Source organism: Plectrocnemia conspersa, unplaced genomic scaffold, assembly GCF_051122295.1.
Source record: "Plectrocnemia conspersa isolate PC_06_02 unplaced genomic scaffold, ASM5112229v1 ptg000003l, whole genome shotgun sequence".
Lineage (NCBI taxonomy): Eukaryota > Metazoa > Arthropoda > Insecta > Trichoptera > Polycentropodidae > Plectrocnemia > Plectrocnemia conspersa.
This window is the reverse complement of record NW_028277167.1, coordinates 29,193,982-29,325,927: the sequence shown is the minus strand read 5'-3', so window position 1 is coordinate 29,325,927 and position 131,946 is coordinate 29,193,982. Positions and strand designations below refer to the sequence as shown.

General features: G+C 26.3%; 2 protein-coding genes across 4 annotated transcripts in view; both read left to right on the top strand.

Annotated features, from left to right (window-relative positions):
* The first annotated feature begins 10,571 nt into the window (after window positions 1–10,571).
* Window positions 10,572–105,575, top strand: LOC148237191 (glutaredoxin domain-containing cysteine-rich protein CG31559-like). Its single transcript, XM_088183631.1, has 5 exons — window positions 10,572–10,939; window positions 42,835–44,437; window positions 90,272–90,505; window positions 102,381–102,446; window positions 105,205–105,575. The coding sequence occupies exons 2-5, from the start codon at window positions 43,088–43,090 to the stop codon at window positions 105,376–105,378; spliced, it is 1,824 nt and encodes a 607-aa protein (XP_088039757.1). The 5' UTR covers window positions 10,572–10,939; window positions 42,835–43,087; the 3' UTR covers window positions 105,379–105,575.
* A 19,240-nt stretch (window positions 105,576–124,815) lies between these two features.
* The window catches only part of LOC148237190 (synaptotagmin-10-like), a 118,503-nt gene continuing 111,372 nt past the window's right edge, over window positions 124,816–131,946 (top strand). For 2 of the 3 annotated variants that reach the window (XM_088183628.1, XM_088183630.1), the window contains exon 1: window positions 124,816–125,024. In XM_088183628.1, the coding sequence (XP_088039754.1) occupies window positions 124,904–125,024 (121 nt within the window). In that variant the 5' untranslated portion in view covers window positions 124,816–124,903. The remainder of the gene's footprint in view (window positions 125,025–131,946) is intronic. The other variant, XM_088183629.1, reaches the window with a different exon arrangement.

The following is a 131,946-nucleotide window of genomic DNA, read 5'->3' as shown; positions in this document are numbered from 1 at the left end:
AAATTCCTGACATATTTGTCTCTGAATTATTATGAATATTATATATTAATTCGATATATTTAGTTTGTTTCGACTTAGTTTTTTAACGCGAAACACGCTCATGCGCTTTCTTTAAAGCAATTTTTGACCCTTAGAAATTCAAGCAATTTATTGTTATATAAATGTCACTCATTTATTTTTGAAATTACATATCTTTTTTATTTTGAATTATAATTAACATAACGTTATGAAAATGTAAGTTTTTTTATTTCTAAAAGCAATATGATATAAAATTAAGTATCATACCTTTCAATAGGACACTGATAATATCAATCTTCACCTGAATAGCAGCTAATTCAAAGCAAAAAAAAAATTCATGTCTTTAATTTATATATTATTCTATTAATTTATACAGCTGATACATATAAAAATACAAAAAATGTTTTAACTAAATATCTTGGAACTACTGTAGAGCAATTAAAGATTCTCTCTTCACGTAAACTACGTCAGCAAAAAAATTCATAAGATGCTTAGCTTTGTTATTTATTTTTTTAAATTTATTTATTTAGCTAATATTGTTTTTACACTCACTTAGCATGATATTATTTTAAAATAAAGTCAATATTAAATGAAAATACATGTTAATTTCTGAATGTTCCTGATATTATATAAAAAATATTGATATTTTTTAAGTTTTTGAATGACTTGATGTTTATTATTATTAAAATATTAATAGCACAATTGCAATAAAACTATCCTTTTAGTATTTAAATGTACGTCATAAACGTCTTCCTTTATATAATGCTGTTTGATTACAAATTTACGACGGCATATCCCATCAACTAAATGTTACTACACTACAAATTACATTAAGTCCATTTATGTAACGCCATATATGAAACAGCTTCTGTCCCTAAAGGTGAGATCATAAGCAATTTTTTGGCAATATCTTGTTTTCCCATGTACGCGATTCCCTTTCACCTCACTCGTAATAACACGTATACGTGTATTATTTTTTTGGCTAATTGTATTCATAATTTGGTTATAATAACAACAAACTTATATGTCAAGGATGATCAAAGAGATTCTTGTGTCTATATACATCTCAGAAACATCTTTACCTTTCACTATTCAATATATATATATGGAAGATCGAAATTTATTATTTTGATAATTTCTATTTGTTTAATTTTAGACTACGTGAAAGTAATGCCACGCCTACGTTTAATTATATTTTCCTATTTTTTATTATTATTATTATTGTAGTGTGACTCTTATAGTAATACGTGTGTCGCTGATAGGATAGTAAAAAAATTGCTCAACGAAATAACCAAGTGCGTGAATAGCATACGAAAAATGTGAGTAAAGCGACCGACGAGGATCTCTCATATTGTAATTTTATCACGTAGATAGTCATAACGTGAAATTTTCTAATACTGTAAATCAAAAGCGTAGATATTGTTCCGTTCTTGCACCACTGCACATTAACCCGATTATTAATTTAACTTTAATTTGTCATAGACAATTCGGATGTTCCAGCGAAATGATACAGCTATGCTACTTTTTATTAAAAGAAATAAAATATTTGGTTATAAAAAAAAAATTATTGTCCACCCTTGCTTTTAAAAGCTCTTCCACTTTATTTAGAGCTAGAATCATATTATCAATTTCTTTTAAAGCTACCAGAGAATTTATTATCTAAACACACCTAATGATATTTACTTAGCCAGATCTTTTAGCATTTCGCTGTAAGTTAATGGAGTAAATGTCTTCTTTATTGACAATATTGACCTTGTCCTTCAATATAAGAAGAATACAATTCTTTCAAGTGTCAACTGAAGAATTCAAAATAAATTGAAGGTCTCGGCTTTCGCTGTAAGAATAACCGTGTCGTCTGCATATCTAATTGTAATTTCTCCGCCGGTGCGTATACTTTTATGCTAGCGTCAAGCGATTCATTGATTAGTTTTAATTTATTAAACTATAATTTATTTATTTAAATGACTCTTTACTATAAGTCAATACAGAGATATCAGTATATATAATAAAGTGCGATTCAAATGCTTATATTTGCATCGAAATGTATACTAAAAAAGTACTTAAATACATTACATAGTATAAGTATATTTCTATACAATTATATAATTATGTATGTAATATTATTTTTTCATCAATGAAAAGAATGCCAGGATTACAGCAACGAATATAATTTTGATAAAAAATTTCGTCAAAGCGTTGCGTTATTTACGTTCTAAAAATGTATTGTTCATTCTTAAAAATATTTCATGAAGCACATTCTCAAACAATATTCTTATATTATATAATCTTTCACATAACAATATACATTACATATGAACAAACCTTGAACTACAAAATGACTCTCTTACTAAGCTTCGATTCGATCAACCGTGAGCTAATTAATTAGTTAAAAATAATTTAATCCGCTGTCAAAATGTGAGAGTGGTTTTTGTCCGAACATTGACCCTACGTCCCACGGACCACACAATGTCTTTAATATTTTTTTATACTCTCAGCTGGTCCAGCAGCTGATTTCCGCACTCTCTTACTCTGAATACTCTGCTCGGATCGATGAGTTAAGGATGTGGAATGTCTGAAGTTGCTTCGAGAAAGTTTAATATCATTAAGTTGAAACAATATCCGTTTGCAGATGAAATTTCTACTTAAGCAATTTATGACTAATTGGTTGGATCTATTATTATACGGTAATAATAGTAATGTGATTGGTAAAAGCTCAGTGGAATCGAATTAAACTTGAACCTTTCATTTTAATAGGAAATAATTTGTCTTTGGTTTCTTTTAGGTTGCTTCACAATAAGATTTCGTCACTATTTAATTGTCAAATATCATGATGTGTCACTGTATAAAATATATATTTTGTAGTTCTTAGATTATAAAAGTAATTTTATAGCATATATTTTATGAATTAATTTTATTGCCAATATAATTTAACTTGTCGAATTAAAATACTTTTTTGGTTTAAAAGATTTCAAATTAGGATTTATATAATTAAACTGGTAAATTATAATTTGTATTGAAGTTGTGGCACCGTGTCTTAGATGGACAAAATGTTATGGAACAGCAAAGAGAGTAAGGATGCTCCGTGAATAATATGACTGTATGATCCTGTAGTTTTATTGATTTTATTATTATGTAATAATAGGTAAAACGTAATGACATGATTAATGCGTTACACTTGTATGTAATGATAATTTAAATGATATGCTGTTTATTTTATTTTTATTTTTTAATAAATCATAAATTATTATATTTTTAATGTTAGCTTAAAAATACATATTTTATTAATTTAAAAAATAACTTCTTTAAGACATAATAAAAATACCAAATAAAAATAAAATTAAAATTAGAGCTTATATATAATAAATAAAGAACGAAGAATTTTGCTTCTGTAAATTAATTTAAAAAAAAATTTGAACAAGATAATGTTTTACATTAATGAAATTTACGTTTTTTTTAATAAATAAGTATTTTTAGTAATACTTCAGTTATATTTAAATTTATTTAGTACACTCTCTTATTTAAACATTATATTATTATAAACATTTATACAGATGATCCCATTATATTCTTCATTAAATTACTTGATGCTTAGCTTAACAAATATATGAATTTATTTTGTAACCCCTATATTTGCTTTCTTATTGCCAATATTTACCCTCATAATATGATACTTAAGACTAATAACTTTAACTAACTTCCATTACCTACATAAATTGGTGTATTTTATCATTATTTTTTCGGTAATTGTTTCCAATGTCATTAAGAAGAGAAAAAAACAGCATATGTATCGTCCAATTTTACTTGAAATTACATACATACTATACACACCTTAATATATATTAAATTAGATCATTTATAATGTTATTGAATTTGTCTATTTAATATTTTTTTTGGTATAGACGTCAGATTTTTATATTGCATATTAAAAATTCATCTGCGAAGGTAAGATTGATTGTTGATTTTTTCCTTCAATCGTTATCGCCATTGTTTGATTTCTCAGCCTTGATCCGCTCACGATCAGACTCAATTGTCACTATCTCGTTTAAAAGCCTTGAAGTACAACAACGCACACGCGTAAATTATAAAAATACACATTTCACGAAAAATAAGCCTGAACTTGAGGATCATTTAGATCGGACGAAAGACTGCTATAAAAACAGGTATTTGCGCGCCTCAAATAAAAACAAGTAAATTATACGTCGAGTAAAAATGACCCGACAATTTTTTTATCGCGTTTTATGACTCTTCTTGTTCGTATTATCTTGCTGATTTAATAACAGTTATGCTCGATTATATCACTACAAATTAAAGAAGGTTTATTTGAACTAAAGTAAGTCATAGCAGAAAACAATATGAATATATATCAGAATAGTAGAAGCTCTTATTATGTTTTGACAAATCTTCTGTAATATTTTTTCAACTGCAATGATGATTCAATGACTACACTATTAAAAAATGTTGATTTGTAAGATCTTATGAGTCTGTTTATTTTAAGAATGACGTCTTAATTCAAGGAAATTTCATGCAATTTGTGTTTGCTTTTCTATTTATGAAAGTTACTGGAATGCAAACCCATTGAATATTATATTTTTTTATAAAAAACAAATTTTTATTAAAAATATAAAAATATGCAATAACACAGCATAACATGTCAGTCTAAAGATAAGCTTAATCATATTTGCAATATTACAGTTTACACTTTTTTTTTAATACTTTTTTGGTAAAAATATTATGGCACCAAAAAAGTAAAAAGTTTCAAGTGCTTTAGAACTGTCAATAGATACCGAACAATGGATGTCGTATGTTTGTTTAAACTAATCGAATAATAATCGAATATTTTCCTAGCAACTGAATAAGAAACGATTGAGAGAAAGCTCTGTAGGTATAAAAAAGTCATCAAAGATTTCTGAGATGCGATACTCGAAAAATAAAAAGATGAAGTGATTAGCTATTTCTGTACAAAATCTCTTATTGTAAACATCAATTAAATCTAAACCAAACAATTGTGATATCAAACCCATAGCTTTCTGAAAATCGCCGTGTGAATCTTCCGCTTATTCATCCGTCAATCCGCGTCCGTCACACGAACAATAAATTTTAGAAAACGCACTTATTTTAAGATACATCTTCGGATCAGAAACCACCTTAAGAGTGATACCTTTGTTTCTGAAGCAGGTTTCTTCACCTCAGCAAGGGTCACTCGTACCGCAACCGGTGACATCATCTATACAAGAGGAAAGTGCAAAGTTCGGTTACGACTTGAAATACAACTTTTTGGAAATACCTGTCGAGATAAAGAATTCAAAACTCATCGCCTGGTAATATCAACATAACAAATATTGTTTTGTCATTAAATTTGAATGAAAAAAAAGACAATAGGCAATGAATCGCTAGTATGATCTATTGCCTGCGTCTAACTGCGAATTATATATTTTTTATGTTTGATTCGTGAAAGTTTTTTTATTTATTGTTATTAGATTATAAAAGCGTTTGCGACTTTATTGTTAATTAATAAAAGCGAATGGACAGCTTGATAAATTCGAGTGTTTTATTAGACTCTAATTGTATTTAGCGTTCATTATGATTGATTAGTTTAATTTAATTTCAATATATAATATATCTAACTGTATATGCATATTAAACATAAAATATAAACATACATTGATTCAATGATATTCAATAATAAATATACGTACATTTATTAAATAAATATAAAATATCAATGAATTTTATTATGCTTATAAAAATATCATAACTGCGCTTAAAATTAAAAACAGTAACATAAACATTATTTTATAGCAATCTCAGTACTATTTAAAATAATTTTTTTATATAATATACACAATATATACTTTCATTAAAAATCATAAAAAATAAATAAACAATCATAATTTTGTGCTAGTTTTCTAATTTTTATTTGTGCTGATTAAAAAATTCATAATTTTAATATTTATGCCGAAATTTCATTCGAAACGTTGAATGTTATAATTAATAATCAATACAAACTAAGACATATCTTATCATAATTTTTTTTTTTTACAAAATTTAATTTAAAAAAATGGTTTTAAAAGTCATTCGTGACATTGTATTTTAAAAATAATTATAAAAATATTATTGAATTTATTACCTATAAATTTTACTTATTTTTTTTGAAACAAAAATTTATAATAAGCTTTTTGCCAAAAAACAAATAAAAATATTAATCCTAAACTTATTACTTCATACAAATAACGACCTACAAAAATAATAATAAAAAATTTAATATACAAATTACTTAAGCATTGATCATAAAGTCATATAATCAAAAAAACATACCAGAACCCCCAGAAATTAAAATCGCCACTGACTTTCAAAATCGTTAATAAAAGACGTTCATAAGACCCTTTTTAAAAAATTAAAGTTAGAAAATACCGTTTTAAACCAGTAAGCATTATATTAATATTTTTTAATGTAAATTCTTAAACTCACATGATTATTTAAATAGGCAAACGGTTAAACATATTTATATAAAGCTTTAATTTACATAGGTTTGTGTCTTACGCGCGTCGATATCTTTTCATGCGTTTATTCACTCTGCATTTAAAATTATAACGCGAAAATTTGTTCACGCTTAAAAATGTCACAACTACAAAAACGATTTTTTTTTGGTAATTGCAATTTTTCATAAGCCCAACAATGGCTATTTCCTGCTGAAACAATTGCTCAAAACTTTTTCACACGGCAACGATTGCGTGAGAAAAATCAACGTCTCGTACACAGACTGAATTGACACAAAAGTATTAACAATAACACCGTAAAAAAATAACACAATTAATTCATACGTTTATGATAGTTTACATTTTATACACAGCCACTGTATCTAACCCACAATTTCAAATTCATTATATTCCCTTTCTCTCCTTAAATTGACTTTCGTTTTCTTCTTTCTCGCCTATCACAATTACCGAGAGGCATTTTCGTGTTTAATACGCGTATATCATTGTGACATTAATTTGATATTGTCAAAACAAAAAAAATATATGATCTACAATGCTATAATTATAATTGCATTTATATTAAATTTTTTGCAACGTTTTTTTGCATGAAAAGGTATTCGGGTTAAAGGAGAGCTATTTTTATATAGCATGAAATGCCTTTCTTTCTGCCTTCGTAAATAACGATTCGTTATTAAATCAATCAGGCAAATTCATCATCGCGTGTCAAGATAAACATCTTCATTATTATAATGTTTATTCACCAGTGTAGAACTTGCTAGTTTTACAAAATTAATTTAGATAGGTATAGGTATGTTTAATAAATATATTTATAACCACACTATACTTAAAATTCTTAAATACTATTTTTTCACAAAAAATACTGCCATAGGGTAAAAAATAATTACATTATAAAAAATCATATATAAAAACGATACTGCATAATATATAGATATACTGATTTGTATAAATGTTTCAGATTAAGTCACTCATTTTATCACATATATATTTATATATTTGTTTATTAAATTTTAATCTTAAAAATTACACTTACAAGATGAATTTCAGAACGACGTATATCGTTTGCCCTAACAGCATTAAACACAACATTTTTTTAACAAATACTAAATTTTAATCTTGTATAAAACAATAATACGCTTCAAAGTATTTCATTAATTAATAAACTATTTTCTAAATAAAATATATAAAAGGCGTGATGATTTTAAATATTTGTATTTTTTTAAAGCAATCGCTTTTAACGATCATAAAATATGGCGCCAATTAAATTTGCATTTCTCCTATATTTTTTTTCTTTCTATGTCATCGATATTTTCTACAACAATCTTGTAGCCAACAAAAGGCGGATCGTCCTTCCGAATTTGGGACTGTGTGTCACGTTACTGTATATCTTCACGTTTTTACCGAATGAGTTTCCTTCTTGGAATGTTGTCGTCACACACTCACCATTTTTTGTTTATTATGTTTACCTACTAACTAAGAATAACACTAATGATATTTTTATACAGTATTAAAAAGTAATACATACAGAATATTTAATGAAAATTAATACTACAATAGAGAAATGAATAAACGTTAATTTTTTTTTAATACATACCATTTTACAGCAGATTAGGGTAGATTTGGGTTAAATCAACAAATAGACGTTTCTAGATTGTTAAATGGTATTTCATAGACATTTTAGAGCAACATAAATTTATGATAATTTGACTAGCGCCTAGCAGTAAAATATATTTTCCCTAGAAGAAGTATATATCAGACGGTGAAAATGTATTCAGATATAGTTTGACTAAAACATTTGTAATAATGATAATATATATCTTTTCTGAAAAATAAACATTTATTGTAACATGTGGCCAAAACTTTAAATCTGTGTAATTCATAACCTTGATTATGGTTTAAAATAAAATTATATTTTTAAATAGTTTTCTAAAAAATGTTAAGACATGATATTAATCATTCCACTATGTTTTATTTTTACAATAAATATAAATTAGCTTTATCAATAATCTTTTTAAGAAATTTTTATATGTTATATTTTTTAGCGTACAACAAAAATATAAAGTAATCAAACATAATTTATCTTAGTGACCCTCCAAAGTTTCTTTCTTTAATAGACTTCGTGAAGTAAGTGGTACATAGAGTTGGATCATCTGAAAATCCATGATCAATCAACTTATTTATTAGATTTAAATTTTTACAGTTTTAAGTTTGCTGAACAAACAAGAATACTTGAGTCAAATAATAATTTTTAATTATTAATTAACTCAAGTATTAAAATTCTTTCGTATTAAATTAACAAGTCAGGGGGTAAAATAATAAAATAAAGCTTTTTAATAAGAACTAAATATGAAATATATAGAACAAGGCATATTTTAACATATTATTCTGGATTGTAGGCATTTGTAATCTTTTTATGATATATATTTTAGATGCATCTTGTAAATGCCAATATAACCAATTTATTTTATATGTTTTATTTTATTTTTATAAATTTAAATTGACTGATTTTATCTATTTTTATTTTCACTAAATCCTAAATATACAAACATTATTAAAAAAAAATAGTAATTTATTAAAAAAATAATTTAGCTTACCCAGGAAAGTTATTTTATATTTTCCAAGGAAGAGCAAAAGTTGGCAAGTAAAAGGTGGTTCTTCTAATATTTTTATTTCATTGAGATTCATATTATTTTAATAAATTATATTTATAAGGCAATAATACATTCATGCACTTTTTATAACAATGTTACGACTCACATTGAGTAAGAATCGATTCAAGTACATCTAAACCGAATTTCGCCCAATAGGAGAGCGCAAAAAACAATTATCATTTCTCAGAAGTCAAAAATCCACGTCAAAAGCAATAAAATCGTGCCATCGCCGTCGCAGTGGGAACGCTCGTTACCGAGCGTTCCCACTGCGACGGCACCGACACGATTTTATTGCTTTTGACGTAAATTTTTGACTTCTGAGAAGCGATAATTGTTTTTTGCGCCCTCCTATTGACCAAAATTCGGTTTGAATATTATTTACCCAACTCCTTTATATCAATAAGAATAGCTATAATATTTTTTAAACACAGTTTAATATTGAAGTGCAATCAAACTATAGAGCAATATACGATTCCGCTTATTTTTCTCTAAGATATAAGTCAATTTAGTTTTTATTATTTACTTGAGCTAATGAAAGTTCGAAAACTATAAATAATTTCAGAAATTTATTTGGCTAGGTTTTGGTTTGAACACAAAATAGACGTTTCGCAACTGTCAAATTGAGTTTCATAGACATTTTAGAGCAGTGATTAATTTCACTAGCGCCTATCAATTAAATTATATTTTTTACTTTATAGAAATATATATCAACTGGTGAAAATGTATTTGCAATTCACTAGTAAAAATATTATTTTATTGAAAAATACATATTCACAGTAACATTTATATATCGCATATAAATAAATATGGAAAAGTTGAAATAATTGAATTTACTAACACCTGTAAAACTATTTTCACGGATAAAAATATATCTACCGGTGAAAATGTATTCCGATATGATTTTACTGAAATTTCATATTTAAAAAATATTTTCCAGATTGATTTTTTTAAGGGATAACCAGGAAGAAAAAAAAATGCAGAGTGAGTGGTCGTTTTTTTAATATTTTGCTTTCATCAAAATTCATTATATTTCATTAAATGATGTGCATTTTTCTGTCTAAATTTAAGAAAGAAAAAAGATTGACTATCTCTTATGTACATATTCTTTCCGGATGGGCTTCCATTTTGAAACATCATCGTCACAATATTTGTTTATCTTCTGATTTAATTAACGCTAATTATTTTCTTCAACAATCTCACTAATATGAAAATGTAATTTACTGTAAATTTCATTTCCATTTCTTCTGCAATCGCCATATAAAACCATGGTTTTACCGACGCCAAATTAATGTATATACACCACGCCATAATTTCGTCTACTTTTTTTTTTAAACGCACTAAGAAAAAGTAGCAGTAGCAGCAGTAGAAGGAGAAGCAACACGCTTGGCCAACCGCCGAGTGTTGCCTCAGTGACAGGCCGGCATCGGACGTAGTCGGTCATGCCTTCGCTTTACCTCATTTCGCATCATCGACAATCGACCTTACGCACCTGTGCATAAGCGTTAAATTCCTACGGTGCGAATTTGAATTTCTAAACGGCCGGTACCGAACCGGCGAGGCAATCTGCGCCGTACGACAACAGTGCGTAAGGGTCAAAGTCGACCGCGTGTGCTAAGAGAACAGGTATTTTAAGGTCACCTTTGGATCTTTTGCATTTTTGTTCAGTGCTTAAATTGGCGTTAACGGTTACCGAAAATTCAGTGATAAATAATCGGGTAAACTGATGTTGTGCGATCGAGTGACTTGTGTGGACGTTTCGGATTAACACACTTATATGTAAGTTATTTTTTACTTAATCACTTAGGATTCTAAAATCTTAAATGTTACCCCTATAATTATCCTTATAGAAAAACATGTATATTATTTAATTAAAATATAATAAATAATTGATATGTAGTTAAGCATTCCGTTAGCAAATATAATTAGTATACAAGTATTTGAGCTCGTTGAATATCAACGCACAGATTAAATACTAAGTTAAGTTTATAACCTAAGCTGAATAGTTAAGAAAATTAATTTAATATGCATTTTTAATTCAATCCTAATTTAACCGATCGATAAATTAATTTTATGAAAAAAACAAATGAACTTATATTAGATTTATATTCAAACATAACGATTTCAATTGTTTATCTCAAGTTTAAACTTAACCTATATTAATATGAATGCAAAATTTTCACCTGATTTAACTTATTTAAAAATATTTTGCAATAAACTTTATCTTAATTTTATTAAAAAGATAAACTTGAACTAAATTATATTTGGTTTAAAACCTAATCCAATTATTTAGCAAGAAGTTGAATAATGATTTGCCAATTTCGACTGTTTTTTAATCGTTTAACATAACCCATTAATATTGAATTTAAATGAAACTAACTTAATTTATATTTATGTTTCAAACCTAACCAATTTTATTTGCAATAAATAAATTAGGGTTTTTCAATCAATATCATCAAAAATCAATATTTTAATTAAAACTTGACTCAAATATTTAGCAAGAAGTTGAATAATAAATTTGCAATTTCGACTATTTTTAAGCTTTTCACATAATCCAATTAATATTAAATTTAAACTAATCCTTACTTAATATGTATTATTAATTTAAACCTTACCAAATTTTTGTGCAATAAGTAAATTAGGCTCATTCAATCAATTTCATTAAAAAGACAAACCCAAAGTAAAATAATATTTACATTAACACCTAACCCAACTATTTAGCATGGAGTTGATTATTGATTTTGCAATTTCGACTGTTTTTTAAGCTTTTAACATAACCCAATTAATATTGAATATTAACTAAACTAAACAACTTAATTTGTATTTATGATTTAAACCTAACCCAATTTTTGTGCAATAAATAAATTAAGCTCATTCAATCAATTTCTGCGAGGAGTTGATTAATGATTTGGCAATTTTGACTTTAATATTGAATTTAAACTAAACTTAACCTTATTTGTATTTATGATTTAAGACTAACACAATTTTTTGCAATAAATTATTAAGGCTTTTTCAATTAATTTCATTAAAAAGATACATCTAAACTAAATTATATTTTAATTAAAACCTAACCCAACTATTAAGCAAAAAGTTCATTCATGAATTGTCAATTTTGACTGTTTTTTGAGCCTTTAAAATAATCCAATTATAATTGAGTTTAAGCTAAACCTAATTATTTATAATTTAAGCCTAACCATTATTTTTGCAATAAACTAATTATGCTTATTAAATCAATTTCATTAAAGAGACAAATCAAATCTGAATCATATTTTGATTAGGACCTAGCCTAACTATTTAGCAAGAAAATGATTTTTGATTTACAAATTTTTACTGTTTTTTAACCTTTAAATAATTAAATTATTATCGAATTTGAAGAAATCTAATTTAATTAAATTTAACCGATAACCAAACTTATATCTGGTTTTGATTGTTTATCTCAAGTTTAAACTTAATCTATGCTAATATAAATTTGAAACTTAAACTTAACTCGAGCAACTGTTAAATTTATTTCGTTAAAAATACTAACTTAACCTCAATTATATTTAGATTAAGAGCTAACTTAACTACTAACAGTTGTGTTTTGAAACATAACCTAACCTTATTACTGATTAGAGATTTAATCTAACATAATCAATTTAACTGTAACTTTTTTCTATTTTTCACTTAAATTATTACCACAAATATTTTTTTATATTCCTATTTTTAATATTATTGAATCTATCTAAGAACTATGGTTATAAAACAGTAAAATGTATATTACATATAATTAGTATGTCTGTAAAATAATTTATCTTATTAAGATAAACGTTTAAAAAAATTATTAAATAGCTAGATTAATTTAGATTCAATTTAGATTAAAACCTTAACCAATTTTTTCTGCAAAAAGTTAATTAGCCGTATTTATTTTACCAAGTTCAAACTTTAACTTAAGCAATAGTAGATTAAAACCAGAAATTAAATAAGGCGATTGTTAAATCACTTTCATTCAAAAGACGAGCCTAAACTCGACTATTTATCAAAAAGTTGATTATTTCTTTGCCAATTTCGATTGTCTTTTAAAGGTTTTAACATAAACTAATTAATATTGAATTTTGACTGAATCTAACCTAATTTGTATTTATGATTTAAACCTAATCCAACCAACTATTTATTAAATTTAAATTTTTAAGTAACCTAACTTTATTCGTTCTAGATTAGAATATTAAGCAAAATCTCACTCAACTCTATGATTAAGATCACTAATAATAAATAAAAGACAATATCTAGTTGATGATATATAAATTGCCCTAATTTTTACCATAAACTAATATCTCATCATGCATTAAAATTTAACCCAATAAAATGTAATAAGCAAAAGTTAATTAATTCAAATTTAATCAATTTTACTAAAAAAATATTTAAAAAGATTTCAATAAGTATCAATTATTAATTATTGTCTTATTTAACCAAACTTAAAATAAAAAAAATAATAATTAATAGAGATAGAGTATTATTAAATAGGTTTTTTTAAATCAATCTAAAAGTAAAATGTATGACTTTAACTTAACAACTTATTAGTTTAATTTTACTTTAACATATTATATATTAAATTTAGCATGTATACTTAAGTCTATCGTATTTGCAATATCATTAGAAAAAAATCACGTGATGTGACTTAAATGTTTTGACATATATTTCAGTATAAAAATAAATTAATGTATAGTCGAATTAAGAACCTAACCTTACACAATTGTAAATGAGTTAACCTATATTTAATTTGTTAATTGGGTTAGTCTTAACTATTGCATAATAAATTTCCAACGGGTAACGATAATTATTAGGTCCGAGATCTTTGTTTTTAGTAACGATTACAATATAATCTAATCGGAATAAATACGGTAAAATATGAAGTAATTGGTTGGGATAAGTTAAGTTTAGATTAATAATTAGGTCAGGTTAAAATATGACTAAATCAAATTATTAAAGGTTAAATACATAGTCAGCTTTTAAATAGGTTAGGTTAAAATGAAGATGTGTTTTTAATTAAAAAATATGATTTTTGAATGACGTGTGATTACCGTATGATGTGAAACGTCTAGCATAGTTTAATGTTATGCGATTGTGAATAATTATACTATTGTTTAATGAGAAAAATAGTATATCTAGAATCAGATATGTTAGTTCAATATATTATCTAACAATAGGAGTTGAAACCATTTTTTTTTAATTTGACAGGTGCGAAACTTGATACCTCACCTGTCAAGGAAGTGCTTCGTAGAAGCTTCATTCATAATTCAAGAAGCATCTGCTCTTGTGTCATAAAAAAATTGTCCAGAGCCGTTGCAGTCATAGTACCATGTCCAGTTCTAATGCAACCATAATTTGTATCAATAAACCTGAATACTTTCTAACGCGCGTTCGGTCGCTAATCAACGCCGGAGTTATACAGTTATTCTGATTTCTATCGTAGATGTAAATATGACAGTTAGCTGCGTTTAAGGTTAGCCATCGTGACACAAAAATATTGTTCAAATTTTCTACAAAACAGAGCGATCGGTTAATCAGAGCGATTGACTGTTATTATTTCGTTATTATTTGACCGTAAAATGTAGGCGATTTACATTTAAATTATATGTAACATCGCCAGTGACATCATTACGGTTCGTTTCAGACGCCTTAACTTTCCAAAGGTACTATTTATTGTTAGATAGCAAAAAATGCCCTCTAAAAGATAATTTATTTCAAATGTTTAAAATATGGATCGATAGTATGGAATTTTAATATGATAATATATATTTCTAATTAGAAGATATTGAAACCTAAAGGAATATAAAATTTTACGTACAAATTTAATCTTGTAAGTAAGAATAAATACAAAAACATTTATTATCTTTATATTTGTAAAGCCATTTTTCAGAAAAAAAATGGATTATATATATAAGTAGTGCCATGTTTAAAAAAAACAAGAACAAAGCATTGGATTATGAGAGCTTCAGCAATAAAGTGATACACGCTGAAAGCCTTTTCTCTTAGTAGCATATCTAAATGATATCTGTTAAAAAATCAATGATTTTTTATTTTAATTACCCTATTTATAGATAGATTTGACCATTTACTAAAAACTTATCTTACGAATAAATTTAACTTTACTTATTATGCATTTAAAATTTAAAGCTAATTTAATTTGTATAAATTACTATTTCCATATAAAAAAAATATTAGAAAACTAAATTAAAAACCAAACTTTACAAAATTATAAGTGGGTTATACATAGGTTTTAACTATTAATTACGTTAGGCTTTACTATTTTATAGCAAATTTGCATTCTAATATATGTATATATAACCTGATTTTTTGTAAGTATAATGGAATTAAGGGAAATAATTTAAAAAAGTATTATTTCGTATGTTACATGCAAATCATTTCGTGTTATTATATTGTTGTTATGATTCTATTTTTTATATTTTTATTAAATATTAATATATTTATCTAATGTTACATCCAAATAAAGCATTACTATAGTAAACTTCTAAATATTTTCATCTACATATGAGCCGTTGATTTGAAAGTGGGGCAAGTCTATATCATGTTATTGTTGGATAAATAATGGTTTGCGTTTGAACTAGGGATTCCAATCCCGGGCCAAAATTTTGATCCCGGGATTCCGGTATTGCAATTAGTCGATCCCGGGATCCCGGGACCAGTCCCGGGATAATTTTTATGTTATTTTATCGATAAAAATAATTTAAAATGAATAATACAATATTTTTTTACATCCGTTTTTTATAACGTACAATGTATAAATTACGTATAATTTTAGTCTTGGACTTAAAATATAAAATAATATAATAAAAATAAAAAAGGGAAGGTCTTATTTATTTATTTGAGAAGATAAAAAATGAACTTTTGACAATGTATGTACATATGTACATTCATAGACACAATTAATGGAAAATATTATTTTGGAAAAAACTCACGAAGTAACATCAAAACATCAAGCGTTTCATCATTTAGCCTTGATCTGATTTTGGTTCCTAAGCAGCCTGCAGCTGAAAAAGCACGTTCAGACTCACAGCCTCAAATATTTACAGATGACACGTGCAACTCGCGCAAGTTTGTATACGAAATATAACGATTTTGTCAATAATAATTCGATTGTGCTTGATAAATCAATCAATCCAAAAAATTCGGGATTATGTTTTATAATCCCGGGACTCATCGGGTATTGAAAATCGTTCGGGATCCCGGGATCCCGGGATTGGAATCCCTAGTTTGAACTGATTTAAAAATATTAGTAAGCAATAATAGACTTTTTTTATATTATTTACGGTCTTTTTTCATGAAAATTTCATATGCAATAATTATATTCGCTTTATTTAAACAAAAAACATTTTTTTAATAGAACCCAATGGACTTATTTCACTTTCAAATGCAATGATTTTATGAAAATTTTGATTTCCTGTTTTCAAAAGTTTAATTGTAATACGAAAAAATAGAATAATTTATATCTTTACTACTATATTATATTTTAACACTCTATATATTTTTCGAATAGGTGCATCTTTAGTAATATGCCCAGTTTTTTTTATTTAAAGATGGCAATGTTATTTTGTCGAAAAATTTTGCCCTTACTCGTTTGGCGATAAATCAATTGGTAATTTTCAAAATTGCCTTCTCCAGAGATTTGCTTGGATAAAAGTCTTCACTGTTCATTTCGTGTAGTAAAAATGGATTTAGTTTGCGACATGTTTGTATTAATTTATAATAATCGTCAGGAATTTACAGAAATTATATTTTCGAATAGTCATTTCTACAACATCAAAATTGTAATCATTTGGCAAGAATGAATGTCCAGATAAAAATAATTGATGGTCAATAATATCAATATTGTTATCGCTAGACCGATCAATTTTCATCTACAATAAGACCAACTTTATGTTTATATTTTGGCCAGTGCAGTTTTGTAGATGTTTTAAACAACAAGAAGCTATGTCTTGTGATCCTATGGATGCAGTTGGTTCATCGCAAATTGTGACGATCTTGATTTAAAATATACATGTTTCGCTCATAGTGTGAAACAGAAACTTATAGTATGAAACAGAAACATTCTTCTCTTAGCACACTTCTGTGTAAGATCATTAGTCTGTAAGACTCAAATTTTTTTCAAAATTTATTATTCGTAACTATAATAGCACGTTTTTCGATTTTTAATAAAATTATTTTATTTTGAGTGGAATTACTTCACTTAAAAAATCAACAATTATTATCATTAAGCAAAAAAAAAATACTAGTAAAAAATTAACGTGAATTGATTAAAAACAGAAATTTTAAGATAATTTCTAATGAAAATTATCTCTAACTTTTTTATTTAACTAAATGGACTTGCCCCACTTTCATAATCAATGGCTCATATATTAAAGCAAAATTAAGTATGTAGTAATTAGTGAAATATTCAGATCTTTATATTTAAATCCTAATTTATATATTCAATGAAGTAAAATCCATATAAATAAAGTTGAGTAAGACTCGTATACAAAATATCATTTTATTTGTTTTAAAATATAAGTGTAATTTTCCAGAAGATCATAACATACTTTTCCCACGCACTGGATAAATCAAGAAGTCATGAATTTGGCATTAACTTAATACACATCGAGTTAGATCAGGCGGAAAATGAACAATAAAATACAAAATGAGGAAGAGCTCGTTTGTGTCGACTCATTTTAGAGTCATTACATTTTTTTTCTGGCAAAAAATCTGAGTTTAGTATGATGCGCAAAAATCGCGTCATATTAAAGTGTTTTTATCTACTTTTTGATAATCGTCATATTTTTTTCTAACTTACATAATTCTAGAAACGCATTTTGCGTTTTCAATAATAAATTTGACTTTAAATGTCAATGAGCCGCGCTTCTCCTTTCACTTTTCTTTTCAATTTGTTTCTATGGGGAATTTCTACATAGTTCTGTGATATTAGACTTAGTTTTACTTTTATAATAATATAAAAAAAAATATATGTTTATTTGCTTTATGAATTAATTTATAATAAATTATAGATTTCTATCGAATAATATTTTTATTACGTTCTAAAAATAAAGATTTGCAAACTTATAAAATAGATAGAATATGAATTTCGAATTTGCGCCGTAAAAATAACATAAAACGTTAATGTCGTTTTTACCATTAGTGAATTGAATTGACCCCAACGTACTTTTTAACTGCTCGTAAAGCAGATTTATCTTGTGCTAAAATATATATATATATATATATGTATTAGTAATTTAAAATATTGATTTTTCTGCATTAAAATGGCTTTAAGAATATTGATATATATGTACATCCTTACTTAACATTAACCCTATACTTTAACATGAAATCTATTTTAGCACATATAATAAATATTTATTGCTATTAGTGACCCACTAATAAATTTTCGACTTAAAGCAATTGGCAGCAAAATATTAACATTATCCCACGCTCGTAAATAAATAACATTGATCCTCTCAACACCCATTTTTTCGTGACTGAACCTTTCTTCGCCATTTTTTGTTCCACTGTGTATCTCAGGTAGTACATAGGTATATCCGTTCAAGTGTATATACGTAGACCGAATCTTAATGACAGGTGTTTGTTGTCCGTTTCGGTGCGTGCTTCCGACAGGAAGCGGTTTTTGGTCAACCTTTTGACTGGCCAAGAAACAGAACTGTGGATAAGCATAGTTTCACAAGCAGTTTATCACGTATCCACCGAAACAAAAATGACCGTGAACTAATTTTTAGATGTCTTACTACCAAAATAACAACAATTTATATAGCAATCAGAGAGGTAGAGACAAAAATAAAAAATCTATAAAAAAATAATATTACCGACTATTATATATGTTTATGTTATAGATGTTTATAATTAACTTTAATATCAAAATAAATAGTTGTCGATTTTCTTACAAATAATGGTAAATCAAAGTAGTATTTTAAAGGCTTGAATAAATCTGGTTATTCAAATCAGGTTTATTAACACATCATCATATTGCTTTCTTGTTTGAATCAGTTATTGTAATAGATTAAGTAACTGACGTTTATAATTTATAGTTCATGAATGAGTGGTTAAATATGCTGCTAGATAAAACGCTCGTGTGAGCTTATTGCTTATAAAATATTATCTAATTGTCTAATATATTCTGTAAATGTAATTTTAGTTAAATAAAATCGCTTTTAAAATTTGTCTTTATGTTTAATGTTTCTTAGAAGCAGATTTATTTAATTATATTCTTATCTTATATATAAGTCTTATCTCTACAAATTTAGTATAGTTTATAAAATATATATTACATTTTTTAAACAATGGGGCTCAGATAATGAAACAAAGAGACCTTATACTACAATTTAAGCATAACATTCCAAACTAAAAAATAAATCAAGAAACGTGTTTTAAAAAAGCAAGTATAATTGTTTCAACCTTTTAAAGGTCACAATTTTATTTCGTTTATTTTTCTCTCGCCTTTCAAGACATCAACCTTATTCGACATTTATCATGTCTGACTCACCGACTCGCATTTAAGACGGTCGGAACAAAATTATCTCAACCGAGTTCAATAGACTATACAGCGAAAGCTCAAACGTTCCAGAGCCGAAAACGGCGATTTTTCAAAAGAGCACCAGGAGAACTCCTCGGCTTATAAGGCTTTAAAAACCTGTTGCAGCTAGTGCTTATTTTTTTTCTTCACTCTGGTGTTGCTGCTGCAAAAAGCATAAAAGAACCTCCAGGCAAAGTGGGTTTCAAGGCTGATCATTTGCAATGTTAATTCCACCACCGGTCGTCTCCTTTGGAGGTGGTGCAAAACTAAGCAACAAAGTAGGCGTTTGAAATGCTTATGCGATGACTAAAGAGTGCAAGAATAGAGCAAACGCGTTGGAGAGTGTGTGGGGTCATTTGAAAGTCAAGGGGTTGTGAACCAAACCGCAGAGGATATTAATACAATTTAAAAATCATTGGACCATTACATATATACTATTATGTACAATTTTTTGAGTCTTAAATATTGCTATCAAAGTTACAAATTTATTAATTAGACAATTTAAAGCTATAAGAATATTTTTCCTTAAGTGCAAAAAATAATATATTATGTATAAATATATATAGAATATACGCATCGCTAAAGCTTGCTATAATACGTCGAATATGCTCGGTTAAGTTATGCGGAGCGCGTATTATTTTAACATTTTATTGCCAATTCGCGTTCTATATGATACTTTTATTTTTTTAACGTCCTCAAATGTGGCATCATTGCTTGTTTTAAAAATGAATTTCTAATTTATCATTATAAACCGTTTCCGTATCTGTATATTAATACCTTTTTTAAGACATTAAGATTAGGGGTTCTGAAGCATCGGAATTTTTCAATTCTCGGGACACAAGAAACAAATTTTTAAAGTCAAGGGAATTACGAGGACTCGATACTTTATTTTCGTTTAAATCATGTTAAAAATTAACTTATATTATTTGTGGAAAAAACATAGGTATGTAAATATACATGATAGGTAAAAATTTATTGAAACAAATATTTTTATTGCCAATTTGATAGGAGCGAGAATTTCATAAATATTTTTCAATACGTGAATGTTTGATTCATTCCAAGTTTAGCCAATGTCAAGATCAATTAAAGATTTTATGATACAATTTCATAATTTTAAAAATCTTTAGATCATGGATATTAAGGAATTTCACCCTGTCTTCGTGTCGAAGTATAAATTTAGCTCAACATCAAAATTACTCTTTACGTGTTTTTAGTGGCGTAGCTAGGGTATGTGGTACCCGGGGCGATCCTTAAAATTGCCCCCCCCCCCTATACATCTTTTGTATGTTCATAAAATCAGCATTTCTTAAAATAATTAATTGGTTATTGTTAAGCTCTTGCTATTCGTGGATATGGATATATATATATATATATATATATATATATATATATATATATATATATATATATATATATATATATATATATATATATATATGCATTTAGGGTTAAGTACCACACTAGACGATCCCATTGCAAATATGCCGCCCTCAAGCAAGTGCCGCCCGGGGCCCGCCCGGTCCGCCCCTCTTGCCCCATCATAGCTATGCCACTGCATGTTTTTTTAAAATTGTACCTTTCATTGGACTTTTCCGAAATAATTTAATTATTTTTTTAGTCTCGTTTAAAGCCAGATAAAATCTCGGTTTAAAACGTAGTTTTTCATTTGGAATTTTTGCGTTCCCATTATTTTCAGTCACTTTCCTGAATATATTGTTTATCGTCATCCTTTTCATCAGAATCTTCATGTGTTTGACATTCATCCTCTTGTCTATATAAAACGGTTATAACAGCAAGATGAATTGCATAATTTAGGCAAAGTTGATTTTCAACAGGACTCTCACGTCCAAATTTTTTCTTTATTGTCACAATGTCGGTTTTAAAAATAATTTAAAATTCTTACAAACGGTTCTCAACAAATTTTTGGGTTTTGATAATCTGTCGATGTGAAATGCCTTAGAAACTCACGATTGCGTTCCTTATTCCTGTCCGTTGTGGCCATGACGTCTGCGTTCCATATAATCTCTCAACAAGTTTGCCATTTATACTACTATTTTTATTTTTTAGTTGAAAACCAATCCATAAAATAAGCGTAAATCGTATCAATACTCCTACCTCGCCGTTAATTCAGTAGTGGGAGATGTAAGAGAACAAACAGGTTTGAGAGAAGAACGGGCGCCAAGTGGCTGTGACCAATTTGCCGACCGCCCACCCACTATTAAATCATCTGATGCCATTGCCCGGTGACCGATCGAATTTCTCTCCGTCGAGAATAATTAGCAAATTAATTACCGACATCCTTGATTCTCGTCTGCTCAAAGAACGATACATCACACGGCGAGACGGAGAGAGAGAATCGAACGTCTGATGTTTTTTTTTGCGAGAAAAGAAACCTGACATTCTTCATTGCCGATCAGTCTCTGTGTGGCATACTTCATCACGTACACATATGAAGCACATATTACACACGCGTGCAGTTGAAAACAGCTGTAATACAGGGCCGTTTTTACATGTGATACGTAATGGGCGCAGTATCAACGAGGCTTTAATCCTAATTCATTATAATACAAATAATTATTTTTTATTATAATACAAATAGACTTTGTTTATTTGGAAAGCCTTCTGTGTGTTATTAAATTCTGTAATATAACTACTATCTTATCTCGTTTTCATTTCGAAGTACAACAGTACTTATAAAACGATGGCGTCATAGCGAAAAAAACTGCTAACAAATTTGGGACACGTTATGAAATGGAGACATATTGTTTTTGAGAGGAAAAGACACATTTTGAGGTCTGAGGCCAACTTGGGATTGAAAGAAGACCTCGCAGTCTTACATTCAGCATTGTATATGCATTAGAAGGAAAACTCCTATATTTCACAACGCTATTATATAAGTAGTAACTGTGGTATGCTTTGGATCATATTTTTTATTATTTTTTACATTTTGGTTAATGTGTGTGCAATTTAGTTGGCAAATAAGTGCGACATGACGACCTTGCGTTGGTTTTTAATGGATCGAGTTACAAGAAGTGATCTAGAGGTATGTGTAGATCAGATTGTCGGTGTTAAAAATATCAGTAATACGTTCACTTTCAGTTTTATTTTGAGTGGTGTCATGTTTTTTCTTAGACGAAACATTTCCGTTGACAATTGTTTAAATGTAAAACTTAAAGTAAAAAATTTGCATTTATGTGAATTATTAATTTTTTAGAGGAAATTTTGGTGAAAAACCTTTTTCAATATATTTATTGTAAAATAATTAACTTTTGAAACGTTCTTAATTATATCTGCATAATTTATTATAGTGAATAAATCTTTTATCTTTATGTAAGACTAGGATTATAATTAAAAGTATAGTCTTAAAAATGACAATAAAACGTATATTGTCTTGATGTGTATAATTAATTGCTGTCGTAATTATGTTTCTAAGATGTGAAGCTTTTTTTATGATTGATTTCTTGAGACGTTCAGCTTAATAAAATATTTTACTTTATTTAAACTTGATCAGTAGTTGTAAGCTTAATCAATTTAATACCAAAACTAGTTCATTACCGTCATAAAAGCAATTAATTTATTTAAAGAACGACCGTGAAAAATCTTCAATGTTGCAAAACTAGTCTTATCCATCTTGTCTAATCAAGTAAATCAATCTAGTTTTTCCACAATGACAGTCGGATGTCAGATTTTTCAAACATCGAGAGTGTTTTCTAGAATATTTTTGCAACCTTTTCACTTTAATCTTCGTGAAATAATTTAGAAAATGCAAGTGATTTACTTTAGATTCTCACAAGTTGACGATAGAAAGTAAGAAAGTAAAAAGCCTTTAGCATCATTGTTTTTGGGCGATCTCGTTACCCAAAAAGAGAGCACTTTTCGGACAAACCGCATCGAGGTCCAAAATTACAGAGCCAGAGCCCCAAATGACGGTGATTAAACTCCCCGGCTTATGGGTGTCGTTTTTTACAGATCATTATCTCGAGTAGAGTTTCTCAAATGTAGAATATACGCTATTTTATTGTTAACCCACTTCATTGCAATCGATAATTTACGCGTTATAAAAAAAACGCTTTCTAATGCGGAACTGAACATTTTTGTGGAGGTTGACATGATCTGGCTAATTGTCTCATTTTGGCAAGAGTGGGACTCGAACCAAGGTTTGAAGTTATATATTTTTTGTGTGTGGACTTTAATGCATACGACACGTTCAAATCAGGTTTATTGAAAATAATATGCGAGATAAAAGTGGTTCTGAACAACCTTGACAACTAACATTTCATCGAACGTTTCAATTTGAACAATGAGAATTCAGACACTGCTGATATGTCACGTGCTATGTAAGTTTTTATAGTAGTATAAATTACTGTTCTGAAAAGTTTATTTGCATAATTTAATTCAATCTTGTAAATCAATTTGTATATATTGAGCTATCGTGAAAATGATTTATTTATTGTGTTTTGATAGAAAAAATATGCCTTTTAATAATATATTATTATTTTTTAAATACAATATATTCGGTGATTATTTTTTCCGAATATGATATATATTAAATTTAAATTATTTTGGACGTGACTAAGTAAATTTAGTTCGGCAGCTACTTCCTCGCTCGATAAGTAAAAGTGATCTTGTTCCAACGTCTGGGAATCAAAGAAGAAAAAATAAACGAATAGCGAAAGTCATATCGGCGATTGGTCAAAAAGCGACACCGAAATAAAAACCCCAGAGCCATTATACTACGCAAAGCTGCCAAAGTAATTCTGATTGTAATGCTTCGGAATTGGCTCTCAGAGATTAGCTCAATTTCGCGCAGATTCGACCGTAAAAGGATACCAAACAGCGATTGGGTAGCATTTTTTTAATGATGTCAAGAAAAAAAAACGAAACCGAAACCAATTAGAATTAGATGAATTTGGGATAATGAAAATTGTTTCGTCTCTGGAATAAAATCACGCTTTCGTTCTTTTCAATCTTTGGCATCTGTATTTTAAAATATCAATAATATTCTTTCAAAGCAACTGTCAATAACAGATTAATCAATATTATTGATTAATTTAATATATATAACAGTATTACACAATTATTCATTAAAGATTTTTTTTATAAATATATGGCAAGTTGTTTGTATATATAAAAAAAATTAAGTTATTTTAATGTATTTAAAAATCTAGTGATTTAAATAATAAAATATATTTATTGCAATCATATATTTTTTACAATGTAAACTTTATTATGGTATATCTTTCACAACTATATTCATTAATAAAAATATTTTTTTATTACATTGTTGCATTTTTATTTTAATAACCTATTATATATAATTTTAAATTACAGATCTATATTAGATTTGAAATATTTAGTTTATTTATCTATTTTTAAATGCATCATTAAACTATTTTATTTTATTAATATTGGTTATTAAATTGTTAAAATTAATTTAATGCTAAAAGCTAGAATTATTTTTATCATATTTTAAGCAAAATTAAAACTTTTTAATTATATTTTTATTTTAATTCTTTTAAATTTTTGTTTACATTTATTTTTAAAGTTAACTTTATCTTCAAACATTCTATGCAATTATTGTTTAGATAATTTAAATATATTAGCAATACAATTTAATTTAATCAATATAGCTATTAATTAGTTTTTGTAAATCATTCTTAAATAAATAATATAAATGTGTACATTATTTTTTTAAATTCGCCTAATATTCGTCGATAAATAGTTGTTTTTATATAAAATATAAAAACTTTTATTTACTACATTATTTTTAAAATAGCATCTGAAAATAAATAGCTTATTAAAAAGTAGCCCGATTAAATTTATTATCGTAAAATAATTTATTATTGTAACTCATACAATAACAATTATTTTTCGTCTAAAATCTTACTAGAGAATTAGATTAGTGAGATAGTGATTTTTTAAATAAAAAGCCAATGTTAAATTTAATCAGGTTACTTTTAAATACTATATTTATTTTAATGAAAGATACTTTTTAATGGCATTTGAAAATAGTTTTTTAGGTGATAATATATAATATAATAAAAAATAAAATTAAATGCCTACTTTATAGCGGGATTTTTATGAGGATCATTATTTAAATAAAAATGCCGGTAAAAATACTGAGCCACTATTAACCCTTTGTGTAGTGAGTTAATTCATACACATTTGTTAATTTGTTAGTATAATTTTCCATAAGCATTTCTATAATTATGCACTTATAATTATTTATATTACATATAATAAATTATAGATAAAAATCATTGATTCTAAACGTTTTATTGCTTTGATTTATTTTACTATTTTTTTGTATTATTATGTTTTAATAACATTTTTACTATTAAATACAGTTAATTTAATTTACATTTTTTTTATATTATTCCGGTTTCGTGGATATTTTTTATATAAATATACAAAATATTTTTTCTATGTTAATTTATTTCGTACTCTTTAAATTATTAGTATTTTTTTCTACAGAAATCATTTACATTAATTTAAATTAAAAAATTATATAAGGTTTTTTACTTATTATTTCTTCAGTTATATATGTAAATACATAGCTATCTGGGATATCAAACACCGTACATGTTCGGCGATACTCCTTAAAGGGTTAAATGCATCGTTTGTTAAATTTTTTTGGGTAAGCTAAAAAATCCTATTTCTAATATATTATCCGTAATTAAATTAAAAATGTATTATAATGTTTTCAAATTAAATTAAATATTAAAGTTAAAATTAATTTTAAACCACTTAATTGCCAGCGACTCACCGGTGCGTCATTTGATGATTATTTTTTTCTAGCAAAATATTTTTTTAAAATAAATTACGAATTATTTAAAAATATTTTTTATTAATTATCAAAGATTATTATACCAGCTTTATTTATGTATAAATATACCAAGTATTTTATATTTATTTAAAGAAAAAGATACAGACGCATACAGAGAAATAACAGATGACCTACTAAAAAGGGTTAAAAATTGCAATATATAATTAAATATATTTTTTTATTAAATTTTGTAAATTATTCCAAAATAAAAAATAAATATTTATGTCGCAATTATTTTTTAAGTAATATATAGAATAATTAATTTTAATTTTATTAGCTTCTGAGCTTAGACTCTGTAATGAATATATGATTTATATAATATAAAGCTTTACTTTTTCATTTAACAGATTCTAAAATAAAAAAAGATATACTATATCTGTCACGATTTAACTGAAAAAACTTATATTTATGACTTTTTGGTTTATATTTAAATTATATTTAATTTATAACTATTTACAAATACATAAGTGTAAATATTTATATATGATATTAAACACAAATTTTAAACCTAACCTAATAACATATTTAATACAATAGAATCCTCTTATTTATTCAAGGAATTATTTTTCTAGTAATATACATTAAATAAAACGTTGATTTTAATCCTTCTCAAAAGCAATAAATATATTTTTACTGCAAAGATAACTTCATTTATAAATATTTAAAATAAATTTATTTTAGCTCAATAAGTTTTTACTGTACTAATAAGTTTTTTTGTAGTAAATTACAATTTTTCAATGCCGTCCACTTTATTTAAAAAAAATAGATAATTAGGTTTATTTTCAAAATCACTCTAATTTTATTTGTATATATTTACCAAAAAAATTAAATCTATGTAAATAAATTTAAGAAGTAGGGACCTTATCCGAGTTTCACTTTTTTATTTCATAGCTAAGTAAAATACTTTAAATAGAAAAAATATTATCTACATTGTATTTAAATATTATATTATACTTCAGATGATTTGCTAATCACAGATTCATATTTAAAGTAATACATATATTTTAAATGTATTTTTCTTATTTATTGATATTTATAATATTTGCTTGATACATCAAGAAAAATATTTTATTATGTTAGGGTTACAATGTATATTTAATATGTATTTATTTGCATAATATATTTATAAAATAAAAGCTATAAATAAACGCTAAATTAAAAAAAGACACTAGATCTAAGGAATTTACCTTAAGATGTACTTTAAATAAAAATACTAAAGGTTTAATTATTATTATTTAGCATGCCTAATAAAAAAATATGCCACTGTTATTCTTTAATTGATATTAATAATAGTCAAGGCTTGAAAATTATAATAATTAATTAGATCATCTTATTTAAATCACACGTTGAATGTTTAGCTATTCATTTTTAAGCAATCTAGAAATAACATTTATCATTTCTAAATATACTATAATGAGGCTTATAATACTGTTAAAATAATATTTTTATTATATTAAAATATTTTAATATTCGAATATTAGAATTATTAATAAATTTGATAAACTACATATCTTCAATCAGATATTATTTTTATTTAAATTCAATATTAATTATTATATATAAATAAAAATATTTTAATAAATTACCGTTTAAAAATATGATTTAAGCCATCTTTAAGTGTTAACATAATCCATTTTAATTTACAACTAGCTTAAAACAAACAGAAACCAATTAGTCTTTGAATAATTTGGGAAAAAATGCAAATATCAAACGGAACCAAAGTTAACTATCTTCTCATGAAATCGTTGAACTTGTTTGGGAATCTAATGAAATATATTAATTTACAGTTAGCATTGTGATCTGGTTAAGACAGATAATTTATGGCTATTCTTTAAGCGATTTTTCTCAAGAGTATATGCTTGTGTATTTTTTTTATTTGTTTTATAAAACTGCTTGAAAGCCCTAACGGGAAGCGTTTAAAAATGTTGCGCTCGTTGACTCATTTTTTTTATTTAGAATGCAGTGTATATATTTGTATTCCAAATTAAGTAATTGAGTCGGCTTGTTATGAAAGTTTTATTAAAATATACAAATAACAACGCCTAATTACTGCAAATGTTTAGAAATTATTTGGAATTTATGAACGCTATATAACAATGAAATATTGGTTTGTTTACAATGAGTCATTCACGTTTGAGAAAATATATTTTTAATAATGTTTCCACTACATTTATTGTAATATTTTTAAATTGTAGCTAAATATATTAAAAATATAATATTGTATATTTAATTTAAAAATATATTCGGTAGTGTTTTTATTTCTTATAATTTTTTTTATAATTAAAAGTAGTTATATTTTTTATTAATATTAACAATTAGATTGATGTTTGATTTACTTATTTTATGCCTCGTTAAAATTTATAAAACGTCGATTTTCAATAATTTTTTCAATAATTTTAACAATTCTATACACACCGAAGCGTTAATCATTAAAAATATATTTAAGTCGATTTCTAGCCAAATCGATAGAAAGTTCCAGGAATTCGCCGATTTGGGCGTTTTTCGCACAATCACTTCAGTTATTCAATCGGTTAAGTGCTGAAGTCTTAGTTGAACAACCTCGCTATAATGTGTGATGTGATGCATAATTATTGTAACCATCTGCCGAGATGAAATCGCGCGTTTCAAAACGTCGATCGCCACCACGTAACAACGATTAACGATACGTAAAACGTGATATTGGATCGTCATATTGCTCGACGCTTTAATTAGCTAATAAATTGACTTTCCCGGAACCGGAGATCAGATGCGATGATAATTGTGTGATGTTGTGAAAAATAAGATTGATATGTGATTAGCGATGTTTTGTCGTAAGATTTAGTGGCGATTGAACGTAACGTAATAAATAATTCAATTAGATTTTGTTATAAATTAGACGGTAGTTAGATAGCAATTCACGGTATATATTACGTATTACAGTTTAAATGTCAACGGTAAAATTATACATTTACAATTATAGAAGTCAATTAATTGAATGTCTGATCTAGAAAATCTCAGTCCCTAGAGAATTTGCAAAAGCCTTTTTTTAATTAGAATATTTAATTAAACGTGATGTTACTAATAAATTGTGTCACCCCATGGAAACATGTTATATAAATTAAAGTTTTATTCCTTAATATTGGTTGACATTTTCTAATGTTTTTTTTTTATATCATCTATCTTAAGAATATTTCTTTAAAAATATTTAGTCGTTTATTTTTTGCTTTTGCTTGAAAATAATTTTAAAAATAATATAAATTACTTTTATATTAATAATTAAAAATATGATTTTCATACTATAAATGTTTTTTTTATATAAAATTATTTATATATTTTTAAGAAAAGTATCATTTTGTTGTATTATATGAGTGTTGAATTTAGATTACATACAGCATGTGTAGATTTTTTAATATATTGAAACAACAATAAAACTGATTCATATTTTAAAGCCGCAAAAATATTTTTTCATATCATATTATTGTGCATTTATGCATTAATATTCTAAAAAATGTTTTAAAAATAATAGCTTAATGGAAATTTATGTTCTTAGATTTCTTACTTTATTTTATAGCTTCCCTAAAAATATGAAACCTAAAAAATATTTTATGTAAGAACAGAACCTTTTAGTAAATACCATAAATTGTTTTTATTTTTTCTATATTATGAATAATGTAATTATCTAACTCGTTAATTATTAAAATCAATTCAAATGTTGCAAATAATTCAGACATTTTTTTCAAATAATTTAAAAATTTTTATATAATTTCAATTTCAAAAAGTTTTATAAAAAAATATTATTGCACAGTGTATTGCCATTAAAGACATTTTAAAATATTTTGTTCTCGGAAAATTAAAAAAATAAAACGTTTACATAAATAGTTTAATCTAAGGTGATAATGAGTTTTTATTTTTGCTTTATTTTTAATTTAAGAGACTAATAAAAATATAATTTTAGCTTCAGAACCTTGGGAAATTATTTTACAATAATCAATCGTAAAAATTCAATTGAAGTTGCTATTTTTTTAAACTAAAATAATGATACCTGATACATAATAATAAAGCATTAAAATCGATCTTATATTTGCAGTAACAACAATATATTAACAGTACATTATTAAGACATATTTTGTAACTACCTTAAAAATATAATCTTTTTAAAAACAGTAAAAAAATATAACCTAACTTTATTTTATTTGAAAAAAATAAGGTAATAATTATATTTTATTTTGGATATATATAAACCATGTTTTAGTTATTTAGGAGTAAATTAAACATTTTTAATTAGCCTTAGTACATTCTAAGCTGACTTAGCTAATAAAACTGTATTATATAATAAAGCAAAAAAATCAAATATATTTTTTATAAATTAATAAACAATGCAGGCAAATTTCAGAAATATAAAAAAACATTATGAATACATTTTTTAATAAAAAAAATATTATCTTTTTGGCAAATATATTATTTTTTAATCTTAAAAAAGCCATTATAGGACTCATTTTCTTCCTGACAAAAAAAATATGGTATATTTTTAAAAATATAAAAACTCAAAAAATAGTAAAAAAGGTAAAAGTTTATTTTATTGTAAAATAATCTAAATATATTTTATTTATAAATAAATTAATAAAAAGTTAATAATGCAAGTAAAATTAACCTCATTATGGTATGAGATTTATGATAATTTAAATTTTATATTAAAATAGATATTTAGATATTTAGACTTTTTTGCATATTTTGTATTTCATATTTTCAATTTTAACAGTATATAATATTTTTTATATAATATATAAGTAATATTTTTAGATTTACGTCAAAATAGTATTAAAATACACTGAATTTTAATAAAAATGTAATTAACTAAATGTATATTATAAATTAACTCTTTTTTATGCTGTTTAATTAAAAATTGAGGAAAATCGTATTGCTTTTTTTAAATTATTAATTATATCCAGGGCCCTGGGAAAACAATGATTCCGGGCCTCATGACAGGAATTACATTTTATATACTTTTTAACATCATAATATAATTTCTTGAATAAATATTAATAGGTACGAGTTAACCCTTTATATGCTAAAAATAAATATAAAAATCAGCCACCGTTGCGACATATTTTCTGAAATCATATTTTATGCGAATTATTTTAATTATGCATTAAAAATTTTCATATTTTCATATTATATAAAAATTTGCGAATTATTTTAATTATGCATTAAAAAAATCACATTTATTTGATAATTATTTAAATTTTCTTTGTTGCTCAGTGTTGCCATATAGTGAATTTCCAGTCCAGGTTTAAAGCTATAAAATCGTGCTATTGCAGTAAAAACATTTGATTATCAAGCATTTATATTAAAACTTTTTAAAACAATATTACGAGTGAGAATCGAATAAAGCACATGTAAACCAAATTTTGACCAATAGGAGAGTGCAAAAACCAATTATCCCTTCTCAAAAGTCAAAAATCCACGTCAAAAGCAATAAAATCATGCCGTCGCCGTCGCAGTGGGAACGCTCGTTACCGAGCGTTCCCACTGCGACTGCGCCGACACGATTTTATTGCTTTTGACGTGAATTTTTGCCTTCTGAGAAGTGATAATTGTTTTTGCGCTCTCCTATTGACCAAAATTTGGTTTGAATATACTTTGATCAACCCTCTTATATTAAAAGTTTATAGTAATATCGGTAAGGATAGCTATTATATTTTTAAAACATAGTATAATGTCGAAATGCAGACTAACCATAGAGCAATATGTGAGATGCGATGTCTGTTTGTATTTATTCTCAGTCCCCTCTCAGCAGATTATATCAACTAACAATAATAAAAAAAATATAAAATATAGATTTAATCACACAGACTATTATATATCAGCTTTGTAAATAAAAATAAAATAAAATTATATTTTAAATACATACATAAATACATCATTCTTCTTTGATTTCTTTGGTTTTAGATAATATAACATTTTTATATGAAAATGTATTACGTTTTAATTTAGCTGAAATAATGTTTAAATTATTTTAGTACGTAGATTACCAAATTCGTACTCATCAAGTACTAATTTAGTTATAGTCGTTAGCTAAATTATATTTATTTAAGAAACTACTTAAACTCTACATTAAATGATTTAAATATCTAAGGTCTATCATAACCAGTGATGTTTTATAAGGAAACAATAACGAGGCATGAATTTTATGCATATATTAAATAATTCTGCAAGTAATTTAAACAGTTGTTTTGATTGCTTATTTTTTTAAAACTACTTGATTTGATATTTTGTTTGTCAAACGGCTCCATCATGTCGGTTGGATATATCCATGTATGTTTAATCAGTTGTTAAATTGTCATGCTCTACATTATACACTTCATATCACTTATAAAAATGAGTCATCGTTACGCAAGTTTTCAACGTGAAATCGTAAATTTTGGCAATGTATCAATTGTTCCATAATTTAAATCAGTTAGGTCGTGGCGAAGCCAACTTTAATTTGATCAATTAGGTCAAAACGTGATTTAGAAAATTCTATAATAGACCTGTCCATATATCACTCAAAATTTATTTTTGACCCTAAATCTGACCCGGTTTTTTACGATCGCTAGAAACGCCTTTCAGCAATTACTCGTCTGATATGTTAATGTCGGTGAATTATTTATCATAATACGTATTTTGAATGCAATTTGCAATTGAAATCTTCCACGGTTATCGGAGTTCTCGATTGAAATTTCAATTTGAGGTTTTAGGTGGCGAACGGTTCTAGGTGTTGAATAACATAAACGCTTCTGGGTGTTTATTAAGATCGTATAAAAATAACCGATTCGGATTATATAAACTAGTTTTTATATAACTGGATCAATATTTTAGTGTATAATTATAAATGTTTAATGCACCAATTCGAAACGTTTACATTGCGCTTATTGGTTTCCGGATCTGTGTGTTTAAAATTTAACTGGCTTTCATGATACATTTCTAAATGTTTATTATGTAAAAATATAGACATTCAATATCAATGGTTTTTATTAGATATCAACCATTGTAGAAAAAAATGATAAGCACTGTACAAAAAAAAAATTATGTTTAAAATATATTAAATTGATTCAATTGAATCAGATATTTTGCTTTGTAGTAATAGTAATAAGCTTTAAACTAACCAAATTATACATACTAACATATATTCTAAATCACACAGTTAGCGAATTTAATCATTTTTATTATTTATGAGAGGAAATGATATCCGCTTCATGCATTGATTTAATTGCTCTCATAATACTAATTCACTCGTTATTGCATAATCTATTCGCCCTACCAGCAACTTGTAATTTCTACACAATTTTAACAGTTATTAACTGCATCAAGTAATTGCAAGATGCGATAACCGGCGTGGCTATTGTTAGCCATTCGTAAAAACCGTAAGAGCTTTGACCGTGAACGTTCACGTTAGCCATTTACTTATTTTATAACAACACATAACCATAACATAAACATTTACAGCTCTCCACTGCCAATACCGTATGTCTTTCATCGTCAAGGGTTAAGCTCATTGACAGTGTCCACTTAATTCTTAGTTTAGAAAGCAGACGTCCAACTGCGGACATACACTGTTGACAATTTGATACTATAATCTCAAATAATTATAATAAAAAAAGTACTTCCTACGTTCGAGAAAGCGAGTGGGCGCTCGTTTCCTGATTCTGTCTCCACAAACAGTGCACACATGCAAATGCTTTTCGAGATTTTCGAGGCTCGGAGAGATTGTTCTCTATTATCTTTAATGACTCCATAGTCTCTCACACACTCGTGACACACTGTGCACTAATACAAATCGTGACGTTTGATCATCATCACGGTCTGGCTAATGACTGTGATATTTCGTCGAGGTCGACTGTGTGCATTTTCGCAATTTTGTTCCATATAAGAATCGCATAAAAGGTGGTACCTCAGATTTTCCAAAAAATAGGAGGCAACATATGATATTAGATTAATAATCAAATATTGTCTTATGCTCCTCAAACCTATCGCCGAAAACATACTAGTGTCTAAGTGAATTCTCAAAAAGTGAAAATCAAAAATTAAATATTTAAAAATAAACCTTTGCCATAAATATAAATAAACTCGATATATTTATAACGTGACATACTAATTTCAAATATTTTTTCATTAAATTTTTCACTAACAAAATATTAATTATTAATAACATAAATTATTATAATAATTAATAATATTATAAATAATTTTTCTATGGTGTGTTATATATGTTTAAAATATTAATTATTAATAATATAAATTATTATATTAATTATTATTAATATAAATAATTTTGCTATGGTGTGTTATATATGTTTAAATAAAATAAAGTTGAGTTTAAATTCATTAATAATGTCTTTTACTAAGTAGGTAAATCCAAAAAATAAATGTTGATTGATTTTAAGAGCAAATTAGGAATAAAACAATTAGTATCAATTGAAATAATAAGAAATCATTTGGAATAAAAATCATTAAAATAAAATAGCATTATTTTTGCTATAAAAATAAAAGTAGAATTGAAATTATTTGTATTGATTGAATCTGTCAAAACTTATTTTTCTCATCTCACTTCTTAAATAAAGTCAATTTTTTTTTAAATAACTTAAGCAACTTTTGTTGTGATGTTTTCTGCATTTTTACAATATTTTTAATATGTAGTATACATTTCATATATTTAAAGCTTTATGTTACTTTTATAGATTTTACAATTTTTATCAAGTTAATAATATACAAATGATTTATAAATCCATTTTGCAATCAAAAATTAATTACAGCTATGGATTGTATCGTATTTTCTCACCAAAGTTAAAATAAATTAATTTACATAGAAACATAAATAAAATAAGATTGTTATTAAGTTCAATACTAAAAAAATTGTTATTAATTACAATACTAGAAAAATAATTTATATGGCCTTTGTAATACTGAAAAACTTTGATTTCAATAGACTTTTAATATAATTATTTTTGTCACAAAGTTAAGCTAATTTAATTTATATTTAGATGCATACCTTTTCAATGAATTTATAGTGTTATTTTTCTAGTTTTTATATAAATAGTCGTTTTTTGCCCAATACATAGATAATTTTAATTGCAGTGATTTAACATTGACATGACATTTTAAACCTTGTAATATAAATTTAAAAATCAAATATCAAGTAATAATAAAAAGTATTCATGATATCATAGTTAATAATATTAAAATGTTTTGTATAACGATTTATTTTTTTGCTTTTTTAATTTTTAAATTAATACTGAAGAACCGTTTTTCTTCAAAAAATCCTAGATAATTTTAAAATGAATTGTAAAGTGTAAATACAATTTATTATTAATATATATATGAATTAAACCGATAGTAAAAATTTAATTTTAATTTATTTTAAAAAAATTAAAAAAAATACTAAAAAGAGTTTGTAATCATGTTTTAATAAATTTGTTAATGCTAAGTTTTGCATTTTAAATTTTTTTTTGTAGTGATGTACTAAACTTAAATTTGTCAAACGAAAACTAATAACAGTAATATATTTTGCCACAAAGATAAGATATTTTGATTTAAATATAAAATACATTACATTTTTAATAATTTTAGTCTATTTTTTTTTTGCATAATTTTAATCTAGCTATGAATATTAAATAAACTTAATAAATTTAATTGATACTATATTCACAATATTTCATATACTCATTTCTCAACTTTTAATAAAAGCATTTTTGCCACAAAGATAAGGAAAGTCGGTAAAAAACGTAAATTTTCATACTTTTCTTAAATCTGCTATTAGTTTATTTTGTTTTTATTTTGATCTAGTCGATTTTTTAAAAATTAATTAATTGCTGTTCTTATAATTTTTTTCTTGCAAAAAACAGCTTTACTCACATTAATTAAGCATTAATAAAATACATGGTTTATATTTAATAAATTTAAAACTCTTATACTATAATATATTTATATAAAATAGTTTTATACTATATTTATATAAAATAGGAATATATTGAGAATAAAACAATTGTTATCAAGTGGATACATTAAAATAATTTATAAATCATATTTAAAAATAATAATAATAATAGCGCATGAAACAATATTTTGCCACAAATATAAAAAAGTCAATTTACATCAAATATATGTATTACTCAAATCTGTCATAAATTTTATTTGTTGAAGTCTATTTTTTTGATATATTTTTAGATAAAAATCAATTTATTCTAAATTTTTAACTAACAAAGATAAAATATTAAGTAGCATAACCCTTAATAAATTAAACTAAAGCTTTGGATAAAAGCTATTGGTTTTTTTAACCGATTATGGATTGAACAATTGTTATCAAATTTATACCATCAAAATAATTCATAAAGCTATTTTTTAAAACGAAAATCAATTTCAATACAATACTTTAATAGCAATATTTTTGCCAAAATGATTAGACAAATTTATTTGGGACACGGTCAATTGGGCGACGGCGATTGGGCGACGGTCAAATGGGCGATTCAAAATGGGCGACGGACAAATGGGCGATGGTCTTTTGGGCGACGGTCTTTTGGGCGATAGAATAATAATGCATTACAAATAAATGTGATGTAAATCATGATCTTATAATTAATTAAATAATTACCATAATTTAATACATATTAAAAAATATATATATATATATATATATGTATATTATATATATACGTACATACGAAAATATAAGTAATATTTTTTAGAATAGAATTAAGAGATGAAAACATTATTTGGTCTAAACAAAATATAATATACCTACATAAGATATAGTATGTATATATTTACTTATCATTTGTGCTTATTTAATCATAAAATATCACTTAAACAGTGATTTTTTTTATTCAAGAATTTTAGAGAGAGTTACCCGATATCATAAAACACTTAAAACACACGGCTTAAGTCGGTAATTTTATTATAAGTATACTACCTGATAAATGTTTATAGTGGACCCTTACGCGATTTTTTTTTATGTTTTGAGCCTTGGAAACTACTCTGAGAACAAACCTTTGGAATTTCCAAAAATCGCATATTTTACAGTTATCTATTTTAAATTAGATAGGATAGTTATATATAAATATAATAACACAGAACTAACGCTCATAAGTGTTTATCGTGGATTTTGCCCTTTACGCGATTTTTTTATGTTTTGAGACTTATAAATTAGTGTGAGAACAATCTTTTGGAATTTCCAAAAATCGCATATTTTACCGTTATCTATTTTAAACTGAATAGGGTGGTTATATATATATAAATATAAAAACCTAGAACTAGCGCTGATAAATGTTTATCGTGGGTTTTGCCCTTAACGCGAATTTTTTTTATGTTTTGCGCCTTGGAAATTAGTGTGAGAATAAACTTTGCGAATTCACAAAAATCGCATATTTTACAGTTATCTATTTAAAACTAGATAGGGTAGTTATATATAAATATAAAAACCCATAACTAGCGCTCAGTATACTTTTGAATTTTGACTGAAAATGTTCGCAAAAAGTTTCGTTGCGTCTTTGAAAATTATTTTTGTCGTGGTTTTAAAACACTTTGTCACAGTGTCATTGTGTTTTTGGTAAAAAATTCAGTACAGCAAGAAAATAAGTATGTGTCTTTTTATTCACATGTGGGTTATATTTTATGTGCTATTTATAGATAATTGGTTTTTATAGATCATTGTTGAGAACGACTAATTTGAGTTACCACAGATTATATTCTTCATAAATGGATAATTCAAGCATATTAAGTCAAAAAGACAAGGAAAAATATGTTTGGAATGGATATCTTTATAAAAAGAACAGATCAAAGAATTTTTATACAAGTTTTGAGGTACAATAGAAAAAATATCATAGAATATTTACATGGTATTGTATATAATTATAATATGAGTTAATAATTTGAAAATAAAATTGTTTTTAGCATTTAATATACTTTTTCGTTTTAATGTATATTTTATTAATATTTACAATAAAGCAAAGCGTGCAAGTTCTTTCTGTCGCCCATATGACCGTCGCCCAAATAACCATCGCCCAATTGACCGTCGCCCAATTGACCGGAATCGCCCATTTGTCCGTCGCCCAATTGTCGCGTACCGATTTATTTTGAGATAAAAATAAATGTATTATTAAATCTTTATTTAGTTTAATTTTTTATAGTCTTGTTTATTAAATATAGTCGATTTTTTCTGAATCTTATTTTTTTTTTACCTGTGCTTTAATTTTTTATTAATTAATTTTGCAATATTTAATACATATATATTGTCAAATACAATGATTTAAGTATACAATAAAATGATTTTCAGCTATTTTTATAATGAAACAGATTATATTATAACTCCTATTAAAGATGCGATTCAAATTGTAAAACATAGTTTTCAATAATAAAAATCTTATGCCTATCCTGAAAAACAAAATTTTAAATAAAACACTATTGCGTATTTTACATATTATACATAGCTTATCTTTATGGCAAAAATATTTTTGTTAAAGCTTATTTATCTATTTTTTTTAAATTGTTAAATACAAAAAAAATTCAAAGCTGATGTGCTTCGTTGTCTTTGTTTAAAAAAATTGAAACTTTTGAGAACTGAAATTGGTCTTTGGCTATAGCATGCTGAAACTGTATATTTGTGCAATAAATTTTAATAAAATATTGTTACATAACATTACAACGGAAAAATAAGGGTTTATTCTTTGGAATAATACTCTCATATAAATGTAATTTTTTTTAAGTTGTGTCATTATTATAGTCGGTGTGTAAATCCAAATATTAATTAAAAAAACAATTAACCCTATTCTGAAATATTTCAGTATCACAATTAATTTAATATGAAAATTACATTACAGATACACGATTAAATTATATAATAATGTGCGTTGTGCCCATATGCGTTGTGTTATACATAAATTAAATATGCGATTTTTAACCGCGACGTTTTGAAACCGTTTGCTAATCTAATAATAATATCCAACGCGTAACCACGTACACGTAGTACACATGTTGATAACAAAAAATAGTAACAAATTCGATAATTACATCTCGGGACCGTGTGTTATTCAATCAATAAAACCGCTTCTTTAATCTTATAACATCAAGTAGACCAGGTTGAAGAAAGTAGGTTGCACTGGTCGCTCACATTCGTCACAAGTATACACACATATATTCAAACATATACTCGTATAATATTCATTATAACAATTATATAATTAAGTTTATATTTTTGAGAGAAAATGTGCATTATATAGATTATGCATATTAAAGCTTAAACTGGATCATTTTCAATGCTTAAATACAGAAATGTAGTGCAGAAACAATGTTAACAAGACAAATAAACATCGTATTATTTTATAAAAAAGACATAATTTTTCAGAAATTGAGACTATTATTCAGATTATTATGCATTTTTATTATAGTAATTTAAAGACATATGTTTCTATGTATACTGTGTTATGAAACTATTAATGCAAAACTATAAATATCAGTATTATTTATAAACAAAAATAATATACGTAAAAAACACAATATTATTGATTAATAGTTGTCTAAAAAGTTCATGTAACTTATATTTTATGTATTTAATTCAAAAAATTAACCGCATTTCAATCTTATACAAAATGTCCTACATGATTTAATAATGCAACACTGACATATCTGCTCTCTCTTTGATATAGCGTTTCAGTTTATATTACTGTAAATATTATAGTTAAAAATATATTCCTATTGCAATTATTATTAATAAGATACATAATTTTAATTTGATTTATATATTTTAAAATTACAAATATATATTTATATTTATATATATTTAATTTTATTTATATATTTTTAAATTATAATAAAGTATCAATGCAGATTATATTAATTACATGCAGTTCAATTTTATTTTAGTTTAATATTACACATTTAATTTTTTCATTAAAATATAATAATGGGAAATGCTCGAGAACCTATTTTTTTTCAATAACAAAATAAATATCAATAATCAAAATTACAATTTGATATTTTATGAACAGCTTATCTAACCAGTATATTTCTATATTTGAAATAATTTATTTAATTATTGTTGTAGGAGATAAATATGTATATTTATTCCAAATCACTCTTTGCGCGAAGTGCAATCCTAATACTATGTTATCCATATTGTTTTTATTGTACATTTAAAAATGTTATTAATAAATACATTGATACATTATTTTAGTTGAAAAATGTCTGAAAACTGTTTATTTCACTATTTAATAAAAATATCTGTAAGAAAGTATTTTTAATGTTTTTATAAACTTTTTATATATTATTTAAAGGCATTGCTTTGCAAATGATACAAATATCATTTTTTACATTTTTTACTAAAACATTGTTAAAATAAATATTACAGATCCCTCTTCGTGCGGCATGCTATCCTAATATTATGTTGTAGATCAATGTTTTTGCCATTATAATGTTGATTCATTTTTGAGCTACTTTATACATTTTTGCTTTAATTTTAATTACTTTTTAAATACTGTTCTTGCAAAAAATAAAATATTTTTTATTTGTTTAAAAACTTTTTATAAAGCACTATTAAGTTTATTTTAGGAAGTGCTCTAATGCTACTGTTTCTATTATATTAAAATTAATTGGTTTATCACTTTTCGTGAGACGTATTAATTTTTTTCGTACAATGGATAATATCATTATTAGATACGTTTATAAAATATTTTGTTCCACGATTTTAATGATTTGTTTTTTAGCCATTATAAAAAAATTAGACCATTTTTTTATTTTAATTGACTGCTTATTTTTATCATTATTTCGCATAATTTCAATAAGGACTCAAATATATTTGTAGTATTTTATAAATGTTTTCGATCAAGATAAATTAAATTGCGCTAATATTATGATACCCATATTCGTTTTTCGTTTATTCCATGCAGTATTATTTAAAATACTTATTTAATAAACAAAAATAAGATTTACTACAAAGGAAACTTTAATTTAATATTTTTTTTTTTAATTTGTTGAATTAGTGATATTTTAGTTTTTTCCAAACTGTTTATACAGAATTATTAACAAACATCTTAAAAAATACTCAAATACCACAGTTTCTATATTTGTAGTATTTTATAAATCACTGTCGGTCGAGATAAATAAAATCGTTTATCTCAAATCACTTTTCGCGATAGCCATTATTGTTTACGTATATTGTAAATAAACTAAAGATATATTTTTATATAAAACATTATCAAAAATCATCTTAAAAATCGTTCGAGATAAATAAAATCATTTATCTCAACGGAATGCATTTTTTAATAATATGATTGATATAGTCGTTTTACGTGCATTTTATATTTGATAATTTATTAAGATAATTTCACGCAGTATCATTTAAAGTACAAATTTAATCAACAAAAACATTATTTACTACAAAGATAGAGCAGCTAATATTATACTAATTAATTTTTTAATACTTTACATATCAATATTAACATTATTTTAAAATGATTCAAATTTGTATAAATTTATAAATCACTGTCGATCGAGATAAATAAAATCATTTATCTCAGATCACTCCTCGTGCGGCGTGCTAATCTAATATTACTAAAGATATATTTTTTTGCAGTTTTATACCAAAAACAAAATTTTTACAAAGATAAGATCAGTAGATCTTAGCTTTATCTTTATATCATATTTTTAATAAAAAACATATATTTTAGTAATTAATTTTACAATATATTATGTTACTAATACTATAATTAGTTGTGCGTTGTTCATTTTGAAATAATAATTTACAACTTAGTTTTACATCTACAATTATTTTGGTATGAAACTAAAATGTACAAAGAATCTCAACGCATATAAAGAAACTGAACATAAAAATATTTATTAAAAAAATTAAAATGAAAGACAACAAATTTAAATTAATATTTTTTTATATTCCTTATATAAAATCAGAGTAAAAATCTAAACAAAGAGAACGTTTGATGCTCTTTAGCAGTACTTAAAACATAAAGCTTTATATTAGAACTCATTTAAGTGCTTCCAAAATAAGCTTCTGAATACGTTTTTTTCATCTTTAGCATATTTAATTATACATAAAAATGCTATGTGTAGATCTGAACAATTTAAAATGCATGTATTTTTAATTGAAAACATACAAAAGTTAAAATTTAGCACATTCTTTTTTAAACGTGACACATTACTCATTGTAAATATTTACACTATGAGTTTTTTAATTGAATTGGTCTCATAAATGCCCCAGACCGTTGCACGCTTCAATTGCCAACTCAAATATTGTCTCAGTTGTAAGTATATTAAATGTATTTTTTATTCTTTCAGACGCCGCCGCTGCACCGCATCGTGTGAATTATGTCCGATTGTGCTCTTGAAGCGCTCGCCTGAAAACGCCGGGAAAATCGCACAAGCAAAACAAAAACGAACGAAAGTTTTGATTGAGCGTGTAAAAGTCGAGTGAAACCCGCCTTTTGTGAAATATGCTAAACCTTGGGAAAAAAGCGAGCGATTATAATAATTTCTTTCAGGGCTGTGCCAAAAATTAGGACTGTATAGAATAAAAAAAGACTTTAAAATCATGTTCGAGCAGAGCGTAGTGATGGTACCTCCTCTTCCGCCTAAAACCAAGCACTTATCCCCACTGTCCGAGCAAATGGATCGGTATTGCTTAGAGAGTCTGGCGGATAGTGGCAGCCCTGACGGCGTAGCGGTAACTGGTTCTAACTCTTCTTTCACCGAGGCAGGGTGCTCATCTCGCTCTTCAACGGTATTCGTAGCGGCACCATCTGGGGGTATACCACCGAGACCAGAACCAGAATCAACAGTCAATACCGCGCCGCGAAACGGTCACGTTGTCACAATCAGGATCAACACAAACAATGAGTCTAAAGTGTCTCTGAACCGTCAAGAACCCATCAACACCATAGGCAAATTCATAGTCAACATATGCGAGAGCTCAGAACCTCAAAAACATAAACCGATCACTATATCAGTCAACACAGAAGATAAAGAAATGGTGCAAAAATCCGGAAGCGACATGTCCAGTCCCTACTTCTTCTGCAACCCTTTCCCGTCTTCGGGGCAATGCTCACCAAGCGACACCCTAGATTCGGGCACTTGCTCGGATCTAGACGGAACTCCTCCGCCTTTGCCTAAAAAGAAACTATCGCACAAGCGCGTGAGTGTCACCGTAATTGGATCGACCCACGAAAGAGCTCCAAGTGTAGCGAGCAGCGGTGCGGAGGTGGACTCCGAAGATAGCGAGTCCAATATCTCGTGCGATTCTTTAAACAGCTCAGATTTGAGCACAGCCAGTCTGCACGACGACTCGGGCGTGATAACATTCAAACCTAAAGACACCGAACCAGAAATGCCTGCTCTAATACCCCAAGGCCTTTTAAAAGACATCAGGGATCGATCTGCCAAATTGAGCTCGGTCGAGATCAAAACATCATGGGCCGAATTAGACAAGAAAGAGGTAGAAGAGCCAAAACCTAAGATTGAAGAAAAGCTAACATCGTTCAAATTAGTATCGCAGATCAATAAACCTATCATAGTTGACACGACGCCCGCTTATCATCCTGCCAAACCGATCATCAACGAGAGCACTTACGAAGACCGCAAGCAAGAGAAGCAGAAGCAAGATAAGAACAACTACAACTTTTTGTACGATACGGACAAATATTATAATTTCCACATGAACGAAAATGTGTTCGATAACGAGCCAAGTGTTGTTAAAGTGTTGTGCAAAGATGCTAGTGAGTGTGAGCAATTCGACGAAGCCGAGTACTTCGCGGGGTTCAAGGATTACAAGAACGAAGATGCACCTTCTACCATAAGGAGCGCAAAAGGAACCATCAGGGGAGTCAAGAATCGAGTCAGAGCGGGAATCAAGACTTTTCTACAGATGCAGGATACTTCTGCTAAAGTATGTACCGTTTTTATTATTATAAATTACCGTTATTAAATTTAGTGCGGTAGTGTCGGAAATCTGCAGAGTAATGTATGTTATTTGACTGAGAATCTCACGCGAATTTAATGGGTTCATATGTACGCTTTTATCTATTTCACACTTCTATATATAGCAGCTGATCGATATGCAACCGTCTGGTTGATAATCTGATTTGATTGATTATGCTAGATAAAAAAAAAGCAATAAGTAAATATTGTATTACTTCGAAACAATAGAAAGTAAATCTGATTTATTGCGTTGAGTATAAATGTGGGTGGCTTAACTAATTTAATTTGAATAAATTGAAGTGATATTAGTTGTTTATTGCGATAGTTACAATTTTACCACACATTTCCTACAAATTTGTGTGCAAATATATAAATTCTCGAAACCACTTAATTATTTTTTTATTATACATTATACATTCGAGTGATTTATTAATTGGTTGTTGCGATAGTTAAAATTTTAGAATTATAAAAAATATATAAATCGTTTTTCTTAGATCACTCTTTGCGCAGCGTGCGCTCCCACAATGTTATGCCGTTTTTTGTATAGCAAGGAATATTATTATTAAATAGCATTGCCATAATATTTTATTATAAAAATTCTGATAATTTTTATTTCTTTACATTTAACTAATTAACATAAAATTTATAATTTTAGCAGCATAAAAAAAATGTTTTATATAGATCATTATTTTCGCCGCGTGCGCTCCATATGCAATTTAATGTCGTTTTTTATACAACGGGAATATTATTATTATTAAACTTGACACAATATTTCGTCATAAAAATTCTAATAATTTATATTATATGCATTTATCTTTTAAATTTTTTAACTTATCATAGCATAAAAAAAATTCTCAGATCACTCTTTGCGCAGCGTGCGCTCCCTATACAATATGATGTCGGTTTTTGTACAACGGGGAATATTATTATTATTAAACTTCAACAGAATATTTTGTCATAAAAATTCTAATAATTTATATTATATTTATCTTTTACATTTTGTAACTTATCATAGCATAAAAAAATTCTCAGATCACTCTTTGCGCAGTGTGTGCTCCCTATACAATATGACGTCGTTTTTTGTACAACGGTGAATATTATTATTATTAAACTTTGACACAATATTTTGTCATAAAAATTCTAATAATTTTTATTATATTTATCTTGTACATTTTGTAACTTATCATAGCATAAAAAAATCAAATCCCTCAGATCACTCTTTGAGCAGCGTACGCTCCCTATTCAATACTATCTCGTTTTTTGTGCAACGGGTAATATTAATATTGGATACATGGACACCATTTCTTCTTATAAAAAATATTATTTAAATAAAAAAACTGTATTGTTTTTCTGAATTAATTTAAATAACGCTTTATTATTTGGGTATGCGATAATCAAAATTTTTTCACATATGAATTAACGAATCTTAAATAAATTTAATAAAATCTTTTCAATCACATAGTTTTATGCTCGGTGTACTATTTAATACGATAATATTGAATTAGGCATTGACGTTTTTGTAAATTTTGAAATACTAAGCAAAAACTTGCTACATTTAATTAATATTCATTAAACAATTAAAACCACATTTGATTAAAAAAATATTTATAAGCTACGCTAAATTTTAAAACACATATTTCATAAATTTCCATATAAATAAATTAATTGTTTATCTCAAATTACTCTTTACGCAACGTGCGATTCTAATACTATGAGCATAATCGTTTTAAGACATTATTTTTTTTGTTAAATTATTTTATTTTAAACACATACTACGATAATAAAAATTTTGCAAACATTTTTAATAATTTTAATAGAAAATAAATAAATCCCAGATCACTCTTCACGCAGTGTGCAATCATAATAATACGATAGGCATTGTAGTGTTTTTTACATTTATAAATATTATTGATAAAACCCATTTATACATATTATATTAACCTATACAAGTAATTGGATGACATTTTAACTACTTTATTAGTATTGCGATAGTAAAAATTTTAGCACACATTTCTTATGAATTTTAATAAAAAAATAAATAGATCGTTTCTCTCAAATCAGTCTTTGGCACAGCATGTAATCTTTAACCTGTTCACCGCCATGCACGTGTATACATGCGTTCATCTAAACCCGTGTTTTTTAATGAAACTAAAGGGATACGGCTGGTAATAATTGTTTTAAAAATCATTTCTTATTCTTATCAAGCGTTTACTTTAAAACGTTTAAAAAATCTCACCATTCATATTTAAAATTTTAGCACATATTTCATATAAATTGTCATAGAAATAAATCGGTGCTCTCAGATCACTCTTCGTGCGGCCTAGTATAGTAATACTATGATTGGCACAGTAGTTTTTCGTGAATTTAAAAACATGTTTTTACATAAGTTGTAAAAATAAATAATAAATTATCTTATTACATACAGTTGTATGAGAAAACGGGAAATAAATTATTATTTACTGTCAGATCACTCTTTGCACAGCATGCGATCCTTATATCATATTGTACGTCATTGTTTTACGTTCAATGGAAACAAAATGCTATGATATTTTGAGAACGAATCTTATCTTTATTATTATAATTTTTTATAGCTAATAGATCAGAATTCTCATGATATTATATCAAAGTGTAGGAAAAGATATTATAATAAACCGCTACACTTGCTTATTTTTCTTAAAAAATACATATGCCTAGATCTTTGAGTAACAGTATGAAATGTAATAATTTTTTTTAATAATAATTAAACTAGTGTTTCTCAACCGATTTAACGTTTCAAATAAAAAATACTGTAAATATATGTATGCACGCGATATTGAAAAAACTGTATTTTTACTTAAATTATATGCAGATGGCGCACTTGAAAGTATCCCCAAATTAATATGATTTTGTTATTCTCAGTTTACCGTCATTTTCTAACATTAAAGGTTATATTATAATTAATTTCAATACAATCCATAATCTCAATAAACAATTCAACCCAATTTTAATTTATTTTAGAATCACTTGACAAAAATAATTTTAAATCTAGTATAAACATATATTAATTGTACGTATTTACAATTAAAAAATATATAAATACGGTGTATAAATATTGTATATTAGTATAGATAAAAAAAATAATAAAAAAACTAGAAATTAAAACAGTTTAAATTTAAAGCAACGCGAGACGCACTCAAAAGTAGCCTGTCTATATATTTTAGTTGATATAAAAAAACGAATAAAATCTAAGCTAACTAAAGCTTCCAATAAAAGATAAAATAAATATATTATATTTATAAAATTCAATATAATTTTAATTATTACAGTTTTTCTAAAATGTTGCATTTTTCAAAAACAGTTATTTGTGATACTGAAAGTGTTATTTAAAAAAAATGGTTAAATCTGATTAGGTATAAATTTATACTTACTTTTTAATCACTCAGATATATTTTAGTAACATTTTGTGAGATAATCTTATGGCCATTAGTAAAGCTAGGTTTTTATATTGCAGTCTATTGCTTTAACCAATTGAAATAGCGGTTTTGTTAATATAATACAAACATTTGCCATAAATAGATAAGCAGGTACTATAGAGTGTTTTAAAATATGTTTTAATAACACTACAATATTTTCTTAAACATATATAATAATATTGCATCATTTCATAATTCATATGATAATAATGCTAATAAATATAAATCGCCATGAATTTCATGAAATTCCAGCAATCAATATATGCAATCGAAAAACCACTCACACGAAATAGAGATGGTAAATAAACTATTTAGAAACTAATATAATAACTCACACTTTCTGAATATGCATTCACATCCCAATTACCATATAATTTGAGCAATTTCTTACAGCAAGAAAATTTTCAGCATTTTATATATCGTCATCGAAAAGAATCTCAAATTGCACAAACTCCCAATTCCTCCTTTTACTATGCATCATCATTGTAATTAGCACTGTCCAATTTACTGTTTTGATATTGTTTTCAACACCACAGTTGAACCGACAATTAAACGGCTCGTTATATCATATGGCATGCGTTACGTGTAAATCTAAACGCGTAACACTCTGATAACTCTTTGTAAGTTCGTTCCGTTACAGCTACAGTTTTGCAGCGGATACCGGAAAATATTTTAATTTCATTTTAATAATCTCCTCGTGCACTTTAAATAATTATGAATCACTTTCAAGGAAGTCGGTTTAGTTCCTATTGAATCTATGCCATTAAGATTTCAACTAAATATGGGTTAATTAATCATTTTATCTATAAACAATGAATTTGAAATGCGGCTCATGAGATTTACCTTAAACACTTGAGAGCTTTTACTGAAAAGCTTGTGTATATAAGATCTCTAGTGAAATGGATTAGGTTTAATAATCTCATGTTGTTGAAGCATACAATAATCAAAATTTTAATGTGCTTTATTTAGTTATTAAAAGTATATTCACATATGTGATATTTTTTAGGGCTAATAGTATTTAAATATATTAATTTATATATAAGGATTTTTATTATAGATATTTAATAATATTTCAGGTTTATTCAGGTATAAATCGAACTATTTAACATATTTGTTTTTAATTAAGTCGAGATTTCGACATGTGATTGAATTAAGAAACGTATCCCGTTCGAATTTAGGACAATCGTGGGATTCTTCTGTACATGCTAATGCGACTATTAAGCAGTAAAATCCGTGCCAGATAACGTTTTCTGAATTCAAATCAGTTTTTTTAGTAGTCGCATGAACTTATTAGACATTCTTGTTTTGTCTGGGCGTTCGGTAAAAGTAAAATTTCGGCATCGCTCATTCTGGTCGCGAAAATTTTGACCGATATTTAAGCAACGCGAAAGTGCAATCCTTTCTACGAATGATGCACAAGACAGTCTATTTTTGTTATTGTCATAAATTTTATTTAATTATGGTAAAGCAATATTTCGTCATTATAAATGTAAACGTAATTATAAAACCATGCGAATTTCATTAGCTGGAGCTGTGTTGATTAATGAGCTTTCGTTTTAGTTTATTACAACTACAGTACATTACAACAAATTAAGCCTTAATTAATTTCACGCATACTATCATTAATATAATAGGCTTCATAAATTTCTTAAGATTATTTTTTTTACTTATAATAATACAAATGTATAGCTCTATTACATTTGCATTATATAACACTTACATTGCAGATGTCTTAAAAAAAACGAGACATTGAAAGATGAAAAGATATCTGGTACAAGGCCGCCTAGATTTATTGCCCACTCCTTAGCATTTTGATCTCAAAACATTCTTAAATGTATAATATCACGAAGGTTACTAACGACAATTAAAACATATGCATACTATTGCAATGTAACCGGTCTTCGTTACTGGTTTACACGTCCTAGAAAATATGACAAAAATAGGGTCCGGAATTGGAATTTCAGGTAAGTTAACCGATTCTCAATTGGAAAGTCTCAGCGAAACTTACAGTTTGTGCGATTTTTCCGGGAAATGGGAAAATTTTCAGGTGTTGTAACACTCCGCCTTGTGCTTGTTTTTTTATTGTTGTAATGTTTTATGGTCAGGAAGTGTGGTAGTTCCTCGTGCATCGGATCGGTGCAAAGAGGTCAGTAATGTGTGACGACCAGACGTGTTTGGAGACGTATATGGTCTAGTGACCATATAGAAAATGAATGAATGAATGAATAGTATAGTATCGTCATTTCCGATCGGCAGTAAGATCCTCTTTAAAGTAGGATATTCCAAAAATAATAGCTCATTAATTCACACCTATGTATTATATACAAAAAATAGCCTGTGAAAATATGTTTTTATATTTTAAGGTCAAAAATATCAAAATAATATAAATATTTTTCCTTATATATTATATGTTACTACTTTGAATATTTATTGAATTTTTTTATACTACTGCTAAATCAACATAAAGATCTAACATATTCCTTATAACTAAATTTATTGATATTATATTGTAAACCATTTTAATTAATAATCAGTTATCTATACTATAAAACAGAAAATACAGTTTATAAATGTAAATAGTAGCGACGTGACATTTGCATATGTCATTCTTTTCAAATTGAGCTGCACAATGGTGTGCTGACGTCCAATTACGTGTTTTTCTGCAATATAAAAATAATTTAACCTAACTCTAATCTTTAAAAATACCCTAACCTAAGTATTACAATAAATTTTATTATTTTTTAAGCTTATTATTTATGTATAAAAATAATAATTACATATATTTTTTTCTTATATATATATACAATGACTATCCAAATTATATCTAGTTATTGTGTATTATAAATATTTTGTAAGTTTAAAAATGATTTTTTGCTGTAAATATTTTAATTCAATTTATTTTAGGTAATAATAAAACACAAATATAAATAAAAGCAATCAATATTCCTATATTACTTGAAATATTAAATTGCACTGTACTATTATTATATAAAATAATAATGTTGTATATTATAAAATCAGACAATATGTTATTATAAATAAATTTAGTATTAATAAATAAAATATTTTACAAGTACAAAATTTATATTACTTTATTGATTTTTTTGGTTTTAAAATTTATATACTATTTATTTGTAAATTAACTGAATAAGTTTTATAATATTTAAAACTTTTAAACTTATTTTAATTTTTATTAATGTCTTTAAAATTGCAAATTCAACAGCAAATACAAAAAATATATATGAATAACTTTCATTAAATATTTATTATTTGTAAAAATTATAATTTTCTTGCTCAAAAAAATAAATTTTACCTATTTGATTATGACGCATATTCAAAATAATGTTGTATTTTTAAAAAATCAACTATATCAACCACCAATATATATTTAAAATTTATTTGTATAATACATATATAAATAATATTTTACAAATATACAATCATTGTTTAATAATATTTTTATACCAAAAATTTAATTTAATATTTCAAGTTAATTTTTTTCATAGTTATGGTAATATAATATAGCAAATAGTACACCCGCTAATAAATCAATTAATAATATAATAAATTAGTATATAAATAATCGATTTTTTTTATATTTTTCATCATTGGAATATATGTATGTTTACTGATAAAAGTTAAATATTGACCATTTTATTATGATGCATATTAAAAATAATGTTGTTTGTTATAAAATAAGACAGTATTTTATTATATTTAAGTTTCATTAATATTTTACTTATATACCTGATTACTTAACCTTAAAAATTAAATCGCTGTAAATTAAGATTTTTTAATATACAGCGTAAAATAATCTCAAGAAAAAAACTTCCCACTAATAAAATTAATCATGACTTGTAACAATGAAAATAAAAATAATTAAAGGTTCGGAAAAGCTATTATTTTTCCAAATTCAAAATAAAGTCAAATAAAAAATTTCAACCCAAAGTTGAACAAAAAACTGTTTAAAGCAAATTTTGAGAAAAAATAGCAAATTTTCATAAAAAAACTTTCGAGTTAAGTAAACATTATTATAGTTAGAATAACTGAAAATAGCTTTTAAGAATATTTTTTTATTAATTTATTACTTTATTTAAAAATGTTTTACTTAGACTTAAATTATTGCATTTGATTTAAATCAGTTACAGACGTATTAAAATTTAGCTACTACCTTTATTTATTTCTAAAATGTCAATATTTGTTTAAAAATAAACTAAGTATGTATTGTTCATATGACTTTATCTCATCTATGATGTTTTTAATAGTTCAACTATATCTAAGTCATATTAAATATAAACACGATGTCATTGATTCTAATATATTTTTCTTGCTCTTATTAGCTTTATTAATTTTTTTAAAACTATTTATTAATGAGCAACATTATATTTTTTGTTGTAACAATGAATTAATAAATCTTAAGACTGCAAATACATCTTTGAAATTTTAAAAGTATTTTCACCTAAGCAGTTTAAAAATTACACTGCTAGATAAAAGCTCTTGTTGTTGTAAGTTTTAATCTGAAATCCATTTAAGATTTAATGCTAGTTCTCTATCTAATTATTACATATAAAATATTAAATAATTAGTAGAGATAATATAACATATTATGCAAAGCCGTTCAATTAAAATATCCCACTATATATAAGCGATAACCAGCGTTTATATAAGCTGTCAAAAATTAACTGAAACATTTACAATATTGATTAAATTAACTCTTAAGAGAACCGGACCGAGTTAAATCGCAATTTTATTTTATACTAGACCGTATTAGAAAGTCTTGTTTATTAGATCGACAAAATTAATATGAAAAAGCGTCATAATTCACACACGTTTACGAGTTTTCGGTTATGGAATTGGTTACGGTGTTCCGAGTGCCTATTATGAATAGTCAACGATTCCATAATGGCCGAATGCAAATATAACATAACGAACAGTAGAAGGTAGTAGCAGTAGCAGTAGCAGTAGGTCACTTCTAGACCGGCTGACATGGATTCGGTGTCATTCTAGTAGCCATAGTTTTTAATCCACATTAAACCGAGCTGGTCGATTACTCCAGATTCAGGGAAATTGCGTAAAGCCTAGACTAGAAAGACGGGTTCAATGATCATAGAAAAATAATGTATCTTTATGTTTTTAAAGTAGTTCATTGATCACTCTACAATATTATTGATAAATAATTTATTTTATCGACCATTTATATAATCAATCATCGTTCTCAGAATCGATTAGGTTTAACTGTGTGTTATGCGTGACGATGTCTAGTTGTTACGAAATTGTATTTATTTTAATGATGTGTTTTGCTAAAACGTTATTTAATTATCGATTAGCAGTGTTTAAGCGAAATAACTGTTCAATGGAAACTGTTATACAACAATGGTGTGTACGAGTTTAACTATTACTGTTATTCTTATATTGTCGTACATGCTAGTTTTTTAGGACTTGTATTATATTATATTACAAATCTTGCTACTATATTACTTTAAAGCTCATTTGGTATTTGAGAATCATGTTAATATTTCAAATAATAAATTTAAATATTCTTATCGAATACTTTTAGTGTAACTTAAACATAGTAATTTGTGTTATTTTATGGCACAAATAAAAATAAGACATTGCGTTTGTAAAGCGGGTCGCGGTTTTGTTCATCGCCTTTACACTCAGACTACAACAATGGATTTCTAAATGTAAAATCAATATAATTGTTATTTATTTACAATTTTCTCATGACAACAGGGGATAAATTAGACGTCAGCTTCCGTATCTGAAAATCGCAGTGAAAAGAAGCGAACAAAAGAGAAAACTCGGCTTTTGCCATATCAAAGGAAGCTCTTCATTCTTCCTCTTGTAGTTCTCATATGTACGCACTTTTTCAACTTCCATTGTTGGGCTGAAGAATTTTACCCGACCTTGTCGTGTCCAATTGAATAATCGTTCGGAGAATTCTTGACGTGCAATTCCGTCTCATATAAAACATCTCGACGAGATTTTTAACAAGATACAATTTTGCACCAAGCAATACATACTTGATAATATACATAAGCTGTCTAGATATTCTTTTTCGTTGTTTGCATATTACTATGGATTAAAATCATTACAAAAATCATAGTAAATATAAATAACCTAAATCGGGCTAATTTATTTTTTCCAAATTATATTTATTAGATTGGTTTTGCTATAAAATCGTCAATGATAAAATTATATTTTATTCTATGGTGTATTATGTTAGTATATATTATGATGTAGTTTTCTGTATTTAGATAAAGAAAAGAGTAAAATTAAACATGGAATATATTGTGTAATATATATGTATTTTTTTACTACAATTAAACAATGTATTAGTTTAACTGAAGTCGAAAGTAAAAATATAGTCTATGTTAATGCTAAAAATATATTTTTAGATTTTCCTTTTATGGCTTTTTGTCAAAAATATTTTTAAAGGTAATTGAAACACTTTTTAAGGCTCTCATACAATTATAAGTAAAACGCCTTTATTTATAGTATCAATATATTTTCTTTTTGCTCTGTATTTATTTTTTGTATTAAGTGAGTTCTTTTATTAAGTGGTTATTTGTTTAAAGGTCAGTATTTAAATATATAATTATTTTCACAAAATATTGCTATTTTAACAGTACATAATAATATGCTTTATTACTTTCTAAAAAAATACTATAAAATATTTTTTTACTAAAATCACAATTTATATATTTATAGACAATATGAATTTAGATAAAATTGAATAATAAAATAGGTAATATTTATAATTTAATTGTTTGACATTTATTTTAACAATAGTAAAAATAAAATATTTAATAGCAAATAAACCAAACTGAATGTGTACATTTAAAAAATATATAATAAATAGGATATATATTTATTTTTTATTAAAAAATACTTTTTTTAGATAGTCCATGTCAGTATTTCACCAAAAATATTGTATTTAATAACACTTTTTTATCAAATAATGTTTGTTTTCTTATTATGAACGATTACCAATACTGGTTTTAAAAAATCTTAAAATAAATGTAGAAGACATTCTCTCATATCAAATTGACCCTTCGTCTACACATGCATCTGCTAAATTATGTGTAACAGTGCAATTAAAACTTTACTTTCTTATGTTTAATTAAATAAAAAAATCTGAATCGATATTCTCACGCCATTAGAGGAAAATAAATTAATATATTTAGTCATGGCTTATTTTCATAAAAAATATTCCATTTTTTAGGGAAGTCTAAATAATAGTCACATTAATGTAAATCTTACACTTCCTTGGAAATTATAAGCGTTAGAAAATATACAAAATTGTGCAATATTATTGATGAAAGTTATATATATACATACATAACTATAAAAATCACTAGTTTAGGGGCAAGACTAATTTAATAAAGGTTATTCTCAACAAAAATAACCTTTTCGTCTCATTGTTATGTTAATCTATTCTTTGTTTTTTTCTCTTACTCATTTTAAATATATTTATAATATTAAAAAATAAATAATAATATTCTACATAAATTTTAATCGGATTTAATATATTTTGCGCTTCATTAAAACCAAAGATTATATATTCTGTAAATATTCCAAGCCGTTACAAATATAAATATATTATGCATATTAATTAATTACTTAAACTAAATTTTGTTTATAGCTTTAAATACTAATACCTTACAATTTATTATATGTATATATTTCATAAGTTTTAAATTTTTAAATATCGGCTGTTGAAGACAGCAAAAACGTCGTTTTAAAAAATTTATTAGTCAGTCTAAAAAACCGCGTGCTTGTTCAACGTTAACATTATTTCTTGGCCTTAACCTTCATCCCTACAACTTGGTCTTAACAAGCAACTTAGTAATTGATATTAAATACTACATTAAATACCATGTACATAAAGTTGTGCGTTTCGGCATTTTAACTTTATAAAAAAAAACACTCGTTCAACTGCTTATTTATTTAATCTCTAATCTACAAATGTCACTTAAATTTTATTTTCTAAATTAGTTCATTTTCGTATCGTTTGTGTTGCTATATCATAAACAAATTTCGCGTTTCTATTTTATTTACAGCATCCCGGCACTATATATCGGCTCTTTAACGCACATTCATCAATCCATAACTTATTGTAATGCTTTTTAAATTAAATTTTGTCGCCAATATATGGTCTCAAAATAGTTTTAATCTATTTAATTAGTAATTTATTTGCTTCAATTATTTTTAAAACATTGTTGACGTTTACTGATTTTATTATAGTTTATACAAAATACATTGTAAATAGAAACATGTATTCCTAATTTACTAAAAAAATATTGACTTATACGAAATTAATAATTCCTAAAATTTAGATTCAAACTGATTTGGTATATATACTACAACTATCGATAGATATTATTAGGTTTACAAATTACTACATATTTACAACTTAAATAATATGTTTAATACTTTAGACGTATTTAAAGAGTATAGTAAATCTAAATTATATACTAATATAGCTATGAGTAGGATAGTGTCAAAAAAATGTACATAATTTTGAACTATATGATTTTTATAAACATCCATTTAAATAAATGTTATTATTACAATATATATTTTATAATCAAATTTATTTAATATTATAGAATAACAATACAGATACTATACGATAAATATATTAATGGGTAATTTAAATTTTATTACTTATTTTTTATTATATAATAGTTCTATTATAACTCTTTAAATATATATTAAAATTAGCTAAACTCAAAAAAGCATTTAGATGAACACTCTAATTTATTTATAATACAACTGAAACTGCCTGTTCAAAATACAATGGGATTTAGGATTTTCTTATATTTAACTTTGCGGCAAAAGCACAATATTGATGGCAAACAATAACAAGATATTATTATATATTCTTAGAAAGTGGGGATAAGGGACGATTTTCTTGAAGCCTAATAAATAAAGGTTATATTCGCGATGAAAATTCCATGGAAATGTTTACAAAATAATAATCTTATATTGTAATATTAAATTGAGACTATTATGTATGTGAATATATAAAGAATAAAAATCACTATAAACATATTTTAACCGTCATAAGCCTTCATATAAATTTACTAATAAAATAAATTTTTGACAATTGTGTCGACTAGTTTTAGGATATGCGTCCATTTACCTTTTTTTACAACATGTTGTTTCTAAATCAGGGCTCTAAAGTAGCTTTTATTTATTTGTATTACTCAAGTAAGAATTTTTATATATATTTGTTACCTTGATAGTATCATATATATTAGCGCATTTAATATTGTACTTATTTTAATATATTTATACTAAATAATATTGTTAAAATATACATTTTTTTTATTTAAATTTCATTTTTCAGTTCGCGTCTTGTCAATAAAGTAATTTTATCGAACAAACACACCTATTTTTTTTAATGTCTCTATCAAAGCAAAAACCGTGACCAAATCACCTAACACGCGACATTTCATCAATTCATTTGCTATAACGTCACGTAAAAACTCGCGGTCTGTATTTTATTATTTATTTTTGCAATAAAAAGTAGAAAGTGAAATTGTGCCAAAATACACAGAGAACATCGTTCGACATGTGTATTGTCAACTCAATTACCATAATAATGTTTGTTCGATAAACAGTCGAGAAAAAAGCAGCCGTTCTGTAAGGACGGTTCAGATAACGACTTTTAAGTTTCACTTTATAAAAATGAGTGGCAATTATGAAACCGCAAGATGTGCAATTACGATTGATGAAGCAAAACGATCCGTTCGTCATCATCGAAACATCAGTTAATTCGACGACCAGTTTACTTTTACTCCCTGTCGAAGATCGAGCGGTTAGTTTAACCGGTGAATTTTGCGATCCACTTTCACGCAGTTTTTTAAAATGATAATTGCATCTTTCATCTTTGATTTATCTTTTGGAAGATGAAAAAATATATCGGATTTGTAACACACGAGCTATAATTATAGGCGCGATTTTTGATGTATGAATGGCTAATTGAGAGTTTGATGAGTTGATGGAGTCAAACTGGTTGGGTCAAAATTAATTATTAGAACGGTTTAACATTTAACATCAGATAAATTCAAGTTTTTGTAAAAGAAAATATAAAAAAGAAACTCAATCATAATTTTAAAATCTTACCTAACCAGTAGATCTAACTTGAAAAGAAAGTAAATCCACTATTTTGATAAAGGTATTCTTTCGATAAGCCAGATATATAACCTTAATTCTAAATGTTTGATACACGTTCGATAATTATTTTATGATAGTGAGAGAGTGAAATCTGAATATTAATAGATAATAGCAAGCATTAAGTCGTAATAAAACATTGATTTCACAGATTAGCGGTTAAGTACCATAAAAATATATGATTAATCATAATATTTCATTTATTTATATTTTTAATGTTAAATTAAATGTCTTTTTACATATCAGTGTAATTATTCTGTTCTACATATTTTGACTAAAGGTAAACAACGAATCAAGTAATTTTAAATGTACAAAATGTATTCAAAACATAAACGTGACACTGAGATAATCATCAAGGCATTGTTTTTATTTAACCGTTAAAGTTTTATGTACAGTTAAAATGCTGATCAAAGATCTTTGTATATTTTGCCAAATATCTTTTGTCAATTTAAAATAATAAATAGCCATTATTTTTTTGGGAGCAAATGCATTAATGCATCAAAATAATCTTAGTTTAACTTAGATTTTTCTAAAATAAATCCATATTACATTACTAACCGTTTATTTTTTTAACTGCAAACTTATTAACTGAGCATTTTCCTGCTTTCATAATTTAATTAAATATATTACTAAAATATTTTAATTTTGTAAGTGAACCAACTATTTTAATATTTTAAGTGAACCACATTAAACTAAATATTTTACTAACTGATTTAAAAAAATACTTACTATATTCATATTCTAAAAAGCTTTCTGACCTTAAAATATATTTTTAAGTGTATCACAAATTTAATATATTTCTAAAATGAAAAAAATCTGACTCAATAAATACAATATTTTAGTTCATTATTATTGAAAAATATACATAAACGTCTAATCATATTATTTCATAAAAATACTAGACTAGCATTTTTATTTGACTAACGTTTAATTTAAAAATCTTGTATGAGTTCAATCATTTCAAGTTTGATTTCATTTAATAGTTAATTTTTAAATACTACTTTGAAATATTAGTTTTAATATGTAAACTATAAATTTAATGTTCTGCTTAATGTGCTTAAGAACGGATTGAATAACTTATTTATGTATTTAGATGTTTATTATAAATAGTTTATTTTCAGGATAAAGGCTAACTAAATATTTTTATGAATTTCAACTAATTAAAAACGCTAAAATTTAAATTGATTTATAGCAATTTGTTATTCTATTATTATATGATATTTAGCTTAGACTAATCGTTTTTTATTTTTAATAATTTTAGAGCAATGTACAGTTGAACGGCACCATATGCCGCCGATATTTGTACAAATGTTCCAGTAAAAAGATATAAAAAAATATATTATATTAACAATTTACCGTCAAGTGACTAACTGTAGACCACATTCGTTCTACACTGTAATTTCGGCGCGATTTATAAAATGGTTCTAATTCAATTACGCCTCTAGAAAACTAGCGATAAAATTATATAATGTCTCAAATTTTTATAAATGGAGTACATTTTGTACCGGATATTTAGAGATTTTTAACTGGCTTTTTAAACTTCATGAGCATCTCGTTTCGTTTCGAGATTAATAAAGTTGCCGTATGATTAAATTGCAAAACCGCAAAAGAAACCTGTTGCGAGTTATCTGCACGATCAGATAAACTACGATTAATGACGAGTTTTGGTGCAGGTGCTGTTTTTTTAAATTTGGTGATATGTTATGATTTTTTTGGAATTGCCATTTACTTTCGATCGACAATCGCCGACCTTGTCAAGGAGTTATTATACTGGATTTTTAATTTAGTGGGTCGAGCGTTGATGTGTATCTAGTCATATGAGTAAAATATCTGCAATTTGATATCAATCCCATAGTATGAATTATTAAAAAATATTTATAGAAAATTCATGATATTCGTGTGCGCAATATGATAATTAATTCGATTAAAAACGTGACTGTTAAAGCTACTTATAAATTCAGTGATCGTCTCAACATAAATCAATATTATTTTACATTAATACATATTTCAGTATTGATTTTAAATTGGAATAATGAAATGTTATTGAAAACCCTACAGTTTCTTCAATCAATTTTTATTTTAATTATATTCTAAATAAAATTTAAACGTGTAACACATTTTAAAGTATATTGCTATTGATGTATATCAAAAAATAGTTATTTATAAAATATTTTTAAAAAAATATATAAATAAACATCATGTTTTATTATAACACACATGTCACGTGTAAGTTAATTATATTATGTCAACGATAACATCGAAAGTATTATGACAGATTTTACTGTATATTTATGACATGCGATCTCGCACTTCGCATATAATATTTATCAGCATTTGACACGACATTGTGATTTTCTAATATCTGTAATACTTATCCATAGAAAATATACTCACAACAACATAAAAGATCAAACAATAAGTAAATAAAATTTCCCACAAATTAGCCATGTAAAAGCGAATCATTCAGCCATTACGAATCGTAACTATTAGTTTTTAACCATCGAAAAGAATTTGCTTATTTCGCAATGAAAGTTTGCTACTTAATAACAATTTAGTATTCAATGTCAATTTTACGTTTACGTGTCTACGTTCGACAGCAATAACACGCTATGCTCTTTTCATGCTCGCGATCGACACCATAAAAATTGAATAGAATGTCAATATTGAAGTTTGAACTCGAGAAGGTTCTACAAGTGTTCACGTGTAGCATGCATTATTACAATTCCAATTGATACGGTCACGCTTTTTAAAATGTTCGCTGTCCGTTTCAATAATCATCAAGAATGCATTCAATCGATGTTATATCATGATCTATTGAAATAGAATCGTTTATCATTTATTTTTTTAATTGAAACAACTTTAGACATTGTTGTAGAGCATGTAAACATCCAAAAAATGGTTTATAGAAATTATAAAGCCGTTAATGAGCAATTACAATAGACTTGAACGGTCGGTAAAGCGGCAAACCCGTTATGGTTATTTATGTAAATGTGTGACATTAGAATATTATAAGAGTAAAAATAAATATTAATTAGGTAACAGAATAACGAATATATTAACACTGCAATTAAAATGTTGTTTATATAAAAGGTGATAAAACATTTCTCATCATTATCAAAATATAACTAATAAGCCCGTGTAAAATTTTAATACTTATATATTCAATTTCTTGATTAACTAAAAAACTATTTTATTGCAAAATTAAATTTAATTACTAATTTAGGATAAAAAATATTGGCAAATTTATTTAAATTGTGAATTAATGTAACTGTTCTACATTTTTTTTACTGAAGTTGTTGGAATAAAAACAAGTTAATTAAAAAAACGTAGGATGCTAAACGTGAAATAAAAAACACATGGCGTAGATTAATTGGGTTAATTTAGTTTCTAAAACACAGTTAAGTTCTAAAATAACGAGTTATTATATAATTGAATTATCTATATATACTTATCAACTGGTTCTTACAGCTAAATACATACATACAAAAATGCACACTAACATATTTCAAGGCTCAAGTATGATCCATGTCTTACAATAAATATATTTCAATTTAATTAATTAATTAATAATTAGAAAAGTCATATATTTTAACTACAAATTTAATTTACAAGATATTTCCCCGTTGTCTTTTATACTAAATTTATAACTTGAATATATAAATAATAAATAATTATTTTAAGAACAATCAAGGACGAAGCGCAGGTGGTTGGCTTCTGTTGTGCTATCTTTCAGTAAGGTACGACAGCCAAGGGAAAAGCCCGGGCGTTGAACCCGAAAACATATATATATTTATATTTGTTGATATATCTAGCTTCTCTCAAAGAAAAAAATACTTGAAACCGATTTTTTTATATTAATATAATTTGCCAAATTTAATTAAAAAATAAGTATAGAGACTGCTGGAATTAAAATGCAATAAAACTGTTTTTAATAAAAATAATAAATTAAATTTTTTTTTTTGATATTTCAATTTGTTATTTTATTATTTAATATTGAGTTATAAGCTTAGGTTGCAATAAATATTAGGCATCTGCATTTTTAAATATATTTTTTAAAGTTGAAGCAAATTGTATTATATTTTACTAAACACAAAATATATAAATATAATATAATATAATAAATATTATAAATCATAATTAAATAAAAATTTAATGACAAAAGACTTCAACGCTCGGTCAAGCGCAAAACCCGGTGACCGAAGTTTCTCCCAAATCTAATCCCCGTTGATTTATAAAGCAGGTTTCAAAGCGGCTTTATCATATCTAAACGAGCTTATGTAACCGTTACAAATCCGCAAACGATCCGGTCGCAAACCGTTATTCGATTTTCACTTTCCCCAGCCCTCGCAGGGAACTAACTGAGCGTAACAGGAGAGAGAAAAAATAGCACCACTGATGATGATGATGATGATGGCTCACGCACGCCTTATACCGTTTACGTGAAAAAGCGCACATCATTGAAAATTGTATTAAATAAATAAAGTAATGCAAAGGCACGCGACTTACAATTGAGTTGTTTTGAAATTTTTAGGTTCGGATATTTTTTCTAAAGGCAAATAAATTTGACCGTTTAACTTATCACGAATATTTACGTTTATCTCTTTTGATGTGTTGTGGCTGCAGGTTTAAAACTATTTGATTGCTTATTTTAATTTATAGTTGTTAATATTTTAAAATATTTTTATTTGTGGCAAAATTATTTCTTTATATTTTTCTATTAACTTTTAATGTTTTGTTGAGTGATCCATATACGATTGAATTCTAAAAAAAAATCCGTTATTATTATGAAACTATCATAATGTATTGTAAATTATAGCAATTTCACGTTTGAGTATAACATAAATACCCTAAAAAATTACCACATTATGAACAAACCATTGCCTCATTAAACCTAACCATATCATCTCCATCGCGCACCATTTATAAACAATTCAATTTTTCTGTAAATGGTTCTCGATAAAAAAAAAGCACATTAAAGCACATTACATGCCATTACAAATCACTGCACCAGCAATAAAAAATGTCTATCAAATTACTGTGTTACCTTACGCAGTTACCTTTTAACTGAACTTTAAACAAACTCTTCCTTGCGGTAGATCTCAAGTTAAAAACGTGAGAAGCGTAAATATATACAATTGTGCTTCTGAGTGAACACTTTCTTTCTGCGTTTTTCTCCTAATTTTCTCATAAGTCTCCTATTGTGTTGCATGAAACAATTAATCGAGAGTTCAGGGTTCGGTCTTTGTTTCCTCAAAAGACATATGGAATCTCTGTCCATTCTATTTTGAAATTTCACTTTTTTATATCCAAATTTAAATTTTATTTTAATCATGTGATTTAGTATACATACTTATTATTTACCTGCACTTTCGTCCGACCTTGCACTCGCTAGTTTGTCCTTTCTAGCGGTACTGCTTGTTCATGGTCTTAAAATTGCATTCCAGTCCGAGCACGCGTTTGCATATTCTGACTAAGGTCGATCAGAAATATCGGCACGTCTTTAAACCAGTTTATGAATTGCTGTGTGAATTTGATCGATATCAATTCAGAGTCAAGCATAGCCTTGAAAATTCTTTATAGAATGTCACTATAATTAATTACATCTATGAATCCGGATTATGTCATACGAAAAAAATAATAATTAAATAACAATTAGTCCTATAAAAAGTTGATAATATCAAATAAACATAGCATGTTAAATGAATTTATAATATATATTTTTATTATATTATTTTTTACAATAAAACGTTAAATCACTATATTATTTTATTACAGCATAGTTGAGATAATATTTTGTTTAAAAAAATAGTTTTTTGTGTTGTAGTAAAATTGTATTATTTTTAAAACATATTTTTTAAATGATTTTTCTAAGCTTTAATGTTGGTATTTATTAAGAGTCGTTTTATTATATTTTCAAGTGAAAAATATTGAAAAAAAGTTTATTCAGATATATATTTATTATATAGAATAAATTAATTTTTAGCTCTCAAATTAATTAGAAATATACCGTACTTGTATTATTACTATATGTTTGATAAAATACATTTTAGTATCGTTACTTGCAAAATAATAAATATATAGTTTAAATTTAATATTTACTATGTAAAAATGTTTCATTAATTAGATAATAATAGGTTTACACCAAAAATTAAAATTTTAATGCAGTTCATATATTTTTTATTTAACTATAACAGTAAATAATATTATGATTCTGAATTTTAAGAATAAAATAGATTTGAAACAATAATAAAACAAGTTATTAGCTTTAGATTAGTTATAAATAAGTCATTTAAACAATAGTTATTCTGATTAAAATTAAATTTATTATTAAATGGTATTTTTGTAATAACATAACAATGCAACAGATTAAATATTTAATGTCATTTATTTTAATATATTGAGTATAAAGTTAGTTGAAAGGTTAAATTAACTTTGTAAAAAAAACAATATTTATATAATAAAGTTTATGCTTAATATTTTATTTTTTTACTGCAGATAGTAAATTTTTGAATAAAAAAGCTTATTTATACAACAATATCACTAAAAAACATTTATTAAAAGTAAAAATTTGAGGCTACTTTTAAATGCGCAACAAAAAACATTTGCTTTTGCAATATCATAATTATTGTATATAAATATTTAAAAATATATTTATGTTGACAATATGTTGTGCAATAGAATAAATATTTAGTATTGTTTATATTATAATATTAATCATTAATTTAGGGAAAAACTTAAAGTGGTAATTTTTTAACCTAGTTATTTAATGAGATTTAAACTGTTACTATATATTTTATTATAACGATGATGACTTACTGTTCTAAAAATTAATTATGTTAATATTGTTATGTTTTTTAATATGCTAAATATTGAAAAATTAAGACAAATCACGTTAGTTTTCAATAAATTTATATTTATAATAATATTACAGTTCCATTATATTTTTGCTTATTAAATTGAATATAAAAAAATTTAAAATAATGAGATAATGAATTTAGATGTTAAAAAAAATTAATTATTAATTATATTTATTATTTTATCTTATAGTGATGACAGATAGTTTTAAATATAAATATTTGTAAGTTTACAACAATAAAAAAATATATATATTGCATTGACTTAAAAATATTTTTTGACTATAAAATTCTATGTATTAGAACTGCTTTAATGTATGATAGAGTTAACATATAGGTTCGTCACTCAAATTATATTATTATAAATATATGTTAGTAAAAAGTTTATAAGAATACTCACATTATTTTATAAGGATTAAATCTTAAATCAAAAAAGTATATTTCAACTAATTTTTTTTTAACAATAGGTACACAGTTAATAAAAATGATACTTCTAAATCATTTGCGGCTACTCTTAAATGTGCCACAAAAACATAGTTTTATCAAAAATGTAATTTTAAATATTGTAAAATTACGTTAGTAAATAAATTAAAAATATAGTTAGTTTGCAAATTAAAATTTTTAATACATATTTATAAATCATTTTTTTGTACTTTCATATATACTTTGTTAAGTTTTTAACTAATACCAAATGCTACTAGTAATACAATTGTTTATTTTAATAAATATAACAATGGTAATTTTATCTGAAAATATTTTTTACAACATGAAATTCTGATGTTGATTCGCATTTTTATTTGTTCATTGAAATTATACATTCAAACGAATATTGCAATAAAATTCATTAGAATTTCAAAGCTTTATTTACAAGCTAACGTCATTCGCACTTACAATCTTCCATCTGTTGCATTCTCTTGAATACTCTCATGAATTATTAAAGCGCATAATAAACCGCCGTTAAATCGATTCAAATACAATTTCAACATATTTTACATATTTTATTAACATCATTGATCATTAAACCGTTCATTAGGGTTTGAATAATCCGAACGTTAACACGCATTCACCAAAAAAAATAAGTGTGCCAACGATCTTGTTTTTATATGTTGAATTTTAAGAGAAGAGAAGCACCAGCAGCCTTGAGGTGCGAAGATAACGGTGTGCGATAATTGCGTTCGCCTTTGGGATTTGTCTCAGCGATTATGCAAACTGTCGGGTCAGGTTATGTCAGAAAACCAGTTACAAACGGCCGAGGAATTCTTCGGCTGGTCATAGTGTGGCCCGGAAACGGACCGCAAATGACATAATTCTAAGGCACGAGTGTAATTTTAGTGCTTTTTGGCCACTTCCGCCTTCTAACGATTATGTACGAAGTGTGAGATGATAAGATTCGATTGAATTTTGATCGATTCTTATGTAGAATAAATTTGATAATTATATATACAAGGTGTAATCCGAAAACAGTGACAAATTATGGTTTCGTTTCCAGTTGAGCTCATATGTTTTCTTAGTTCATTACATATCAATTACCATTCTTTGAATTTGAGTTTACATTTTAAAAACTAAGTCACTAAATTGTGTTTAGTATTCTTTGCTGTTCTTTTAAAAAAAATTAAGAGTTAAAAATTGATTTTGTTATACACCAATAACATATAATATAAGTGTTAATAAAACTCTTTCAGTTTGTCTTAATTTTAGTCAAAACTATTGCAGATTTTTTATATCGAATTTATACATATATAAATATATTATACTTAATTTGTTATTATGCCTTAATCTTAACATTAATTTTCATTAAAATCACGAATGCCTTCACCATGTTAAGGAAACAACATAAAAACAACAGTCGCGTGCATAAAAACGTTTTAGTGTAGAGAAACTTTGTTATAACTGAAGGTCTATGTTAGCTGTGTAGTTTAAAATATTTTTTTTAATTTTATAATATACTATTATTCTACAATATAACTAGTACTATACATTAATATTTTTTTACTAAATTACAGTATCTTATATATAATTAGGATTAATATAACAACACCACAATATTTTCGATTTGAGCCTTTTATTGTTTTCTATTTTATACAATTTTTAATTTATATAAGTATTAACTTGATTTTACTTTTTAAAACAGCACTATTAAACGAGATTTTTGCTTCAAAAATAATATAAATAAATTTATACATAAGTATAAAAAAATCTCAATTCTCATTTTCTTAACATATTTTTTTGCACTTTAATTATGTGTGGGTAAATGTTGTTATTCTTGGTTTTTTTACTTTATTTTTTCATTTTAAAGTTATTGTCAAATTTATTTTGGAAAAATAAATATGTTATATTATATATCACTTTTTTAAATCTATGTTTTAGAAGCATTTTACTTATTATTAATAGCGTAGAAAATACATTGTTTTATTTAAAATCAACTAAGAAATTTTATTTTTTCTTGGTGTATGCAAACTTGTAGTTGTTTTAAACATTTTTTTTTTGTATTAAACGTTGTTAAATATTATTTTTTTTATTTGAAACTTAAACATTATTACAATTTGATAATTAATATAACAATGATGGGTTTTATGTTGCCATTTTTAAGTTTTTTTTATATATAGATATCCATATATAAATTTAATTAAAAAAATGTAAGTGTTTTAGATAATTAAATAGTATTACTTTTATTAAGCATTTTTTTAAATTCTGACTTATTGAAAAGACCAAAACTTTAATTGTCTCCAAATTAAATTATTTTAAAATCAAACATAAAAATGATTGCCTTAACTTGGACAAAGTTTAAAGCAAATGTGCCAAATTTTTCACTAAATAAAACAGTAATATTATTGGGAAAAACTATTGAATATTAAAAATGTAGTACAGTTTATATTTAATATGAATTATATATTCTATATTTATATGTATGTATATCAAATCGCATTTTTTGAAAATTATATTTCTCTTAATTTAATGAATAAAAAAGGTAAGAATGCTTTTATTAATTTATCTTAATTAAATTAGATACATATTTCATGATAAAACTAATAAAGTAAGTCCATATATTCATAAAGTATTTTTGACTTATTTAAAAAATACTATTTTCTAATAAATGTGTAAGGATTTTATTATGCAACAAATTATTATTAAATATTTAATTTGGGCTACTTTTAAGAGTGGCACTTTATATTTATAATTTAAACATGATTTAAAATTTACATTAGATATTGATTTTATTACATATTTAAAAAAAATAATTATAAATAAACAACACACATTTATAATATTTTATTGCTAGAAAAACAGGTTTTTCTTAATTTGATTCATAGAAAAGAGAAACAATGCTCTATAATAATTTATCTCAATTAAAATAGATATATGTTAAATGAAAATTAAATAAAAATATTTCTAAAACTTTTTGCAATTCAATATATAATTAATTTAAGCATTCATTACATGTTTGATTTTTTGAGAAATAAATATTGTTAAGAAAACGTATTATTAAAACATGTAATTTTAAATCATTTAAATACACAATAAATTTTTCATTAGTGTAAAATTTCATCTAAAATTTACATATAAAATAAGTATTTTTTATGAATTTCTTATTTATGAATTTATTCTTAAAAACTGATTAGATAAATTGTTTAAATAATCAATAATAAAATGTTTAATATACAGCACGAATTAGTGCAAATTTTCATATATAACTATTTTTTTTATCGTTGTGATGAAAAATACAAAATAATAATATTAAATAATTGTTTACTACAACAAAATTTTCACATTCTGCTTAATCAAATATTTAATTCACGAATTTACATTAGTGCAATTACAGGATTTAATTAAATATTTATATATTTGCCAATAAAAAAATATTTTATACGAAGGTTTTGTTTATTTTTATTTAAAAATTAAAAAAAGTAAAAATAAGATAAAATCTACTAAATAAAAATACAAAGGAGTGTAAATACGTATAAGAAATATTTTAGTAAATTACACTGTATTTTAATACTGTACGGAACAAAGATAAAAAGTGGCTCGTTAATTTGAGAGTAAAACTTATTTTGCAAAAAAGATAATTAAGTTAAACACATTTTTTCAACTTAATTAAATGATTTTTGTCATTAATAAACTGCTTTTACAATAAATTAATACATAAGGTTTAATTCACATATAAAAATATACTTATTGAAAATATATATACATAACTAAATATATTACTGAAATTAACATATATTTTTACATTTAAATATTCTGTTTACTACTCTGTCGTTAATTTCACATTATTAAAAATTAAAAATATATTTTTTAATCAAAAATTGAAATTTTTACCATAGCTTTATTTTTTTCTACTATAAAAACTAAATTATCAATTAATTTTTTATAGTATATTTATAGAAAATTATGTATATTTATCAAAATTGTAATGTAATCACGTTTAAAAAATCCTCGAAAACGCTGTATTAAAATTTTGTTTGTCACAAAGATCTTAATTAGGTATCTTATTATTTACACCTAACGGTAACTTCAACTTTAAAATATGTAATAATACTAGGAAGCTTTCCACGTCATATTTGTTAAAGGAATTATTTATAAAAAATTCTTAAAACAGCTGCTTATATTTTTTAGTACCCAATAGACTAGAGACTGATAATGAAACAACCTAATTATTTTTATTAGTAATCGGTTCTAATGTAAATAGCTTAATAACATTATGTGATCATTAAAATTATTATATTATTTTGTAAGAGCTGATATTTATTTTATAAATTTAAACCTAAAAATGTCAGATTTTTATATAAAGAATAATATATTCGGGCTTAGTGCACTCAACTCTGCTTTCTTTTCACTTGCATCTTGAAATCCTATAAAAGGTTCAACACTCACTTTTCTACTCGTTTCTACCACGTATTTATTTACTAACATCACAAACAGGTCGATGTCACATATGCTTACATACACATGCGGTCATTGTTCTTTTTTCTGCAAAACTTTCTCACACAACATCAAATTCAATGTTAAAGGTCGATAAGAAGATTTGCATGAAATTAGCAATTTTTCCATCCCGCTTTCACTACCGGACGTTACCGAAGTTTACTTTCACAAACCTTGGACCTTGTATGTTCTACTTCTTTTCCTTTTTTCACAATGCTTTTTTCTTCATTTTCAATATATTATAGAAAGTATTGTCAACTCACGCACAAATACGCTTTGTGTGTTCGGTATCAATGTCTCGCATGTAAAACGCACTTTCTTTTTCTATGCGTTATTGTGATTTATGCGTACTTTTTGTTCTGCGGTTCATAGAACAATATTCGAATGAGTTGTGACGCAAATTTCAAACGTCTTTCTTGGGTTTCGTAATAATCTTAAGAAGATTCGCTCCGTTGCGAAAGATTGCCTCTGAATGAAATTAATTGCAACGGCAGACAGCGCTCGTAGCAAAATGCTTAAATATTAATTCAAACGATTTGCTTTCTGATTTTAAAGTGCATCGTTATGAAATTATTTGTGGTAAATCGTTAATTTTTATTATTGCATTTTATATAATTTTCTATTTTAAAACGCTTTTTCAATATTTATTAAACATATAATTATGTTTCTCTCAATTTACTTTATATAAAGTGAAACAATGCTACTGTTATATGTGTTGGAATTGGACACACACCTGTTACATTAAAAATAACGTAGTAATAAGCTATTATATATTATATATTTTTTATTTAAAAAATACAAATAATTTTTTTTTTGCTTCTAAAGCCACTTTTATTAGTATTAAATCAAGTTTTCTTATATTTATTATGTATTATCAATTTATCTTTTTTTTAACTAATACAAATATGTACATTTAAATAATGTCACAAGTTAAGTTTTACTTTTGGACTAATAATAAAAAGCTATATGCAATATCGTATTTGCATATAATATTTTGTTTTAAATTTAAATTATATAAAAGTGCTACTATAAAATTTTTATAAAACTAATTATTAAATATTTACGTATTAATATAATAATTAAAATATATGTTTTATGTGTGGTTTGATTTTTTTTATTTTGGGTTATTTTTGCTTATATTTTTTTTTTAATATTTAACTCAATTTTTAAATATTTTTTAACAATGGAAATAGTGAATATTCAGAATTTATGACTTTAAGTTAAATTTGATTATAAATGTACGTTTTATCCTAGAATTAATTTTTGACTACTTTCTGCGTTTTTAGGTAACATGCATAATAATTGTATTAATAATTTAAACATGAATTACAGTTTATATTTAATATGAATTATATATTCTATATGTACATGTATGTATATAAAATCGAATTTTTAGAAAATGATATTGCTTTTAATTTATTAAATAAAAAAGAGTAAGAATGCTTTTTTAAATTTCTCTTAATTAAATTAGATACATATTTTACGACAAAAATAATAAAAGCATTTTATTATTTTATTAATTAAAAAATAATATTTTTTATTAATTATGTAAGGATTTTATTTAGTGCATTTTTTATGTATATTAAATAAATATTAACTGTATTATTCATTTTGCGCTACTTTTAAGAGTGGCACTTTATATTTAAAAATTTACATTAAATATTGATTTTATTACATAATTTACACTTATCTATAATATTTGATTGCTAGATAAATAGTTTTTTTTCAATTTGATTCATAAAAAAGAGAAACAATGCTCTATAATAATTTATCTCAATTAGAATATGTTAAATGAAAATTAAAGAAAAATATTTTTTAAATTCCTGAAATTCAATATAAAATTAATTTCAAAATTGTCAAAAAACGTATTAATAAAACATCTAATTGTAAATCATTTAAATACACAATAATTTTTTATTTAAATAATTATTTTATTTAAAATAATAAATTTTAAATTAGTCATTATATAAATGAGACGTTTTAATAATATTTTTTATTAAAGTTTATTTAATTTTGTTTTGTGTAAACTTGTATTTGACTTTTAGATTTTTTATTTTATATATATATAATATTATTATTTTAGTAAAAAAATTAATTAAATATGTAACTTTTGCAATTTTTTTAAGAATCGTCAATTCATATTTATTATGATACATCATATTACATTATTTTAATAAATATAATCAATAATAAATAAATGACGTATTTTTTTATATTTTTCATAGAACGAATTAATTTTGAATTCATTGCTGCATTAAATAAAAATTTATTTGGTGTTTATTGGTTAGATTCGACTATTTAAAATCAATATTTTTTTATTTTTCAATACCTAATATTTTCAGTGAAAATATAATATTGCAAAAATAAATTAATAAAACGTATAGATTTTTTAAAATCAACATTTTATGCATATTAATAACATAGGTAATAAATTTAAAAATATTTTATACATAATTTCGTCTGATTATGTGTGAGGTTAGGCGTGGCATTTGGGCTACTTTAAAAAGCGCCATCATTTACATTTTTCAACAAGACACATACACAACTGTATTTTTAATTTAAAAATAAATTAAATATACATTTAATATAAAAGCGCTTTGATAGAAATTTGTATTTATAATAGAATAATTTACTATCGACTCTTATATATTTTTTATTTATAAAATACAGAAAATGAATAAATTAATTAAATGATTTTATTTATAGCTCATTCATATTTTTATATTGTTAATAAAATATTTTAAAATAAAATTATAATATAAAAACGCGGTAAAATAATCAATTAACGATCATTCACTGCTCACTGAACAATTTCATTTATAGAATAAAAAATAGTGAGCGTAGTTTGATATTTTTTATTGACTATTCAAATAGAGATCAAAAGTTGTATTTTCTCGTCGAAGAAAAATCGGGGTCACTTTTTTCACGACAACTGCCAAGTTTTTCGTTTTCTTTCATTATGCATTTCACTTCGAGATGTGAACATTATTTTTTTACCATTGCAAAACCGCGCCGTTCACTTTTCATAAAAATACATCCACCGATACTATTTTCCAACTCGATTGTTTCCGACGAAAAAAGTACACACACTATGCACTATTTGTGAATAAAAGCCGGACGCTTTATGTGCATTCAAAAACTGTTCCCATTTTCATCCCACAATGGAAGCGGAACTAACGACTCGAAAAGACCTTCAATTGTCTTGTTTTTTGTTGCCGGTTCTGTTGCATAAGTGATCTAGATAATGTTCTTATGTATCCAATGCCATTATCTAACGGATAAATCACAATCATGCGTTGTTATGCATTCATTCGGTACTGATTTTGCAATGATATTTTTGCATGGAAATTTTTCACTATCGTCTCAGAATGTATTTAAACAAGGTTGTATTTGAACGCTCTGATAATTTATCAGTGAAAATTCAGGTCAAATTTTGTTACATCAATGACAAATTCTCAGCTGCGATGCTTTACGAGCGACCGTAAATTAACTGGAATTTTCAAGGAATAGTGCATTAAAATTGAGTGTGAATTTATGGAGACAATTAGGTGAAGTAAATATTTTAAAAGGTTTATGGCTCTATAATAAATAATGATTATATTTACTGTACTTAACGTAATCTTTTATATTATCTGCGAATAATAAATTATATGTATATTGTGACATGTTTTTATAAAATATTATGATTTAGTAGCAGTTTATTATTATTTTTAAGCTATACAATAAAATATCATCTTGAAATGCAACACAAATTAAAAATCTTAAGACACGCTCTATTGGCCTTCGTTTATATGTTTATAAAAACTGTGAAAATGTTAAATTTGCCATGAGTAGAAGAAACATTGAATGTAATATAGCAGGTGATCTTTCGGTTGAATGCCTTCACGTATTACGTGTATATTTCTCATATTGCTCTCGTAATATTATATATCCTTATCTGAGGTCACGTCTCAAAGTGACCTGGATCTTCATTGACTCAAAATCTCTTGTGTATGCCAACGCTTCGGATACAAAAAGTGCTTGTATGGTTATAAAATTATTGTATTCGATCACAATTACCTCATTTAGCACAATGGCTGAATGTCGACGGTCGAGCGAAAAAAGTCGTTTGCCTTGAAAACTCATCTCAAGCATCATCTGTACATAAATTTATTACCCGTATCTTTTCAGATGCGTGATTAGACCATTATACGTCTTTATATGCACGAAGATCGCTTTAGAATGGGTATTGTGTTTAAAATCAAATTTAATCGATTTAGACAGATATTTCTTATCAATGTAAGTTTTAAAATCCATAAAAAAATTTTATGCGTTTACATATTTCCCTATATTATAATTTAATTTATATAATTTAAATTTTATTTAATATAAAATATTTATTAATTTGCAACAAACTGGCATATCATGTTTTTACCCGACTTTTGCTATAATTGTGTAGCGATTTTTTAAACCGCCCGTTTCTCAGGTTAGCGTCTTATCGTATGCGTTACTTATATTATTTTTTGCATCAAACTCTCGCAATATTTTAACATAATTATCATGCAAAACACTTAAGCAACAATTTATTAACATAAAAAATAAATATAATTGCATTGTTAGCTTTGAATATTTGTACATACAAGAAAACAATCGCCGAATGCCTTTTTTTCGTGGGACAAATAATATTTAACCTAGCGTGAAATTATCACCGAGAAGTGTTGAGAAACGAATTCTCGATAAATAATGTAGTATTGCAATCGTATTATTTATGATTAGACTCAATGTTGATAATGCTATTCTAGCAGGTTGTTCGAATGTGTGTTTTTAAGTTGCGCAACTGTGCGAAAACGGCCACTTGATGTAGTGTTGTAATATAAAAAAAAAGTTTATACTTCGCATGCCTACAAATTGCACATACACGCACATGGTTGATTGGTTAAAAAATTGCATGAGTCAACAGTCAGGGTTCCCAGGTCAAATCGGCGATGAAAGGCGGTCTGAGAACAAAATTTTGACAAGCTCTGATGAAACATCGATAGAAAAAATCATATGTATGTTATATCACGGTTCAAAAACCCATGACTATTCCTTATAGTTGCCACATATTTGATTATTTTATTTTTCTTTGAACTTCAAATTTATATTAAATATATATATATATATATATATATATATATATATATATATATATATATATATATATATATATATATATATATTTTTTTTTTTTTTTTTTTGTGAGGGGGGAAATCTTCAAAAGACAGCGCGTTGCTAGTGTGAGATTTCTACTCACTAAAACCCCCCTCCGCTCCTGCTGCCTCCCGGCACGTCCGTTAGGTAGTACTTCGAGAGGCAGCTGGGCCCGGCGCACTTCTTGCGCTCTTCGTTTCTTTCGGGATCCGAGGGGCACGCCTCAGCGTTGGGTCACCCCTCGATCTCCTCGTCTTATCTTGTCGTCTTCTGCTCCGTGAGACGCTTTCGTTGTGCTATTGGCCGTTTGTCGGTTGGGCGCCTTGCGGTAGTCGTCGTCGGCTCCTGTCCTCCTCTTCTTTGGCCTGCATCACGCTCGAGGCAAAAGCCACCCACGCTGACCACTTGTTCTTGTTTTGGAGCATGGACGGGACCATCTGCTCGGGTGATACTTCTGCTTCTTCCCCGAGGGCTTCCTTGAGCCGGGACCTTTCTTGGGTCCACGCCACGCACTTGAACAGTGTGTGGTCAGCATCGTCGACTGGCTCCTCGCAGTGGTGGCACCCCTCTGTTGGCTCCTTTCCGATCTTTTTTAAGAAGGACCCGAAGCAGCCGTGTCCAGTGAGCACTTGGGTCAAGTAGTAGCTCAGCTCGCCGTGGCCCCTCTGGCACCATGCCTTGAGGTTCGGGATGAGCTTCTGGGTCCACCGGCCCTTGAGCGTCGTGTCCCACCATTCTTGCCATCGGTCGAGCGTGCGCTTTCTGGCGTCGTTCCTTGGCAGGCCTTCGTGCATCTCCTGCCTCTCTAGCGCGAGCAGGTCGATTGGCGGTGTGCCGGTCACGGTCAGCGTCGCAGCCTCAGAGACCGTACGGTAGGCAGATGCGACCCTCAACGCACTTCGTCTCTGGACTCTGGCCAGTTTCAGCCTCGTTCGTTCCACCCTCATGGAGTCGGCCCAGACTGGGGCCCCATATAGGAGGATGGAATGGACCACTTCGTTGTAAAGCCGTCTTCGTTTCGACTTTGGTCCGCCGATGTTTGGCATCAGTCTGGCCAGTTCTCCAGCGACGCGGGCGGCCTTCGCCGCTGCCTGCTCTGCATGGACTGTGAAGCGGAGCTTGTCGTCAAGGTGCACTCCAAGGTATTTCATTGACCTGGCGTATGGCACCTTGAAGCCGTCGAAGACAAGTTTGGGAGGTTCTGTCTTTCTTCGTCTGGTGAAGAACACTGCCTCTGTCTTGTGAACTGCGAGCTCCAGCCCGGCGCCGTCCAGCCATCTCTTGACTGAGTGCAGTGCCTCTTGTCCAGCTAGCTGTAGGGCAGTTGTTGACTTTCCGGTGATTAGGATGGCGACGTCGTCGGCAAAGGCTACCATGCTGGCTTCCTCGGGCATGGGCACTCTTAGCAGTCCGTCGTACATGACGTTCCAAAGAGCGGGTCCGAGGACCGACACAATGACACGGTTCCTCCAAATATATATATATATATATATATATATATATATATATATATATATATATATATATATATATATATATATATATATATATATATATATATATATATATATATATATATTTGAACCTCGAAGATAAAACATTGGACGGTTCACAAAATATTGCTGACGGTTTTGCGCTATATTTTCGTTTTGTTTTCGAGGAATCTTTTTCGCCTTCTGCTCAGTCGTTTCCTTCTTCATGTTCTTGGTCTTCAGTACTGACTATCAGAGAAACTGAGAACTCAGATCTTAAATACGGATTTAATAAATTAAAGACAGGCGTTCTTCTGGACCTGATTTAATTCCCGATTTTATTTTGAAGGGTTGCGAAGTCAGTCTCGCTGCTCCTCTAAAATGTATTCATGATCTGATTCTCAAAACATCGTCATTTCCTGATCTATGGAAATGCACAAAAGTCACCCCGGTTCATAAAAAGGGTGACAAATTATATATAAAGAATTATAGATCAGTCGCAGTGTTGTCAGCTCCTGCTAAATTATTTGAAATAATTATTCATAAATATCTCTATATTCACTTTCGGCAAGTTTTGTTAGACCAACAGCACGGGTTTCGTCCTGCCCGTTCCACTGTTACTACCCTTCTGTCGTTCACCAAAACGGTGACAACTTCTCTCGATGCGGGATTTCAAGTAGACGTCGTGTATACAAATTTTGAGTAAGCCTTTGACAAAGTTTGTCATGCGTTATTATTAAAAAAATTGTTGCTCGGATAATTTAACTCGGTTATTCTCGAGTTATTTAAGCAATCGTAGACAGTTTGTAACCTATGGTGGACGATTGTCAAAAGAATATTTTACCCCTTCGGGGGCTCCTCAAGGATCCAATCTAGGACCTTTGCTTTTTGTGTTATTTATTAATGACATAAATACAGCAATTAAAAATTCAAGTTTTCTTCTGTACGCAGATGATTTAAAATTATATAAATGCATTCGATCTGTTGTGGACTCCTTCTCTCTACAAAGTGATTTAGACTCTCTGTGGAGATGGGCTTCCGTTAACCTTCTGCCCTTTAGTGTCGGAAAGTGCCATACTGTGTCATTTTCTCGATCCCGTTCGCCATCAGCTTATTTCTACCATCTCGGTGGTAACATTTTGACTAGAGAAGCTTCCACTAAAGATCTCGGAATCACTTTCGAGAGCAAATGGAGGTTCTCTCTACACATACACGACGTCTGTGATAAATCTTCCAAGATGCTGGGCTTTGTTATGAGGAATGATTTTCACTTTTATTAGTTATTCGCATTCTCTATGACACCTTAGTTCGTAGCATTCTTGAATCGGGATCTATAATTTGGAATCCCCGAATAGCCAAATACTTCTTTTTAGTGGAAAAAATTCAAAAAAGGTATTAAAGATACCTTTACAAAAGGACATTTGGTTATTATCCGTACTTATATCCCGGCACCTTTCTTTTAGGAGCGTTGGGATATGATTCGCTGAGTTCACGCAGAAAGCTGTGTCGCTAAGTATTTTTTCAAATTACTAAAAGGTGCTGTCGACAATCCAGCTATTCTCGAGGAATTCCAGTTTTGGGTTCCGGAACATTTTCGAGAATCACGATCGAGACCTCTTTTGATGGCCGTTAGGGCTAGGACATCCGCACTTGCCGACTCGCCTATAGCATGAAATAAATTTATTTAAATTTTGACCCAATTGCATGAAATAAATTTATTTAAAAATTGACAACTATGGCCACTAAAAAAAATTTAAGTAATAATATTTTATTGATAATTACTGTATTATTAAAAGATTTATTAATGATCTTATATACTCCCAAAATAATATAGGAATAATAACATATATTTATAAGCTTTATATTACATACCAATATAGATTAGCTATTTGCTAAATTTAATCGACGAATTCGCTCGTTTATTTACTTTGCAATTGTTTTTACGAAACATAAGTAATATAACGCTGAGTTGTTTATTCAATATCGTTTATTTGTAGATTTCTATAGATAACTGCCATAGTTTTAATTAGATTCACATAAAGCTTTTTTAAAAAATATGATCGCATAAATTTTGACTAAATTCAATAATTAGCTTTTTTTAATTATCTTGTTTTATAATATGTACAATTAAATAAAATCTTAAGTATAAGAATTAAAATGTAAAAAATATTTTTAGAAGAAATTGAATTAAGAAAATATTTGTATTTGCCTATTAGTTTCAATAAAAAAAAAATATTTTAAGTTGCTTAGCCATGTTGTTTTAAAATAAAGTTTTTCTAAAATACTTAGCTTAAAAAATCCTAACGAAAAATGTTAATTATCTATCATTTTTTATTACCAATCAAAGAATTGCTTAATTTTTGTATCGGTGTATGTATTATGACAAATATCGTATCTCTATACTATTTAACTTTTTATTTAATAACTAAGAAGCGAAAATAAATACATAAAAAAATTTAAATATTGTATCAATTTCTTTTATCAGCTATCAAAAAATATATGTAAGTTTATTGGCATATATAGTATGTTGAGTTATTACTTATGTATATGTTATATCAAAATATGAAATCCTTAATATATTTTTATATTTTTACATAAATTTACATTTTTTTTATTAACAACCAAAAAATTGTCATATTTTTGTATGGATGTAGGTTTATTTGCAAATAACGTATCTTTTAGTTTATCACCCATTTATTTCTAAAAAAATAAAAAGTATATATTATGTTTTAAAATTGATTATATTTATCTTTTTTTGGATTGAGATATGATTTCATTTATTATCTTTATTTTTTTCAGCCCTTCTCTATTTTATATATAGGAAATTAAATCTATACAATTTTTTTTTTTTAATTTACATGAATTTTTTATTTATATATGAATTATCTTAGACATAAAAATTATGATGAAAAATTAAGTATTGATTACAGTTTAATAATTTTAAATTATTACCAAAACTTTTAAAGAACTTAAAAAGTTTCATTACATTTTATGTAAATTTGTAAAAAAAATTATCATATCCAATTAAAAAAGTCAGTTTTTAATTTATATACCTACTAGTATTATAAATCGATATAATTTTTGACTTTAAATTATATTTAATGCAGTAATTTAGTTCTAGTTCTAAACATTTTACCCAACATTTAATGCTTTAGTAATTAAGAACATTAGTCATTTCAATTAATAATAATATGAATAAACTAAAACCTTAATAACATAGCTAAGATAATTGATCATGAAAAAAATTGAGTTTAAACTGATTATCATTATCATATATTCCACAAATTAACAATAAAAATCAAATTTATTTATTTCTTGCAAGAAAAATAATTGCTCAATGATCTCCGTTAGTGAAGTCAGAGTGTGTTTATTTTTTTAAAAACAATGATTACTTGTTGCGCAAAAGTTGAGGTTTCTGTGAAGTTGAATCGATTGTGAAGAGAAAATCCTCAGACGAACCGTCTGAGTCGAAGTAATTCATGTGTTCCAGAGTTTCGTATTTATAAACCTAACTCTTCATTAGTAAACTTTGCGGTCCGCCCCCCATCGGCGAGACTACAAATCAGATAAGGGTGGTGAATTTCTATGAATATAAATTTCTGTTGGCCGATAAGGCAGATTGGAAACGGCTACTCTCAATCACTCCCAATTAGATTAATCTTAATCCTTTTATATTTTGGCGCTTATTTAATCCGTTAGGTGGTCTTCTACTGTACTTTCGTTTTAATCACAGAAACTCATTTTTTCTTCAACGATAAAAAAAATTATCTGCATTTTTAATAAACATATTTGTGTATGCATGCATAGATTTGTAATAAATGATTTTCTAGCTACAGAGATTATGTTTTAAATTTTTGTTATTCACTTATTGTAATTGTGATATTTTATCTTCAGCATCACTATCATTAGCATAAATATATTGAAATTCTTTAATTACATTCTTATTATGATACATATTCTCGAGAATCAATTCCAGTTAGTATATGTATATATATCCATTTTTATATATCTCAAATCATATAATATAATGTTTTTGCCATTGTTGAATTAGTCATTAGATAATATGAACAATCGTTATTATTTTTTATAATTATTTTGGAGATTCAATGCTCTCAATCTAATGCGAAAAACGTGTCGAAATCGAACGTTACACAATTATATAATCGATTCTAAATGATAATCGCTGCGCAGAGTGAGTTTCTCAATGCGATAGAAATGTCATAATTATCTTATTAAAATATTATCATTAAAATCTAGTCGATGATTTATTTTTTAATACACATAACTCATTATGAAACTTGCGAGAGTGCACGCAAATTTGCATACTATGTTCTTCAATTCACGCGTGTGTGAAGACGATTTTTTAATATTTATATATATTAATGTTATTCTAACAGTTTCACTTTCACCAGTCGCATATTGCATTTGTTTGGATAATAAAAATAACACGTGATTTACCAGTTTTGCATAAGTGTTTGCATAAAAAATATTTTCAATGGTATTGTATAGACATCTATTGGTTATTCTGTATACTAAAGTGTTCTATATAATAGAAATAATTTAAATATTTACAGAGTTCTATATGAACATATGTATGTACGTTATGAAATTTTATATCTAAAATATAATTATAACGTAAAGAGTAATTAATACAGGAGAATTAATAAAACAGTGTATTTATAATGTAAAAATTATTAATACAGGAAATCTTATCTTAAATAATTTTAAAACTGATTTTAAATTGATTAATAGGTTTAAGTAATAAATATTTATTTAAGTTATAAAAAATAATTTAAAGTCACACATTTTATTCCATATATTTTATATTATAAAAATGTATATTAAACAATCAATTGATTTATAAATAAAAAAATTTAATTTTTTAAGGGGATCTGTTGTCAGATGTACAAACTAAAATATTATTATTTATTTTTCAACGGGAGTAATTGATGATATTATTTTTACCTATGCGAATAAATATGCAATTATCTTAAATCAATTTTTAATATAAATAGAGTTTTTTTATTAATAATAATTCAATATTTATTTAAGAATACGAAATAATAAATTTACATGGTTCGAGTATTCACTAAAAAAATTATATTTTTGAGACATAGATGTCTCGTTTAATAAACTTTAAATTTCAACAGAAAAGAAAACTGTGATTAAATAATGAACCAGAAAAGCTTAAAAAATAAATAAATTATTTATAAAAAATATTTGTTACAACATATTTTATAATAAAACTATAGAAATTAATATTTTAAAAGGTATCTAAATTTAAACTTATATTTTTTTATATTATATTAATATATAATAGTTTTTCAACCCATATTTTAACAACATAAAAATAGGTTTTCTATTATAAGATTTTATTTTTTAAGAAAAATATTGTTTGTTTCTATAAAAACAGTATTTTATTATTATATGCTTAGTACATATTTATCTTTCAATCCCCCCCCCCCCCTTTCGGAAGGCCTACATACATAGCGCATATCATTCCTTTAGCAATTTCAATCGAAATTTTTAAAATAACAAGAACTTTAACCAATTATTCTGGACTGACACATGGAAGTTCTTACAAGCTCGCACTAAGCAGAGCTACGTCGACCATCAACTAAGACTTTCGATAAATAAAGCAGCCGCTTCTCTCTTCACGCTAACCCCAGCCCAGTTAACATGTACGAAATTTAGTATTTAACGAACAATAATACATATTTTTGTCTAATATAAAAATAAACAGAAAAATTTTTTGTCGTTGAACGACGACGATATACAGCACACTTACACATTACCAAAAGAATGTACAAAATTAAAAAATCTACCATGATTATTTATTAAATATTTTAGTGTTTCACGACGTAATTAAACTTTAATCGCTATCGCACATAAAATCTTTTTCATTCTGATGTAAATTCCTCTATTCAATTAACAATATTAAGTTAAATGTCAACATCTTTTTGACCGTCTTATCTAACGTCTTTTCATTTGAGAAGAGACAGCGTGGGCACATTTTCGCACAAAAAAAAATATTTTTCTTTATGTTACTTCGCCAAGGCAGAAAATTAATGTGTCCGCCTGCACTGAACGCGAAATTACGTCACAGGAGACATACTGATATATAAATATAAATTGTGTGTATATAATATTTACAAGAGCAGATTTGTAGAGTAGGTGGTGTAAAGTGGCTGGAAATGAAAGCTTAGCGGGGGGTTGGAAAGCTTCTTTTATTCTTAGCAGTTTGTACGATTGCCCGTTAAGCCGACCAGCTCGTTAGGCATCGCATTTTACTGCCTTCCATTTTCCTACATCTCTATATGTAATAATAATAATATAATATACAGGAAAGGCCAAGGATGTTTTTACAAATCAATACTCAAAAACGGTGCTTAATTTTATTTCTGCAGCGTAAAATCGATTTTAAATTTAAGCTTTTTTAAAAAATTAAATTAAATAATTCTTAGTTATCATATTGATTTCTCACTTTAATCAAAAAATATGCCTAACTGTGACTGTTGATAAAGTTAAAATAATATATTAGTTATTTGTATATGTAAGTGTATACAATTCCGTTGACCTCAGATAATATATTCGTATGAATATAATATGTACTTATACAGCGATGGAGCTTTTCCCATACGACCTGGAAGGGAAAAAACAATAAATGCTTATCGATTGAGTGAGAAAACACACGCCCTTGTATGCCGTTAAACGTTTATGTACATATATACCTCGCATCCCTTTACGACCGTATTAACTGCAAAATAAGCTGGTAAAATCTCTCTGATATATTCATGAGGGTGAGTACCGAGTTTTCTGGGATCATAAATCGATAACTGAATAATCTTCCCAAGGTCCAGTTAACTTATTTTATCTAGAGTTTTCCAAAGTTTAATTGCCACACGTACTACATTCGATCCATCAAAAATATATGGTAATTGTATAAGTTGTTACTATTAATCAAATTTCCAACTTATTTTTTTATATAAAATATAATTAACTGATTCAGAAACGACGCTTAGATATTGCTTATGATTTAATTTAGAGATATACAATAGAAATATTGCAAATGATTCACATATCATCAAAATTTTCGCACGTCTGATAAACTACTTTTCCGGTTAATAATATTTTTCTACTTGCAAATAAATTAATTAAAATCGAAATATTAACGATTTTCTTTCACCTTGTTTATGGAATATTATATAAAAGCATTTAGCTGAAAAGGTCAAGTATATATAAGAGAAAAAATATTTTTCAGTAACAGTTTGACGATAAAATCATATATTTTTATAAAAAATCAGCAGTATTTTATTAAATCAATACTTTTATATTGATATTAAAAATTTGACATAAATTGCAGATGTCGTTACATTAAAATCATTTTTTTAATATCCGGTTCGATTAAATATATATATATATATATATATATATATATATATATATATATATATATATATATATATATATATATATATATATATATATATATATATATATATATATATAAAATATAATTTAACTATTTTTATAAATTTTTATAGTTGATTATATAATATTATTTCTTCATTTATTATATTTGCTTTAAATAAATAAAGAATGTTCTATTATATGCAAACAGTTTTGCTTATAATAAAACATATTTATATTTTATTTTATATCATATAAATATTATATATTTGAATAAACTACTTTTAATATTATTTTAATTTTACGAAAATAATACGAAATTTCTCTCATCTTAATAATTTTTTAAATCGTAAATATATTATGCTTATGATAATGCAGAGCAAAAAATATATTTTCGTCGTAAATTATTTTAATCATGTTATCATATATCTAAAAATAAATTATAATCATTGCTTTTTAAAACATGTATTTATATTATCTACACATTATAGCAAGAATTAAAAAAATTCTAAAATTTATGAAATAAAATTCCATAAATCGAATTGTAATAAAATACAAATTTTCGCAATTTTATTTATTAAAAAAATATGAATAGTGAGTAATATAAACATTTCCAAATGTATTTTTAATTTATAGTAGTTTGCTTATATATAATCAATTTTAAAAAACGTAAAATCGTTTTTGCTCAATATGTTAATAAAAAAAAATTATTCAACAAACAATATATGATACACATATTATCACTTTTAAGCAAATGTTTTGTATGAATTAACTATCGAAAAAATCGCGATTTAATCAAAATGCGATGTGAGAACTACCAGAAATAAAATTTCCATAGACTATTTAAATTGTAAATAAAGAACGTTGCGATATCTCTAATTGTGTTTAAACCATTAACAATAACCATTACGTCCAACAGATATAATTGTTTTCATTAAAAGAAAATCTTACGAATTTTCAAATAAAAAATATTGTGGGTGATCCTACATAATTAGAATATGTTTATTAAAAAAAATCGTTATAGGAACCTCATTTTTTCATTTGTTGCTAGTAAAATATTAAAATAACGCGATTAATCAAAGTTGCTTGAATAAATCAACCTTTTAAATTGGAATTTAAAAAAAATGTGATTTGAGAACCCCCAGAAGTAGAAATTGCTACATTTTTTTTAAATATAAGCAAAGTACGCTTACAAAAATCTTTAATAAAACAAAGCAGTTTACTTTTTAATTAAAAACATTACTGATTGTGTTAATCGTTATATTAATGTTGGTTACAGTTAAACAATATAATTTCTATTATATAAACACGTAGTTAGAAATTGTTTAAAAATATAAATATTATGTAAAAGGGAGTCAAAAACATTATTAAATTACGTTTACGATACCTAAATTAAAACAAAGCAGCCCAATATTTGTATAAGCATTAATAACGTTTAAACAATATAATTGTTCTTAATCAAACGCGCGGTTTAAAAAACTTTAAAAGAGATTTTTTTAAATAGTCATAGATTTTTCATAAGAACATGTTTTTTATTTTAAATAATAATATAGTACTGAGTCTACTTTTAAATACATTATTAAGGCTTAATAAGTTGAAATTAAACGCACACTAAGGAAAATTTAACACGCAACGCAAGATCTCCCCCATACTTTCTATTTTCGATCTATATTATGGCTAAAATCATGCGTTTAATAAATATTTAATCTCATAAGTTGATTCTTTGAATGAGTGATTTAATATGTATATACATAAATAATACGTGATGGTTATAATTTAAATCATACTAATAAAAAAATAGATAAGGAACTGAACAATGATTTCTAAGATAATACTAGAATAGGCTCATTACTATAAATACCTTATTTATTTACTATTAACAAATAACGAGATTGTATTGTTACAGTAATAGCCCTTAATATGCTTCATTATATTTGTATTTATATTTTATATGATCTTGAACTAGTTACATTAAATATATTATAATTTAGTTTATTATGTGGTCGTAGATATTTATTTAAAAGATCTCTTTGTACTATATTAAGCTGCTAAACTAAGATTAACTTTTACCGGTTAACCGGTACAACAGGTGCGAGGCATAAAAGTGAAATATAAAAAGAACCCAACTATAGCGTACGTCAGGGTTTGGCGAAATTGCTCACATCGGCCATAAATGCACTCGTTCCTAAGTGGAAAAAGCGTAAATATTTTATGTATACTATAAAAAGTGTATAGTGTATATTATTGTATATTATGTATATTTTCCACTAGAAATGGTCGCGATCGGATAATTGGTTTGGTATTTATTTTATTTTATTTTTTCAATGAACCGAATCGAACGACAAATATTTACCGCGTGTGTAATTCGTATGGAAAAATAAAGGTTATTTGATGGGCAACCTGAAAACTTTGCAAAAAAATAATCGTTGATATAGCAACGCTATTTTTTGCTATCAGTCTTTATTTGAGGCAAACAATGATATTAAATATTTTTAATATTTTTTTAATAACGTTTATTTGCATAGCTTGTTATGATTTGCTTAGAACGCATTAATTTTTTTATATTGGCAATGATGAAATCAGTTAGACTTATGAATCGAGTACCAAAAAAATAAAATTTGTGTTTATAAAACGTCAAATAATAAGCAATAAAACTTTAAAATATTTTTTAGATAAGTTAGGGATCAATAAATGTGCGTAAAAAAGCTTGCAGATGGTGACGGGATGTAAGCTATAAAAATGTTTTTTTTTTTATTATTTTTATCTAATAATAGTTGTAAAATATACGTACAAATGACAATTAATCAACAGACTGGAAATCAGTGGCATCTACATAATTAATTATAAATTGTTGTGTATTCTAAATTATTATCTGGGTCTATTTTTTTAATAATTGCGTACTTTTTTGGTGACCGGTCTAGATCTTATGGAATATGCTATTCCACCCTTTTCCTATCTAAATAACAATTTTATATAATCACATCATCAGGTAAATACGTTACAGTTAATAATGCTTTTATTTTATTATTTAAATTTGCGCTCACTATCTTTATTGTAGTATTAAAATATTATCCACTTACTTAGTTGTTAAGACCAAGTTGTAAGTATAAAGGTTAAGGGCAAGAAAGCAGGTTAACGGCCAATATTTTACTGACCGCCTAATAAATGTTTAACCGACTCTCTTGTATTTGATTTCGCTGCCCTTGAAAACCGAACGAATTAATACTAAATTTATGTACCGCAATGTAAGGAAGAATATTTAATCAATTATAAATTAATATTATTTAAGTCTATACAAAAACTTGTTGGTTAACAATTATAGAATTTGTTTTGACAGTCTGAATATCTCAACTTTTTGAACAAATGTTGATTGAATAAGTAATGCTATTTTTAAATTAAAACATTTGATGTTAAGGCTGTATATATTATTAGTGCAATACACTGTTTAGTGGTAACAAAAGTTTTAGTTGCATATTTGCCTCTTGTGTGTTTTAATATGACGATTTCTCTTGAGATTTCGTACGTAAAGCGCCTTCGTTTCAATATAGAAAATTAATAGGGAAGTCAAAGTATCCTTTTAATTCATTTTTTTAAAGCTTGAGTCGTGTTTTTTCTCAAATAATTATATATTTGTTTTAAAGATTTTTAAGCATCATATAAAAATATAAAATTTAAATGTTTTCGAAACGACTTTTTACGAATGTAAAAAATACGTAAAAATGTCTATCTCGCATATTAACAATCCAGAATGTTCCGGACACTGAATGCGTAATATGCCTTTGCACTCTTTTTGCCACATATATAAAAAGCACAACTTATGCTTTTTTGGATACCGTAGATAGCGTTAAAAAATTACGATGTAAATAATCATCTTTCAACGCTTATTCTTTAATAAAATTTATTTTAAATATTTGTATTGTAAATATTTATTTAATTTAAACCTAAATTTAATTGTTTTATAGTTTATTTAAATCAATCCTTAAAATACTCATGACTTTTTAATATTTAACTAACAATAAAGTTTGCTAAAAAAATTCAGAATAAAAACAATAACAGTGCTCAACAAAGTTCCAGAGAGATCAATACAAAAATGTAAGCTTTCAATGCTTTTCAATCCGTATTGAAGTTTTAACTATGTAAAATGCACCTCAGAAATTGTACTATGACGTAATGCATCGAAGGTATAATGCATATAAAACTACTAAGGATGCTTTTAATGCATTTCTAAAGTGGTTTTAAATCGTTAGAGTGAAAGCTCTCCGAAAAATAATAGTTGCAATGTATCCACAAGTACAAAATCTTGTTCCAGATGTTATACTTCATAAAGTAGTATATTGCGCAGTATATACATACGTACATATAAAACGCTTTTAAGAGATGTAATTTAATATAAAAATAAGCCTCAAATTAAAATCTCTTATATAGAAGGATCAAAGGATTTTCTTCCCTTTGTGTTATTTTTTATTTTGCTATCAAGATTTTTTCCTCTTAGTTTGTAAATATTTAGGCACAATCAAACATTTCAATATGGACGGAGGGCTTATCTATTCCACGTTATAGATACGTGAAAAAATTTTTTTACACAGCAAAATGCACGGATGGAAAATATTTACAGCGGTCGCAAACTTACGACCTTATAATAAATTCATATTAATTTTTTTATTACTCCCAAAGTTCAAGAGCGAGGTCGTATTAATATTTAATGCGTGTGAAAATAATTTCGGAAATTATGTTTTCATCATGTAATGTTTATTAAAAAAAGTTGGATATACAAACTTGTTTAATATATTTTTTTTCTAAATATAAATTATTGCGTACTCGTATTTTCTGTTTGTTTATATGTATAACGTAATATATTTTCTTATTTGTTTTTAATTATTGCTTTGATTATATTTTTATTATATAACATTTTTTATAATATTTACATAACACATAAACATAATTTAATAAAATATTTTGTAATATAACCCATTTAAAAATTTGATTTAGAATTTCCAATATTTTTAATTTGCATTTTTTTTAATTTATAAAAGTTGAACAACTTCCTTTTTTAATTAGCAAATAATTTTTACTTTTTTTATAAATAATCTTTAGAAGTCAGAGAATTTTAAACTTTAGATGAAATTTGAACATCTTCAGACTTTTTATAGTACCTAAGCATATATTTAAAAATATATAAAATCGCCTAATAGATTTGCAATAAATATTTATAAAAAAATATAAACTTAATACTTTTTAAGTTTCAAGTCTTAAAATTTTTCCAAAATATCTCAAAATATCCCTATGATTTCTAAATGGTCTTTAAATAATATTATTGTTAAAATCTTACATCATTTAGTTTATTTAAAAAAAAATTAAAGATTTAATATCAGAGTAGAAAAAAATTATATTTTAGTAATTATTAATGAATGCTCTGAAAAATATTTAAAATGATCTCAATGATCTTTTTATAATGTTAATGATCTTAATATTGCATTATTTAGATAATTGAGAAATTCTGAGAATCAAAAATCAATATAGGAACAGAAATTATAATTAATAATAATTTTTAAAAAATCTTAATGAACCTTAAATAATAATAACGATTCTAAATGCTCCAAAATTATTTTAATTTTACTCTATTAAGGTAATTTAAAAAATCTGAAAAACGAATATTTAAGTAGGAATTGATAATAATTAATCATAAATAATCTCTAAAATACGTTAAAGGATCCTAATTATCTCTAAATAATAAATTTAAAATAAAGATAATATTTTATATTATCAGTATATTCAAGTGTCCCTAATAAATTCTAATCTCCGATCGTCGTGTGCGCTTATATAAAGTCCGCGTGACAAATTAACTTGTTTTGCAAGTCGCAAATATTTACTCTAAAATTTATTATTATTTTATTGTTATTAATAAAGAAAAATTGTGGTTATATTTGTGTTATTGCTATTATTATATATATATTTATATAAACAAAATTTTATATTTATTAAAATATTTCCAGGTAGTCTAATTATCCATATGCTAAGCTATTTCGTAGTCATTATGCTATCTTGTCCTACCTGAAGTTTTGTTTTAATATTAGAATCAATCATGTTATATGCTACAAGTTATATTTATTTTCATATAATTTAACGTGTCATAATAATAATAATTAAAAAGTTACAAAAAAGTTGACGGCATCTGTCCGAATCCAATGTTACATTCAAAGTATTATACTTTGCAGAACGGAAGTAACCCGGGCGCGCCTACACGCTATACACATGAAAAAGGATTTCGGCCATTCCGAAATGTCAATCTAAGTTCCTCAAACCGTGGCAATTATTTTAATTACAATTATTTTATGTTTTACAGAGCTACCGAGAGAAAGACGCCGGAAAAGTTGTGGTCTACACTACGTCGATGGGTATAGTGAGAGGCACTTATCAAAAGTGCGTCCAGGTGAAGAAGATCCTGCGCACGTTGCTGGTCAAATTTGAAGAGCGGGACGTGTTCATGAGCGGAGAGTACCAAGAAGAGATCAAGGACAGAATGAGAAGCTCAGATGTCCTCGTGCCGCAGATCTTTGTGGACGGACAACACGTTGGGGTGAGTTTTCTGTGAAGGTCCTTGTGACGGGATTTTAAGGATGGGGGACAATAAGAAACTTTTTTGAGATACTCTGTATTTTTATTGTGTGTGAAGAAAAAATATAATTTGGGGGAAAATATAAGCCGAAATGGGACGCGCGAATGTTGATGAGACCATTTCGTTGTGAATATATTTTTTGTAGCTTTATATATATATATATATATATATATATATATATATATATATATATATATATATATATATATATATATATATATATATATATATATATATATATATATATATATATATATATATATATATATATATATATATATATATATATATATATATATATATATATATATATATATATATATATATATATATATATATATATATATATATATATATATATATATGTATATGTAAGCACAGAATGGCCAAAACGAACATTATATTTACTGATAATGTTTAATACTACATACAATATAGCGGTTATATATATCATATATATTAGGGTGGTATATAATTTTTTAATTAATTTTGAAAGTAGAGTTTAATCCTGATGGTTCAAAGGAATCGACTAACTAAAACCAAATTGATGTGTAAAGGCTCTAGACTTTGATGATATTGACCTAAAGGTTTAAATGTATTCATGCTTTTCAATTAAAAAACATTTTTACAAATAAACGAGTGTATTTTGCATAAACATTCGCTCTGAATTTTTACGAAATGGTACTTAGTCATGAGCGGAATTCCTTTACTGTTCACAAACAATGCAAGATTTTTTTTGCGTCCGCTTGCCAAGCAAATAGAGACATTTCTTATATCCCTAACATTTTGCGATAATTGTGAAAGTACTGCTTAAATATTTAATAGATTGTGAAAAAATTGTTTATTACAATGTATTTATTTATTTAAATTTTATTTTTGTTAGATATTATTCTACCTGTTTTTTTCTTCACGTCATACCAGACTTTTTATTTTTTATATATATATATATATTTATTTATTTATTTATTTATATATATATATATATATATATATATATATATATATATATATATATATATATATATATATATCTATATATATATATATATATATATATATATATATATATATATATATATATATATATATATATATATATATATATATATATATATATATATATATATATATATATATATATATATATATATATATATATATATATATATATATATATATATATATATATATATATATATATATATATATATATATATATATATATATATATATATATATACACATGAGAGTTCTGTCAATGTCGATTTAATCAGCTCTTATGAATATGAATCGCTAAGTAAGTACCGCACTGAGTAAGTTTTGTTATATTCTTCAAATACTCTGATATGATATATATTATACAAAAACAAAGAGTCTGGTTCTGTCCTGAAACATCAACACTATTAAAGGGATAAGAATATGAAGATGCATTGCACTGCCTTATATTTTTTAGGGATATTTGAGCTAGAACACTACCGTATTGAATTTATTTATTTTTATTAATGAATAATTTCTCACAATATTTTACATTGCAGTACTTATCAATACTTTCCACCGAAAATCGGATCATTTTAGACTGAGTCGATTTAAATGCCACTGATCCTCCGATCTGGTATAACCGAGCAGTGATCTCAAATCTTCAAGAGTTGAACTCGATTTAAAAATATACACTTGCTATAGTTATAGATAATTTAGGCGAGCTACAGCAACATTTAATTTATTAAAAATAAATTTAATGTGGAAATGTCAAGGGCAATGTGCAATTCGCTGAAGGTAGATAATTTAAAATATAGAAAGGGTGAAAGAATTTTAATGCTTAAGAGCAATTCCCATCGGTGACAACAAAGAATTTCATATCCATTTCAATCCAGGCGTCTTACATAGAAAAATTCAGCAATACGAAATAAGAAATCCTGTCTAGAGACAATCTGATTAAAGCTTTATATATAATCCGAACCTCAAATGATCCGAGTGCAATAACTTTGTCAGACAATAATAATTATCCATTGACCTCTGATTTATTTATATAAATTACGGGTTTTTTAATGCAAATAATCTTGCACAGAAAAATCAATACTCGTGAACTTAATTCAATAAAAAATATTTACAAAACAATTTGATTAGATATATATTATTGGCTAGATCGCGATGCATACATCAACTGCAAATAACTGTATGAATTTAAAATTGATTATCATTAATTAACGAAAAAAACATTAATGTGCTGAGATAAGAACTTTTAGAAGTTCCTTTTGGGTTTTTTTTAAAAGTATTTTATAGGAGAAAAAAATAGATAGGTTTATCTATTTTTTTAAATCAAGGCATGACAAATTTTATCAAAATCTTTTTTAACATCAGTGTAGATGATATCTACTTGATTGCCAATGGATTTTTTCGTCACAAAATTGGAAAAACAGAGTTGCTACTGATCTCGATACGTAATACAGCTAAGCGACGCCATCGTGCGATTTAACGGAACGCATCACATTATACTAATGTGTTTTCGGTTACGTAAACGCGTTTCAATATCGTCCCACTTGAACTTTGGAACTTTTCCACTTTGCCCTGAGGGACTCGAGTCATTGGAATACCTTGTTATTAAAAATGTTGGAAAGTTGTAGCTACAACATGCATGCAATAGCCCAACATGCACATAAGAGCACTGCAATTTTCACGGTCGTCGCACGTGTCCAATGCTTACATAGATATTCATATAAAAATGGTTTAAATTCACTGCATAATTTTAACATAAAAATACTATGTCAGATGTATGTTTTGTAAGCTCTGTTTTTGATTTCCGTTTTAATAATAAGGTACTGTTAGTATGTGCATAATATGTATCAAATAAAAAAGCTCTTACATAACTATGAAAATATTATATAACCAAGCTTTTATGTAATGGTTTTGAAAAAGATAATCAGAAAAGCACATGCACTTTTACATTTTAAAAATTAAATACTTCCGAAACGTGCCTAGCATTATTAAGTGTACATTTATATATGTATGCGCGAGCTTTTATAAAGCTGCAAGCTCTCCGGTCAATCGATAAAAGCTCCACCGTACAACTTGTTGCTGCCAACCTATGTCTGTTCATGTTTACATTTGTTCTACTCGTACATCGCTCGTTAATTACGTTTTATGAAGTTACATCGATAGCCAATAAAGGAGATAAGCGGCTTGCAGTGTAATATATTAATAAAATAAAACTATGCTTCATACTTATATGTACATAAAAACATATATGTACATATAATCACATTTATACATTATGTAATAATTTTTTTTTATTAATTTATGAATATGTTATGAATTTTCATATGCTAAATACACATTTTAAGGTAACCAATAAAATTAAAATCATTGTCTGTTAATAAAATATTTAAGAAAAATAGTATTTAATTTATTAAGATTGCTTTTTGTTTTTATCTCATTGGCTACTTTGATTTTGTTGATGTTGCACGAAATTTTTCAGTGTAATTTTAACCTTTAAAAGCGACGTCTGTCAATATTTATTTTTCTGATTAATTTCATCTGAATGATAAGTTTGTCTACTTTGTATTTTTTCCTCTCATAATATTAAAGATTTTTCCTCTCTTTGTTTCGTAGAACTTCTTGTTTTTTGTCATACTTTTAAGGACTTCGATAATAATTCTTTCTATAAATAAAATTTTAAGAAATTTCCACATCTCAAATGTTTTTTTTCTTATATTATTATTGATTTAAGGGTTTATACATATACTCTGAGAATGGCGAAAATAAAACAAAATGTGCGCATTCTTAGTTACAGAGGTATTTTTCTGAAAAATGTATTTCATGCCATTTCTATTACAACTCGCATTTCTCAAAATAAGTTAAATTTCTCATTATCCATATTCCAAAGATTTTTTTTGTGTATTATGTTTTGTGTAAAGCTATATATTTTTATTGCAATCCTGTTACTTGCCTTGTTAACCTTTTTTACTAGTTTGAAAGTCGCTGAAAGTATTTCTGTATCATACGCAAATTTTATGTTATTAATTGGTTTACCACTCACCAGTATCCCCAGATTTAAATATTGATTTGAAGTACATGGTAAATATTAATGGTGATAATGTGCATCCTTGTGGTACACAGCTTCTAATTTAAACATCACTGAATGTATTCCAAACTTTAACATTGGCTCTTAGATTTTAGTACAGGTTTTTAATAATGTCAATATCAATTTTTATTTACTGGTATTTACAGAGGTTTAGGATTTTAAGCTTTGTGAAATTTTTTTTTTTTATAATCTATAAAACACATAAACATATTTTATTTTATTTATATAATTTCGCACGAATAAGAAAAAACTCATTCTGCGGCTACAATTTAATGCAATAAAATTATAAATATGATACGTATAGATTTAGAGAAATAAATATATAAATACACTTTAAATTATGATGCATAATAAAAAAGGAAAAAAAGAGATTATTTTATTAAAATTGCATAGTCATAAAAAAATATTTTTTAATTTCTTTGCAATTATTTTTAATTGATTTTGGTTTTATAAAAATATAATATATTTTAAATAATTTTTAACAAACTTCACAGATAATGCTTGAAGGATGTGTAAATCGTCAGCAGATCTAATTTTATATTTATATAGCTGTTTTTTTAATTTAAATCGAGTATTTATAATCGATTTTCTCTCTAGCAGTTTTCAGTTACTTTTATTAGTTTATATTTATAGGCAAAATTTTAGTTTTTATTTATGTATATATATCTTTTGTGTGAGTATTAAAAGACAAATTTAACAAATATATTATAGCACTATTTTAAATAACCTGAAGTGATTTTAATTTAAATTTATTTGTAAATCCCCAAATTCCAGACTTTTGTATATGTTAGATAACTATGAATACGTGCATAATAAATGTTTAATATAGTTTTATATAATAACATTTTATACCATTGGTAAAAAAAATGAATTATATAATCAATACAGTTATAAAAATGTTAAATTTGCTTCAATATGATATTAATATTATTTACATTTACATCTGTACAAAATCGTCGATCATGCCTTTCTCGCACTTATTGCATAATGTATTGCCTATGGTTTTAATAAACATTTTAACGATATGACTCATATAGCATATTCTTTTATATTTTTGACTATGCATCTCTTATGCATTTAACTTTTTATGCAGGGTAAAAATCTTAGATTTTACTAGTCTTTTGGTATAAAGCATGTTCTGTATATTTCGTTAAAAATTTATGATAAAATTATTTTTATCGTTTTTTAAAAGTTGCACTAATTTAATGTTAATACCATCTGGCATAACTGATTTTCATTTTTTAAGAAATTTAAACAATTTCTTTTGTGATTACTGATCTTTTATTTATATCTTCGTTATGCTTCTACAATTATGTATTCCTTTTAACATTTCAGTTTATCTTATGTTTCCAGAATAATGTTGCATTTTATTTTAGATGTTTTATTTTCGATAAATCCAAATTATATCTTATGTACATTAAAAACTTCGTATTTATTTTTAAGATATTCTATCTCTTTGCATTTGTCAGATGATTTTTTTTTATATAATATATGGTGTTGTTTTTAAATTAAAATTTTCAATTTCTCCTTTCGAACATCTAGTCTTTAAGACTTGATTAAAATCTTGTGATTGTTCATTCATGAATTCATTTCTTTAGCTCGGGAAGTTTCATTCTCAAGCCTCGTGATGTCAAAGAATTTTCTACAAATTTTAATTTCGAATAACGCCAATATGTTATTTTTTTACTGGAAGTATAGTATTATACTATTAAAAAAAATATAATAATGCTATCATTATTTGTTTAATTAGTTGTCAGTTTTTGACAAGAAATAAAATCTTAGATTTATTTACAGAAGTATATCTACATGTTATCCGTACAAGTCCAACCCTCGTGGGCGGGCACCCAGCTTTTGACAGCCAGATGAGTGGGACCCTACTTATTAGAGTTGCTGCATTGACTTGCACTGCATGCGTATCAAAACCACCACCCAGGTCTACGGGGAGTGTGGCCCTCGGATCGCAAAAAAGGCCAAGCCCTTTGGCCCCGCTTGCGTTACTCTGCTATTTTTTGTTCATCATCAGTAGTGTCTCGCGCCCTACCTCAGACGGCCAGCCCGAGAGATCACTTCCCCTCAAGGGTTTGCGTTTTAACCTCAAGAGTGGTCCCTCGCTCTCCCACACTATAAGCGGCCAACTTCAGCGTGTGGTCGACTGGCATCCAATGTTTATTTATAGTATAAATTTATCACGGTGCTAATTAGACAAGGTGCAAAACGAAAGACATGTTGCCTTATGAGAGATTTTTCGTAAAGCAACATTTTTTAGCTTTCCCCAATTTCATCCATATATACACTTCTGGCAAATGTATTCAAAAAATAAACCGGAGTAATGATAAGTATTTCAAGCATATATCCGTATTGTGTGCTTTAGAACTAATAGTAGAGACATAAACCTAAACTTGCCACTTCTATCTTAATTATGAATAATGATGAAATGTATAGCTCTCAAACTGACTATGTTAACACAAATAGAGCATAATATTTTAATAGCAAAAAACATTAAATTGGTTTAATTACCTTATAAGAGGCGCTCAAAATATTTGAGCTCACCTGAAACATAAAAATATAAAAGGTTATAAAATAAAAAATAATTATGACGAATAGTTTTAGGAAAATAATCTTAATTTAAAATGCAAAAATAAAGGAAATTATTTACAAAATGCATGATTCTTAATGCCCTAAATACTAATTATATTATATTTAAGTTTGCCCTTAATATTTAAAACGTCTTATATATTTACCTCACTGACGGATAAAATAATCTCTCTGGTATACAATAAATTTAATTTAAGATAAATATATTTAGACTAATACAATACCCTATTGTGAACGAGATTACAATTTTTCATTCAGACCCCACGCATTCGTACTACTGAAATTTAAAAATACCAATATAAAAGCAGGTATTGATTACATTATCGCAACACAATTACGTTAGCAAATAAAAATCTTATTTCACAGCGCAACCTTTTAGCTTCCGCCTTCTTTGTGTCGAGCGACAAGTCAAAAGAGCAACTGTGAAAACACATCCCGGTTAGCGAAACGAGCTTTTATCATTCCGGATTGCAAACATAACATCTGGCGTAAAGCTCACACAAACACACGTCGATAAAGCATGCGCGTGTGTGTACGTGTCTGGCGTCGCGACGCCACGAGCAACAAGTAGAAAGAGCTTTTCCCGGCCCGGTAGGTAGTATCGATCGGCGCCTTTCGCAACACAATGCAAAACGCGCCGGTGTGCTGCATGAGCTTTCGACGGGTGCGTGCGTAAAAGCTCTCTCCTGTAAATACGCGTCATCGTCGTGTGGATGACACTGACGATGACGCAAGACGTTTCGGAAGAGAAGAGTTATGTAAATCAGATGGCATTTAGATCGGAAAAGAGTAGACAGTGCGCTGAACGTCACGTGTTCAGTGGGTTTATTAATATTGTAATTGTTACGAAGCTTTCATGAAGTATCAATGGGTGGTATAAAACCACTCTATAACATTTAGGCTCTGTTTAATCACTTAAATATATTTTCTTTAACTCTTGATTTTTTTAGTAAAACAGTACTAGATTTTATTATGATGTTGCGCGTTTCTTCATTAAAATTAGACACCGCAGCAGTAGAAAACAAACAAACTCACAAAGTAATAAATCAAAAACGATAAAAAAGTCCATCGCTTTAAGAAAATAGAACGCGTGCATTCGGGCTTGCCCTCGAAACATCCGTTCTTAATCAACTATAGCGGACATTAAAAAATTCTTAAAATGTGCGAAACATGAGGTTTTTGGCGAAAGCCATAAACAACAGAGAGACAGATGCTCCAGAAATAATACGAAGGTAGTTCTAGCTTTAGATTAATAGTAAATATTTAATTCGATATACGTATGAATAACTATAATTACATATTAATGCGCAACATGTGTAAATAATTAATTTCATACAATTTTATTAATCTGGAACATGAGTTTATAATAATTTATTCGTTGCTATGCGAATTTATTTTTAGTAAAATAATATGGGGTGATTGAACCCAACCATTAGCAGTAGTTAATTTGTTGTTCCTTAAAGTCTAGTCTAGAGACGTGGTTAAAACTTCCTTAAGGATATCGTCATTTTTTAAAGATGCCGATACAATTACATAAAAATTAATAACTGCTAAAGAAACATCTTTTGAATTAAATGTAGCAATTTCGGCTTCAAGCTTGCCGATTGTTTGTTTGCATCAGAGGTAGGCAAACGATTTGGCTGCAAAGCCAAATTGGGGATGAAAGTTTGGCCGCTGGTCACATTAAAAAATAGCATTTTTTTCAAGTGTTTTTTTAAATTAAGAGGGTTATTAAAAAAAAATAAAGCAATATTTTTAAAATATACATTTTTTATATAAAAAATGTATATTGTTTTATGTTGAAAATATATTTTTTCTGGCTAAATCATCTTTAATTGGTCATTAAAAATATGGCGATGGACGAAAAGTTCTTGATTCTCTAATCATAAAAACACACAAATTTATGTATACCGCCGTAGAGTATAGAGCCTTTACTTAACTATATATTTCTTATAAAGTACAGTCCCTTAAAAATTGTAACACAGACACTACATCAGCGTTTGATTAATTTATACGGTAAAGTATTGTATTGCCGTATTTATTTAAAATATTTGGTGAAATTTAAAGTATTTTGTCGGCTTTATAAACAAATCTTGTACTAATTTAAACATACGTCTATTTAGTGTCCATCTATATATCGTTTTCCTCCACTTTAACAAAAAAATTAAATGTGGCGAACATTCCATAGAATAGACGTTGCTAATTTCGAATCTTACGCTTCATAGTAGATGTATTAGACAAAAACAAAGTCTGGTCCCGCCCCGAATCATCAGCATTAGTCAGATGATAGAGACTGGAAATGTCGTTGGACTTCCGCCATTGTTTCAATGATATATTTATTAGCTAGAACACTACTTTATCCAATCGCTTCTATTGGCACTGTTGTCAGACACTTCAATCACCACTTGAACACCGAAAGTTCAACTGAACTCACACTAAACAGAGCTAAGTTACTTTTACAAGAGTTGATACGATTTGGAGACTACGATGCAGTACTATTAATTACAAAAAAATTGTTAATTCGTGGATTAAAGTATCACATGAAGCAAACAAATTTTAAATCCTCCATCGAGCTTAAAATATTGTAATTCAAATTGCCTTTTTTTATTAAGGTAATTATTTCAATTTAAGCTTCAGTAAGTTAATGTAATCCATTTAAATATTCGTACTATATAGAATTGTTCTTTCCAGCAAATTATCGTTACTCATTGTTTTATTTTTCCAACTGGAATAATAAATTTAGCCATATTATTTCATAGAATTTGTAACGTCTCTGATCCGTGATATTATTTCATAGCATATAGAGTTAAATATATATATATATAACCTTATTTTTTAACATAATTCAATCAGTTTAACGAACCTTTAATTACGTATGCATATGTGTATTTTCTAACCAAGTTTAACCATCACTTCGTTACGCTAACAAAGTTTTCGCGTTTTGCCCCAGGGTTCAAAGGCACCGGCGACAAACAGTTAACGGTTTCATCTTTGGCCAGCGACAAGTCATAATAGAGACGCTACAACTTTTCACATTTGTCAAGCTCACTTTATTTTTTTCTTACATTATATACAACAAAACAAAAAACTTTTCTTATTTGCGTCGCAGTCGTTTCGCAAACGTAATTGATTTAGCTTTGACGAGCGAGGGAATTGTTTTTTTTTTAATTTGCGAAAGTAACACCTGTTATTTTTTATCCCGTAGATGTATAATATAGATCTTATTTCGTAATCCTATCAGCTTCCAATAAGAATTTAAATGAATCTAAAAACTTCATTACTACCAACCTAAAAAAATTACATTTTAATCTAATAAACACAAGCTTAAAAACATTTTTTTTAATTTTAAAAAGGTTAACGTACGACAAATCCAGTAAGATTTAACCGGTTGACTATTTGAAAAACTCGCGAAGTCGTGCTTTGAGTTTAATATGAGGATAAACCAAGACGTGGAAACGTGCGAATCATCTGTCAACTGATATGAATGTTGGTTGCGAGACAAAGATTACAATTCAATCACGAGAGTGAAATATAAGAGGATTCGTGATATTTCATTTGAAGAAAAACATTATTATCGTAATACAATATTCCATTATAATACGATACGTCTAATACCAAATTAGCTTGACAGTATAAAACCTTACCCACTAACGAGTTTCAAAATATATGTTATATTATATAATTATATATTATTATTTTTTTCTTATTATTATTAAAAAAATCTTGGAATTCTATATATAACCCCTATATTCAGAATTTAGTATTAATCATATTTATTAGGCAGTCAAAAATGGTTAGTACTGATTTCAAGCGTGCCATTGTTGGCCGTTAATTTTTTTTCTTATCCTTAACCGACATACGTATAACTTGGTCTTAACAATTTATCTAATAATACGTACTAAATATTACATAATGCTACCGCTATACACTGAACATAAAAAAACAATAAATAGTAATACAAAGTTTGATTTGTCAGTCAAATGATATAGAATTTTAATTGAATTAACGGTGGCCATACTTTTAAAAACCATGATTAATATGAAATTAAAATAATATTAGGTTGATTATATGTGTATTATTGCATGTATATTTGATATACGTAACGTGTCATAATATGATTTTATAAAGTTTATCTTATGATTGAGATAGTTTTCCAGAGCTGGTTTAATCGTTATTTACTGAGCTATTTAAAGTTCTTCTGGTGTATGTATATTAGAATCAAGAAATAACCGTTTAGTTCAGTTTACTATTTAAGTTACATATATTTAACTATGTAACTGAGATATGAAAACAGTCAATAGGTATAATACTGCTAATAAAATTGCTATACATGGATATATTATGTAAACATAATCAATACTACATAAGTTATTTACTTTGAATACGTTAGTTATTAAAAACATATTTTTATTATTTAATTTTTCTTCTATAAGAATAAATCTTGATCTAAAAATCTAAAGAACACATTAAAAATACTTTAAAGACACTAATTGACAACAGATAAAACTGTCTTTGAGATTACCCGGTTGAACGTGACATTAAATTTGCACAAAACTTGACCGATGTACGTGACGATCGGAGATGAAAGCGGATTAAAAACCACTTTTAAGTAAACCTAGACAAATGATAAATTAAGTTTAAATAAATACAAATTTTATCAATGCCTGTGGCGAAAAATTCAGTCAAATGTGCTTTAACATTTACCCAAATTACAAGCGTCCCACTGCAAGCGTTGCCAAATCTCCAGATGTTTTTAAAATAGACGTTACGTAAAATTACTCTAATGCAAAAAGTAACAAACAAATACGTCTGTTTCTGTCCCTGAATTGTTGTATTAGCTCGAAACTCGAAAGTAGGAAAGAGTCAAGCCCTTTCCTTATGTAAAAAATACTTACTTTATTAATAAAATATTAATTTGATTTAAAGCAAGTAATTGTATATTTTTTTAACAATTAAACATATTTAATTAAAAACAAAAATTGAGTATCATTGCACAGCTCATCTTGTTTTTCTTCCTTTTGTGTCTGACTCCTTTTGTTCTTTGCGTGAAAAATTTCGAGAACGTCTCGTTTCAGTTTCCCCGCGATCAGAATACGTTTAATTAACTGAACGTTTCTTAAGAGAGAGACAGTGAAATTAATTGTCTGTGTTTATTATTTTCAGGACGGCGAAACCATCGAGAGGCTGAACGAGTGCGGCGAGCTCAGAAGGATGCTGAAGCCCTACAAGGTTGTATATTCACCATATACGGAATAATTTAAATTTAAAATAAATAAAATATCGGCAGTGCTTATTGCATATTCTATCCCATGCAAAGTCAAGGGAAGGAGGTCAAGTTGGGGAAATTGTAACGAGTGGCTAATCCACTTACTCTCTTAGACCATAAATGAACTAGTGGCACAGTTCGATGGTTTATTTAATCGCAATGAAAGCTGTAATGTTTCTTTTTGGGATGGTGCTTTTAATAGTAGCACAATATCGATACTTGAAAATTATTAAAGAATAAATACAATTTCTTTGCTGGACAAAAATCATTACCCTCTCGTATGTTTTTGCTAGTTAATTTTCATAATTAAGCATTTAGAACCCTGACTAAGCTACGTACAAATAATGCTTTTAAAATTTGTTTAGGATGTAATGAATATAAAATAGTTATAAGTTTCATTAGCATAATATGACTCCAGAGTCTTCCTAGAATATGAAAATGTTTATTCTCATAAACATTGTAGACTCAATCTAATGTATTTTATTATTCAACGGATTCTATAGAAAGACCTTCGAGCTTTTCAATGATTATATAATAATATCAGTTATACTTATTTAGATTATGTAAAAGGTAAAATATAATTTCTTACAATCAGAATTTTAACTCAATTTTTAATTATTTATTTTAGCAATTAATAATCTATATTAACCATTTACAGCAATTTACTTAAACTAATATTTTATTTTTATATATACTATTGAGACCAATAATTTTGCTAATTTAATTAAACGATTGTCCACTTTATTACACAAAGCAACTGTTATAAAAATTGAATCATATGCCACGCTAAAATCAATAGTACAGATACGCTTATTCGTGCAACAGTAAATACTGAAATTAAGTACATGTGAATAATAAATGGAGGTAAAGTGGCACTCGAGACGAATCGATCGAATGTAAAAGGTTTTTTTTAATTTGAACAAATCAATACTTCTAGTAAAAGAGTATGTATTACTAACGTCTCACTTATTGTTTGCATATTTATAAAAATCGTGACACATGATAACTAGATATATTTTAAATAAGCAAAGAGCTTTACTGGATCAATGATTTTATATTATTTTCCAACAATTCTTTATCGTTGAATTTTATAAATTTCACGTGGTTTTTCTGTGAAAGCTAATACTAAATTCCAAGTAGTGATGTTTCATATGCTTAATCACGCGTATGTTAAATTATATTTGTGTGACTAAAATGACCGTTAGTCATTAATAATCAGGTTGTGGCTCAATATTAATTAGTCCTTCCACTATTTTTTTGATAAGTTTTGCTTTGTTACAACTCGAATCTAGTGTAACAATAAGCATTGTTATTTCTGGACCACTTTATGATATATTAGAATGCTCTAGACTTTACATTGTCTATAAAAGTGTACACAATTATGGTCCGTTAGAATTATATTATATTAGATGTGAACAAAAAATGTCTGCGAGGTACCGCAGCTAGCGCGCGTTCGAGTACCGGATGCTCAACTCGTATTTTTAATTTGTTCAGATTTTTTATAAAATTATTGTATTTAAATGTTAAAATTAAATGTGTACCATTGCACTAAATGGTATTATTATTTTTGTTATTTACCGATTTGGTTAGTTCAGCTAAATATTATATTACATAATATTTTTATGGGATCTAAAAAAATATATTTTATTAAAAATATTTTCTGAAAAATCAAATCTCTATTATAAATAAATTTAAATATAATTCATTATTTTCTTAAATAATTAAAAAAATGTTAATTAATAATATCAAGAAGAAAAATTAAAATATAATAGTTGCTCGAGCCATTAATTACGATCTTAATAAAATGTCTCTGCTTTTATTTATTTTGAATACGTTTGACGAAAATGCATTTTATTTTCACACAATAATGACCATTCCCGCATTATTGCGTAAATTGGCGCACTATCTAAAAACATACAAATTAAAATATTTCCCGAAAATAATATTGTTTTATATATAGAATTGCCAGAAGATCAAATATTTCATTGTAGATAACATCACAACTAAATTTCCTCAATCATAAACTACAAGTAAATAGAAACACTCGAGAAAAGGATCTTATTCGAAAATAAATTCTTGCTTTTCGCTAAAGTTTTCGATAAGGGATCATTGATTAGGTTGTATTTTTTGCTACTTCTGATCACAAACGATTAGTCTAAAAAGTTCTTGAAGCGAAGTAGTAGTCTAAGGCGCCAAGGTTTGATAAAGTCAAGTTGGGTTTTAATACCCCTTTATATACACGTGGTGGGTGAACGGTCCCACCGTGCACCCACCACGTACGTTGCTTGGAATCAAGAAATTGCGGAAACCGCTTGCTGAGCTTTAAACGCGCTTGTGTCATGTAGGAGCGTGGGTCGTTTAACATGAGTTATTAAATAATACTGATAAATCGCTACATATCTAGAGTTTATTATGTTATTTTTTTTATATTCAAAACAAAAAAATATTTTAATTAGTAAATTATAAAAATCAAACCATTTACTTTTATTAAATGTAGCCTTCTCAGATGACCACTGTATTAGCTGGACCATTGAGGGTTGATACCCAAATTGGCAAAAAGGCAAAGGCATAAAGTTCGCGGTGACTCTACTTTTTTCGAACAATGACATTCTTTCTATATATTTATCACTTTTATATACACATTTAACTCAACTCATTTCTTTCTTAACATTTTCCTATATACTTCATAATAAACTCAAGAATTTTTGTTTCGTTTTTCAGAGCGCAGACGCTTGTAACACATGTCAAATGTGTGGAGGATACAGACTGCTCCCCTGCCCGGTATGCTCCGGTTCCAAGAAGAGTGTCCATCGAAACCACTTCACTGCTGAATTTGTGGCCCTGAAATGTATGAATTGCGACGAAGTGGGGCTGGTCAAATGCGAGGCGTGCTAAAACGCGAAAAATTAGAAAATTGCGACGGAAACATTTAAAAATGTCTCATATAAAATAATAAATGTAATATAAAACCGTTATCTATCATTTATATGAATAAATGAGCGCATATGCAATATATTAGCCGCGACGGCTATATTGTCTATGCACCGTTTTATATAAACAAAGGGTCTGTTCAAATTTAGACAAAAATAAAACAACATCAGAATATGCAACATAATCAACGTGACGTCACGTCAGCAATACCATAATGATTTATTTATTATACATCTGTGGTAATAATATATGCGGTTGAAACTTTGCTTTTTATATTTCATAATTTCAATAGTAAAATAAATATTGTATTGAAATATAATACAAATATTAAAGACGCTTTCTCTGAAAGGCTATATTTTTTAACGCGAGTGAGCGACCTTGCTGTTATAGTACAGCGGTCGGGAGCGGTTTCCAAAAATAGCTGGCTAAAATTTAATTAGCATATCAATGCTTATTTTCTCTTAAAACAAAGGTTTAATTTTTAAATGCGTGACGTTACACTGAAAATATTAAAAGCATATTTTTTTTAATGTATTTTTATATTTAAATATATTAATTATATTTTTATTTTATATTATTTTATAAATTTCTTAAAAAAAGTAGTGAATAACATTTGTTAATTGCTTAACCTAAAGTCAAATAAAAATTCCATTTAAATTATAAAACAATAATATTTAATTGGTTAGTTAAATTCTAAAGACAGACCCTTTAACGTTAAGTATCTACTTAGTGTTATTTCATCTTATTATTGTAGATGTTTATCGATTAAATATATTTTAATAATAAATTAATAAAAGTAATTAATAAACTAGCTGAATATATTGATAACAATCAATTATTGTAAATAAGAATGTTAAAAAAAAACTATTTTTTGTGATTGATTTTATTTGTATATATTAAATATACGTTGAACGTTTGTTAAATATGTATATAATAACAAATATTTTTTATTAATTTTTTACAACATAATATTATACTTATTTTTTTAAATTTTAAGTTTAATAATGTACATTCCGTTTATTATTTTTTAATGATTATTTTTAAATATTCAACACTATTATGCAGAACGCTTTTTATATAAGTTGTAACCAATTTATATCAGAAATAAATGTAGATATTATGATATTAAATAATCATGTGCGTTTTATTTTAAATCAGAGCTGATAAAGTATGACGTCAGCAATTTCCTGGAAGCTTCACTGCGATGTTTTGTGAATAATAAATTATGTAAGGATATACAATTACGGTAAACTAGGAAATTCTATCTCGTGCGGTTGTTCGTAAAATGTTTTGAATACTTTAAAGGTCGTCATCGATTTTAAATAAATTCTAAAACAATATATTTAAATTACGTTTTTTAATATTGTATATAGACCTTAGCTTGCTACATTCGGAAGTTTTACATTTAACTAATAGCTACTTAATTTTAAAAAGTATTGTAAAAAAGTAAATAATAAATACTAAGATATTTTATAAAAAACTTATACACTCATATCCCATTAGTTCATAAAATAATTAAATTTATGTACCCATTCCACTCGCATATTTATTTTATTTTTTTAATCACCCACATCTCTTCCAACAAATTATTGGCTAAAAATAAAATGGTTGCACAATAAGATAAATGAGGCACTGCTGTTATGCTATACATATATTTTTATCATTAATACGTCTGAATAAACTATTTTTTATATATTATACAACAATCTAATTATCAGTTTGCTTTATAAATAATAAATACATTTAATTATGTAAGCTTTATGCAAATTAAATTATATTTTAATATCTCAAGCCTTGGACCGCTTTTCAATGTTATCCAAGTTTAAATAACTACGTTCTAAATGTATCTATATAAATATATTTTACAATAATAATTCATTAAATAATCAATGATATTTATATTAAATATATATAAAATTTATCTTGATTTAGAACACTTTTGATAAATATGTATTAAACTATAATTAATGTTTGTTTAAGACCCTCCAATAATATTTTTGTTTTATTGCTCAATCCAGTTATTAATCATTAGTTGTGAGGCTGTCTTCGTAAAATGCTTCTCTTTAAGCTCTGATTGTTTCTCAATTAAAATGTCTTTCCAATTCACAAAATCTCTTAATTGCTCGCAAATACCTTTTCCATTATAAGCAATATTTCAATAATAATTTTGCATTACTAATGTACTGAATTTAAATGTTTTAAAGTACAAATTATTATTTTGCTATTTATATTTTTATAAATAGATCGTTAATGACAAACTGACGATTGAAGTGAAAAGGCATCCTCATAAATTCAGATTTTGACAGCGTCGATCTGATAGCTTAAGCTTGTATTGGATCATCTATTTCGAATTTAGTGAGCTCCACTGGCGGCGAGTTCAAGGTCTAAATCAAGAGAACTTATAGTATTTATCATCGTGAGATTGATATAAAATTAAAAACTCAACGTTATATATCATATATGAATAAATATCTAAATTCAGGTTAATGAAACATATCCGTTCTTACTATTACTATTAAACATTTTTTTATAAATGATTTTTTTTAACATACCATACGTTTAAGTAAGCACTGAACTATTTTCAGAAATAAATGAGTTGAAAAAACTACTTTGAGAAAACAATATTACATTTGGATCGAATTCTTTTATTTTTGACAGACAATGTTCTTGCATCATATTATTTGGTGAAATAAGTTTTTAGCGTGACGATAATTTTTTTATTAAAATCAAACAACTGGAAACCGCAACTTTGAAGGAACAATTAAATTTGTTTAACGTTCGTTATTTGCATAACAATAAAATTAACATTATTTTTTTATCTATTTGTTGCATAAATATAAATTAGTACTTTATTAGTAAGTTTTTTTATGTCGTTTTAGTGTAATATTAAAAATATGTAACACATCATATATTAGATCTTAAACATGACCTTCGTTTCAATTTCATCTTTATCATGCCATTTCTCCATTCTTTTTCTGTTAAAAGATGACACTTATCTTATCATTCAATAGATAAATTTATTTTATTCTTATTTAAAATATTTTTTGTTACACGAAAAAACATAATTTTAAATAAAAAAGAGTGTTGTATAAGTAAACAATGATACAAAGATCTGTAATGCAAAGAAATATATATAAAACGATTCCCGCTCTCGGGCGGAATTCTTTTGCTGTTAACAAGCAATGATATGCTTTTGTATGTGTCTTAAAAATCATGACGGCTATATTTAAACATTGTACTTTGGTGACCGTTCGTTGCTAAAAAAACAAATTTAATTAGCATTTATTTAATTGCATTTAGCTTTTATGGCTTCATTGCCAGGCTATTTCTTGTCGCATATCCTGACTTGTTTTTATTTTTCAAATACGTTTATTTTAAGTATATACTAATTATACATAATATACATTAAGGTGTTCCTTATATAAGCAAAAAATATTTTTTACAAAAACCGATACGCATACCCTTTACATTTTACACAAGGACACACACAACTACCAAACTAGCTTACCAAATACACTATTACTTTCAGCGACAGCAATGAGTAAATGGGAGACGATGCTCATCTATTTTAGGTGTACAAAGTGCATGCTAAAAAATATATTTAAAAAATGTAAATATTAAAAATAAATATAAAGATATTTTTTAATATTTACTGTATAATTTTGGCGCAATGGGAATACCTTTCAAGTAATGATGGTCAGATTTGTAATAAAAATCATAAAAAAATAAAATAATTCTCGTGTCACATTTACGATGAGTCTAATTTCTCTATATAGATATTACGTATTCAGAGGTAATACATATTAAAATAGATATTTGTGAATTTTCAGAACTGTGCACATAATATAATATAATACATTATATATGTACATAATACATTACATAAATAATATTTCTCAAAATCTGATCCTCTCGAACGAAAAACGGTCAAGTATCCATTCGAAGGTCAAAGCTATTTATTAAAGCGAAATTTTTTCGGCATTTTCAGCCGTTTCCATATTCAAGCGATTTATATTTATGTACGAGATTTCAAGGAAAGTACACAACGTAGATAAGTAAAAGGAAAATCACATTAGCATTAGAAAAGGTTACTCATAACATGATTTTGTATAATATACTACATTGAAAGATCAACCGAAATTCAACCCTTAAAAAATATCATTAGCTCAATTTAAAAGGTATTATTTAAATTTTAAATATGTAAAATATTGTTGTATTGTATAAAAACAGACGGTATAAAATATTTTTTTTTTTATATATTTATATCTAATATAAATAAACACAAAAATTATAATAAATATTTTTAATTTATTTGCCATTTAAACATCTAAAATATTAACTATGATGTATATGTATAATATAGATGTCTAGTTTTCTTCTGGTACGCTTAGATATTTCATGTTTATATTTATGTCTATTTCCAATTTTCTTTATGAAGTAGTAAAATATTATATATTTTTTATATTCGTTATCGATATTTATATTAAACTTAGTAGTATAGACAACGAGAGACACATGTTATATTTACCCCTAATGATTTATAGTTTCCTTATTATATTTAGTTTTTATTAGTATAATATATTCATGAGCTTTAAGCGAAACTATAAAGCTATATATATTTGAAGGTTAAATAAAACAGGGTCTTAAATATTTAATGCCAATTTAAATATTGTTTATAGTTCCGACATACTCCTAATATAATACATATGGTTAGTCAAGCTAAGAACACAAATTAAATCGGAGAAATGCATTGTGCCAGTTCGGTCCTTTGACAAAGACTGAATCTGAAGGTATTATTGGTTCGGACAGCTGTCATCGTCATATTGCACTGTACCATATCACACGTGTACTACGCCAGGTTACATGCGGCTTTATTGCCAGCCGTAGACATATAAAATTGTACCTCTGAAATATTTCATCGACACTCATAAAATGGTACGTGACATTAAAGGATCTATGTGCAACAATGCCATACATTTACTACACAATACATAGTACTACATCTAATATATTTTCATCTGAAAATATAAGGGTTAACTAAATATAAATTTGAAAATATACAAATATATCAAGAGAATTATGTCAGCTTTGACTAATGGTGAACAGGTTTATTCTGGCCAACTAATCTAAACCGCAATTGTTCAAATGTTAATCGAAAAACTAATTTATCATAAGTGTGTTTTATTATACATATATATGTGTGAAAACAATGCATACATATAATATTTATTTAAAAAAGATAACCAGAAGCTTATCAAAATTAAAGTAGATTATAATACATATTACTTTTTATTATAATTATTTATACAATACATATATTTAATTTACAGTGTCTATACAATGTGTTATAAGACACCCAACACGTACGAGATGATTAAAGTGTGTTTGTTTCGCTTCACTTGTAATGAAATAACCGTGACCTGTTATTTGCGAAGGATTGTTTGCTATATTATCATATTATATAATGTTCTCTTTGACTCCTCACCTGTACATGATTTATAGTATTGCAAATGAAAGACCAAGTTTTAAACGCAAAAGCTTCAGTTTTGCATAAAGGATGATTAATTTTATTTTTTAAATTATATTGTGTAAATAAAAATGTTATTAAGTAACTTATTACTGTTTATCAAATTCAAAAGTTGCTACTATTCTAGTTTAATTTATTTTTATCTAGTAGAGAAAGATTCACTCGTTATATATAAATTATTTTTAGCTTCCTTGTATTTAAATATAGTCCTGTATCTTACATTAAATTTGGTATGTAATAAAGCACGGTTTAACCGTGCTCTTTATTACATACCAAATCAGTCGACTGTAATTCATTATTCGGCGAATGAAATTGTATTACTTTGTTATATGATATTTATAGTTGGTATAAATTTCTGTTTTTATTAACTAAAATATGTCACAATTTAAATCATAGAATCAGTTGTAATAAATATTTATTACGTTATATAAATATTTTTTTAAGATATAATAAATTGTAATTAAAAATCATTTAGCATAAATAATATTTTTAAACTATGTAAATAAAAAAGTAACAGTCTACGCGAAAACTTGTCGTTTTTTATTATTATTTAGCTAATAAATATCAATTAAAAACTTTATATGATAATGTGCCAGTGTCCACTTTTTTAGAAATTTGATTCATCGTCGAAATGTATAGTGCTGGGCATTCTCTACGTGATTTCTTAAGGAAAAAATTCATAGCTACAATTCTCACAAAAAAAGGCAAAAATAAAAAAATGTATGAAGTACTACCAATGTCCTAAATATTAGTGGATCCTTACATTAAACTGCCTAAACAATGCATGTTTCAATTCAAAACTTTGAACGATAATTTATGTATATTAAAAATGACATTTAAAGCATTAAGAATTATACCAGGTGACAATTTCTGGATTATTAGTGTTAAGATTAAAATGGCGTGTGTAATCAATTTTTTTCAAATTCCAAGTAAGTAGATTAGTATTATTTTTTTAATAAATCATCAAGATACTTTACTAACATCACAATTATTTTTATTCTACAGATGCACCTGCCCGCCTTAACAAGGATAGATATTGATATTTTGTATGTAGCCGCCAATGGCAGACTTTAAATTTTAGGACCGCCCGCAAAAATAATTATCAGTATCCCTCCCCCCTCCCCTCTAAAAAAATATGAATGTTTTGTGTTAATTACAAATTGAAAATTAAGTTAAAATAATATTAAACAGACATCAGAAACATTAGAAAACCTTAACAAGTAGAGTACGCTCGGGATAAGGATTCCGGTTTGTTATTGTGTGCGTGAACTGTGTGGCTCAAAACAATTTCGCTCAGAATATTGAATTTTTTTATTTTAAAAGAAAATATATGTTTATTTAACATACGTACATCTGAGCTTAGTTGTAAATTTCAACGGACAATTAAAAATATATTATATAATCGAAGAAACCAGACATTGATGTCATTAATTAAATATTTGTAAAATTCAAAATCTTTCACTAGTCAAAAAAATAATGAAGTCTTTAGCTATTCTTCAAAAGCAAAAAGATATAAAATGGGGAAAGAGATTATTCGCAGATTGTTTAATGGCTCGACGACTCTAATAAATCATTAGAATCCATTGAATAAATTAAAAAATTATTATTGGCGCAACGATAAGAATAATAACTTTTTTAAGCCTTACAGAGAATAGTGTTAAAAAACCCACAACGTACGGATTAATGGAAAAATAATTAAAATATTTTAATCCACGGGTAAGAGAACAAATAACTTACAGTGTATATTTGAAGCTTTGATATCAATTAACCCAGATATGCCCAAGAAATTTTGTTCTCTTAAAATTTAATTTATAAAAAGAAAACTGTGGCACGAGTTAAGTGACCTACCCATGGGACAGTAGGCATATCTGGGTTAAACCAATATCAACGCAAAATTATTTAAAATAAATCACTAGAGAAGATTGAACTTCTGTGCCACACTGCACTTTAATGACGAATACCAGCGTTGACGAATCAGCGACTGTCCTTAAAAGAGAAAGTGAGACAACGAAGTACACGCTACATCGCTTCTCCCTCTCATATACATGTACACGCACACAATAACAAACCAGCATCCTTATCCCGAGCGTACTCTACATGCATAAATAAAAAAATAACAATGTAATATAATACTTAAATAATAACGACACTATAATCATGGTATATAAATTTTATTTTAAGTATATTTTATATAAATATTAAGTAAAACATCTAGAAAAATAAATTTTACAAATTAACACATAGTGTAACATCCCATTCAATTTTTAAAGTTTGCTTTTTATTGTACACCATGACGAACAATTTGTAGAGCATTTTGCATTTTAGAATTAGTATTTTTAAATGGTTTTACTCTTCAAATAAAATAACCTTTTTTAGTGTATTTTTTAGACAATATTCGCACAACCTAGGTGCATTTTATGTAAATGGAATAATAAACAAACACTAAAAAAAATCTTTCCTCTGGCATTTCGTGTACGCAAAGTCTTCAATTAAATCCTTAGTTTTCATTTTATTTTATTGCTAATATTTAAAGATTATGTAGCTGATGCTGGGTAATCGAATTTCATAAACATTGTTTTATTATTTTAAAAAACATATGTTGCATACCTTGCATATCTTGCAACAGTTTGGTAGTATACTTTTGAAAATCTATTCGAAATGGTGGTATAGTTAATTATTTGGCAACTACATAACAATTTGGCAAATTTTCTTATAGATGAAATTTTGGTATTTTTTTTACTGGTATTACAAAATGATATACCGGTATTAAATTTTTTTTTTTTTGGTAATATCGGTATTGAAAGTCCCGGAGCTATTGCAATTTTACTCAATACCGATGAACCGATGATTTTAACCAACGCTTCAAATGATCTACATTTATTGTACCATTTTTGCAAATGTATACTGTAAAAATAAAATACTCATATAGTAAAAAACGCATTTCCTCTGCTCATTTAAAAATCACACATTAATGTAACAACGTGCCCAAAGCAAAAAAAACAATGTATACATAACTCTTGCAACACCGCATTTCTCGGTCACATTTCTATTATTTGTTTTATTCCGGACGTGACGAAACATAGCTATTGGGGATAATGATTGAGAAATTCTACAATATAATAGTCAGCAGAAATAATCCCTGAAAAATCCATAACTAAACTTCAACAACCTAAATTTTATCCTTGCGAAGAGTTGCATCCCCTGACGTAACTTTATACACGCAAATACAATCACGCTAGTATTGTGTTTTAGTTGTTCCTAAAAACTATGCATAATGTTAATAATAATATCTCTATACCTAGTTACTAATTATATTATTAGGTTTTTAAAAATATTTTTTAAAAAATTGTGAGACGCTTTTTCAACGTCCTATGCGTTGACACAAAATACACTTCGTAAAATGAATAAATCAGTGACGAATAATAAAGCAAGTAATGTAGTCAACTCACTGAAAAAATAAGAAATAAAAATCTTCTGTACTAGATAGATTAGATAACATCTTAACGTTAATTTAAATGGCATTCACTGCTTATCCAAAATTAATTAGTATCAATAATTTAAATATTTTGTAAATTTTCAAAATTGATTTAATGTTTTTAATTTATCCTGTCAAAATTGTTATAAGCCAGCAACTTGTATTGGATTTTATTGTTTTAATGTTTTTTTTAACAATGTTATATAAAATAATATTTCACAATTTATAAATAGTGTAATATTAGACAAAATTAAAATAAATAATCTAAGATAGTATATACAAAAAAATCATTTCCAATAAATATAATACACTAAATACACACATATATAATAAAAACAACAAAGATTTTTTTAATAAAGACAAGATTATTTAACTACTATATAATAGTATATATTTAATTCAGCTGCAAGAATACAAGATCTGAATTTTAATTTTGTATTTTACAATAAAATCTATATAAGTAATTTTTATATTTTATATCTTGTAACAGCGTTTATATAACAATTAAAAAAAATTAAATCTAATAAAATATATAATTAATAAAATATTGATAAAACTCACCTGTCAAACGAACCTGAACCAAGAATAGTATTGGTTCAAGCCCTAAAAAATAAGTTAATACTACGATGCTATTTGTTTGTGTAATTCAAATCATTTATTTTAATAAAATTAAACTATTAGAGAGAAAGATATGATTATAATTTTGTTATACCATGCTAAAAAGTGCTTTATAAAATTGGCGTATATTTTGCACACCTTTGGTAATTCAAGATTAGATTGTCTCATTTTGAAATAAAAAACAATATATGACAGTAAAGATATAGAACGAAAGGAAAGAGAAGCATTAGTTATTAATTGTGCGGTGATCGAAAAATACTCCGCAGAAAAAAAAAATCCACATTCATTATTGTCTATTCAGGAAAATGAAAAATGCAAAAAGAACATATGAGCTTTCTCATATAGACTATTTTTCATTGTTTGCTTTGGATACATTTTAATTGACTTTAACTTAACTTTTATTGTATTCTAGAATGATTTATTATCTTAATTTCTCAGACACGGTTTATTTTGTTGAAAATCAGAATTTTGCAACCTTCATTTCGTAATCGAAATATCCACCCCAAACCCACCGCGCTTTTTCGTGTATGCGCAGTATATTTAAAAGCAAAAAGGGTAAATTTTCGACCGAATTTACAGAGCAAATAATCTAGAATCGCGGTTCAAATTGTATGTTTGTTTTCGGTGACAAAGCACACAAAGAGATAATTCGCACGTTGTACACAAAAGCTCTGTGTACACTTCGTACAAAGATGTGACGTTTAAAAATTCACAATTAAATTTGCGCATTCTACAGCGCTATCTTAGTGCCATAGTATTGGCAAAATAAATAAAATATGTTAGGAGAAATTCTCATTTATTATGTGTATATTTTGTTGTGAACATCATTGTTCTCTATATAGATCGTTTGATATACGATCAGAGCTTAATATGACCTGATTTTGATACACCTTGAGTAGCAATATTGTCCTTGTGACATATATCGCATTACAATATGCGATCAATTCTGTTGTTATGACACAATTGAACGATTAAGGTGTCTACTTTGATATTTTATTATCCATTATGAAATATGAATACAATATAAGCAATAATACTAAATTATGTTTTACTCGAATTTAAAAATAAATACTCATTTGAATTTCTTTTTTTTTATTTATTCGTTGAATAATGAATACAATGTATTTTTATAGTATTTAAATAATAATAATCTGAAACCTCATATTTTTATAATGTATAAAAATATTGTAGTATTTTATAATAACAGATCAATAAGTATCTTTTGTTATATTATAATATAAGAAATGTAATGATCTCCATCCAGGTGATTACTGCTTCCTTAGAGAAAAAGAAATGTTCGGGCTTGAATTCGCGTTAGTTACGGTACACGTTTTTTAAAATTGTTTTATATTATATACCTACTAATTAAATCATTTGCTGATTTTTTGGGGTTAACAATGATTTAAAAATAATATATTCGATAATTAATAAATGAATATCAATAAAAATTAAATAAATAAAAATATTCAAAAAGATTCGTTTTACTTACAAATATTTTTTTTACTATTATAATTAATTCAGTTTAATATCATATTCATTTTCATATTCACAGATAGTTGTAGAACATAAATAAATGTAGTTTTCGCTGTGATTAAAATGGATTACATTTTTTGTTATAAATATTCAATTGCCTAATTACTATGTGATTAAATTATATTGCCTTTAAAAAAATAAAATAAATTAATATCTCATACCAAAATTCTATCACGAATAGATAACAACTTATGGCGTGTCTAAATTAGTACATAAAGACCGGATGATGTAGGTTAACATTAATTGTTTATAAAAGTTTACTTTGTCCAATATATCCCACACAGAGTTAGACAGATTTAAGTTACTTGTAGTAATGAATATAAAATATTAATGAGAACTAAATTATGTTTTATTATTTATTTTTTTATTTTTATACGCGATAAATATATTTTTAAATTATTATAATTACATACGTGTTTTAGATCGTATTTTTCCTTGGATTTTCAGTTTCAATATTTCGCCAAAATATAATTGGCATCATCAGGAGAATTTGATTTTTTTTATACACTTTTTTTTCTTTGCACAGATAGAGTTTTTTTTATTTACACTTGGTTTTTAATCAAGATCAGATTGAACACTATTTGCTCTATCCGCGGATTTTTTCGAGCACTTATAAAAAAAAATGTCAACCGATTTTAAAACGTAAATAACTCTTTAATGAACTGCTTAAAATAAACTAAGTGAACCGAGAAATCGTTCATAAACTTTTATCTATTTAGTTAATAGATTGCCACTCAAAACTAAAAATAAAAAAATTGCAATAAAATCGATTTAAAATATATTGCAAAATAGCAAACTGCTAAAATATGTAAGAAATCCCAATATTCTTGAACATTTTTCAGTTTCTTTAATAAACATGCGCATTTAAAAAATCACATGGCAAACTTTCAACGCTTTAAAATTAAAATGAAACAAAATAAAACAAATTATAAAACAAACTTTAAATAATATATGATACTTAAAAAAAATTTTGATTACAAAAAATTATGAAAAAACTTACTTTTTAAACTGCAATGCAAATTTTAAACTCATTTACGGTATCTACAATTTAAAATGAACTGCTTATAAAACTCAATAAAGAAAAAAAAATACAATTTTTTAATTTTCAAGTTACTATGCAAAATTTCTTTCTTATAAATGCAAATAAAGTTTTAAATTTACTATAAACGCCTTATAAGCATTTTTTTTAAATATAAAGACACTGCGAATCAAACTACAAAAAAATGAATCTAGAAGAATTCTTGTATTTTTAAAATAAATTTTCGATTTTTAAATAATATTTATATTTTATATCAATTTCTGCAACTAATAATACAGCATTATATCATAAATATATAACAAATTGCAAATATAAGTAACATCTATGGCTTTGATATATAATTAAATAACGACAAATAATATCTTTAAATATACCAAAGCAATATACATTTATTTTATTGCAAAATAAAATAAAGTATAAATTTTTAATCGTAACATAAAAAGCTTATTTTCTTATTACAACAAAAAAATTTTGTTCACACCAATACGTAGTTCATAATATCAGCTTTTCCATAGATACCATCAAAAACATTAAATTTGTTTCTATTTTATTTTATATATATTAGAACAATTATATATAAAGTGTTTTATAGCAAATCCGACTATCATGATTTGACAGGTATTCCCAATTTGCCATGATTGCGAATATACATTTAAACATGGTGAAGACCTAAAATAAATAAGCACCTTTCTACTTATTTTTTTCAGCACCCAATAACTATTGCCGTAAACATCAATGTGCCTGCAAGGCTCGTCAAAAATCTGGATGTCTCGAGCAAGAGTAACGTTCTGAGCGCTGATGTCCTAACTGCGACGGGTAAGAAAAAGGGTCGCGATTGCGAATCTTTTAGGCACTTCAAAACTCGCACCTGAAAGTCGCCAAGCATTAACAAATTATCGACACCGTCCCTTAGTAACTTTCAAAACGACATATTGAGTTGACGCTACGCTAAGAATGCAATAAATTGTATTCTTACGTTCCAAGTAAAAGTTACTTAATCATGATTTATTTTTGTATTATGACATTTTTTATTTAATTTATATATTTTTACTAAATTGCTATTATTGTATCTGTAATGATTTTAAAGTACATTTAATCACAGTTTATAAAAACAATATATTTTCTCAATTCGAATTTGGAATCTAATTTTTTTTAATAATAGTAATTTACTATATCTTAGCATAACATCGCATAACACATTATTGAATTAAAAATATAAATTTTTATATGTATGTAGTACATACGTGACAAATAAATGTAGAATAGTGGCAGTGTACCTAATACTCCCACTAACTGTTTAAACGAGAATAATCTATTTTTAGTTGGCCCCTGTTAAATATATGAGACATAGCTATTTATTATTATAATCAAGTTTATCAAAAATCTCGACCAATTGAAAACCCACGCATTGAACTTTCACAGTTCTTATCCAGATACCATCGGATCCTAAGGGTTTTTAATTTATAAAATTTTCCAAAACACTGTTCTTGCAGATCACGTGGCTTCAGAGTCGAGTGAATTTTCCGCAAAATAAGCTCCAGTGTAGGCGGAGACCTGTTTGCGAAAGCTCGTTAGGCAAATGCGCGTCGCTTTTTGATAACGTAAATAATGACAAAGTTAATATTTGCATTATTGAAAGTTGTATATTAACGGTAGGTGCTTTTTGTCGGATAGTCTTATCTCTTTTCTATAAGTATACATAAAATGGTTAATTCTGTTTGTGTATGTACAAAAATACATAGACTTTCGAGCTTGCGAGGTTTAGGCCATGTTTGATAATCGACTTACGACCGGATTGTGCAAACTTTTGCATATGTGCTTTATGATATAATGACGGCTTTTACCGTCATACATAAATTCAAAATAAATCGTATAGATATAAAATCGTTAATCGTAAATTATACGAAATACTTAAAGACATTAAAACATATTTACAGGATCATTAAGATTTGATGTATAATTAAAACAGTTCATTTAAAAAATATTATAATTAAAAATATATTCGTAAAGTTTTTAAGTTTTTTTTAAAATACAGAATAGTATACTTCAATGTAACATGATGGGAGACTAGTAAGAGGCTTAGTCTAGCCTCTCAGTAAAGTTAAATCAGCATCCGGGTTGTCATAGCAGCGTATATGTATGCCGGGAAAAAAGCAAAGCCCTAGCGGTGACCTGGCGTATTCTAAAAATAAAATAATTATTTTTTACTTATTCCGTTAAAGCTTGTTATCAATAGATACAAGGTTTCGTTCATCAGATCAATGCAGTATTTCGAGTTTAACCTTTATAATAAGCTTTGTTTTACGAAATACGTACCAAATATTCAGCATGGGCAAAAAACAATTCCGTGCCCGAAAAAATTCTAGCTAAGAAGAAACGTCACCATGAAATACTTTAAAATAAGCTACTATAGCTTATAGAAAATATTATATATGTACAAAAAAATAGCTAAAAGATTAAGTTATTTGTTTCAACTCTTTAAAATGCTCATGATTTAGACTTGTCTTAACCTTCTAACCGCCAGCGACTTTTCAGTGAGTCATAGCTTATATTTAAGGCAAATTTAAATCAAATTTATTTTAAAACATATTAATTTTAATATTTACCAATTTATCAACAAATGACAAATCCTACAAAAATTCACATTTTATTTAATGTAGCACTGATCCTTTCACATGAACATGATTTCTACCCCTGCTACAGCAATATACTCTCTTCTCCAATATTTAAAAAATTGGTCTATTAATAATAGCACTATAATAATAAAATAATTCATAGTCGAATTCAACTAATCTCAAACATTAAATGTCAGTGTTCCTTCCTTATAATATTTTTTATCATTTTTTTTCTGAACGCCACAGCTTATGTAGAGCCTTGCAACTGTTCGGTCCCACATCCTTGACCTCTTTTCATATTATTTGTGGAAAAATATATTTTTCCTTGCTCACAAAAATTTCACCAATGAGCCTTTAAGAGATTTTCAGGCGGTGTGTATATTATAACATATTTTAAGCAACATAAAATTAACAGTTTACTCATTTACTACTGTTTTTATGATTCAAACCTTGTGAATCCTATAAAAGTATATTTTCTAATTAGCTTTAAATTGAATCACGTATTTTATCCTTTAAAGATTATTAGAAAATTAAAACACAAAACACGCAACTCCACTATCGCTTTTTCCAGACGGAATAATAAAACTTTTTTTTTGGATCAACTAGTAAATAGAAAACAAACCACAAATTAATTATAATCATTTAAGAGTACAGGTGAAAAGTTATGTTACATTTTTAATATTATAGCTACATATGTATAATTTTATAGAGATCTTTTAAATATTAATATTGATTAATTTCATGTCCAACTAAATTGTTAATTATGTTGTATTTTTTATCTAAAATATCAGGTAAACTATAAAAAAAATCTCCAGAATTACTTATAATGCCAAATTTTTTTTTATAAAAATACTCGAAAATCATTATAGTAGGTAAAATAATTAAATGAAAATTACGATCCAGATTTTTCTAAGTAACAAGAAAAAATAATTCTGCATTAAAAATCGACTGAGCAATATCGCTTTATAAATTAACCCTTAATAAAAATCCTATTTAAAAAAATAACGTAAATTCGCTTGCCACAAACTTTTATAAGACAAAAACTTTGTTTATTTAAGCGAAAGTACTTTAAAACCACCAATTTAATGACTCGTATATTCTTTACCATCCTGTAGAAAATACATGCGCTAGATTATACAAGTAGGCAATAATGAACCATACGGCCTAAACAGCCCAAATAACCCCGTTCACCATTTGTCAAAGCTGCTCGTATTCATGTTGTCGTATTGTTTCAATTAATAAATTTATCTTAAAAACATGTTTAAGAGCTAGTAAATAATTATTTTTGCCTTAGTTCATATTATGTGTTATATTATAATGTCTATACATTGTAATGTATTCTTTCATGATTTTAATTACGATTCGGTTGAAAGTTTTACATGAAATAATACATGAGAGAATTGGCATTAAAACGCAGTGAAGCTGCCATTGTGAAGCAGATGACGTAAACGTTAACGTGAACACAATGAATAGGTTTCATTGTTACTTTTCAATTTATGAAAATTGCGGGTGTTCCTTTCCTTCCGCTAGCTTTCCAATAGACACGTTTTATACATTTTCAATTTAATTTTCACACAAGCAACATAACCCTACATGGCACAAATTAGTGTTTTTTAACGCTGATATATACACTTTTTTACCATTGATTTATAAAAAATAAAAAATATATTATAATTTATTAATATATAAAATATTTAAGATACATGAATCAAGATTTGATTAAAGTATAAAATGTCCATCATTGAAATTTTAACTGCTCGGCGTCGTCCAATTTTCTCTAAGCAAATATTGTTAAAGTATTAGTTTACTCCGTGGTGTTTTATATTATCAAGAAGATGTCTTTTCTCCCATGAGACCCTTGCCCTTTAAATTACAATATAAAACCGACACTTTGTGAGAGATATAAAATTATTCAATGCCTTCACACATAATTGTCGTTATTTACGATTACTTTTAAGATGAAAATGCATATTTATATTAAATTACAACCTTTAAAAATCAAAATTTACATTTTTATATAAAATATATGTACGTTTTTAACAAATATAGACGAGCCATGTTACAAAGTAAAATCCTTGAAAAAGACCTACCCTGATTAAACATCGAGCAAAAAATTTACGTGCAGTGGTCCTTTGTGACGTAATTTTATTCGGGGATTGAAAGGATTTCTTTGGAATTTAGGTAATACGTTTTCCTTATTGTATTGTATTTTCAAAATAATTATGGCCATTTTAATTAGATATTTTAATACAGATTGAATTTATTTTATTTAAAAATATAATAAACATTTTATGATTTTTTAAGTATATAAATTTATTATTGTATATATAAACTGTATATTTATTATAAAAGAGTATATTTGAGTAATATGCAAGCGCTAGTTATTAAGTGGCATCCACAAAAAAAACCCTTTTAGAATACTCTGTCATATAATGTTATTAGTTTTCAGGATCGTGAATCCTAGTGAAACAAACAATTTAATTGCTATTTTATATACGAAAAAGCATACAAACTCTAAGAGCTGGATTCATGATGAGAGCTTTGCAAATGCCGGCCCGCTGTGGTTCTTGTCCATTATGTTAACTCTAATGGAGTTGAAAAACCCTAGCGTCAGAACAAGTGAAAGATAAAGTATTGTCTGCAATAATTAACTAGCGTGATATTAAGGAAGGTAGAAGAAGCAATAGAGGTCTTAGTGGTGAAAGTCCAACTCTACCAATAGCTGAAAAATATGCTGGTGGTGTCTTTTGAAAGCTTTCCCTTTTGTAAAAAACTCAAAAAGTGAGTTTAAAGTGATTCCACGAAACGTTGTCATGTTTGGCGAATGGTCGTTATATTTTTGATTTTCGATATAAGAAAGAGATGACAGTTATATTAATATAAAATAAATAAAAATATAAATTCACTGACTATCTAAGGAGCTATGTTGATTTTTTCCAAAGTAAACATGCCTTTCTTTTAAAAATTTCATAGCTAAATTTTTTTCAGGAATATTTTTGATGCTGTTTTATTTTACTATATACAAATGATATCTTGAACTCACAAAACTATTGCGTGATAGAAAAATTAATTAATTTATAAAACGCGTATAAATTATCGATTATTTTCTTGCAGGTAGTTTTAAAGTGAATTTAAAATGCCTTTCGAATCAGATAATTTAATTAGAATTTACTTATAAATGTTTTAATATATTAAATGGCGTATTAAAGCAATTTAACACATATTTAAGGATATAATTTGTAGTTTAACGTCAAATTCTAGGCTGCAACTATCACAAAGCCTTTTCCAGTTGAAGAAAGCATGAAAATAATTAAAATCTTTTTAATCTATCAAGTATTAAATTTTGCGAAATTCCCATATTTAAACATTTTTTTTATTTACATAATTCCGCACGAGTAAGAAATAAATTATTCGTATTTATTATTAAATTTTAAAAGAACTTATAAGAAATATAAAAGGCATAGACAAAGAGAAACCTAAATTACAATTAATATTAATATAATATTTCTTAATAACCTAATTTTATTTAAATAAAGTGGCATAAATTCATTAATAAAATATTTATAAATTTCTCAGCAATTATTCCTACTTGATTTTGGTAAATCGTTAAAGATTATAAATGCGATATATTTTAAAAAAATGTGTCAAACTTCACAGAAAATTTAGTATTTATAATCGATTTTCTTTCTAGCATTTTTTTGGTTACTATTATTATTTTATATTTTTGTTCTGATTGGTGTGGCAGCAACAGTATATTCTCCGGGCAGTGGTGGAGAAGCTGGCGGAGGGATGTGTGCGTCCATGATCGTATGTTGTCCGGTATTTTAGAGTCTTCGAGAGGCTGCTTATCGGAGTCCAGGCTCATGCATTCAGGGCTGCAAGACTTTTTGACTAATCACAATTATGCAGCGATCATCTAGCTATTCACCGCAGACGGCAAAACAGGTATACACCTTTGAAAAGCGACATTCGCGTGATGGGGATTGTCCAAGGTCGTATTGCTTTGCAACGGGAATCTTGTGGATCTGGTGATTTATAATAACTGTGACCGTTTTGCGACAAAGAAATAGTCTCTTAATGACGGAGAATATTTGTATTATTTATGCAATTTTTTCTGGTCGTAACGAGGGCTTTGTGTCATCAATTCTTTACGCTATTGTGTTGTGTTTCCTTCTTGATGTATGATCATTTTCGTCATAGTTAACGCTAGTTTTGAGACAAAGACTCTTTCAAACGTGGGCATTTCGCCACAATAGTTCAAATATGACTTATTCAACGTAAGGACATTCGCTTGTGCAAGTCTAAATATTCCAAAGTGCTGATTTCTAATAGATTTTTAGCCAGCCGTTATTAATTTGCATATTTTTAATGTTTATTATTGAAACCCCCAGACAGCAATAAATAATACGTAGTACAAGGTTCAAATTGCGTCTCGTTTTACTCAATTAAGTATTGTGAATAATAATAATAATAACTAATTAAGTTAGACTAGATACCGATACTTTTATTTACTACTGGAAACTTATAATTGATTCGGCTCAATAGCGCCGCGAGTCTAATCAGCCGCCGTATGTTTTGACGCCGAGCCAGACCGCGCAGTGTCTCCGAGAGGGTTGGTTGGCCACCCCTGTCTCGCTTGTTTCGGTCGGTCCGGTTCACTCCCTCGGCGGCAGGCTCCCGGGATGGTCGCCTGGCCCAACGCCGCCGGCGCTGAGCCGCCCCTGCCCCTGGATACGGCCCTGCACAACCTGTCGGCGCGCGAGCCTAGCCCGGACCTGTTGCTCGACCAACGGCCCGAAACAGGTGCCTACACACATAACATAAAGAAGAAGCATAAACGCAATATGTTCATACTTCTTCTTTTTCTATAATAATATAAAATTATTAGTAAAGAAAATTATAGTTATCCTCCTTACAGTCGACTTTTTTACTATCTGTTCCTATCTACAAGTAGATAGAGACAGATTACTAATAGACAGAGCCATAGGCAATAACTTTTTCGCTCAATTTCAAACTAAAGCGGAAAGTTTCCGTGTCGACCTTGATTTCCGGGATTTCCGGGTTCCAAGGGCAGCCGTGACGTAACGGCTGCACCCTGGAGCCAGGGAGTCAGGTCATTGTCGATCGATCGCCAGGTGCAAGGTTGGCGGCGAGTGGCAGCCTCCATTCAAACGACCTATATCGATTCGGGAAGTTTGGGAAGCACTTTTTGGAGCGGTGGGAAGTTTCGAGAGTTGATAAGTGTTGACGAGAGTTTTTTACGATTCAAATGGAAAATGAAAAGTTTAAACGGATGTCTATAGTCCATTCGGAAGATGGTTTCAAGCATTTTAGAACACATAAGTTTAAGTATAGATACTTATTCTGGTTATGGGTTTGATTTAAATAAAAAAAAATATGATATAATGGAAAACATATTGCATTGGGAAAATTTTATATTACATAATTTTTAAAAATGTGCTTTATTAATGGCTTCATATATTTCCAATACAACACAAATAATTTCTTTTATAATAAAAAAATGCTGTGTTCTTGGAAGCGGATATTAAAAATATATATACATATACACATACATAGTTTAGCAATTTTATTTCAAAATAACGAAAGTAAAGTATATGTGACAAAATGAGTTGAAATCTACTGTAACAAAAAATGTATTTTCATACACACGCTAAAGAAATTCAGTGTTTGATTTTAAGTAACAAATTTAATTTAAATATTTTATAGATGTGTAGTATTAGGATTTAGATAGATAAGTTTTTAATTGTTCCTAAATTAATTATAAAGAACGGTATAGTAATATTTTAACTATATTAATTTTATAAAAAAATATTTACATTAATCATTTACAAAAAAAATATTAACCCTGCTTTACTGAAAAAATCCATATGCTAGCAAGTTAACTCTTAAAATATGTATTATCTTTGTAGGTAAAATATTGTTGTACGTTTTTCTATATAAATATAAAGCAATGCATATTTATAAATATAAATAACAAACAATCATTGAAAATTTAACAATACTTATAGCTGACAAATAACAATAATATTTATCTGGTAATGAATTAAATTACCGATTAAACCTTTTACAATAGTAAAAATAAAAATACAGATATAATTATTTTGGAATATTAAATTTATAATATTTTTAGGCATATTTTTATGAATAGATAAGCAAGTTGCACTTAACGCTATTTATTTAAAATTTCAGTTTTGTTGTAGATATATATTTTTTTAATACCAAGAAAAATATTTGTATTGTATTTTTAAATATTTTAAGAGATCAATTAAATTAATATAATAACAATAATAAGTTGCTTTATTGAATAAAACATTAATATTTTACAATATTAAAAATAAAAATACATATAATTATATTAAAATATAAAGTTTTTAATATATCAACACAATTTTCTTTACTGTTTTATTAATCAAGTAATGATTTCTATACATTTTTTGTATTTATATATATTTGGATATCTGATAAATTATTTGTAGTTGGATTATTAATTTTGCTATATCAATAATAGGCAGATAATAATAATTAAATCAAGAAATAAAAATACAGATAAAGTTATTTTATATTATGAAATTCAGATTATTTACAAGCAATTTATTATACCGTTTTAATAATTAAATATTCAAGGCCTTTATTTAAATTTGAGTTATTACTTGAGGTAGTCATATATTTCTTAGATACCAAGAAATATATTTGTATGCTATTTTTCATTTTGATAATCTTAATGGTTTTAATGTTTTAAGATCCATAAAAGAGTAATAAAAATAATATAAGTAATAACAATAATAAGTTGAATTAATGATGCAAACAAAAATATTTTATTATATTAAATATAAAAACACACATAATTATTTTAAAATATAAAGTTTATAATATTCACAAGAAATATCCTATACTGTTTTTAAAGTTGTGCTTAATATGTTATACCCTCATTTCAATAAAAAATTTAGTTTTGCAGTACTTACATATTTTTTTTGGATATCTGATAAATTATTTGTAGTTGGATTAAAAATTTTGCTGGATCAATAGATATATAATATTATATAAGAGACATATAATAATATTTAATTAATAAATAAAAATACAAATAAAGTCATTCTATATTATGATATTCAGATTATTTACAAGAAATTTATTATACTGTTGTAATAATCAAATATTCACGGCCTTTATTTAAATTTGAGTTGCTATTTGATTTAGTCATATATTTTTAAGATAGCAAGAAAAATATTTGTATGATATTTTTCATTTTGAAAATCGTTAAGGTCTTAATATTTTAAGATCCTTACGAGAACAATAAAAATCATAAAATAACATTAATAAATTGAATTATTGAAAAACATAAATATTTTACAATAATAAAAATAAAACTCGGATATAATTATTTTAAAATATAAAGTACATATTATTTACAAGCAATTTTCTTTATTATTTTATTAATAAAGTTGTGCTTAACATTTTATGCATTTTTATCAATACAAATTTAGTTTTACGGTACGTATATATTTTTTTGGATCTGATTAATTATTTGTAGTTGGATTGGAGATACTATATCAATAGATTTATAAGAAACATATAATAATAATTAAATTAATAAATAAAAATACAGATATTGTTACATTAAAACATAAAAATCATAATATTTATTAGCAATTTATTTTACTGTTTTAATAATCAAGTTCCACTTTTCTGATAATCGGCTTTTATTTAAATTTGAGTTATTTTTTTATGTAGTTGTATATTTTTTAAATACCAAGAAAAATATTTGTATGGTATTTTTCATTTTGATAACATATTAATATAAAAATATTAAAATAACAATGAGTTGAATTAATGGAAAATTCTTTAGTCTTTACTAATATTAAAATACAGGTTTCTTTTTTTTAAATATAAAGTTTATAATAATTAAAAACAATTTTTTATACTGTTTTAATATTCAAGTTGTGTCTAACATTTTATACTATTCTTTCAATACAAATTAAATTTTTATGTACTTATATATATATTTTAATAAGATATCTGGCAAATTATTTGTATTTAAGGTTTTTTCAGTTTCATTACAAATTTAGCAATATCTATAGAGTAATAATAGACGGACAACAATAGTTTAAATAATTAATAAATAAATAAAAATAAAAATAGAGATACAATTTTTAAATAAATTTACTTAACTGTTTAAATAATCAAGTTGTATTTAATACTTTTGGCTTGGTTTAGATAAAGTTTTGTTGATTTAATATAATTTATTAAATATTAAAAAAAAATATTCCTATGGAATTTTTTAGTAAGATAATTGTCAAGTTCACAATATCTTACAAGTTTTTAAGAGGAATAAAACTATTATAATAACAATATTGAGTTGAATTAATGAATAAAACATAAATCTTTTACGATAATAAATATTAAACCCAGATATAGTTATCTTAAAATATAAAGTTCATAATATTTATAAATAATTTACTTTGCTGTTTTATTATACAAGTTGTGCTTTACGTTTTATACTTTTGTTTAAATATAAATTAAGTTTTGATGTAATTATATTTTTTATCAAAATATGTAGCAAATTATTTGTATATATAAGGAATAATTAAATTAATATAAAATCAATAACCAGCTAAATTAATTGTATTGTTGATTACATAAACTTTATAACGATTATTTATACAAAATATGTCGTTGTTTAAAAAAATTTTTAATGTAACAAATTAAATAAATTTAACATAAGTCTGAAATGTATTAAAAATATTTTTTAATTTTGAAACATTGTATATAAGCTAAATGTAAACAAATATTTTTAGTAAAAACATATTTTAAATAACGTGAAAATGTTATAAATTTCAACCGACTATATAAAAGTTTTAATTATTACCATAAATAAGTGACGATCGTTAAATTTATATTATCCTTAAAAAAGTTTAAAAATAACAAAAGGTCTACCTTTGCCCTTTGTTTTTTCTTCTTATTATAATAAATTGCAGTTTTAATTTGTGTTTAAAACAGTCTATTTATAAATTATAAAAATATTATATATAACGCAACATTTATTTAATAGTATTTTAATTATTACAAACCATAAACCATAATTTTATGATTCAATGTTGAATAATTTAAATAAGCCCATGTACCCTTAGTTTACCATGCTATTTTAATATTAATAATAGAACACAAACCTCAACATACCTTTAAGTCAATTTACCATAGAGTATAAATATTTTTTGTACTTTTATATTAGACAGGCTGCGTAAAAACATTTTTTTCCCACTGACTGATTACATCATACTTTTACAACCCTGTAGATCCTGCGCATTATATGTTACGGCCTTCTACGTGTTCTGACTTGCAAGTACTGTAATAACAGTTATTGATTTTGTCAATTTATAAAATTATTATAATATATATCTCGTCACGCGTTAATAAGAAATTGTCGTGAAAGCTGTAACTCAATCACACTTTATGTTTTTCGTTGTTATTGTACGAGACGCCCGAAAGTCGAAACGAGTTATGGTAATTAAAAAGTTATGGTTTGACTAAAATTACAACTTCAAACATTCGTTCTTATAAATTACGAAAATTCAGAAGAGTTAAACCTTTTATATTAAAATTAAACATTTTCATCTGCAATACATACATGTGGCTAATTTTGATTTTGGTGCAAAGGTCGGAAAACCATTTTTTTACATTGCTACATTTATTCGATTGAAGTCTAAAATGGTTTCAATTTTTAATCAAGTAAGGTAAAAGAATTCAGGAAAGACCACCGCCGAATTAAATATGAAACTGTTACTGCGGAATATATAAAGAAATTTGAAGGTCAAATGTGTCTTGTAAATGTTGTTTATTGAAATTTCCAGGAAGAAAGAAATTCCGGATTATTCATATGTGTATATTGAATAATAAATTAATACATATAGAAATTGATCTTTAAATACCAAATATTACTGTTTCTAAGAATTTAGTTGGTTATTAAGCGATCACATGTTATCTATAAGTAAAGAAAATCTTATTACTTTATTTCGTTAAGCGAGTACACAATATATTTAGATTACGACAATTTTTATTTTTTAATAAGTAAATTATAATTATTTAATATATAATATAATATATATATATATAAAAAAATATTTTTCATATTAGTCAGTGTATTTATCAATTTTTTTATTATTTGTCTGTTCATATGAGTTATAATTTATATAAAAAAATTATACAATTTTATCTTAGATCTACATACAGTAACATACTTTACAAATTTTAGTTATTGCTTAATGTATATTTTTAATTACTCAGTAATCTTTCAGTTTTAGCTTCGCTTACTCTAAATTAAATTTAAATATTTTTTTTAATATTTATAATTATTAAGTAAAAGAATATATTATATCTTAATAAATATGATATAAGACAACAATTAAGATAGACTATTCTATATAATATTGAGATGTTTCGCATCGGATTAATCAGGTGCAAAAAAAGTTTTTTAATCCAAACTTTTTTCAATGTAAAAGCCCTTTTTATTTGCACGCCAATTTGCCTAAACATCCAACTTTTACTAAGAAAATTATATGTTTTTTTTGTCTAGCTAAAAGTTTACTTTTCATTACATTTTAATGTCGAACTTTTTTTCCCGGAAGCTTAACCCTAGTTGTTCGATTGTTCGTGACAGGTTTTGTGCGTTTAAGGGGTTCAAAGTTGTACCCTAATGAAATGTATTGAATAATAATAATAATTGGGTGGAAACATTCCCATAAGTATAGCTATAAATTTCATAATAAAAATATAGCTGTTTTATAATATGACTATAAAGTTTATTTCATTATAGTGAGAGTTCGTAAGAGTTGCTTAAATACTTTTTACTGAGCTTTGTCAAGTTTTTCCAGTTTATATCCGATATAAGTTATCTTTTTACCAAAAATTTTTTTTAAATATAGCTTTTATATATCTATTTTGTTTGAATTATAAAAAAAATATAATAACAAAAACTTTTTATATATAATAAAGCAACAAACTTGTTAGGTTTTAAAAATTGATTTTAGCAAAAATTTATATCCCTAGAAATATAATATTTGTTCTGCAATACAAAAGGACTGAATGGTTTAATCCCCTAATCCCCGCTACTACCGACATAATGCGGCATTTTTAAGGACGTTGACAGTGTTCCATAAATCATTCTATTTATACCTCACTTGATTTTATTCTTTAGAACTAGATGTTGGTGCTCGCTGTCGCTTGCACCGCTTGTCCGAGGATTTTGCATAAAACGCTCATAATCTCACGTCCATTTTAATTTTATTTATTTATTAAAAATTAATTTAATGCGTTTTAATAATTTTTGTACACAATATGTACTCAACGGTTTATAATTATTGTTGAAATACAATTGCGCACAAACAGTATTGTAAAATAAAAAATATTATTTTCATCATCCAGAGCGCTTACGTTCTGACCGCGACGAATAAGGGACGCAATCGTGACTCTCAAATAAAGTGACTATAAACCCGCAGATAAAATCACAAAACATCGAATGATTGTTGACTGCAAAAAATGTTTTTAAGTATATATTATATATACTACTAGCGCTAGAGTACCAATACATATACGACTCATATTTTATTTTATAGAAATATTTGAGAAATCAATTCTGAATAATCTGTAATAAAAATAATATATTCCAATATATAGAGCTATATTTTAAGACACTGCAAACCAACGTATC

Coding starts and splice junctions, on each gene's coding strand:
- LOC148237191 (XM_088183631.1), top strand. CDS start 43,088: ATGTTCGAGCAGAGCGTAGTGATGGTACCTCCTCTTCCGCCTAAAACC. Junction 90,506..102,380: donor TGGACGGACAACACGTTGGG/GTGAGTTTTCTG, acceptor TATTATTTTCAG/GACGGCGAAACCATCGAGAG. Junction 102,447..105,204: donor GGATGCTGAAGCCCTACAAG/GTTGTATATTCA, acceptor TTCGTTTTTCAG/AGCGCAGACGCTTGTAACAC.